Source organism: Amblyomma maculatum, chromosome 1, assembly GCF_055883805.1.
Source record: "Amblyomma maculatum isolate TAMU_Amacu chromosome 1, ASM5588380v1, whole genome shotgun sequence".
NCBI classification, from domain to species: Eukaryota; Metazoa; Arthropoda; class Arachnida; order Ixodida; family Ixodidae; genus Amblyomma; species Amblyomma maculatum.
The window spans coordinates 368,703,369-368,826,028 of NC_139344.1; the positions used below are offsets into that span (position 1 = coordinate 368,703,369).

The 122,660-nt window shown below is 45.3% G+C and overlaps 8 protein-coding genes and 2 non-coding genes across 10 annotated transcripts in view; 8 read left to right on the top strand and 2 right to left on the bottom strand.

The window, feature by feature from the left end:
• Positions 1-1,988, top strand: part of LOC146208090 (uncharacterized) — a 23,576-nt gene extending 21,588 nt beyond the window's left edge. Inside the window, exon 6 of the mRNA XM_084578056.1 lies at positions 1-1,988. This exon is cut by the window's left edge and continues 120 nt beyond it. The gene's annotated coding sequence lies outside the window, so the exon portion shown is untranslated.
• Positions 1,989-3,332: 1,344 nt separating this feature from the next.
• Positions 3,333-13,335, top strand: LOC146208091 (uncharacterized). The gene is made up of 5 exons (XM_084587218.1): positions 3,333-3,808; positions 4,323-4,384; positions 6,652-6,797; positions 9,458-9,608; positions 12,086-13,335. The coding sequence occupies exons 2-5, from the start codon at positions 4,349-4,351 to the stop codon at positions 12,251-12,253; spliced, it is 501 nt and encodes a 166-aa protein (XP_084443344.1). The 5' UTR covers positions 3,333-3,808; positions 4,323-4,348; the 3' UTR covers positions 12,254-13,335.
• Positions 13,336-29,005: 15,670 nt separating this feature from the next.
• On the top strand, positions 29,006-32,336 carry LOC146208092 (uncharacterized). Its single transcript, XM_084578070.1, has 5 exons — positions 29,006-29,104; positions 29,668-29,822; positions 30,858-30,931; positions 31,280-31,366; positions 32,099-32,336. Exons 1-5 carry the CDS (start codon positions 29,006-29,008, stop codon positions 32,227-32,229), a joined length of 546 nt encoding a protein of 181 aa, XP_084434196.1. The 3' UTR covers positions 32,230-32,336.
• A 2,994-nt stretch (positions 32,337-35,330) lies between these two features.
• LOC146208093 (uncharacterized) lies at positions 35,331-43,961 on the top strand. The gene is made up of 5 exons (XM_084578081.1): positions 35,331-35,435; positions 38,389-38,546; positions 41,246-41,319; positions 42,022-42,108; positions 43,721-43,961. The coding sequence occupies exons 1-5, from the start codon at positions 35,331-35,333 to the stop codon at positions 43,849-43,851; spliced, it is 555 nt and encodes a 184-aa protein (XP_084434207.1). The 3' UTR covers positions 43,852-43,961.
• A 5,862-nt stretch (positions 43,962-49,823) lies between these two features.
• Positions 49,824-58,642, top strand: LOC146208094 (phosphate-regulating neutral endopeptidase PHEX-like). The gene is made up of 2 exons (XM_084578088.1): positions 49,824-50,854; positions 56,770-58,642. The coding sequence occupies exons 1-2, from the start codon at positions 49,824-49,826 to the stop codon at positions 58,640-58,642; spliced, it is 2,904 nt and encodes a 967-aa protein (XP_084434214.1).
• Positions 58,643-66,411: 7,769 nt separating this feature from the next.
• Positions 66,412-77,465, top strand: LOC146208095 (uncharacterized). The gene is made up of 5 exons (XM_084587220.1): positions 66,412-66,518; positions 69,360-69,520; positions 70,672-70,745; positions 72,293-72,373; positions 76,329-77,465. The coding sequence occupies exons 1-5, from the start codon at positions 66,417-66,419 to the stop codon at positions 76,460-76,462; spliced, it is 552 nt and encodes a 183-aa protein (XP_084443346.1). The 5' UTR covers positions 66,412-66,416; the 3' UTR covers positions 76,463-77,465.
• A 1,644-nt stretch (positions 77,466-79,109) lies between these two features.
• On the bottom strand, positions 79,110-79,408 carry LOC146208096 (signal recognition particle RNA). The gene has a single exon (XR_014704578.1).
• A 13,012-nt stretch (positions 79,409-92,420) lies between these two features.
• LOC146208097 (uncharacterized) lies at positions 92,421-101,699 on the top strand. Its single transcript, XM_084578101.1, has 4 exons — positions 92,421-92,608; positions 94,112-94,185; positions 97,287-97,367; positions 101,566-101,699. The coding sequence occupies exons 1-4, from the start codon at positions 92,421-92,423 to the stop codon at positions 101,697-101,699; spliced, it is 477 nt and encodes a 158-aa protein (XP_084434227.1).
• A 3,090-nt stretch (positions 101,700-104,789) lies between these two features.
• On the top strand, positions 104,790-112,899 carry LOC146208098 (uncharacterized). The gene is made up of 5 exons (XM_084587221.1): positions 104,790-104,907; positions 107,449-107,609; positions 110,805-110,878; positions 111,678-111,758; positions 112,601-112,899. The coding sequence occupies exons 1-5, from the start codon at positions 104,806-104,808 to the stop codon at positions 112,732-112,734; spliced, it is 552 nt and encodes a 183-aa protein (XP_084443347.1). The 5' UTR covers positions 104,790-104,805; the 3' UTR covers positions 112,735-112,899.
• An 8,303-nt stretch (positions 112,900-121,202) lies between these two features.
• On the bottom strand, positions 121,203-121,501 carry LOC146208099 (signal recognition particle RNA). Its single transcript, XR_014704579.1, has one exon.
• Between the last annotated feature and the right edge of the window lie 1,159 nt (positions 121,502-122,660).

Here is a 122,660-nt window from a genome sequence, read left to right on the forward strand (position 1 = left end):
GACCTATCAACTAGAAGCAATGACCACCCAAGAAATACCAGCTAATCTAACAACACCAACTACTACCCTTGCCAGGTTAACTACAGCGACCCCCTCTGGCAAACAGGCAGGTGGCATTAAACAGGAATGAGCATTGGAATGTCTTGGACATCATGCTAGTATGTGGCATTAACATTTAAATGCACATGGGACAAAACACAGAGAAGATGATGGGACAAAGTGTTTACAGCTGTTCTAGCCCGACAACAAATTCTCTTATAGTATGTGGCAATATGCGGGTTTACCTTGAATTGCATAATCAGTGTTAAAAGAGTGCAAATGTATGTGTTGAAGTTATTTTCTGATCTACAGTAACTTCGACCATTTCCTCACGCGTTGTGATTTGCTGGCCAAAATATGAGCACTGTTATGTATGTTACAACCACAATGCAGATATATTATTGCTGCTTAACATTATTTACATTACAATGCTTGTTTGTTGACATATGTGGTGCTGTTGAGTCGTCATATTGTAAAAAAAAATGACCAATTTCAACCGTAAACAAGTTGTGTTTAATGTCAACCTCTTTTTGTACATGGCACACATAGTGTCACTTGTCTTTTCAAATGCAGTTAGCATTTGGGCTACTAAGACACAGTCTGGTTGAGCGTAACCTCTTTGCCATTCTGTTCAATTTCTCATGAATGCCACTCTGTTGCTTCTGTGAACTATGATATTGATACGATACAGATAGTATCTTTCTTGCATAAATAAAGACATGCTAAAATTTTTTTGTGTGTGTTTTACCTGCTCATAAAAAAAAAAGAGCTTTTGTATGTCAAAGCTACACCTTGGCCTTAAGGTGCTTCATAAATTCTGGATTGATTATGCCTATCTTGTGTTTTTCATTATGAATCATATTTCATTTGTGTTTCACATCCATCGAAATGTTTATATAGTTGCGACAACCGAGGCCGAGTTTGCAACACTATGCTCTGCAGCAGGCTATTATTGCTATTCAGCAACCAGAGGAAGTAACTAGATCAGCAGCAATGTTTTAACTCTTATACTTCTCTGCATATGTTGGTTTTACTCTGAGATAACTTCCAACCCCTCCACCCCAAAAGTTGACTGTCACGTGTGCTATAGCCACAGGCAAAAGAAAGAAATGGCTGCTTTGAAAAGCACTCGAAGCCATATGTCAATTGTGCCAGGGTCATATATGAAATGCCTGTTGTGTGGAAGGATTTACATCAATCAGAGCAGCTAATTGTTAATGATAGAAGGTGATCATTATCTTGACAGTTATCAGAACAAGCACCATGCCAGACATGCACACTGCTGATCACGTAAACTTGAATTGGAACATGAGCCAAATCTCGCACAAATATTTCTAATTTCTGATTGCTGAATGCAGCTTAATAAAATGACTAGGCTCCGCTTGCATCGGTGACATCAGTGACATTTCAGCGTTTCTCTTCAGTGACGAAGGTGCTGTTAGGTAGGGGACATTTCCAATGTAAAGGTAGGATGCTAGCAGACTTTTAAGTGTGAGGCTGGCATAATTTTCGATTGATAAACCTTTGATTTATTAGCAGTGTATTGTTTTATTCTCAAACTGTTGACTAAAATAAATTGAATTTGAATACAGCGCCTATATTGTCTGCTCTCTATTCGTGCCTTTTTATTTGTGGTGTAAATTTACCTGTGAATTACACGACCCTGTTAGCCCAGGAACTTGCTTGGTGGATAAATGATGATTTTTGTTGACAAGAAAGTTAAGTTGAGACTTCTCCAGGGAAGCTTCAAGCTTGAGCTTTAGTAGCCTTGTCTGTTTAGTGTTCTGGGTGGTTCATGCTTGTAGACCTCAATGTATATTAGAGAAGATTTTTTGCAATCAGGATTAGTAGTGTGAAAAGCGGAGCAGCTGAATTGTGAAGGTCACGGCACTCTCTAGAAATTTCACAGTAACACTGTCTTGACTGTATGGCATCATTAAGTGGCATGACGTGATATGAATTCTTAATTGGGTTGTGAACAAGCATGCTTAAGAGAAAAGCACCTGTTTTTGTTTTCTGCCTCAAATCTAATTAATGTTTCAGGTTGATGGATATGTCGGCATTGTTCACCTGATGCCATCCTTCTGATCTAAATGAGATGGGAAAGCGACGGCTTCTGTAACTGAGAGAGATTGACAGTGCGTCGGGCAATTTGGGGAGTGTACACGTTGGTCGTGCCCAAGTTGATGTCTGATCTTTTGCGGGCCTGTCCACCTTGGAGCTGTTTACACCACTTGCACTGTGTCCTTGAAATCTGCACGTGTCAGCTTTGCACAGATTATTGCTTTACCTTTCAAATTTTACTTTCTAATGCCAAACTGTTTGCAAGTCTCTAATACAAGTCCATTTGCGACGAGTGCCATTTGTGGTTCAAAATATTGATGTAGGGGCGTTGGCATTGATTGGAATGTTATAACCATTTGCCTTTTCCCATCCAGAAACACACAATTGAGTCGGAGATTGCAACATTTGTGAAAAATGCTTTCTTACATTTGGTGACCCACCACTTGAGTTGAAGTTAGTCTGTCGATACAGCACACTGAGAATAATGAAAACTATGTATTATTTTTTTTTAAGGACTCAAATTAGGTAAGGCTGCTGGCACGTGGTTGTACAGCTGGCATTTGTATTTGATTTATGGTCAAAAAGGTCTTGTACTTTTGTGAGAAAAGTTTGAATTGGTCACCTTCAGTTATACATGCAGTGCTGATAGCTAACACTAATATGTTCTTGATTATAACTACAGGATGCAGGAAAAGTTGCACATGAAATTTGTGGGTTGTTCATTGTTGCCACATATTTTTTCATGTTTTAGTTTGAAAATACTGAATTTGTTACATGCCATTTTCATTATGTTGTCTCGTTCCTGCCAAGGTGACCAGAAAGACACGTCATTAGATAAGCTTTTTATCATACCAAGCAAGAAGATTCCGTATCCATAAATACCACTAGGACCTTGTTTTTCTGAGCTTTTACAATGACATCACAGATGCCATCACTAGTTATGCTGAAGACACTAGACATGCAAGCATACTGTATTGAAGCTGTATTTCTCGTGCCAAAAAAAACTGAGTGTGCTGTTCGACTCACTCTCAGTGTCATTTCTGAATGCAAAGAAATGATAGGTTAAGCTTACTGCCCCTTCAAGCTGTGCATGTGTCATAGAAGCAGTTCTCTTATAGATCTTACTGTGCGCTATGCCCACAATGTGCAAGTTGCCTACCAATAGTGTCGTTACTGGGCAGTCTCTGAAATGCCTTTTGCACTGCATCCTTTATGCATTTCTGACCTCTCTGTTTGTAGCGTTATACTGTAACTTGTCCTGAAAATTTATTAGACTGTGCAGAGTATAATGGGTGACTGCAGAGTTTGTAGAAAGTATCCTAATATTGGTCAGCTAGAAATCAAACAGGGCATGCAGCAAGTCTTGATGGAAAATGGTTTGTAAATTAGGTCCCTGCCTGTTCATCAAAATGGCTAAGAAGGTTGTTCGTGCTCATATTTTGTAATCCTTTCCACCTGATCTTGCAATTTATATTGGGAAACTGTAGCTTGTACAGGTTTTTAACAGCTCATAAAATCACAACGTTTACTCCTATCTATTAACTGCTGCTTGATTACTGCTGACCCTGCCAGCTTTTCCTGAACCTATCGCACTGTTCTATTTTGTTTGGAGAACATGTTCTAGACAGCATAAAAGTGGAGTTTCTCGTTGGCCCTGGCTGTGGCAGGGATTGCTTCTCCAATGGCAGTGACTCAGTGACTAATGGTAATTCTCCAAGCTCCAGGCCTTGCAAGGCCGACAACATATGCTTTTTCTCAACAGAAAATTTACCAAAAGAGCTTATGATGACTTTTATGGCATGGTTCAGGTGTCCACAGAAACATGTGACAGATACTGTGCTTTTTCCTTCCTGTGAAGCAATTATATATTATTGTTATGACTTATTTTCTCATTAAACCTGCCTATTTGCAGTATGATGAGTGCATAAAGTTGATAAAGGCTAAGTTGACTGTTACAGGATTATTTATATGATGTCTGTCACAGTGTTGGCTAAAGTCATTTGTCAATTGCCTGTCTTCTTGAGAAAGGAAATGGATGTATACTGATAGGTGAAACAGCAGTGTGACCATAGGCTCCAACCTAACTTAAGCTGAGGTATTTTCTATCTAGCAGATATGATGTTCAAAGATAAGCCAGGTAAAGTTGTGTTGTCATGGGCTTATTGGTGGGCCACATCACCTTGCCATAACGAAGTTACATTCTTTCTGCATTTTTTCAGGTGTTGACACAGAGCTGACACCTGATATGGAAACACAAGCATACAGAGAAAAACTTGATGCGGTAAGAACGCTTCTTTTTGCTTTTCGTGTTTCCAAAGTAGTGCTGAAAGTGCTGAAGACATTTCTCTTGTCACATTTATTATTCACTCTCGCCCTCTCCTACGATGCCCAAGGCAGTCATTTAGTCTTCTGCATTTGTGTCCATTAAGAAATTTTGGGTGATTTTTTTGTTCTTTTTTACATTTTTGCTATGTTATTTTGAAGCCTATTAAGATAGGTAGAGGTGAGAGGTGCATACAATCCCAAATGGCATAAAAACACGAGTGGCATTCTGAATTCAGATTATAATAAGGGAGTAACTACTCATTGTCATCAACTCAAGCGCAGCCATACGGCTACAAAGGAAAGCTATACAGCTTTCTCAGAAACTTCATAGTTGAAGAAAAATTCGTCCTGATCCGGGGAACGAACCCGGCACCACCGCCTTTCCGGGGCAGTCACTCTACAGACTGAGCTAACCAGGACGGCTAGCAGATCAGATGGTAGGGCGAGAGCGAATTGATCTATAACTTGAAGTGGAAATAGTATTGTTCAAATATTTAGGGGAAACCCCTAAGGTGGAGTAGATTAATAAGGGAGTAATTACTCATTGTCATCCACCCAAGCACAGCCATACGGCTACAAAGGAAAGCTATACAGCTTTCTCAGAAACTTCGTAGTTAAAGAAAAATTCGATCAGGACGAATCAGGTCTTCCTTCTACTCCACCTTGGGCGTTTCCCTTAAATATTTGAACAAAACTGAATTAAGATTATATGCACCAGCTCATTATAGTCACAATGTACCGGGGTTATTCAGCAAAGGGGAACCAGAATTTTTAGGAGTAGGCTTTTTGAGAGCATCGACGTGGCTTTGTAGTGCTCCAATACTAACATTAGCCGACGTCAGAAAGTGTAGCAGTTGAAAAGTAAACATCTAGAACTTGGTTAACCAGCTAATTAGCATATCTAAGCCGTTTTTTGATGACAGCCAACACTTGTATTGTGACACTGGCAAAGCCACCTCTAAATTTCAAAAAAGCTAATTTTTAAAAATTTTGGCTCACCTTGACTATGTATCTGCTTGAAAATTAATGCCAAAAAAGACCTCAAAAGGGATGGAGAGGAACTTTTTCTTTCAGTCTGCCAGGTTTTGCTTGAGATATTTTCGAGCCTTGTGTACTACTGCAGAGGACAGTGCCTCGCATATTGTCTGCAAGTTTGTGCTATCATTGTGTATTCAGTCACTTGCATGTCTTTTCTTCTTTGGTTTGATAGACCACTCAATTTCCTGTGACATAGTATTTAAGTTACCTAACAGCTTTATTCTCCAATTTTCTGTGCAAATTTGTCTTCTGTGAAGCAGACACTACTATAGTCAGTTAGACCTTTAACTTAACCTACTGTTAAAAACGTCATCATATTTATTTAAGAATTGCTGCTAGTCATTTGGCCAGTCGCAGTCCAACGGCAAAAAGTATTGGATGTTCATATCACAGAAATATTATGTTAGGAAGTATGCAGTGTTTACAGCTTTGATTTTAGGACTACACAATGAAGCAAAACAAAATGTGACTTGGATTCAAATGTGTTCAAAAGGCTAGTCTGATTTGTCTCCCTCCAGAAATTATTTTCTTGAAAGCTAAATGGATGGTGCGCAGACACAGTTGCCTTCCTTTGTCTGAATCATGGCTAAAACCTCAATAATTTTTTTTCTCATTTGTTTTGTTTTTCCAATTATTATCGCACTTTCCAGTCTGCAAACAGTTGTAAGTTTATGCTTCTTGCTGTGCTTAATTTGTTGTTGGTGCCTTCCTTGTTGGATGCTTTGCAATCCTGTAGTCTGACCGAATATGAAGCATCATCAGTGTAACTTAGCACAAGGCCCAACCTTACGTCACGCCGGCCAACCTAGTCTCTGTCCACGTCGCCCTATTTTCATCAGTGAGCACACTTACCAGAGTTATCTTTTTTCACGCAACCTCCCCCTTGCAGACATTTTTTTCCATTCTCTAAAAACAGCACACATTCTAAATATTTTTGCAACATGCTTGAGCTATTTTTTGTCATTGAAAGCTTTCAAATTTTGATTCGGATCAGATGACGTTCTGCATGCATACAACTGAATATGACGATTGTTAAGGGAGCAAATTATTTTTTTGGTGCCATGTGGACGTAGCCCATACGTGAACATCATTTCAAAATGCCTGTCATCTTCCACGGGAACTATGTAAAAGACATACACTCAGACTCAGTGTAACATTTTTGTGACGGTTATTTGCCTTGAACAGGCGAATCTCCGAACTTGGTCTCCAAATGGCCTGTTCCCGAATCTTTCATCAGTTGTTCAGCCTCTCTTGCATGGTGCCCCTATGTCAGCGTACAGGCACAGGGCCCTGTCATGCAAGCTGCGAGATGAAATCATCCAGTTCCTGAAGTGAGTATGGCACCGCAGTAGGCGCTACTATCATCTGCTCTTGCTCAGTCTTCAAGACGTAGCATATGGAGGCTCGTTATGGCTATGCTACCGTCTATTTCTAATCTCTTGAAAATTACTGCTTAAATTTGGTTAACTGACTTGCCTCATATTACACTTTACAATCTGTTTTTTTTTATTCAGTAGCGGGCTAGCTAGTTTAATTTACTTCACACGGGGAGAGAGAGAGAGAGAAATAACATTTATTGCACCCGTCAAAAGGTTGGTGAGGATCCGAGGTGAAGCTCTGTCCCAACCATGTCCTCCCCCTCAGCCGTCAACCTGGATCCCTTGGATCTGAGCAGCGGCCAGAGCAAGATATTTACCAAGCCGACTCACTCGCACCGGCCTTTTCTCTTTGGTATTATGCCTCACTGAAAAGTGAAGTGTCTTTTGAATTTTTAAAGCCAAATGCCTTTGAGCATACATATCTAGCAATTCATAAATATAAAATTTTTTGTTAATTATCTTATTTGGAATGACATAATTGCTAGTTAGGAGTTCCTTGTCCAAATCATGCAGAGTGTGGCTGAGGCAGCGAACAGAGAGGGTTTAAAAACTGGCTAGTGATGTCATTGTTGCAGCTCCCTGCTTCTATACTTCCACCAGCTGCTTTCCCTGTTGTGTCTGGTGTGAAACACCTAGAATAAACTGTGACTGGCTCCATTTGTTTGTTTATTTTGGTTCCACACGAACTTTGCTAATGTCTGCAGGCGGAGTAGGAACGCAGGCAGTACAGGCTTGAGTTATGAAGCTCCTCATATGATCCTGGCATTCGGTGCTGAGCAGACATCTGCTGCCGTGGCGTCGTCTCTCAGTGTTTTCCACAAGAAAGCTAGTGGTGCAGTGTGTCGCTGCTGGGAGGACACAAACTTTTCAACCATTAAAAACAGTGCTTTGGCTGGATAACTTCTATGATAGCTATACTATTAGATCTTGTCTACAATTCATGTACTGGAGCTCTCGGTTAAGTCAGCTTGACTCGAGTCCAGCACAGTACTGTCAGTCATTGCTCACAGATGGCGCCACCACCAAAGGAAGCTTGCGCAAAGTACACAGTGTCTTGGTGCATGGGTATTTTATTGCGATAGCAATACTGCACCAGGTTTCGACTCGTCGCGTCGTCCCGGGAAGCGCCACGTTTGACCTTGAACTACTAGGATTAACCAGAGTTAAACCACAACTAATTTTTTTCTGTTTTTCGTTCATCAAAATTCAGCTTCTGCAGCGGGCTCGAATATGCACATTCGTGCTATAAAAAGCGCAGAAGCGCAGCCATAAAAGACTTGTGATAGGTTATGATATAAGTCTGTAACATAATCTTATTTTTACACTATCATATGCAAATGTAAATATGCTTGCCATATATACATAAATGCATGAATGAGCTGCAGAAAAAGCTGTCTCATGGCAGCTTGGCTGGACAGCAGACCTAATCACTATGCAAATGCAAGCAATGTACAATATGCAAGCAATTACACTCAGGCCAGTGCAAAACATTTAGAAGAAATAAATTAGCAAAACAAGGTATTGAGGCTACATATTGTGTAGTGAGCTATAGATTAGGTAAATGTTGCAATAGAAGCAATTGCATATATTTGTTTTGTTGCTATGATAATAATTTAAAATGACAGGAGCATGTAATACTACTGTGTTAACTGGAATTGTGCACATTCAGATAATGTAAAGCCAATGAAAAGCTCTAGAGCAAAACAGAAAATTAAAAACAGATTAAGACATGTCTCGCATCCCATCTTTCCTACATCGACCGAGCTGTTACCTGGTGTTTTCAGGTTCCCTTTGTAGGGCCATTGGCTTCTTTCTTACATGCCCTTTATTTTATCCTGTAATGGTACACAAAGGCTATAAAAAATGCACGCATGCCAGTCATCCTGGCACTTCTCAGTGTTATGAAATATGTTTTTTTCCATGCTTTATGTGATTAATTTTTGCTTGTGTGTACATTAGTATTGAAACCATCCTGCTTTTATATTGAATGAGGTGATGCAAGTAACTAGAAATTAAGAAAAGTCCACAGTCATGAGATATGTTGTCTGGACAACCACAAATGCAATGCAGCAAAGTGCGTGTCATCTGCTGGTGCTCCAGTTGTTGACACAGGCACCAACTTCAACATAATAAGTAGTCATGCCCATTCTCGGATGTCAGCCAGAGTAGTGGGTTGAGCTTGTAATCGCATATTTTTCTGGTAATTGGGACTGTTTGTATTGTCACATAACAGTTTGGGCTCGTAACGAGAAAGGTTTAATGGGGTATACAAGGCACCAGAGAGCACGCCAAGAGGACTGAGAGACGGTCCCTACCAAACTTCAGCCTCTTAGCATCTAACATCATGAGGGAACTTCCGCTTCTTCACGTCGGTGCACGAGACTCTCGAAGAGCAGCTGCCCAGCGGCTGCTGTTGCACACATGGCAATATGTATCTCCAGTTTGTGCATGAAATGTTTACGAAGAGAAAAAAACACATCCAATATCAATTTCAACGCATGTTCTTATGAAGTCTTCTGGCTTCCATTTAATGAACAGTACATATTTTTGGTCAAGTGTGGGTGAGCCAAAAAGTGTTTTGTAGCGATGCTCTCTCCAACTTCCATGTGCAGCGATCACAAGTTGATCCAGCACAAGAACCCATCGGCCATGCGATGGGCATATTGTGCATTGGGCCGGTCCTTGGCCACACGGTATCCCGCCATGGCCTGGGAACACGCCAAGCCAGGCACCAGAATATACAATCGGAAAAGGAACCGCTGGGTGAGTGGGAAGAAAAAAAAGGTGGGGTTTAAGCATGGCTTGAACCTAGTGATAGGGTGAAAACTGTGAGTGTTGCAGCAAATTTTTTGCAGACACCTGGATTTAATGTGCCGCCGTCACAACATTCGAACAAACTTTTTGTCCTAGCAACTCACTGTTGTCATTCGCCTCTATCAACTACCGAGTTATCTGTCTTCTTCTACCTCTTCTTTTACTTCTTCCTCTTTTTGTTCTTCTTTTACTTCTTTTTCTTTTCTTCATATTTCTGCCGTTCTGGACAGCTTTGCGAGTCACTGGCCTCTTAGTTATAATATGGAAGGACGTGACACCGTTCTAACACCTACACATGTTTCCCTTTATGGCATCCATATGCTTTCTCTGCGCTTCAAGTACGCTGACCCATCGTGATTTCAGGATGCTTCATTGCACGTTTGTCACTGCACAGTGTGTGCGGTGAAACGTCTTCAAAACGCGACGGGGCCATTTGCGAAGAAGCATTGCTGCTACTGCGCCGCATGGCAAAAAGAGCCGCAAGGGCATTAGCAATTCTGGTTGACATTCCTGATAAGTGTGCGCAAAGCAAAATACTTGACAAAATCATTAGATATGGTGGTGTCACTTAGCTTTCGTCTCAAATGTATATGCATTCAAATTCCAAGCATTCCTTAGCTAAAACTGCTATGAAGCAAACGGTTCTTGTCAGTTTTTTAGGGTCATTCAATAATTTGAACATTTTTCATGATTGCTTGAAAGCCGAATGAAGGTACTGCGTATGTTTACCTCTGCTGAACAAGGTTAGATATTAGAATTATTCGATACTCGATTTGATATTTTGATTTCTCCCTTGATTCGATTTTATATTTGATTTGAGAGTTCCTATTCCGTTTTCACACACCCCCACTAAACAGTGATATAGCAGATTTTTAATCGAATTCTCTTGTTTTGGGTTGTCAAAACTAATGCATTGGGCAAAGCCGTTAGAAGGGGTTAAAAACACCAGTGTAGAAGCCCTACTCGCCTTAAACTGGATGTAGAGTGCTGTAAAGTGCATCACATGCTGGACCTGTCATAAATATAAAAAAAGTTACCTGAAGCTTATGATGAGCATGCTTCATCGAAGTCTGTTAGAGTGTTATGGAGACCCTTGAGGCAATCTGTTCAATTTTATTCTCAGTAAAGCTGAGTTTTTTTTTTACCTTTTTTTGCCTCTGTTCACATTTTTTTAGCAGTGAATGACATAAAAGTTTGATCACCTGGGGTTCTTTAATGTGCACTGGCATCTCAAAGCACACCGACACCTTTTTTATCACCATTAGAAAGTGGCCGCTGTAGCTGGAATATGATCCCGTATCCTTGAATGCAGCAGTGAGCAGAATGCAGCAGAATGAGCCAACATGATAGGGCCCACAAGCAATTTGACAACCAGTTACAAAATCTGCAAAAGCAGAAAGAAAGAATATGCATGTGGCTGTGAAAATTAGATGTCGTTTTCTAAGAAACAGAAAACTAAGGCTAGCATTCAAGGCGGCTCCATCATGTCACTCGCGGCAAAACACATAGCAAAGCTTTATGGCAGATTTCTGTTGTAATTTTTTACGTACATCAGCCTTTAATGCTACAAATGAAGCAAAAACAGGAAGTTCTAGTCACTTTCAGGGTTTTTTTTTTCTGGGAGGGGGGGGGGGGGGGGGGGGGGGGGGGGGGGGGGGGGAGCTGGTAGGCAAGCTGTTGCTGTGTTGCTGTCGATTGATGGTAGACTTTTCCAATGCTGACTTGTACACAGAAATATATAGCACCTCTCTTTTTTTTTTTTGCTTGTGAAAATTGTGTTTTTATTCATCATTGCAGCATTTTGAATAAACTCACCATCTATAGTTTTATTGTTGGCGATGTAACTGGAAGCCAGATATATGCGCTTCTGTCTTGCATGCTTTATCATTTGTTTGGCTTATAGAATTTAACTTCCTGAAGCCTCAGACTATCAGGGATGCTGTAGTGGAGGGCCTGAGATACATTTCAACCACATTTGGTTCACTAACGTCCACACGTTGCACGGTGCAGGGGTACCTCGCATTACTCATACGGTCGTGATGATAATGAACCTAATGGTTGGTGCATAAAACTATCTTTAAAAGGGTTTTATATCTGGTCATTGCACTTGTTATAATCCGTATCAATGTGCAGGCAACAGCAGAGAGTAAATGTTTTCAATTTCCAAGGAAATGGTTATTTGCTTCCGAATCTGCTAATAACTGATTTCCCATGTTGAAAGTTGTTCCAATATCCAGAAATAGTAAATCAGGGCTTAGCATTTCTCTTTAAAATTTACTGTAATTGCACAACTTTAGCACTTTCGCTGTATGCGGCATGCGGCATGCATCTTCATTGCCCCGTTTTGACATGATAGTTGATCTAAAAAACAAAAGTAAAGCAGTTGACTTGGTTTACCCTGTTTCTTTTTCTCTTTTAAATCACAGAGCGTCTTCATTCAGCGCCTCACGGCTTGCAGAAAGGCCTTCAAGTGGAGGGTGATACGGAAGCTTCAAGATGCAAATGCTAATACACAGACTGCACAATCTAAACCAAGTTTCACGACCACACCCACTACCTCTGCTTCAGGGGAAGCTTGTATTATGCAAGAATGAGAATTGGAATGCTTTGTTATCATGCCGGTAATGGAGTAATCGGATAGTGTGCTGGTTAATCTTAAATTTAGTGATAGATATTGTAGGAACGCAACTATTTGTGGTTAATATTAAATATTTTTTGCACCTTACCTAGACTGCTAGATGGGTGGGCTGATTTTCATTTTTGTGAGGTTGTTAGAAAAACGCACTGCCGTAATGTGTTGCAGTTATTTTCTGTCATGTAGTAATTTTAGACAGATTAATCTTGCAATTTCTATAATATGCTGTGTCCACTGAACTGGAAGCACTATTTTAATTTTGCACCCTTGTCAAGGGCTGCTGCAATACCTAGCCTAAGGTAAAATGCTTTACTGTTGACGGCTTTGATGCTTTTGACACCTTATAACAGATTATCAACTTTTGCTGAAGAGAAGTTGGAATTTAACAGCAGTAGTTTGAACCTGACACATATGGTGTTCCACAGCAGCTTCTTTACATGTTGTTTTTAAGACTGGCTATGTAGGTTACTCAGAAACATTCTGGCAATTGAATCTCTGACAGATGAATTTAAAACAAAAACAGTCTTATTTCTATGAATCAAAATGTACAGGCATTTGTTCTTCATAAATAAACGTTCCCCAATTTTTTTATGCATATCTTTCCTGTTTGTAAAAGAATTTGCTTTCTTTTATATGCATACAAACACTTGAATCTCGTAAAATTGAGCCCAAATGGAAACAAAATTGTGTTTGGATTACTCGGAATTCAAACAGAATGGAGCCCGATAGTTTTCGAAGGGGCTAAACACTGGCTTAGTACAGATAGCTACACTTGACATGCATCAGCATGCATGAGACCTTTTCGCACAGTCATCGTTGGCCGATGATATACCAGGTATCGCCCGATCTGCAGCAACTGCCTGTATGCTGACGAACTAATTAAGGGACCGGAAATGAGATCATAAGTTGCTGTATTCAACGTGTAGAACAAATGTTTTCTGAGCATTAATCTAAAATGTAACTTATTATAATGAAGCCAGTGATTTATTGTTATTAAAGAACCATCCTTTTTAAAATCCACTTGCCAATTAGACAACGTATAGGGATGGTTTTTGGAACTATTACTAATATAGTGATGTTATAGTAAATGATGGGCCACCAGAGGCTGCCATTCACTGCAGCCATAATGGCCGCAATTCTGGTAGCTGCAAAAGTCATCTGCACATTTTGCTGCATGAGATTCTTGGTAGCTACATACCGTTGAGTGTATGTAAGCGAGATCAGTGCTGTTACGCACAAAATTTCTGCCACATCTTTCTGTCAGTGGCAGTCATGCTTTGAACTTTGTGTTCATTATTAAGGTGAAAACCATATGTTTCACGAGAATTAAAAGCTGTCAATGGAAGCTGTTTGCAGAATGTGTTGCCAGAAATCGTGGTCCCAAAAGGTCATGTGTCGTACAGAGGTGTATGTCGTCTCTCCTCAGTTGTATATCATCAATACTAGGGAAATGCTAAGCCATATACGTAGTGTGATGTTCACTCATATGACATTATAACAAGTTGTGTAATCATGACTATATAGTCATGCGATATCATGAGGCACAAAAACAAAGGTGAAAAATGGTCTATACAGTATCATGTGTGTTATATGTATAACTTGTACTAATCACGGATGTCATCACTCTTATGATAAGAATTGTGGCTTGTAATTCAGAATACCTTGCAAAAAGTAACGACATCGCCAGAGTCATTGGCAAAGAAGTGTCACATGACTCAGGATGACTTGCTAAATTTATGGCATCACACTGGAGTCACTAACAAAGAAATGCCAGGTGACTCGGGATGACTTGCCAAAAGTGAGTGGTCACACAAGAACGAAGTATCACTTGACTCGGGATCACTTGCAAAATATGGTGCCATCATGCTGGAGACACATACTTGACAATTCATTATTAATATAAGTCAGCGCATGTACTGTGGCTTTCTTGTTTCTTGTCCCTTGTCTTCGTGTTCGCGCTGTTTATATTAATAATGAATAAGTACCAACTCGCCCAACAAAGTATCTTGGTAAGACATACTTGACAAACAAGTGATTTGGAATGACTTGCAACAGTGATGACGTCAAGTCACCGTTTTACGTGAATCAGGATGACTTGCAAAAAGGTGGCGACTTCACACTTGAGTCATGCAAGAAAATGTCACGTACGTAATTCAGGATCATCAGCACATATTAGCTAGGGGCAACAAATGCTATGATTTCGCATTTCTACACTGAAGCAGTCCTACTGCCTTTGAAATTTTGGCAGAGAACAAAGATGAGAAGGAAGGAAAGCAGTGCACCCGGCGGACGAATGTGCGGGAGGAAGGAAACCCGCGCACAACCGAAAGTCGACAAGCCGAACGTCAACCAACGACGTGTTCCTATATATATAAACCAACACCGATCTGTGACATAAGCAAGATGCGGTGGCGGTTCTGTCGCCAGGCTTGGCCGGCTGGAGGTGAAAAGTAGGGTTAGCGCCCATAGGAGTACATGGAACCGAAAGATTTCAATGCGGTTTTCTCATTTCACGGGGCACCTATGATGTTATTCGTCGCAGAGCTACCATTAACATCCTAGAACAGATCGTGAAAGTATGAAAAAGTATGAAATCTCATTACCGAGGCGAAGTATTTTTGAAACGCCACGAAACGTATGGGGGTGCGAAATGCGAAGCCGCAACACTTTTCTCGTTTCGCGGAGCACCAGAAGTGGTGGCCGGTCGATAAATGTTGGCGCAGCGCTTTGAAGAAGTGTGTGACAAAGTATGCTGCTTCACTGCGGAGGCAATTTACTTTTAAAACCCCTCGTTATCAAGAATCTGAGTTAGAAATACATTGCGGTAGCGCGGCCCATACAGCATATATATGTAAAAAACGGTTCCCAAAGAAGCTGACTGAAAGAAGGCGAAAGCAGTCGTTAAGAGCTGATGCATTCTTTCAAGACCATGAATATACGTATGCAACAATATTTAGCATCTAGACATCTCTGTAAAGCCTATTTATCAATAAATATGTGCGGCGCGTTTCCAGACGAAACCCCACCTAGCTCTAGGAGGAGAGTCGCCCTAGCGCCGTTTATTATTATTATTATTATTATTATTATTATTATTATTATTATTATTATTATTATTATTATTATTATTATTATTATTATTATTATTATTATTATTGTTGTGACCGTCTTGTGCCACGAGCCACACCCCGACATCATGTTTCATGGCAGAAGTTAAAAAAAAGAAAAACATCCCAAGTGCTAGCGAGGCGCATGAGACGAGTAATGATGCCGTCGACAGTTCATTTTGTAAACTGAGATAAATGAAGCGCAAAATAACGGGCACGGCGTCATTCCGGTCTGCAAACATTGATCGTGGCTAAGTAGAGGCGGTAGAGTGTACTAGAATTGTAGAGGCGGTAATAAAATGAATGCATATGTAGTTGAGTCGCGATACAAATAATGTGGTGCGTATGTCATAAGTAAATATTTTGAGATATATTCCGACGTCCGTGCACACGCTGGATGGCCTGCGCCGTACGGAAAGGAAAAAAAAAGAAAGACGGGGAAGCCGCACTGAAAGCGCAGAACGACATATGAGAACCATCGAGATACCACGGGAAAAAAGAAAGTAAACGAACCTTGCACGCACCCACCTGATTCAATATAACTGTAGGCCTCCAGGGACTTGTATGTCTGGACAGTGAAGCTACTCTCTACGAATACACTACAATGTTTGCCATGCCCAATATGGTGGCAGAGCACCCGCGTCAGTTCAGAGGACTTCCCAATGCGTTTCAGGCTAGCAAGTGCGGGTGCACAACACCGCCAATGTACAGCTTTTCATTGTAGCGTTGTGTAGCTGATTCCGACAAGGTTTTCACGCAGTTCGACATTGCTGCAGCGCACAATACATTCCACTGCAAGTACGGTAACTTTGACAATCTACGGAACTGTTCACAACACGATAAACTGACCGTGCACAGTTGCAGACGACCGTGCGCCACCGGCACCGTCGCTAGTAGACGCTCCGGAGCTGGAGGCAGTATCGCCTGCTGCGCCGTCGTCTGCTGCAATGCGCGATTCACGTTCGGTCCATATTATCGTATGACGTTTGACATTTGTTTCTTAAACGTAATTCTGCCCAGAATGTATCATTTGAGCAACAGTATTATAAGCTAATTTACTCCATGCGGCAGCATAGCAGACTAAACAAAGCTGCGCGATTCGCATGAGCCTTTTGGGGGTGTCCGGAGGGGTTTTATCCGGATTCACAACATAGAGCCATCTACCCTAAATAAGTCGTACTAGGTCGAGTTCTGGTTGCCGCGAATAAAGATTTATGAATGAATGAATGCCACCGGAATGATATCGCCACCAAATTGTGTTACTCGCTTAATTTCTTGTAGTTCCGAATTATGACATAGCGTACGGCAAAGTTTACATTTGCTCGAGCGAAACTGTTCACGTGGAACGCAGCCCAGGTTCCCGTTGGCCGTGGCTGCACTAACAGCGCGGCGAGCCAGCCATTGCTTGCGCTCAAGGCATGGGTTCTGCAGGGCGTCCTTTCAATCTTCCATGCAGGGGTGGGGGAGTGGGCTTAGCTTGGCACGCCCAAACCACGTGGTAGAGCGGTACCCGCTTACCGCAATGTGGGCAGTCAGGGGAATAAAGGGAAGGGTACCAGAGGTTTAGAAAAAATGGTATAACAAAGGTATTAGTTTGCAGGCGGCAGTAAGTTGCTGATTCTTGAGTAGACAGGGTGGGAAAAGGGGGTGGCAATGTACGGCGAGACAGCCTGCAGTGTTCAAGCAGTTCTGTGTATATAAGGATTGGGGAGGCATACGTGTGATCCGGGAGAGGGGAGAGGGGAGGCTCGGGGAAGGAGCGCGCGAGCGTTTCGATGGGCAACTTCATTGCCGGGCATCGACTGGCGCCCCGGAATCCAGACCACACTGATCCTTTTCGGAGGGTTAGCGACGAGGATTCGGCGGCTGGCGGCATCGATGCGTCCGCGAAGATAGTTACGGCAGGCCGTGCGGGAATCTGACATGATGGTAGCTTGTGCATTAGTGGCGACCAGACTTTTCTCCTGCAATACTCGGTTCGGTGATGCGAAGAGAAGTATTAGTTGATGAGAGTGATCGCTGGAGAGGTCACGGTTATGACCATGTGTTCGTTAACAGGGCCAGCAGCGTCTACGTATAGAGTATTCGGTTGGCTGTCCCATATTCCAGAGAGGTGAGTGGCTCGCCTGTCGGCGCTCTTGGTATAGGGTATACCCTGCATGCATGTGCTTGGGGAGAGCTAGTTTCACGGTAATGGCTCGGCGGATATTCTGTGGCAGATCATCGCGGTTTTGGGTGGTATAGGGCGGAGCAATATTGAGAGTTTGAAGGACATGTCTTCCAGTGGACGAGGCTGCTAAGCTGACAAGTTGCGCCAGGCGATGTGCATCATGCAACTCTTCAATGGTGTTATGAATGCCAAGTTGGAGTAAGCGGTCGGTAGACATACAGTGGGGAAGCCTGCAGGACTGTCTTGACCGCTTCTTTTTTTTTTTTTTTTTGACAAGAGTGTTCAACCGGTTGGGCTCCTGCTTACGATGCGGAAGGTATGGCGTGCAGTAGGTAGTGTGGACGATAATGAATGCGTTGACCAGCTGCAGGGCGTCTCGCTCCCTAATGCCGTAGTTTCGATGTTTAACTCTGAAGTATCCGTATAATTTGATCGGTAGTTTTGATTAAATGATTGAGAGTAGAGGAAGGGGAGCGGCCATTAGAGATAACGAGGCTGAAGATCTTGATCTCCGGTTTCACTTTTATCATTTGGCCATCCAGGATGACCTCAATGGGCGAAGTGGCACTGTGAGGGAGATGTCGCCGGCGGTCAATAATGAGAATTTCTGATTTCTCCAGGGCACAGGCAAGGCTACGAGAAGCGGCAGAGGCTCTGACCAGGTCGGTCGCCGCTTGGAGGTTGTCTTAACGCTGGTCATCTGTGTTTGGCAATAGTAAGCGAGACACGCGTCTGTATGCCGAATAGCAGATCCCGGTTTATGTGTCTGATAGCGATAGTTGGCCAAGAATGCAAGCCAATGATACACTCTTGCAGTCGCTACCGCACTACCCCGTCTTTTCGGAGAGAAAAAGAATTGTGAGCGCTGGTGTTCAGGCAAGGTCTCAAAAGCTATCATCATCATCATCAGCCTGACTATACCCACTTCAGGGCGAAGGCCTCTCCCATATTTCTCCTCCACTTAACCCGGTTCTGTGCTAGCTGCATATGTGCTATAACCATGCTCCATAGCCATAAAATGCTCGGGGGTTACTTTTCTTTTTTGCCCGTGGTTCCGCTCTGGTGTAGGCAATGACCGCGACACAAAAGCAGCTAGTTTTTCGGTCCAGTTTTCTACGCGTGACATAACTGCACCGAATTCGTACTCCGAGGCATCGCAAGCGATCTGTATTTCTTTTTTTTTACACCATAAAGCTGTAGTACATTCTTATCATACAGGATTTATTTAGAAGCTCTAAATGCCTCTTCGCACCATTTGCGTTCTTTGCGGAGCCAGTCGTGCAGCTGTTCAAGGACCGTTGACAAATTCGGCGAAAAAATGGCATAAAAGTTTACTATGCCCAAGAATTAGGCTCTCAGCTGCATCACGAAGGTCGGTTAAGAAGCACATTTAACGGCTATCACATTTTCAGACGTGGGATATGCCGCCCCTTTTTATCAATGTCATGTCCCAGGTACATTATGCTCTGCTGAAACAACCTGCATTTGTTTGCATTTACCGGTATGTCATGTTTGCTCAGGCACCGTAGAACCTGCTCCACTTTTTCATAGCCTATTCGTATACGTTGTTACGATTCGCCACCGTCATGTGCGACAGCCGACGCGGCCGCAGCGCAGCATCAGTCCAAGCAGCAAGCATTTCGGCCATTTCAGCGCCGTGCAGTCGGCCGCCCAACGCTTCCTCCCGCGGACGTGTTCCGACGTGCTGAACTTACACGTGCCGTAATGTGTGTGCGTGCGGGTGTGTGCAAACGCTAGCCAAGCCCGGCGCTCGAGGGAGAGAGCGTCGCCTTTGCCCGTTAACAGGAGATGGAGATTTCTGTCGTGCTACTGAGACAGTCATCAGAGCTTGCTTGGACATGAATTCTCCCTTTCTATCTGAATTGAACTGTGAAAATACTCCGTTTCATACATCAAGTGCAACACTGCCAAAGCTACAGCTCTTGTTTGCGCTCTCCGCATCCGCGATGAAAAATAGTGCGTACTCTTGACGAGAGCAAATAATAGTTATTTTGTCTGCAAGCTTAATACGGCTTACATTTGCCATCAACTTCATAAAGAGCACCTTTTTTAGAGAGAAAGGATCGGATTCGATGAATTTGTATATTTTTATGTCGTTTTCGTTCGTGTCGCGTTTTCGCTGCCCCGCAACCTTGCCAGCAGTGCCACAAGATGGCGCTGGCTGTGCCCTCCGCGCTGCGCATCTTTTTTTTTTGAGAAAATGGGTCTTCGGAGCGCATTTTTTTTATAAGATCCGCACTGCGAATATGTCTGAGCACGTGAAGCAAGTTATTGCAAACGTGTATGATCGGAATAGAGCCCGTTCCCGCAGGAACCACTCGGCCACAAAACGAGCGTGTAGTGATACGCCTCCATTTTCTTTCTTGGGGACTACTTGCGTAGCTTTCGCTGCGTTGCACCTGATGTATGAAACGGAGTATAAACACACCACAAAAAAGAACACGAGACGCAGGCGTTTCTTTCTTTCTTGTGGTGTGTTTAGTGCGGCGCAGTTTTTCGCAGTACAAGTGTGAACCAACTAGCCCAAGAAACGGCGTTAATGCAGTACCTGAATTGACGAGCGTATAAAAAGCAGTAGCTTTTTCCACTGCGAGAGAGACTACAGAGGGACTTCAGAGACGTCGCTAAGACGACGCCAGACACCTGCTTTGTGAGCGCGCCAGTTTTCTCTCCGGGCCAGCTGCTTCTGTGCCCGTTCTTACCTGATGTTGAATTAAACGTTGCACGCCTCGTCTTTACTGGAACCGTTGGTGCCGTACGCTGAGCCACGGAGCCGCAGGCCAACGCTACCGATGTGCCATATATATATATATATATATATATATATATATATATATATATATATATATATATATATATATATATATATAACAACGTCCTCGCCTATACGATGACAATGTCGTCCGAGTAGGAAGCTCTACCCGGCATACTATGAAGTATTTGATTCATGACAGTTTGGAACACTGCCTGTGCAGAAGCTATACGGCAAACGACGGAACCTAAAAAAGCAAGTGCGTGTTGAGAATAAGCAATTCTTCAGCTTGCTCATCGGCTGCAGGTACGCCTTAGACAGGTCAATAACAGAAAGGGCGGCTCCGCCTTTCAAGCTTACGAAGATATCTTCAGACAGCGGCAAGGGGCAATGGTCGACCTCAACATGTGTTCAGGGAGACCCGATAATCGCCGCAATGACGAAGCTCCTTACTGTTCTTTTTAGGGACTAGGATTATAGGCGTTGCCCAAGTACTTTGGCCTGACCGATACATGAAGCCAGCTTTCTCTATAGGTTTGCCAATTCTCGCTTAACTTGTAAAGCGTACGGAACTGACCTTGCTTTGCTAAATACTATGTGCGCATTTACTTTCAAGATAATGCTATAGCTTTGAACCCCTTTATAGCACCACAAGCCCGACTCAGACACATGGCCATATTTTTCTGTGATGGGCGGGCCTCGTTTCACTGCCTGCACCGACATGACTTCGTGCCAATTGACCTTGATTTTTGAAAGCCAACAACGTGGGAATTCTCGCGCCCTCCATTTCTTTTGCAATAACTAGAGGCAGCTCAAAGGTTTGATCTCGGTACGGCAATTTGGAGTCCACAACTCCAGAAATTGGCACCTCTGTGCCGTTGTATGTGACCAAACCCCATTCGCTTCTCTCAAACAGACATCAAGAAAGTTTCGCCCACTCAACATCCGACATAATTACGACAGAGGTACCGTCTTTGCCAAAAGTAACTAGGCTGCTGCGAAGGCTGGCGGAGCAAGTGCGCGGCCGTGTGGTGGCGTTGCGCTCCATGTGGCTTATCGGGGCTCGTCAGCTCCGAGGGTACAACGGCTGACGTAACTTCGCACCCTCACTCTCGCTCGTTGGATGATAAAAACTAGGCGCGTATGATGTGCGGGCTGCGGTTTCACGTGTGCGAAGCTTGGTTATGCCCAGCGAGGGCGCTCAGTATAGCGACGGGGCTATTCGCTCTTCTCGGCAACTGCCCTGAAGCAGATGTCGCGTTTCTTGCTATATAATTATACGTGCTTGTGTTCTGCAATCCGCTACTGAAACACACCAGCAGAATTGCGCTTTCCTGCTTGTTTAACACGCCTGTACATAAAGAATGATAACGCACCTTGAAATTTCAACATGCTTTCTCCGAGGTGCCTTGCGTACTGAAATTTTACTAACCGTAACTCCGGTACAAAGTTATGGGAAAGCTTGTGAACCCTTCCAAGCCACCTTATCTCTCGTTTAGGCTTGCAAAATTGTGCTGTCCCTTGGGGATGCTGTGTATAAATAAGATCAATGTTTGATTCTAACAAATTCTTGCATTTGCTTGTAGGTAAGTTTTGGTATAGGTAACAAACGATAATGAAAGCTTCCTCACGCTTAGCCATTATATGCACATGACTGCTTTCTCGTTCGCGGAACCCTTATTTCAGAGCAGCATTGTCTGGCGAATCTAGCACATATTCGTCCTAGAAACGAGCAAGAGCTCACCGTGTCTACTATCACCTGCTTTTCTGTTTTCCGCAGTTGCCGAGAAGACATAATAGCCCCGTCGCTATACTGAGCGCCCTCGCTGGGCACAACCAGGCTTCGCACGCGTGAAACCGCAGCCCACACATCATACACGCCTAGTTTTTATCATCCAAAGGGCGAGTGCGAAGTTACGTCAGCTGTTGTACCCTCGGAGCTGACGAGCACCGATAAGCCACAGCGAGCGCAACGCAGCCACACGGCCGCGCGCTTGCTCCGGCAGCCTTCGGAGCAGCCTGGTTACTTTTGGCAAAGACGGTACATGTATCTATTTCCATGGAAATGGTTCTGCCATTTAGGCTAATGTTAAGGACTATAGCAGGCGCACCAGCCTCCTGGTTTGTATTACACAAAGTCAACAGTTAATTATTGTTCTAATCTGACTCTACACGGTGCACTACTTTAGTTCCGCGCGTTTTTGCAACATGACCCCTTTCTTTTACAACTATAGCAGCGACTCTTTGGAATAGGACAACTCACAGATGAGTGCTGTCCACCACGTCAGTGAGTGTCTTCGTCCCTTGCAACGTTTTCACAGGGGGGCTTGTTCTGGCTTATTGTCCCTTGAAGACGGTCTGGTTTCCGCATTGCCCTATGTTTCGGCCTACCGGTTCAAGTAAACTCCGATGATGCTCCCACGTTGTTCTGTGGTTGCAGCATGGCCTCCTGGTTCGCAGCTTTCATGGCTATAGAAACGCAAAACGGGCGTTCGCATGTCACTTCTTCGTCCGGAAGTGCTAGCAGTCGGCAGCGTACAGCTTCGGCGCGTAACGGCGTAACTCCGCGACGAGCCGGTCCCGCAGAGCTTGTCAGAAGCGTTCCAAATTCACAGGCTGACGCAAGTGTGCTATCGCCGGTTTCTTGCTTGCGATGATTGAAGCGATATCGTTCGGTGACAAGCGAGCGTCTGAAAGCGCTTCTTCAGTGCACTTACGACTTCCCTGAAAGAAGACTTGGCGGGTACCGTTGGCATCAACAAGCCGTGGACCGTGACATAAGCTTTTTCACCGACAGCAGTTAAGAAAACTTGCATTTTCTTGTCCTTGATGTTGTTGATAGCTGCTAATAACTCGGAAGCGTTCGTACACCTCGAAGTCGCCGCTGTCCGGCTGGAAATCCGGTAGCGTTCCGACGGTTGTGGTCATCTTAGAAGCCAGTCGCTCGACCCTTCCTCGTTGCCACTTGTACCCAGAAACCAGAGCCAGGGAACAGGGTTTATTACGAGGGGCCTACATGGCAGCCTCAAACGAGCAACTGCCCGTACTACGTGGATCAGCGAATGGTTAAATGTCTTCGTGAACTGCCGGCGCATGCGCCGCCAAGCCCGTTATAACGTGACACGCTACGAACCGACATCGCGATAACCTTTATTGCGAGATGGGATGTTTGACAGTAACGATACCACACGCTGTCGCAAATTGGGAGGATCTGCAAACTCGGGTTGATCATTTGAAGTGGGAAAGTGGGATAAAAGTCAACCTGTCAGTGCTCTTGGATACCGAATCAAGCATGCTATATACTGCTACATCACACAGGGGTACGTTAGTACGGCTTGGTTAAGGCGGGGCTTTATATGTATGCCGAGTGGTCGATTACTAACAGTAGCTGTATAGCGTGGTAGCTTCATACTGTATCGATGATCACTGGTTACGCGGGTCATACGTCAAAAATACCCTTCTCCGTCTCCCCTCCCCCCTTCCTAATTAACCGGTGCAAGCCTGCTCATTTCCGAAATAACGAGTGTCCAACGCCAGCCTTACGTGTTGCTGGACCGCGCTTCCAGTCCGAATTAACAAGGGTCGAATTGACAAGATTTGACAAAAAATACGAGGACACTTCGGCGACTAAAGTGACGAAAGGCGAAAGCCTGAATGCTGCATTCCGCTACCCGACTATTGCGCATGTAGCGATGAATGCTGCTACGAGTAAACCGAGAAACTACTATCACATTCTGCGAGTGCATTTATTCAGTGAATTCCGCTTGGCAGCGACGAGATCGCGCTCCTTGTTTCTTCGCAGTTGTTCTACGTTTACTGTTGTGTGGTTGATTTTACTGGCTGCGTGGCATTAATTATAAATAATTAAGCAACTGGGACTAAATAATCATTAATTAGTAACAATTTAATCAGCAATTATTATAAAATAATTAGCCAATAATTAGTAGTTGATCATTGATTGTCATATATGGCCACATAAGGCACGCATTCGTGCATACTATGGTGGTGTTCTGTGATCGCTCAAGACCTCCATGACGTCACTGCGTCTCGAACAATCAGAGCAGCCGCAAAAACGTGACACTTTTGCTGACGACAATGATGAGGCAATAAAGGCTTTCGCCTAAAACTCGTGCAGGGTTAAAGCGCGGCCATCACGCAGCGTCCGCGGCAGCACATGCGGTCGTGCTTTGTCTGTTTCGAGATGTCCCCAAGACGTGTTACGCAGGTATCTCATGGTACATGTATCGAAAGCAATCGCAGCACTGGCACCCATTCGCCGCCTTCGTCGTTCATCGCCACTCGTGAATTGTGTATCTGGCCCGACGCTGCGACGTGCCGCGGCTGCACAACATCTGATTCGCTGATGCCGCCTCGCCGGCTCTCAATGCTGTCATAGCAACACTTTCTTGCCGAACAGTCATTACCGCACAAGTAGATTTCACGAAAGATGAGCCTTTTAACTGATATGACAGATGTAAAACGGTGCAACCACTGAACGCCGTTTGAAATCTGCGATGCCTCTCCGCGAGCTTAGACACAAAAAATCCCGCAATTTCTAAATATTCACACTGATCTGACAAATGGAATGATTGCTGTGCGAATGAAATATAGCCTGACACTCCTGGAAGCGGCGACTTGTGGGCCAAAGAAAAAAAAAAAAAACTCGTGTGGTTGTCTGGCCTTTTTTGTTAAGCTGGCGCAATTTCGGCCAATTTAATCCTTTTGGCGCAGCATGGCGCAGAAAATTGTATCAAAATGGCGCAGTTGGCGTAGCTGCCACGCCCCTGTGTATCATATGAGAACGAGAAACCAGGAAGGGAACCGCAGACGGCCGCTAAGGTGTTCCCCATAACTTTTCTACTTGCGTCACATCGTTATAGCATTGCGTCTGTTAGTGAATTAGGCCGCTTTTTTGTGAAAAAAAATATATATATATATATATATATATATATATATATATATATATATATATATATATATATATATATATATAAGAAGGCTCGGCTAGCGTTGTGAAGCCCCCACCCTTCCTCAGGTAAAAGTGCATCTCCGACCTAAGATATACGAGTATAAGAGCCTCGGCCATCCACAAGCCGCCTTATAGTGCCAGAAGTGCCAGAAGATGGCGAAATAACGTTCAAGGACTCAAGGGAATACGATCAATGTAAAAACGAAATTCACAACTAATACAACTAACGCTTATTTGTTGCATAACATTCTATGATTGCCTGTCCGCCGTTCCAAGATGCATTTGCTTCGTGCTCGCTATTCTGATTGGCTTCAAAACGACGTCTTGACGTAAGGTGTCGTCACTACGCTAATTCGAGTGAGCGGGCTTGACAAGCCACTGAACAGTCTTTGTCATCTTTGTGTAGAGCGCTTGAGCACTGCATAACAAACAAAAATTTTGGGGGAACACTTAAGCTCCGCCTCTAAGGATATGACGCGACAGCTTTAGTGCCTCCTGTTTGAAAACTCCCATTACGAGCTCTTTTTTTTCGCATACCTATATAAACACTTTATAATCGCCTAATTACTCATTCCTTAATTTGTTCCTTTAATATCTCACACATATTATTTAGCATGGAGTCGTATGTTAAATGCCACTAGACATATATACCGGGTGTCCCAGCTAACTTGAACCAAGGGGTACACAATAATATATTTGAGGTAGGTCAGCGAAACCAATTGCATACAACTGCCAGCCTTCTTGCGCACTACAGGCAATTTTTTTTTGCAGTTACTTAATTAGCTAATTATGTTAATTTCTGCAATTTATTAAATATCGACTTTATACCAAAAATGTGAATTGGAAAGTTGTAGAGCACCTTGAGAAACCCCCATTTCATTAATTGCGATAAAGAAAGTCTCACGTGTATCTTTTTTTTCGGGCTCAGAGGAAAGCTCGCGAAATACAAATAATACCACGTGACTAGTGCATTTGTGCGCCGCGATTGTGGTGCTCTCAGTCGTGGTTCGAGCGAACGAAATTAGCTGCGGCCGTGTCTTCTTGGCCCCGTTAAAGCGGCAGGCCGATGTGCCTGCGATGGCTCTTTCAACCCGCGTCAGACAGCCGGCCCACGTGACGGTGCAGTAGCAGCGAGAGCGGCGAGCCGACACCACCGAGATTCTAACAAGGCTTCCTTCTCTCCCATCAGCGAACGTCACGACAAACGCATGAGCGATAAAGTATCAGCCACTGAATCTGCGCATACATGCTTGGGTAAAAAAGGGACGAGATGACATCATGTGACTCGACTAAAATTAGTGCTGGACCTTCATTTGCCGGCTCTTTATCGTCATCCGCCTGTCGTGATGTTGGCTGCTGCGGTGCGCAGGTCTGGCCAAAATCGCGGTGGCGAGGTGCGAGCTCGAGCTCGCTCGAACCATCGCCAACATTTCTGCCTGCCGCTACAACGGGACCATCGGGTCACGGCCGCAGCTGATTTCGTTCGCTCAAACCACGACTGAGAGCACCACAATCGCGGCGCACAAATGCGCTAGTCACGTGGTATTATTTGTATTTCGCGGGCTTTCTTCTGAGCCCGGAAAAAAAGATACACGTGAGACTTTCTTTATCGCAATTAATGGAATGGGTGTTTTTGAAAGTGCTCTACAACTTTCCAATTCACATTTTTGGTCTAAAGTCGATATTTAATAAATTAGAAAAATTAACATAATTAGCTAATTAAGTAATTGCAAAACAAAAATTGCCTGTAGTGCGCAAACAGAAAGACAGCTTATGCTTAAACGATTATTCTGGTTCTCTTCGGCTCCTGTGAATTTCGGGTTACTATTGGAAGTGTTTCCAATAGCCCTCACGATGATTATGAGTGTTTTGCGATTGATTGTTTTTGTTTGAATATGCATTGTATATGTTTTACGTGCACACGTATTATTTTGTTATTTCTTCAGGGTCTTATGTATTACGTTACACAGGTACTTTATGGCTTCCCTTCTTGCTTGAGAGCAATTCATAGGCTATGTGCACCTTGATTGTTCTTCGTGCTTCGCGTTGCGGTTGTCCGCAAAACATGACTGAAGAAAATTGCTTATGGTATAAGTAAATGGATGAAAATAATTTGAGTTGTGTTAGCGTAGCGCATGTTTTACTTTCGCATTATTTATCGGCTGCTGATGATCTTATATAACAATTTCCGTTCCTTGCGGGAACAAGAAACCATTAAAGAAGACATTGATCCAGCTGCTTAGTTTTATTTTAACACACACACACTCACTCGCACGCACGCACGCACGCACGCACACACACACACACACACACACACACACACACACACACACACACACACACACACACACACACACACACACACACACACACACACACACACACACACACACACACACACACACACACACACACACACACACACACACACACACACACACACACACACACACGCGCGCGCGCGCGCGCACACAAAGCTTAGGTGACATTCCTGTCTTCGCAGCATACTATACAGCATAAAAGAGGAGTACAAGGCGCCAGTCTCTTTTGGTTTTGCCAACATTAAGGGCCCACGAAACACTTCTAACCTGCTTGCTTAACCTGATCCACGAAGTACATAGCTCGCGGAATAAAATTCGTTAGCACTGCTCGAAAAACGATGCCGCATCAGAACATAGCTACCCTTGCGTTACACCAGCAATTTCAAATATTCGCGCCCAGGCTCACGATGACTCCTCTACAAAAGCGAGTGTTTTCCTTCGAATCGGTGGTCATTGGTCCGCGTCCATCCCCTTCGTCGCAACCCACGGATGCATGGGGAGGCAATGCACCAATAAAACGCCGCCGCCGCCGCCGCGTTCTCACGAGATATCGCTCGGGTTGTTGGCCGCAGCGGCAGGGGCAACGCAACATTGCGACACTGTGCGCCGAAATGTCGCCGTTGTCGTCCATTGCCGGAACACAGCGAGCACTATCGAGCAGGGCAGGTTTTCCGGTCTTCGTTCTTCCACTCTCGCACTTTTCATTTGCGAAAGCGACTAGACCATTCCTCCTCGATGGCAGGAAAGGGAAAATGGATTCCTCTTCGCTTTTCGAGGGCTATGGCCCCGCGTGTCTGGACCGAGCAAGGCTTCTGCGGCTCCTCGCTGATGCCTCTACCTACGGCACGATGGCTTGCCGTTCAGCCTGACGTCCACTGCTGAACCGAAGCATACGCGCCAACACACCCCCAACACCGCCAACACAGCCGGATGGGCATTGCGACATTTGCAGTTGCAGCGCCGAAAGGGCTCCCCTGCAAGGGGCGACCAGGAAAAGCAAAGAGCTAAGGTTCTCCCGGACAGACCGCTCCGCACCCTAACTGGCCTCACGCGCGGGAGGCCCTCAGCACCTTTTTCTTGGACGGCAGCAGTGAAAAGGGAGGCCTGTTGGCGGTTACGTAACATTGGAGATGTTGCCTACGGCTTCTCGATTAAATGACGTTCCTCCTACGGGTCTAAGGTACGGGCGGGGATAGATGTTGTTCAAGTAAAAAGAGGATGCCGAAGCTTGTAACAGGCGCTTTATCAAGATGCAGGGGGGCCGGGCCACGAAAAAGCGCTCTTGCTGGCATTATAAAGGCCGGGGTTTCGGCAGCGCAGCCCACAAGCGTTCTTCCGTCTCTTCTGAAGCACACACAGCAGGCATAAGGCAACATGTGGTCTCCATTGGCATTCGCTTTCCTCTTCGTCGTTGTGAGCGCGGCTAAGTACGAGCAGAGGCCGGAACTGGGGAAGTACCAGGACGAGGCCGAGGTGCGTATGGGAACTTGCAGCTCGTATAGTGCGTAGAATGCTATGTACAGTGGATGCTGGTATTAACTCGGTTAGTGATACGATATTAGATAAACATCGGCTCAGCTATCACTCTCACGTGTTGAGAAAGGGTAAAAACTGTAATTTAGCTGTGCGGTAGGCACTAAAGCACCAGACTACAGAAATCATGACAGCGACTGTTCAGCGTACAAGATGCTAGTCTACAAGATTGAATTTAGTCCGATTGAGTTTGATCGTGAGCGAGGTGTGCAAACGTACGAAAGCACCAACTTAATAGCCGAACTGAGGTCGCTACGAAATAGCGCAATATCTTTCTGTACCGTGTTCTGCTAAAGGCTTTCATTGCATGATTTGCTTCTTTGGCTAGAACAGGCACTGCACTAGTGAGGCAGCTCTGAACGTAGTAGCTCTGGTAAGAAAAACAACGGGAAATGGTGTGCGCGCAATGTGCGCAATGACTTGTTGGTTTCAGATTAGTGTTGTTCTGCCAATAGCGTATACATCACTCTGTATGCGTCGGTATTTTTGTCCTTCGTGCGCAGTGCTACCCGTACGAGTCGTACTGGTACGTGATCTATCGCACGCACGAACACGATCCCTACTTTGGAGACGGCAAGTGCGTATACCTCCGTCAGACCAAGCCCCTGGTGAACGGCACCTCTGAGGCTCACGTTAAGCATGCCAACGGCGTGGTTGTGTAAGTACCAACCTGCATTACTCGCTCTGCGGAGCTTCCACTTCCGGTGCCACTTCCGGTTCCGGCATTTTCACCAACCAGATGACTCGAGGTTAGAGAGGTAACGGTACTGCTGAAAACGACGCAAACTCGGAATACGGTCCGAGGTTCGTCTCGCAGTTGTTTTTACTGGGTCATCTTGTTGTAACTCGAGGCCTAGTGTTTTTGTCTGACCACTCTGTCAGGAACAGCAGAGCATTTAAATGCAGTATCTTTTGCGAGATTGATTTCACGGAGGAAATGGGCTTAAGTGAACATGCAGGTGAAGAGTGCCACCTCTTGAAGTGGAACTGTCCAGAGTAGTTCGAAAAAGGAGGGGTGACCGAGTTGCCCAGAAACAGTAAAACGGCATTCCACCTTGCTGACTTACACTTTCGTTCCTGGTTAGCCGTCAGTGAATGAGTGCAGTTACAGGGTATTAATTGAACGTTACATATCGTATTTTTCTGTAATGACGTTATCAGACTAACGCGCGTAAAACCTGCCCGAGGGCAGATTTTACGCAAGCTTTGCTTTCGGAACCTACTATTAGCCGTAGCAGGAGCAATTTACTGTACAATGCTTCAGTACTAAATGTTCATATACCCAATGGGTGGTTTGTGCCAATAAGGAGCTCAAAGACAATGGGCAAGCCGATGCCCTGTTTGATCATCCTTTTACTGGCTTCAGTATTATCAGAGTTGGATGAAACGCAACCACACGTTGTGATTAGGGTGGCGCTCGCTTTCAGCCCTAAGCACGCTATAAACTTCACGCACCTCATTGGTCACTCACAGAGTACAGATCAGCGGCGTTTTCGCAGCTCTCTGCAGCACTCTAAAGAACATAGATTCCGCACAACACCGCTGTGCCACGCGTCTTTAAAACCGCTTAGTGTTTCGTACATCAAAATGTTCATTGCGAGTGACTGTTGTCCTCGCCATTCCTCTAATGCCTGACCTTTCCCCACTTATTTATTTACTTGTGGTACTAACGGGCTGTTTTCCGGTTACACAGGGACTTCAAGACTGAGCTACACAAGTCGGAAGGCTACAAGTACTACAACAAGGTCAACGTGACTCTCCTTTCCGGTAAGCCTGCTATCCCGACAAACAGCGTCCGGCAACTCGAATAACTTTAAAAGCAACGCGCAACCTGCCTTGCTGTAATGATTACGCACAGAAAGGTGGAGCCGTGCAGTGACGTAAATCTCGCGGCGGCAAGCTGCCATTGCGCAGTAACGCCACTCAGCGAGCATAAAATGCGTAGCACACATGCCGTTGTTAGTACTGCCTCCTCTTTATTAGGTTCGCACTAGCTGAGGTTATACTGTGGCCTCTGAAAATAACGCCTTGGTCTACTACAAAGGCTATAGATAAGCACCACGCTAACGAAATTGTTTCTTGCATTTTTTTTTTTTTCATTTTTTTTAATTCCAGGACCGAAGAAAGGCCACAGCGCCTACGTATACAGCGCGTACTCTGACTGCAACGAATGCAAGGTCTACAGGCACCCCTATGCTGGAGGTAAGTGTGTGCATGCTAGGAATCACTGTTTGGCGAATTAGTCCGAGTTCACATTGTTGCAAAGCGCCAGGGTAAGATAAAATACGAAGAAGGACGACAGGACGTCGCCATGGAGCTTCTTTAACAATATTTGATACGTACAGACCTGCCTGTTTCGCGACGCACGTTATATGGAAATGGGGATGGCGAGATTGGTTTAGGATGAAAACAAGAAGTACAGTGTTCTTGTCTAATGCACTGACCGATGCTGTGCATTATATTGCAACGTGCGAAGTTGCTCGCCCAAGACTTCTTCACTAGGGGCAGTACTGGAATGGTTCATAAACGGAAATGGTATTTCCAAAATCATGAATTTGTCGAGCTGCCGATTACTATGCAGCATACACTTCGACTTTTTCTGGCTTGCATTTTTTTTTCGCTCACCTTTGCTATGACCTGAGTTTCAATTCATTAAAAATGTTTCCCTTTTATATCGGCTTCAAATTACACTGACACTATATGGTCACTCAAGAGAGGGATCATTATACGCAACATTTTGCTCGCCTCTGTAAATGAAGTGTACGCAATTCATCCAACTACCCGCTACCCGCAATAGGCCACCCTATATTTCGAAATTTTGTCCGCATGGTAGCGTGCTCTAACCGTGTACCACGGGCAGCTGATATAAAGACGCAGAAGTGTGCCACTTCTCCGTGCGGGAACGTAAACCATGTTGCGATCGCCTTTTCGCAGAAAATGCCTGCTCCTTGGTGGTACCGGCACACAAGAAGAACCACCTGACCCACTCTTGCAAGTTCATCTTCCACCTCCTCTGCGGTGAGAGCTACCACACCCTCTACGACGAAACCTGCAAGACCCATTGATCACGTGGACACCATCAGCCGTTGCACGCGTGGAACATTTGCACCACCATTACGCCTCTGCTTGGTCTCACCTATTTCTTACATGGGAACATAAAATAAAGCCTGCATACTCTTGCCTGCCACACTCGTGCGCTTCCTTCACTCGATCGTGTTTTCTCTTGGTGCCAGCATGCAGCCAAGTCGCTCGTCGCAGCTGTAGAGTTTACACTTGTGGATAATGATAGAACTGGGTATATGTTCACTCTATAGCCATCAAATATCTCTCCACGAATAGCTTTACAGAGGGTGGCAGTGCGTGACTAATGTACACGCTAGCAGCACGCTATCTACTTGGTCTTTTGCCACACAGACATGCTCTGGACCCACAAGAGACGCTGCGGGGGTCCTTACTTTGCAAGAATACCCTCCTAGGGCCGGCATGCAATTCCTTCACCAATGTTCACACAGCTTGTCGTAACGAAATGTTTCTGTGATTTCACATTATCCGAATTAGTATTATGCATCAGTATATTCATCTTCAGAAGCGAGACAAACTATAAGTCACTCAGACTGCTAGGACCGGATCGGGAGAGGCATATCAGGTCGGGGGCAATTTGTAGCTGGCCTCCCTTTGAAATGTTACACTGCTGCGCTGCCCGCACATATTTTAGGTAGGCGGCAGACATCCATCGGGTGAAAAATGTTTTAGCCTTTTTTTGCACCTGTTGCATCTGTTGCATCTGGCCCAGCTACACTCGTTCAAGTCCTTCAACACCTATCATATATCCGTCATTTCAACTTACCTTTCAAAACGCTGTAAGAGCACCTATAGTGCAACGCAATGAGAGGCTGGCATATGTGGATTTTATGGCCGCAGGATGCAAACGAAAGAAAACAAACCGTGCGCTTGAAAATTTACATTCTTTGCTAGGTGTACAACTTCATATCCTCGTCAGGCTCTGCGTACACGTAACTATAATACGAAAGGGACCACGTGATACACATTCAACCAATTGTTACTATGTAAGTATAAATGAAAATCATCCTTTTCGCTCTTCATCTGAAAGAATTTGCTATTTTGTGCGAAGTCTTGTTTCCGCTAAACCGGAGGTATACCTATGCATTATAGCGCACAGCTGTTTCTTTTTTTTTTTTCTAGCTTTTTATCTCGCTAAACATGTCAGTTCTACCGTATAATAGGCATTGAAAGTGATAGAGTACTCACTGCGTCCCCATTGCGTGAGTTTTCAGAAAAGTGCGTATATAGCTGCTAATGTAGCCGTTGTGGACCACCTTGCGTGCTTTTCACCCATAATCCTGCTTATGACTTCTATTTAACTATGTATTCGCCAGCGTATCAACAAAATTGATTACGCGTACTAAAGCTTCACTGCATATTTCTGAAGCGAACCGTAACACAAAGCACAGAGAAAGGTAATAGATAAAGAACTGCTGGACTTATAACTGCGAGATTTCGACTATGCAAGTTCATGCATGGAAGCAGCAAACAGGCTCGACAGATGGCAGTGTATCGGCTAGCCTCTCAGTCCTTTCGATTTTAAAGGACAGTAGGCTTTATTGGTCTGTAGGCTGCCAGTGTTATACAATATAGCCATTTGAGACAAGTGTATGCAAGAAAGCCGTCGTTATATGCCTGTGCCCGTCATCATCATCATCATCATCAGCAGCCTGACTATACCCGCTGCAGGGCGAAGGCCTCTCCCTCACCCTGCGCCCGTGATCTGGCCATTTACGAACCTTCTTTGAGTTCACGTGCAGCTCCGTGAACCGCTCTGCACACGTGATGCCCGATCTGGTTCTCAAAGCACAGTGTGTGCTTAGTGGGACTGAGTGCACTGACCTAACCCTCAGTCTCTCGCTCACGAACTGCGCAGACAACCATGGCCTCGGCTGTGTCGCAAGCGTCCACTCATTTTTTTTTTTTTTAAATACTTAGAGCCGACTCTCTAAACTTGCCTTATGAATGTCCATTGCCTGTTTAATCCCTACAAAGACCAACGAAAAATACGCAATTGAAAGATGTTCAGTAAAAGAAATCGCCAGTGGAACCGAAGCGCGAGATTTGTGGCTCGGTCTTTTTACATTCGGTCGATGTCGCGGTGGAACCGGAAATGAAAGAACGTGTGGGCATTGTTGTTTCGAGGGCGAGGAATTTCAGCCACATGTTTTCTAGCTCAGTCTGTGCTGCCCAGTAAAACCCATCAGCTATAAAATATGTCCGCCTTGATCCTTATGATGTCTATCCCATAGCTCTCCTGACTAGGCCAGGGGATCCTAATAATTCCGAGCATTTTGAACACCCTGTTACAGATACTAACGCTATGCTGTATTCGGCATCATGCACTAAAACGAGTCTGCTTTGTACACGCAAGCAGCCGGAGCAATCTGTCAGTAAAAACTAAGCAGCGCGTGCCGCCGACGGACAGTTCACTGTGATAATCAAAACCGGTTAGAACGCCGCTTTACGCTGCACCCGTGTTAAATGGCCGCCCGGATGAGGCACACGCATGTAACGCCAAAAGGAAGCCGCCGATAATACATTTCAGGCTTCCTCAGAGCACAGAGCCTGCATGGACGAAACGCTCAGGAGTACACAGTCGCGTCAGTCTTATGTTTTTCTCTCTGCCTTGACAGCTACCACAGTGTTAGCGAAGACGAGATTGAAAGCGGAGGGGCTTGGTTAGATAAAATGGGTAAGCGAAGCAACAAACATAGAAAACACACTAGACAACCGTGGACTTCCACAGTGGACACTCGGTGTAGTTCGAGATCACTGACCCTTTTACTGGCGTCTGGTGGCACGTCTGTGGACGGGCGTACGAGGGTCGCACTGTTGCGCCTCAGTATCATCCGCCGCTGATTTTCGGTTGATCTGCATTTCCTTTTTTTTTTTTTTTTCCTGTCATGCCCCGGAGATGCAGGAGGCCCTTAAAAGGCAAAGTTAAAGAGCGAGATAGGCGTGTCTATAGACTGAAGCGAATTCCGCATCGTCTTTCCAGGACCGGCTTCTATAAAAGGCGCACCTTGCTAGACACCCGTCGTTGTCGTTTGCATCCACTCCACATCCGGGCATTCCAGGAGCCAACAAGCAGGGTAGTACGATGTCGTTCAGTGTCGTCTTTGCGGCCGGCTGTTTCGCACTGCTGGCGAATGCAGTTCACCACGAGCGGAGGCCTGATCTGGGAGAATTTCAGGACAATTCCAAGGTATGTGAATTCGACGAGTTTGCTACAGCAAGACAGAAAAGAAAAAAAGCGATAGTCTGTTGATTGTGACGTGCGTTTTATAATCGTAATAATCAGCGTGCGATCTGTCTTATAATGCGGTTTCTTTTTGCAATAAGCTCGGTTGTTCTTCATGCAGTTTTTAGACTGCGGTCACATTTTAATTAGTCCGTTCAGAGTTCTGACTGAAGGCTCTAAAACGGGGCATTGAAGCCATTTGACACTGGCGGAAATATACGATCTTAGATCACCGAGAGCATTTCCTTTTTGTTATTCGTCAGTCGTCACAGGTACAGTTGTTGCTTCAAACTGCAGTTTGAAATAGAAGCCTGATGCCAAATAGCGCCTAAAGCAGATTCATTCATTCATTCATTCATTCATTCATTCATTCATTCATTCATTCATTCATTCATTCATTCATTCATTCATTCATTCATTCATTCATTCATTCACATTGTCATAGGTTCCGGTCTAACAACATTACTATACAGGTTAGTAACGTTGGGCTGTAACACGCGTCCGACGTAAGCAGCCTTCCTTTCTTCTTCTTAGTGTTGCTCATTGCCTCTGGGTATAATGGGGCATGTTGTAATGAAAAGAGGAGCGTTTATGAGTAAAACAAGTTTACCAATCTAATAAAGTGGAGGAGGAAGTGATAATGTGGTCCCTGCATCTAAACAGTGCATAAGGTTGGGGTGTTCGGTGGGAGACTCGCTACTTCCGGTGCCGGGTACTCGCTGACTTCAGTGCCTGCACACCCAAAACAGATGCTGAGTATCTGCCTCATGCTTCGGGAATCGCAGACAGGGCACCGAGGGCAAGAATATAAGCATTGGTGTTCTCGTTCGTCACGTATTGGCGTCCATTGTTGTTTAAAGTTTAGAATTTTCAATGCTTCACATGGCGGATATGCATTTGCCTAAAAAAGTAGAGTTACTTGAAATCACGTTCGCGGACTTCACCTTCCCTCCTTCTCCCGACCAAGGCAGAAAAGTAAACTATAGTTTGAAAAATGCTTGCTGTGTTGATATCAAACAAAGAATCTAGGCTCCTAGGAAGAGTTAAAAAAGAAAAGAAAAGAATACATGCAAAAGTTTTGTGTACTGGCTTGTGTGTCATCTATTTTCGACTTTGGTATCTCCAACTTTACGACAGCAGCTTTTGCATTGAGCAATGAAGATTGTGAATTCTGGGGTTTGGTGTCTCAAGGAGATGTATATGGGCTAGGAAAGACGACGTGCAGTGTATATGGCTCCGATCTGATTTAGACCTCCTAAAAATTTTTGAACGTGTGCCGTATAAGTGCAATATCAGCGCATGTTAAACCGGAGCCCTCCAGCTGTTATAAGGCGTCCCTCAGAACACATGTGTCGCTAGATACGCGATCACATCCCTGCAATTTGCAATTCCTATGTGTTTCACAGTCGTTTGCTGTCACTACTGAAGGAATACTTCGTGTGCAGGAGTGGCCTTTTCGCAGTGTCATATAGGCACACGAATCAACGACTGCGCGCAAGTTTAACTAAAGATTCACGTTAGTGTGAACGAGCAGCAACTCCCAAATACGGCTTACTAAAGTGCTCAGGCATTCTCCGACTTCAAAGCTCCCATGATCGCGGGTGTCCAAGTTTCTTAGACAAGGTTGCTCCTAATACATTGCCTTTCTTTAAATTATATATTTCGCAAGCCAACGAGCTAGATAGCGATTGATTGACAAATGCGTGCTCTTCCACTGTGAAGACCCCCAGCCTCATTACTTCAGAAGCAGAACGTTCTTTCACACGGTAAAGTATGTGCCCCCGCTTCTCAGAAAAGCCGACGCTTGCATTCTTGGCCGAGAGCGAATAATCCTGATTGGTCGGCATGTTCATGGCGTCACAGGCACATGGACTTGCGCGGGATTTCCAAACACTCGATAAAGCTCACGTCAAACGTGACGACCTGCGTAGCATAACAGTCATTAAAACGTATCATGTAATGAGAAGTCGCCTCACGGCTCAAACGATTTAACTTCATGCAGTAACGACTTTGTTAAAAGGAAAATTTTAGAAATTGTAGGTTTAAGGTGGGATTGGAACTCACGACCATTCGGCTGAGAGGCCAGACGCAGTACTGCCGACTAGGGCTCCCAATACGCGCTTGCAAGCCTTGCAGTTATGTGGAGGTTTATTTGTGTGTCGTGTTGGACTGTATTCTAATTAGTACGTGTGTAATTATAAAAGACCACAGAAGAATATCGCGGCATATCCTTCAGGTTCGTGTTTGCGAACAAACACCTCGGGAATCGCAGGCACAATGACAACGTTTTGATAACAGGCGCGAAATGCTGGGCATGTTGTTATTTTTTCTATTTTTCCAAATGGCGCCGGCCACCATAAAGTAACCGCAAAGATGAGCCTGCAGGCTTGACTGTTGACTGCAGCCAAGGTAGTCACCAATGCGAGATTAGTGTTTTGAAGGTGAAAAGGTTTCCAGGCTCATAGTGACGTTCGTTTCCGTTCATCGGGAGTGTTCGTCGCATTAGAAAAAAAAATAATAATCTGTCTTCACCGGGAACCTTGCCGCTGTCCGATTCCCAGCCGAGCACGTTAACCCCTACTCCACACCGGGCTTCTTTTTGTTACTCAATGCATGGGAGAACTCGAGAGAAGACGATCCTAATTATCCTTGTCTAGCATGAGGATGATAGTAGCGATGAGAAGGACGATGTAGTTAGTGATGATGATAATGATGGCAGAGAGATGACAATGGCGCTGCATTAGTTGATAATGATGACAGTAGCAACTGTGATCATGATGGTAGTAGGGATAACACGATGCAGTTAGTTAAAATAATCCTGCAAAGGGGCTTCAAGCCGATTTGAGCAGTCTCGTAATTTTTACTACCGTACTTCAAAGCTCAGCTGCTGAGGCTCAACAACTGCTCGTCGTTTCAGTGCTTCCCTTACAAGACCTCGTTGCTCGCCGTACTGAGGAACTACGAAAACGACCCGTACTTCGGCGGCAAGGCGAAGTGCATTAGGGTCACGCAGACATCCCCGCTGCAAGACGACTCAGCGGAGAACCTCGTCGAGTACGGCGGAACCGCGAAAGTGTAAGAGACGACCCTCTCTCTCTCTCTGCTGCATACGCGAGCGAAAGCGTGGAAAAGATAGAAATATGAGAAAGTGCTGAAGCGTACGTGTTAAATCGATTAAGCGGACTGTTTCTGTTCGCGTGAACCGTGTACATCACAAGGTAAAACAGCGCAAAAATCGTACACAGGACGCAGAAAGGTGAGACGAACACAGACGAACACCTTTCTGCGTCCTGTGTGTGGTTTTTGCGCCGTTTTACCTTGTGGTGATAAACCAACTAGCTTGCAATGTGCATTCGTGTACATCAATTGATTAGAGCAAACTCCCAAATGCCAATGAACATATTACTCCCTAAATTCAAACCTACTCCACATTGAGGGTCCTCAGGATTTTGGACTAACGTCCTATTTAGATCTGAGCTGCTGGCCTGGTTCTACTGCCTGCTAAACAACTTGGTCAGCTTAATCCACGTTAGCACTAAAATGCTATAATTAGCACGAGAGACTGCCTTGGATAGGCGGTGATGCCGGGTTAGGCTTTTGGTCTAGATGAAACTTGTTTCAAGTGCAAGGTTTCTGAGAAAGCTGCCTATCTTTCGTTTGATCCTGACCGTAAGCACTGGCTGGTAGGGACGGCCAGCGCGGTAGCAATATCCAGTGGACTACCGGACTATGCGGTCCACCCACATGGTCTACAAGACTATAAATAAAGATGTTTTCAATCAATCAATCAATCAATCAATCAATCAATCAATCAATCAATCAATCAATCAATCAATCAATCAATCAATTAGTCAGTCAGTCAATCAATCAATCAATCAATCAATCAATCAATCAATCAATCAATCAATCAATCAATCGTTTGCTGCTCAATGGATGCTGGCCTAGATGTGAATAGTAATTGCTCCTAGATAGGCCAGCATGAAGACAAATAGTGGGCTCAGCTAACTTTCATAATAAACCAACCAACCAACCATATTCTAAATTTACGTGAAATGAAACATCTCTTCTTTTCCCCTACATGAAATAATACTTAATTCCCTTAATACAATACAGTCTAGCGACTCTTGAAACAGAATTTCTGTTGAGGTTATGGCTTTTTCTAAATAACTGAAAACAGCAAGACAAACTCTGGTGTTTTATTTTTACAACTCTGAGCTTTGTAAAGGAAGCAAGCATGGCAGTTGTACAAGTTGCACTGCAATCATTTTTTGAAGCGGAAGAAATTGACGTCTCAAAATTAGGCCGCACGTGAAATATGTGCATCCCGAGAAAGAGCCTGGAAAAAGCCCAGTTAATGAAGTTTTCGACATGCAATTTTTGACACATGTCACTTTCGTCCATTATAGGCGCTCCAATGTCCGGCGTAATAATATTGTTAAGGTGGTGGTATAAGCCAGTGAAAAAAGATTATTTTAAAAATGAGGGCGGGCCTAGCGCGAGCGATCAAGCAAGGGCCGTCCTACCGAAAGCCGAAACGTCTCATCTCGCGGAATGTTGCAAACTTGTTTGGCTTCCGCCTCCGCAGTGCTAGCGCCATATGCACACAACATCCCAGATAACAATATGGCGACGCCCAGGGACCCCGCGTTGCAAAAGTGTGTAATGCAATTGCCCTCAAATTCCGGTGTTTCCTCTCGTTCTGGAGTGTAACAAACTTTTGAAGAAAAGAGAATTTGTTTTGTTGGTTTTAATCACTTCTCCGCTGCACGGTAGCAGGCCAGTTCCTTATTCCTGTCAACCTTTCCAGTTGTCCCTCGTTCTTCTCCTTTCTCACGTCCTAATTCTTCGTTGCCTCATATTAATATCTTCGTTTGGGCCAATCGGTGAGGAATCATGGAGAGGAGCAACGCACGTAAAGACAGTCACAAGAAAACAGGGAAAAACAGGACTCCGTGTCTCCTTGTGCCCGTGTTTCCTTGCTCATGCTCTTCTCCCTGGTGCCTCATATTCCGCTGCTACTGCTACGCTTTCATTCTCTTGCAATTCAGCGCGTGTCTTGATTCCTAAAGACGGCAGTCCAGATACAATTCTTATCTGGATCGTATCTAGGGTTTATCTAGTATCACAAGTTTCTACTTTCAGTTTTGCTCGTTTTTGGACTGGACGCGGGGTTTTGAGGAGAGTGAGGTGGTCGCGGAAGGGGAAGAACGGTGTGTTGGCGAATGCGCATTAAATTTCACACCTTTCCTATCACCTTCTCGAGCAAGGGTGAACACTATATGCGGAAACATATACATAATCTGTAACTTAAATTGTGCATTATACATATACGCAATAATGAATTTTTTTTTTTTCTGAGCCAGTCTCCTGTGCTTAAAACGGAAATAATTTTTTTCTTGTTTTTATTACTCGCGTCAAGAGGCAGCGAAGAAGAAAAATGTGTCTCTAATAACCGCTTGATCAGCGACAGGGAAGGTTTAAGATCCCACCGCTCCTCTCAAGCTCGAACTTCAGCATAGGAAAAACGTTTATATGGGGTTTTATGGTGCAAAAGCGACTTTGGCTGACCGAAAATATAACGTTAACAAGTACGACGGTTCCACTGGAGAATGGTATCATTAAAAGTAACGGCAGAATTAAAAGCCTCCTTTTCTTGTCCCCCCCCCTTCCCCCCCCCCCCTTTTTTTTTTTTGCTTCGCTTCTTCGTCCTAGTTTAACGCTGTTAACGCACTCTGGCCATTCATTGTTTAAACCTTTCCTTTTCGTCTTTGCAGGAAAAGCAGGCTCACTCTGACGCGCTCTGAAGGATATCATCACAAGAACGCCCTGAACGCCACAGTCATGGACGGTAAGCACTTGTGGAGAGTGGCGATAAAGGGAATTCTCCTCTGCTCATGGCCAACGATTAGATCGGGTACAAGAGGATTGCGTTTTGGGCTGGGTTATTTAGATCACATGTCACTGGCTTTGGCTGAGCTCGATCATAAACACATGCTCGGAGGACGACGATATAGCGATCCGTTGTGTGTTCACCGACTGCAAACATGCTAGGCTAATATATGCTCCCTGACTGGTTGGCTGTATTTTTTTATAAGTATGTGCTCTCAACAGCGTATACATTTGAAACATTGCGAATATGCTCTACATTTGCCTACCGACAATGTATGATTAGGCTTTCAGTTATAATTTTTTTAAAGCAAAATCGTCTTGTTAAACAAAGGTCGAGGCCACTTAAGTGCTACAAGGTTAGGTTCGATGTTCTTAGTTTTTGAGCATAAAAGGCAGAAAAATGAAACACCATTTAAGGAAACCGGTAGTTTCGTGCAAAAATGTGAGCCGGACTTCCCGCAAGAGATGGTGTAAAATGGATTTGTGCCACTCTTCTTGTCATTTTTTAAGGAGAATATGATGCCTTACATAATTTGCCTGATATGAACTGTTTGTTACAACCGCTTCAATTTCATCTCTTTTGCGCGATGTGCACCGCATCGCTTCGGTGCGTCGAGCATCTCCGTTGACGTTTGTTTATTTTTCTTTGATTCCACAACAGGACCAGGACAGGGTACCAGCTTCCAGCTCTTCAGCATATACTCGGAATGTGATAGGTGCCAGCTGTACCGGAACCCCTATGCTGGCGGTGAGTGTGCATGGAAATGTCTTGTCTGATCCTATCGCACCGCCGTCTTCATCCGGAAGTAAAAAAAAAAAAAAAGTATGTGACGTGTAAGAACCAAGAAGATAAGAAAAAAAAAAACTATCTCACATTTTGCACGGACGAAATTCTGTAATTCTGTATACATTTTATTGTTATTTTAACCTACCCTACCCTATCCTACCAAAGGCGCTGCCGAAGCTCAAGGGCTAACGGCCGTTGTCTAGGCGGGGGTGACCTGTAGGCGACTTCCCTGTATCCGTCGGACAAAAAAGTTTTTTTTTTTCCGTTCGTCCGTGGGAACTGTATAGCACATTTTTCTTCCGGTTTTCTATAAGCTTCTGTTTTGGAGCATAATATGCAAAAGTTATGCCAAGTTATGCGGAGAAATAACTAATAAAATTAACCTTTTAGTGCAAACTGGTCATTCATTTTCATATTAAAAGGGCTTGTTAATCGCCCGTTGTGGGTTAGGCTGTATTAAGTGAGAAAGCTGCAGTCGTCAGAAGGCAGACTTAAGACGGAAGGGCTAGCAAGGTGCAGGTTCGGTGTATATCATTTGACGCTACAGGTAAAAAAACAAAGGCATACCGGTGTAAAAACGATCCCGAAAACAAACTCGCTTTAGAAAGACAAGAGAACCCCAACAGCGTGTAAAATTGAATGTTATTTTTTTTTTTTCATTAAAATTCCGTCTTCCTTGCAAAAGTTTAGCGGCGCCCTTCCACAGTTTTACGGCGAATGAAATAATATGACAATTGACTCCACAAATAGACTTACCCGTCACGGCTAGTGACTGGTATCTATAGTTATCCAGGCGCCGTTGCAAAAGTTCGAGTGTTGGGGACATGCTGTTATCTCCATGTAATGTAATGTTTTGTAAACGCATGATCTACTAAAATTGTTTTGCATCTTCTTGTTACAACGTGCATATTTAGTGAGTGAATCCTCAATGCGCAATATAAGATACCAATAACACTAGAATTTCTAGATGCTTTCAAACACTTCGCTAATAAAGCGGCTGCTTAAACGTTTCAGTTTCTTCGCTACGATGTAAAAAATGGTGCGCAAAGGGGAGGGATTACGCGAACCGCTGTGGTTACTGTTGCTCTGTATAAAACAGCGCACCTGACAAATTTTAACGGGCAAGCAGGCTAGCGCGTTAGGGCGTGAATAATACACGCATATACCGAAAACTGCTGCTGTACCGTCGGAAAACTCAGGCAGGGAGTTTTGTCAATTCGCTTACGTGCTTTCTCTACTTTCGCACACGACTGCACACTGCATGGGCTGCAGTTTATAGTACAGAAAGCTATCCTGACTTTCTGACTGGCCTTATCTGCCTGAATGCATTGAAACTTTCGATATTGCAGTCGTATGCATGTGGAACAGTAGGAAGACACAACATTTGCAGTCCAGACATTTGCGTATTCGGACAATGCGTATCCCTTCGTTTTCATCACATCGATGCATGCACACGTTTGATATACGTCTAGCAGTAATGTACGTTACAAGCACGTTTAAGCGAGCTGTGACTTTCAGAGATAACAATTGTAACCTTTGTGTCCTCCTCCTCTTCTTTTTTGCCTCACAACAGAGAACGCCTGCATTCTATTCGTGCCAGCGAGGCTGAGAAACCAGGTCGACCCGGCGTGCCAGTATATTTTCAACCTACACTGTGGCACCGACAACCACTACCGCCTCCTGGACGATACGTGTCCCTTCTGAGTGCTGTACTCGTGCGTCATATACACTGACGCCTCCTGTCCAACTCGCACTTATTCCGATACGCGTCCTTATACCTTGCAGTCGCTTACTGTTCTCGTTGTGTGTCTTAACCTGCGAAGTCATCTAAAAGAGTCACATGAAAGATAGAATCCCAATATAGCGACCCGCCTGAAGCTTGTTCATCGAGCACCAACAAATCAATGAGTAAATAAACTTTCATTTCTATCCCCTGTAGTATAGGCTCATTGTGTTGTGTGAATCATATTCTCACGTCCTGCAAGTATTGTGTGCGCGCATGCTTCAGTTCAGTTCAGTTCAGTTCAGTTTAGTCGTTCAGTCGTGTCCGACTCTTCGTGACCCTATGGACCATATCACGCCACGCTTTCCGGTCTTTCACTATCTTCCTAACATCACATAACTTCACCTGCAGCGCCTCGAGGATGCCATCTAACCATCGCGTTCGCTGCCTACCCCTTCTCCGGTGACCCTCAACCTTTCCCAACATCAAATCTTTCTCCAGCGACTCCTCTCTTCTCATCAGATGACCAAAGATGACCAAAGCGCGATTGCTTATAGAGGAACAAATTCGCTACTGCCTCCTTTCTGTATCAATAGCACATGAACTGAACCGCGGGCGGATGATGTGCAATTGAGAGGGACAGTTCGTCGTTGCGTGGAGGACAAAAACGTGGCCGAAAAGCTTTCAGAAGGAAATTGCGCCATAACTTCCAGAATGCTCTGAATGCAATCGCTCCATGTGGTTCTCCGTAGAGGAGTGCTGCGTCCGATATCAGCGTGAATGCTTGCAGCAGCGGAGTCTACCTCCGTCGATATGATGTGCTCCCAGTTAATACGAGTCATCCAAACACTGAGCGCGGACCCGTCGAAAGCTTAGTCTAAGGCGGGTGAATGTTGAACAGACTTCAATGATGACTCGAGTATTCCATTCTGGTCACAGGTTGGCTTTCGCCTGGAGGCTTAAAGGCAGCTGATTTTTACACGACAGCTCATTGGGCTCATTCGACTGGAAATCAGTTGCCGTAACTCAGAATCTTAGAACTGAGATATCGTGTAAAAAGACGTGTTGGAAAGCATGCGGCGCTGGCATGCGGCAGCCTTCGGAACCCCATTCGACTTAAGTTTCCTCGCAATTTGTCGCTGGTGCAGAATTTTCCCCGCCGCGGCGAGATTCTGCTTGAAGAAAAATTTTGAATGGCACTTTTAATATCGCTTATGATGAAATTTGTTTTCGTAATGACGCAAGCCAGTGCTACCGCAAGCAGCGCATTCGCCATACCGACTGGCATGCCTTTCGCTGTCTCCACTCCTCTGCCTCCTTCATGTCCTATGAGGAGTGGACTAATGCCCTTCTCCAAGCGACTTCGTCCTCTACTCGCACGGAGACCGCTGCATATCCCACTTCTGACCCCGAATATGGCTATGGAAGCTATGAAAGCGTCGCAAAGAGCTTCTCCGAACAGCCAGACTGCAACCCCGAAACCTCCAATTGCAGACCCCCCTTTCAAGGTTGCGAGACGATATCGCGCATATTGTGCTGCGCTTAAGGATTCCCGATGGAATACCCTATGCAAAAATCTTGACACGGCGCTCCATAAAAAGTCAACCTAGAGTCTTTTTCGAACCCTCTTTCGTACCACCCATATGCCCCTACACCGACTTTCGCTAAAGCCCTAGCCACAGTCTCCCAATGAGGATTTCACAACCCTTGCAGATCTTTATCTCCCACCCCCTTTGTCCCCGTTTTACCCTGAATATGCAGGCTGCGCAGGCAATGATCTCGATGCCTCTTTTACACTGCGCGAGCTTGAAGCTGCACTTCTTGCTAACGCCACTCGGTCGGTTCCCGGTGAAGATGGAATCATTTAGTCCGCTCTTCGCAATCTTCCCGATAACGCAAAAGAGCACCTTCTCAACCTCTGTAGCACCACCTGGCAAGAAGGCTCGCTGCCATCGTCCTCGATTTCCTCACTTATTTCTCTCGTTCCTAAACCTGGTAAGCCTCCAGCCCTTTCGAATCTCCGGCCTATTTTTCGGACCTCCTGTGTCGGCAAGATGATGGAAAGAATGGCGCTCACTAGGATTAGTCGGCATTTGGAGGCTTCGAACTCGCTCCCTCATACCCTCATTGGTTTTCTTCCCCACGTGTCTGCACAGGACCTTTTCCTATCCTTCCTCTTCTATGACTTGCCACTCATCGTTTGCCTATTATGGGCTTCATTGCAGTGCTGCATATAATTGTAATTGGTTTGAAGTAAAGGAAAGGCACAGTATCTGTCACACTTTCTCCAGAAAGTGTATTTGAACGGTACACCATCGCGCTGGCGTTCCTTGGTGCGCGTTAGAGTGTGTGATTGCAGATGGCAGGAACGCTAGGCAAGAACACATCTCGTGGAATCTCGCGGAATACGAATCCCAGCCACGGCGGCCGCTTTTCGATGGACGCGAAAAGCAAGGCTCCCGTGTGCTGTGCGATGTCAGGGCACGTTAAAGAACCCCAGGTGGTCGAAATTTCCGGAGTCCTCCACTATTGTGTCTCTCATAGCCTGAGTTACTTTGGGACGTTAAACCCCACAAACCAAGCCAAACCAAACAAATGCAGTGCAAATTAAATGAATGAAATGATGGAGAGGCAGTGTTCCAGTTCAATGCACTGTTGTTAATCACCCAGACTGTACCATGTTTCTGAACATTGTAAATGATGGTTTGGTTTGGTTTGTTTGTGGGGTTTAACGTCCCAAAGCGACTCAGGCTATGAGAGACGCCGTAGTGGAGGACTCCGGAAATTTCGACCACCTGGGGTTCTTCAACATGCACTGACATCGCACAGCACACAGGCGCCTTGCTTTTCGCCTCCACCGAAAAGCGGCCGCCGAGGCCTGGATTCGATCCCGCGTTCTTGGGAACAGTAGTCGAGCGCCGTAACCACTGCGCCACCCCGGCGGGGTGCATTGTAAATGGCCGGTTCCGCAGCTGTCTGTGATTATTTTCGCCGATAATCATATCACTGCGCCTGTTTCACGACAACTCAGTGAAACGTATAGGAGATTCGGTTGCGTTTGATGAGGTAAGTGATATCAATATCCATCCTGATAAATAGGTTGCGGTAGGTTCCAGGTGACAAAGGTCCATCTGATGGCTGTGCTGTTGTTGTTGGTGCGACTGTAGGAAGAAGGAAAAGAAAATGAATGGGCCTACTGCTGGCTCTGTCCTTACAGACCGCCAAGCCTACATACGCATACAAGATGCGCAACATGGGCCATATACCATCGGCTCGAGGGGGACACCTCAAGGCGCTGTCTTGTCTCCTCTCCTCTTCAATTTAGCCATGCTTCATCTTCTCTCCAAATTGGCTTCTCTTCCCGGGTACATCACGCACTTTAAGCGGATAATATCACAACCTGGGCCACATGGAGTCCTGCCTGCACGTAGCGGCGACCGTAGTCGACGACTACGCGACCTACTGCGGACTCAAGTGCGCCCCAGCTAAATCTGAATTTGTGCGCGTACGTCCCTCCCCTCGCGACACAGCTCAGCTTCGCATCAGTCTCCCCTCGGAACCGATCCGGGAGGCCAAAGAGATCCGCATCCTTGGCCTCTTTACACACCATCAACGTAGGGTTGACACCACTTTGGCCAAACTTCGCATGGTGGGAGACCAGGTGAGCCGTATGGTCCGCCGGGTCTCCAACAAGCGGGGCGGATTACGAAGCAAGGATGCACTGCGGCTTGTCCATGCTTTTGTAACGAGCAGAATCCTCTACTCGACCCCCTACTTGTACCTGCGTAAACACGATGATGATCAAGCGGACGCCATCCACAGGAAATTCATCAAGCGGGCTCTCGACCTTCCGGTCAGCACGTCCAACCAGAGACTTCTGGCTCTGGGTGTGGTGAACACCTTCCGGGAGCTACGAGAAGCCTACTTAGCCAATACACGCGTCTTACACAGACCACGTCCGGTCGCCGCCTCTTGAACCGACTACACATTAAACACGGTTACCACATTAAGGAAAGGATGAGAGTGCCAGAACTTTGGAGACCCGCCCTCCGGGTCCGACCCCTTCCCCGCAACATGTCTAAAAAAGACAATAACGGTCGTCGCCAGGCGCGCGCAGAAGCGTTGGAGCGATACTATGGTCATCAGCAACACGTGTATTATGTGGATGTTGCCGGCCCTTACCACGGGAGGTGGTAGCTGCCGATACATAGACATAACTTCGCGTAACCTCATTTGGGCCCCCGGTCACCAGGGGCTCAAGGGAAACGAACAGGCCGATCAGGCCGCCCGCGCACTCTCCCCCCGGGCTATCCCCGTGTCCTCGGAAGCCTACTCCCAACCAGACAATCTGGCCCTTACATTCAAAGACATCACCGATTACTACAAGGAGGAGCACAGCCGCTACCCAGCCCCTTGTAAGGCACTGGATCGCGCTGACGAGCGCCTCTTCATCAAAATGTTTACCAATGCTGTACTAGCTGTGCCCCCGGCGGTGCTTAAACATTTCAACCCGTCCTTTGATGGTGCGTGCCAGTACTGTAGGGAGGTGGCTGACACCTTCCACATGGTCTGGGCGTGCCAGTCAAACCCATCCATTGCCCCCAACCTCAAGCCAACTAGAGAGGACTGGGAGGCGGCCCTGCTCGGCTGTCAAGACCTCAAGGCTCAAAAGGCCTTCGTTCAACGGACGCGGGCGGCGTTGCTTGCCAATGGGGCCCCGGAATAGGGGCTCCACCTAGTATTGTGATGGGAGGAGACCAATACGTCTCTAAGCCAAACACCTCTATGTAACCATTAAATTGTTAATAAATGTTTTAACCACCATCATAGGCCGGCCAGCGATGATGTTGGTGGCGTCATAACACGTGACGCGCAGGGCTAACACCTAGGACACATCTTGCGCACAGATCTTTCCACTTTCACTCCCACTTTCCTCTCTCCCTCAACGACGCGGTTAAGGTGTCCACAGAGCAAGTGTGGCAGATACTGCGTCTTTCCTTTCCTGTGAACCAATTATGTTGTAGCGAGAGCTACACTGGCCACAAAGTCACATTTTTGCTATGCGAAGGGAGGAGTTGGTGAAGGGTGCCTGATCCTAGCCTGATGGGGCTAGGACAGATAGGTCACCGCCGTTTGCGGCGGGGGCTAGCCTGCCACCGAATTTTATCTTTTGTAGGACGACGGCTGTTGCGGCGCACATTATTCTCTCAGCCCCCTTCTTCCTCCTTGGCGGCGACCGAGCATGTTACCTGATTGCTGCGCGCGCTCCTGCCACCCCATTTCGCCGCTGTGTATACCCCCAGGCCTTCGCCTTAATTACAGAGCAGGCACTTAGAAACAGGAAGGACCAAGCTGGCGCGGTCACGCGTGAGCATGTGGCTAAATTTGCTTCGGCACGTTTGCTTATGGCTGGCGAGAGGCGGAATCAATTGACTCTAAAAATGTTAAGGTTGATGTCCTCCTATTTAAGAGGACATTATTGTACATAAAATAGTAACTCTTTGACCTTTTTACGTTCTCATAAGTTTCCTTAATGTGTATTTCACTCTAAAGCTGAGAAAAAAAGATAGATTACCTCGTTTGTTTAATATCTGCACGCCACGCGTGCAAACCGTTGGATCGTGCCGTTCTCAGTGTGCACAGCAAAGAAGAAGCAGGGGTCCATTCGTCCGGGCTGCCGTTCCTCGCTCTTCCGCCTCGCAGTGCGAAAGGCACCATCCCTCGTCCTTTTTGGAGCATTCAATTTCCAAAAAAGCAACGACTTTTCACGCAGTTGGAGTCGTTTTCGATTGCTCCGAGTCCTTCCAAGGTCCAACTCACGAGAGTCCATCGGCACCGTTCAGAACGTCTCGTGGGCTCATTCCAAAGCTCATCGTTCTACCAAGCGGAAAGCGACATCCGACCAGTAATTGGGGCACACTTTGTCTCTCTATTTTGTTTTAAGAAGCCCGCGATGTCGGTACTAGACAACAGGACCATAGGCAAACCCTTCTCGTACCTGCGACCGAATATGCCTATGCCAAGGCGGTACGTCGAACCAGACGCTACCGACAGCTCGTCTGTCGTAGAAACGTCCACCGACTCCAGTGGTCAGTCTGTCGCCAGCCACGCGGACGCTGGCACCAGGAGGGCTCCGTCGAGTGGAGCGGCGCAAGCAGCCAAGGCCTCGGCAGCCAAGATACCATCATCAAAGGCCTCTATAGCTAAGAACAAGCCATCCAAGATGGCACGATCGTTCAGTGATTCGACAATACTCCGGGATGGCTTCTCTGCGGATAGGGCCAACACGACCGCCCTGTCGCCCGTTGGCAGCGCTTCATCGCTGACGAGTGGATCGGGGGCCGCATCACCGACCAGCGAAGGCGACTGGGACGATGAGTACGATGATGCCGAAACGGACAAGACCACGGCGGCCACGTCCGAGGACGCGCTGCGGTCTAGCGGTCGTGGCGACGCGCCAGCGGCGTTCAACGCCTTTAGGGACGCGACCATGAAGGTCATGAAGAAGCACGCGGTTGTGGTGGCCATTGTTTCACTGGCCGTCTCAATAGCTCTCATCGTGGTTATAGAGACAATGCCAGAGTTCGGTGACCACAACCACGGCACTGAAGAATCAGACGGCCAGCGTCCATCCGAAGAGGAAGGCGAGCCTGTGCGCTACGGTGGTGGCGGAGCGCAGGGGCGCGCGGCAACCAGTCTTGTGACACAACTTCCGGAGCTTCAAGCAACTCCAACAGGACGCTTCACCCTGGCCGACTATGAAGAGCCCAGAACGGGTGGTGACGAAACGATGCCTACGGGGGCCCTTGAATGCAACACCGATGCGTGCCGCTGGGAGAGGCGGCTGGTGGACGAAAAACTGAACGTCAAGGTTGACCCGTGCGTGGACTTCTACTCGTATGTCTGCTCACCGGCGTGGGAGATGAACGGAGGTCTGCCATACAAATCGGCGGGACGAGCCTTTCTGATTAAGGAGACCACCAGGTAGGCAAGCAGATTTATGTGTCACCGCACCTTACGAGAGAATAAGTGCAGTCAGTGTCTGAATGACATGGCTTTGCTATTAGTTAAACGTTAACCATTTCTCTCAGCTGGGTATGACAACATCTACAAAAACTATGCGACAGCGGAAAAAAAAATAGAGTACTGCAGAATCTGCATTGGAGTAATGCGAAAACACAGGTGCTGCTGTTGGTTGCTTTTGGTTGCTTCTAGTTGCTTAATTCACTTCTTGTTTGCCCATTTTAGTCTTTGGTACTTTCAAATTGCACGCCCATCCCTTCCTATGCCCTTTTTTTTTTTCGGCTCTACTCCCGGTTGCGTGACATCACATCCTTGACATCATATCCTCTACGGCACCCCTTTCCACTTTAATTCACTCGCTCCTTCCTTCCTCCCTTTACGGCGCGGTGCAGGTGTCCACAGAACAAGTGTGGCAGATACTGCACCTTTCCTTTCCTGTGAACCAGTTATTCTAATTAATTACCTAATTAACTTATGGGCATAATTATTCCTTCGTACACAACATTACGTCACCCTCTATCGATTGACACCGCTCATTAACCTCTATCGCTTCTCATGTCACTCCTTAATTACAACTGCTGCGGACACGAATTTGCGGACACGTTCTGCGGACAGAAATCTCTGAACATAGCGAAGTAATGATTTCGCATTAAAAACTTAGCTATCTTGTTAAACCTGGAGTTACGCGAGAGCAATCTGTATGGCTACACTTAGGTTCGGCTTGAAAGTAGACATGGCTTTTGCACATAGTAGTTTACTCAATGGTTTCAGCTTTATTTATGCCAAAGGGGAATCACTTCACGTAGGAGCACCTCCGGATGTTGTTTCCTCTTCTACCTAGTGTGAGGATCGAGACTGTCGATGAATTGGCCGGCCGAGGAGGGTTGCGAGAAACGGCGAAAGCAGGAGCAGAGCTGCTTCGGGGTGATGTAGAAACAATGCGATCGCTGGGGTGTAGAACACTTCTAGTGGTAGGACAACGTCTCTGCATCGAACTCCGGAGCACCGCCGTCACAAAGTTCGAACGAACCTTCTTTCCTAGCAATTCGCTGTTGTCGTTCGCATCTGCCAACTACCGAGTTACCTGCCTTTTTCTTCTACTCCTTTTACTGCTTCTTTTACTTCTTCTCACGGACAGGCGCGGCGCAATGGCGAGATTGTGGCCAATGTATAGCTCTCACTAAAAAATGCAACTCCCACGCTCACTCAACTGAACCAGCAAGATTAGTTTCATATGCTGAAATTTCACGTATACCAACGCTGCGATTTACGTCAGTCTAAGACCGAAGCAAGCGTCGTTCTAGCCACAGACTGCGCGTGACGGCTTTCCAGTCTCTGCAATTAAATCGCTGTGTCGCGGAGATCAGTGTGCAACCAATCAATAGGGTGTGCCGTGACGTCGCGTCATGTGCGGAGCGGATTCTGGGTTTGTTGATACGAGGAGCGCGCAGGCAGGCGACTACTGCCCCTGGATGCGTCTTCGTCCGGCAAATCCGAAATGGCCGCACGTGATATGACGTGACCGCGCTCTCCCTTAACTAGCCACTCCGACTGAATTTGCTGAACATGGTTTGCTTGTGAACACACTCACCGATTATCGTTCAGTGGCGTCAACTAATGCACCTAATTTTATTTGTTCTATATCAGCATGCCAAGCACCGGGCGCAGCGGCTGCCGCTAATTCCGCGGTCTTGATTAACCTTTTCACAAGTTCCATGCAGAAAAAACCGAGCGTACTTTCGAACACATTTAATTTATTGTGCTGTTGACTCTTACAATTTTTCGGAGGAGTTGTAAAAGCCAAACTTAAGCTAACTTCTTATGCGATGTCTTGTTACAAGCTAATAGGAAACAATACAGTGCATATTTCTCTCCAGCTAAGCGGACGCTAATAAGAGCAGCCATTTTGATTAAATAAACTATCATTTGCTTCTTCGTATTTGCGCATAAAGTTGGCTTATTTCCGTCCACTTGGTAGTCTGTCCCGATAACGGTAATATGATAATCACGAATCTTTGCATGTTGAGTGAATAGCGTGCCTTCTTAAACATTTCACTGTCTTAAAGCAAGTAGGAAATGTGTTCTATGTGCGGAACGGACGCTTCTGGGCATTCCACAAGGTGTGGTTCGTTGGAACGAAGAAAACGGCTTATTTAATATATAAAAACCGTAACTTTCGAAATTCACGGTCCAGTTGGTCAGCGCGTAGTGGTTGATTTTGGAACTATTTTTCTAAACGGTATACGTAGCGGCTATTGATGCCACGGTCAGTGACATGGAACCCGGTGGTGCCATGCGCTACAAGAACGACGTCACGGTTCACTCCGGAGGCGTAATTCCGAGCTCTCAACGCTAGAGTCCAGCAACTTCTTTCTCCTCAGTGGTTGTCTCTTAGGAAGTTAAACGGCAATTGCTGGTGATAAATATCTCTGAACGCAACCTAAAGGCAATACACAATCACTGAAGGCAGCAAATAATTACCGTGAAAGCAAATGCATAGTGTAAGCGTTACCACACCTCATCGTTTGATGTCGCCTCGTGGCTCTGCTCACGGCTGGTTTTAAGGATATGTAGAATAACAAAAACTTAATGTAATGCAACCAAAGGGGAACACATCCCACTGATTGTGTTAGTAATTTATTTGAATGTTCTGAATTGTACAAAAATATTAAAAAAATAGTAGTACGAAGTGGATTCTAACAGTTGTTTTGGCGGTAAAAAGAACATCTTTAATCCACTGCGCTCCAGAACCGACGAGAATGGAGGGCTTTAAATATTTTCTTTGCCGTGTTAACGATATTTTTGCAATTTGCAATTTGTCGCAAGGTGATGCTGCTCAGAGGACCCTATACCGTTGAGAGAAAGGAATCATGCCTTCCCGAAGGGCGTCTGCCTGCTTCTGTGCAGTCGTCGGGCAGAAAGGGCAGTGAACTAGTAAGGTGATCTGATTGCCAGCGGCGAGGGCATCGAGGCTAGAGCCGTGCACAGGATCGGGCCAGCCCACGGGTTGGTCTCGGGCCGTTCGGAAACCTTCGATATCAGGCTAGGGCATATTTGTCTTGGGCAGGCCGAGCTGTGCCGGGATCCCGAGTGAAAGCATCCCGAGTACAAGTTAGGAAAAGGAAGGCGCTGCACATATGTCGCACATCGGTGGGCACCTGGCCCGCGCCATAATGGAAGGGAGGAAAGTGGGAGTGAAATTGAAAGAGTGAAAGAGGAGCCGTGTAGTGAAAGGCTGCGGATTAATTCCGACCACCTGGGAATCTTTAGCGTACATTTTAGGAAGTTGCTCTGCCGGGGTGGTGCAGTGGTAAGACGCCCGACTACTGTGCCGGGGTTCCCGGGTTCGAACCCGACCGCGACGGCAGCGTTTCGATCTACGCGAAACGAAGAGGCGTCCGTGTGCTGTGCGATGTCAGCTCACGCTAAAGATCCCCAGGTGGCCGAATTACTCCGTAGCCCCCCCCCCCCCCCTAGGGGCTCCTCTTTCTCTCTTTCCACTTTAACTCCCACCTTCCTCTCTTCCCTCACGACGCGGTTCAGGTGTCCACAGAAACAAGTGTGACAGATACTGTGCCTTTCCTGTGAACCAATTAATATTATTATTATTATTGTTTTAGGAAGCGTAGCGCAAAGAAGACAAGGACAAATTAAGGGATGCACACACGAGCGCTTGTCTTCTTTGGTACCGTCTCCCCTGACGGGGCTGGGACAGGTGGGTCACCGCTGCTTGCGGCGGGGGCTAGCCTAGCTGCCACTGATTTTTATCTGTTGTAGGCCGTAATTGCACCCGCCACCACTTCGGTGGTGGTGGACGACGGCTGTTGTTGCGGCACGCGTCTTTCTTTCCCTCTTCTTTTTCGTTCTTCTCTACTTTCTCTCTTCTGTCTGCACGAGGCAGCGGAGGTGGCTCAGCTACAGATCCAGTAGCAGGCCCGTGCATTTTCTTTTCCTTCTTCCTACAGCCACAACAACGACTTGTCTTCTTTGTCCTCGTCTTCTTTGCGCAACGTTTCCTAAAATGCAAACGCACCAACTCGCCCAATTGAGCATTCTTGTGCAGTATCTTTAGCGTGAACTGACATCGCACATCCCATTGTCACATATGCGTTTCGCCTCCATCGACCCGTGGCGGTCAAGGTGGACTTTTACAAAACCGCGAACAGGGAGAATTGGGGAAACAGCAGGCCGGGAGCACCTGAGCTCCTCCGGCCTCTGCTGCACAGGTCACTATAAACCGCCGCTCGAACCGACTGTGCGCCAGTGCCTCCCACTGCTCCGTGGTGAGGGTATTAAAGGGTTCGGTTGACATTAGTGGATGTGCTCAAAGAATGTGGGTCAGATTTGCGGATTCTGGGTAAATCTTACGTTCATTTGTGCGGCGATCGAGGTAGTTATGGGCGTACATTGTGGGCTGTGCGTATGCAGACGATGCCAGGCATGCATGCTCCTATGCCTTGGACAACGTCTTATTTCCCGTCGGTTGCCTGCTGCGGGCCAGTCAGTATACGCTTGTGTTATTACGCGGTAGTTGTTGAGCGTATACCCTTGCGGACACTATATCGTCATTCTTTCCCGACTTTCCAGGTATAGGCTAATTCATGGGTGGTGTTATGGGCCGATGTGTTGCTGGACAGGAGTAAGTGAGCCGGAGCCTATATGAGGCTAACAAAATGGGAATTTCGGCACTACATTAGGATGCGCTGTGCAGGGACCGTGATTCCGCCGAGGGCAGGCGCAGACAATGTTTAGGTATTCGTTTCGAGATGCACGCCACGCGCGTCTCTGTCGTGGATCGCTCATTGCTTCGACCCAGCTTCGATGGAAGTGGAACAATTAAAGCACCTGGTGAAAACATTCGCGGTGCTTGAGCTGCATCTTGCTTCTCGGCCCAGACAATGTAGCGGCGGCTCCTTTCCGGTGTCACGAAAGGCGCAAGTGAAAGCACGCCTGACAGCCACAGGGTGAGCGAGAAGAGCTCACAGAGTACTTGCCATAGATTCCACTCCTTGCTCAGTCGCGCACCCAAAACTTGCTCTTGCTACAAGAAAGTCTTCCGGCTACCTGACAGAGGAGCGAAAGAAAGCGTCGCGCATGCTTTCAGACCTCAATACATAACTTTTATTTCATCCGCAATAATTAACTTAAAATCATGACTCTAGGTATTTGTTGTGCCGCTATATATTCAACAAAGTTCTCATTTTAAGGGCATGAGCTCAACGTTTTAAATAAAACAATTTTCTTTGTCGTAGGTTAGGGTCAGTTTTTTGCAAAGTAGTTTCACTGAGATCTTTCCTGTGATGACTTTTAGACGTAAAAAAAAAAAAAAAAAACACAAAGTGAATGTCGCATCCGTGCTCACCGCGGTGCCTCAGTGGTTAAGACTTCGGTTACTGAAACGGAGTACCCGCGCTCGAACCCGACCGTAACCGTAGCGGCCGCGATTCGTTCTAGGCAAAAAACAAGGCGCCCATGTGCTGTACGTGCGATGCGAGAGTATACGTTAACGAACCCAATATAGTCAAAATTTCCGGAGCCCTCCACTACGGCTTCTCTCATAATCTGAGTCACTTTGGGACGTTAAACCCCAGAAACCAACCATTTTCTTTTTCTTTTTTCACTCCCACCATACTCTCTTCCTTACGGCGCGGTTCAGATGTCCGTGGAGAAAGTGTGACATATACTGCGTCTTTTTCTACAAACCAATCTTAATGCGCCCACGAAGCTATATTTACATACTGGTATAAATCTTTAATGCGCTCTGAAAATGTCTTGGCATCGCAACATTGTTCAGCGACTAGACCGCTGTCCAGTCGCCAGTCTGTGGACGGTTGTACTACACGCACAAAACTAATCGGTATGGATTTTGTCGGCAGGTACCTCATGGAACGTATGCGTGACCAGCAAACACCGGCTAACCTTCACTTCCGTCACGACGAACACAGTTTCTTGGATCACTCTAGTACCGTGCTGAGCGGATGCCTGAACAACACGGCAGCCGAAGACGCCGCTCAGTGGGACGGACTTCGAGGCCTGCTCGATGAGGTCGGTCTGGGTTCTTGGCCATACGTAGAACCATGGACGCTGTTACAACGGCAATCCTTCCAGCTGGACGAAGTCTTGAAGCTCGTCGATCGCCATTTGGGTGTCTTTCCCATTGTCCACGCTTCGCTACGCAAGATATCGGATGAAAGTTCCTACGTTATTCACATCGACGCACCGCGGAACTTTCTACTTGTGCAGTATGTGATGCAGAGGACATCGAAATCACTGCCATACAAAGAGATAATCAGACAGACGCTGAGCCTCTGGAAGACGCTACCTCGTAGCAATACTGTGGCCGAAGACGTCATGCGCTTTGAGGTGCAATTGTTCGAAGCGTCACGGTCTTCTGCGAATGAGGCCAGGGACAAGGAAGTCGTGTATACCATGAAAACGATCCCACAGATGCCCAGGTTTAATATTGACGCGTACCTGTCGTACCTTCGCGGAAGAAACGACAGGCGCGTAGTTGTGCTAAAGCCTGCCTATATCAGGAAGCTGTCTGAAATATTGCGCAAGCCCAGCCCCCGGACAATCCTAAACTTTCTCGGCGTCTTGGTGGTTTCGCAGGTGGCTCCTCTGCTACCGCCGGGTTCGATACCTCGGGGTCTTATCCGCATGGGTTACCCTAGTTTCCAGCACCACGTAGACCCAAGGACTCAGAGTTGTTTCCATCTAGTCAACCGACTGTATCCACATGGCTTCCGGTGGATCTTGCGAGAGATCCTCGCCAAGGACACTGACATGGACCTCCAATGGGCCGCGACTACCAGACACGTGGTCACTTCTCTGGCGCGTACGTTCCGCGAAGGCACCACCTGGATGCAAGGCAAGGATGTTTCAAACGCCCTAAAGCGACTCAACAGCCTGCAGGTGAACTACTTGGCTGGAAAGGAGGAACAAGTAAAACTCGACGAGTACTACGCCTCCCCGAACGCTACCCACGGGTCGGAAAATCTCATCGGCTACTATGGCGACCTCCTCGCCACGTCCCTCCAGAAGTACTGGGAGACGAGCCCCGACGGCGTCAACTACGATGCGCGCTTCACCGAGCGCTCCACTGACCTTGACGCCGCTTGGATCCGGTCTCCTGAGTCAGCGCTCAAGGTGTATATAACCTCTAGCGGCGTAGCGTCGGCATCGCAAGTGACGCAAGCCGACTTGCCTTCCATACTGCTCCCGCTGTTGGCTGCAGACGTGACAGGAGCGCTGTTTCTGTCCTCGCTGGACGAGCCGCAGTGGTCCAATTGGACTCGAGATAGGTTTCAGGCGCTCAGGACATGTCTACTAGACCACTACGAGAGCCGCGTCCAAAAGGATAACCTGTCCTCGACCAGCGTGAGCGACTTCTTCGACGATATCCTCGTGGACAACGCCGCAATCAAACCGCTTACCGTGGCCTACCGGCACTTCTCGCACGGCTCCACGTTCGTGCCTAGCCGCCGTGATGTCAAGCTTAGTGCGCAGAAGCTGTTCTTCATTAACTATGCGGCAGGATTCTGCGTTCCCAAGAGCGAGCTTTTCCAGGCACGCGAGCGCATGTACTACCGGTGGGGTCTGCCGCCGCACATTCGCGTCAATCTCGCCCTCCTGGAACTGAAGGCGTTCCGCGACGCCTTTAAGTGCCAGCAGCAATCGTTGGCTTCGCGCTGCCCCGTGTGGAAGCGCGAAGACGAAGCAACCCTCTGGGACGAGGATGAGGAGTAACGGGGTAGTAGGGGGTGAGAACCAAGCCTTCGTTCTTGCAGGCGAAGACCCCGAGGAAGGTAGCATTGCCTACATTTTAAGGCCTTTATTAGTTACGTTTTGTTATACAAATGTTGACGACACACGCAGTCGTCTTGGGTCAAATAAAATAATTAACATCTTGTCCTAGAAGTACGCATCAGAGCTTGTACCGGAGAGTGTGCAAATTTAATTGGCAAAAAATGTAACTGAATGCACATTGCTTTTCGTGCACAGAACTTATAGATTACAAAATGAGTTGACAGTCACTGAAGAAAACGATAAGGAATTTTTTTTTTTCAAGGGGGAGGGGCAGCCGTCTTGGGTCAAATAAAATAATTAACATCTTGTCCTAGAAGTACGCATCAGAGCTTGTACCGGAGAGTGCGCAAATTTAATTGGCAAAAAATGTAACTGAATGCACATTGCTTTTCGTGCATGTAACTTATAGATTACAAAATGAGTTGACAGTCACTGAAGAAAACAATAAGGAATTTTTTTTTTTCAAGGGGGAGGGGGGGGGGGGAGGTACGATGAGTGGGAAATATTGTAATCAAACATAACGAAAGTAAAACCGCAGCAGGCACACGACGGAGGGTGGAGACAACACAGGGCGGTACTGGCAACTGAAAAGTTTCTTGAAAAAATGTTTTTTTTTTTAAACAGATGGCACATGTGACCTTACAGGTAAAGTAGAATGCAACATGAAAACCAAACAAGACCAACGAAACATAAAAGACAACAATCAACACGTGGAAGTTAATAAAAGGGTGATAACAAACAGGATCGGTAAAAAGGACATCATTACAAAGGAGTCTGAACAATCGACAACAGCACATGAATGAAAAGACAGATCTTCGCACAAGATGAGCATGAAAAGAAGCCAAAACATAAGGTGGATGCATGCATATAAGCCAAAAAGAGAAAAACAACCACCCAAGAGGTCACATGACAAGGAAATCTAATTCTTTTTGAAGGAGATTGCAAAGTCACATGTGCCATCTGTCTTTAAAAGCCCTTGTTTTTTCAATAAGCTTTTCAGTTGCCAGTACCGCCCTGTGTTGTCTCCACCCTCCGTCCTGTGCCTGCTGCGGTTTTACTTTCCTTATGTCTGACCAAATGGCCTACACTTCCTCCCTGCTAAAATTGTAATCAAAGTTTGGATCCAATCGGCAACATGTGGTTGGTTTTTATCTTATTTTTCTTATTGATTATATCCGCGATTACATAATTTCGCGTTGATCAACAGCAACAAAAAATCCCAAATGCTTTCCTTCATCCCCTCTGCTTTACCACCTACTTGTGGGCCACGTGAATCGGGGCGCAACTTTGCACTGCTGCGTCGACGTATGAAGGCATCTGGCTTCTGACGAATTTAATTGGCGATGCGGAGCGCTCTCCTAATTCGCGAAGGAGCAATACGTGTAGTGAGTCTAGAGACCGCACCGCCGCGGTCCAATCACAGCTGCATTTATCTGAATTCTTAGTATCACATTGAAACGGTTTTCTGATTTCGTAGGTAAAAAAAAAAAAAAAAAAAAAAAAAAAAAAAAAATTGCTCGATAATTCGCTATTACATTCTTTCGCTTGGAAGCCCGCATTTGTCACAAAGGTCAGAGGTTTCTTGCGAAGCTATTCCTGTTAATTAGCTTCGGTTTTCAGAGCGGTAGCCTCGCTTGCAGATGCTGATACGACGCAAGTTTTCCACTTGCTGCCCGCGCGTGTTTCACGAGGTCGCCTATGGTTGCTTTCGCCCCATCGCACTTTAGTGGTCCAAAGTTGCTTCTAGAATCTTTGGGTTTAAAACCCGCTGTTGAAAGTAACAGTTGTGACGGCGCGTGCGTTGTTGACGATGTAGCTGACTCTCAGTTGCCTCCAATGGATTTTATTGCCTTTCACTGCGTCTTCTCCCGGATACCATGGAGCGTTTGCTGTTCTGTAGGCGAGCTGCTTGTTGTCGAGGTAAACAGCGCTGGTAAGCAGCACAAAAATCATAGAAGCAAAAATAGAACGCGCCAGTAATTTTCCCCCGAGACGAACACAAGGGCTCGTCCTTGACCTCAATTTATTTCTGGCATTACTGAAGCAGAAATTAAAGCAGCCCAAATAGGCTCATCAGAAAGGAAGCTCGTTCCAAGATTAAATAACGAGAGTGTTATTTTCAAAGCAAACCTAGGAAAGGAGAGAACAATCTAGAACCAATGACACCAGCAGTGCAGTTCAGTTCAGTTCAGGCGTTCAGTCGTGTCCGACTCTTCGTGACCCTATGGATCATGTCACGCCACGCTTTCCGGTCTCTCACTATCTTCTTAACATCACATAGCTTCATCTGCAATGCCTCGAGAATGCCATCTAACCATCGCGTTCGCTGCCTACCCCTTCTCCGGCGACCCTCAACCTTTCCCAACATCAAATCTTTCTCCAGCGACTCCTCTCTTCTCATCAGATGACCAAAGTAGCTGAGCTTTAACTTTAGAATTTGACCCTCCAATGAGCAGTCAGGGTTTATGGTCGACAATATCGACTGATTTGATGTTCTGGCAGTCCAAGGAACTCTTAAGAGTCTTCGCCAGCACCACAATTCAAACGCGTCAATTCTCACGCGTCAAGAAGAAGAGGAATTGATAAGAACTGTTTCGTTTTGCTCTGAATGCTGATAATTGGTGTTGCGTGAACGCGTGAACTTCAGCGAAGAAAACGGCAGTTTTATCAACCAGATTTTTCTACGGTTTTGCCGGTATTCACAATAACTTTTCTTCTATGTGCAGGTGTTCGCGTTTCATGACAAGGTCTCGCGGCGTTTTTCCAATGCCGTCCACTGTGGCCTCCTCCTTATGCTCGCCCCCTGAAATGTGCCTTGCCTTAATTATCAAATTATTCATGGCCTTCTGGTATTTCCGATTCCGCCGTGTGAGTCATTCCTTCGCTCTGCCTTCAAATCTGAGCTGGGCCTCTCTTTTCTTTCCCTGCGACACTACACCGAGCCCTTTAGTAATTCTCGGCTGGATTCGGCGCTCAAACTTCTTCTGTCGTGTTCAATACCTCGCCTTGAACTAAATTGATATCACTTGAAGGGAATTTTTTTTTTATCATTATGAACACCTATATACTTTAGTGCGAATCGCGGCTCGGACAACCTGCACCTCGGCATTTCTACTACAGCAGATAATGACCTGTTCGAGAACAGATGCGCACACTTTGATGGCAGGTCAACCGACACTTCTTAGCTGTTTGGAGTACGCCAAAGGTACCCTCGATACAAATCCGTGATATGAAGGCATACGTTGTGACCTCGCATCGTGTTTCTTTATAGAGGCGCATTTGGGCGTGAACTATACCTATTCTCATCGTACGAGGTGTCGGACGACATCCATCAAAGGATGCTGAATCCGTAAGTGCGCAACACGCTTTGCCGTTGTCGACAAGGTTGCTTACATAATCGAGCAAATTTATAACGGCAGCAGTTATAATTAACTATCGCTTGTTACGGTGCGGTGATATGCTATCAAAATACGTATTAGTACAGTGACACAGCGTCTGAGAAACAACGAAGGACCTTTATAAATCAACTAGCTTAAAAAGAACGGGGAGGCTCAGTAAACTCAGCCCTGTAATAGAGAAACGCGTACTTCTGGTGATCAAAAAGCGTTTTCATTTTTCCTTTACACGTCAGCGTACCGCCTAAAAGATTAATGTGGTGTTCCTTAAAAAAAAAAAAAAAAAGCATAAATAGAGGAGCCGTTAAAACCGACGGCCCCAGAGCACTCGAGTGGACGATGTCGATCGTTGCATGGTCCCGTGTGCGACTAAGGGCGCTTTGAAGGTGACCTGACAGCGACCTCTGAACTCTGAATGCTGTCAAGTCGCGCGCCTTGCTGGCGCAGACTGTCGCATAGACTGCGTCATCTGCATATCTGTTCTGCTTCTACAGCATCGAGCAAGGCAGAGTGCACAGCGCTGGCTTCGTCAGTCCATCCACAACTTGATGGTAGACCGGAGACGTAAGGTTACCGACTTAGTGCCAATAGATGTGAGCGATTTCATAGTTTCATAGTTATTAACACAATATCCCTAAAACAAGACGGGATAGTCACATGAGTACTCTCATGTGACCCTCGCAGACGTGCTTAACACTCCCGAATGTAGTACAGACGAGTCCACATAACGACCGCAGTTATAAGGAAGGCTTGCATATTACGAACGAACGTTGAAATGCCGTAAAAACAAGTATTAGGGCTGTTACTTGCAGTGCGTCGCGTGCAGGTAAAACAAAAAACCGCGGCTGCAGCGCTCCGCTATAACGGACGAGGAGACCCCCTAAACTCACCATTTTCCAGCCATCAAAGCTCTTCCAGCTCAAGGGTTGCCCTCTCCATCCTGCAAAAAAAAAAAAAAAATAATAATAACAAATAGATCTGTGGGGTTTAACGTTTCAAAGCGACTCAGGCTATGAGAGACGCCGTAGTAGAGGACTCCGGAAATTTCGACTGCCTGGTGTTCTTTAACTTGCACTGACATCGCACAGCACATGGGCGCCTTGCTTTTCGCCTCCATCGAAACGCAGCCGCCGAGGCCGGGATTCGATATCGCGTCTTTGAGAACAGTCGTCGAGCGCCGCAAAAAAAAAGATGCCCTAAGCCCACGCTGCCATCCTTGACACTTCTAAATAAATTCGTGCGGCTGCATCTTTCCCATTTTGAAGCCCACACACAAAAACTGCGAATATCCTATGCATCTTCTGCCCACTCAATCTTGCACAGTGTAAAACTTGCATCACATACCACAGCCTAGAAATGAAGATGAGGTTGCACACTGTGGCTCTTTCAAAAATTGATAAACCAGTTCCTTTCCATTTATCTGCCCTTTCCCGCATGCCATCTGTGTATGCTCTCCTCGATGATCACGATAGCATTCTAGTGGCACGCCAGCGTACTTTGGCGGAGTCGTCACCCAGGACACGTTTGCAGAATTATCAGGAGCACTTTTCCATCTACCATGTCAGAGTCCCAGGGACTTGGATCAGTTTACCCTACTGCCTGTAATTTCGCTAAAGGTTTTTACAGAATCAACAACTTCGGTTATACCCTCCTGGTTAACCGTCAAAACCGCAACATCATCGGCGTACACACACACACACACACACACACACACACACACACACACACACACACACACACACACACACACACACACACACAACCACACACACACACACACACACACACACACACACACACACACACACACACACACACACACACACACACACACACACACACACACACACACACACACACACACACACACACACACACACACACACACACACACACACACACACACACACACACACAGACACACACACACACACACACACACACACACACGCACGCACGCACACACACACACACACACACACACACACACACACACACACACACACACACGCACGCACGCACGCACGCACGCGCACACACACACACACACACACACACACACACACACACACACACATACATACACAAAGAAAATCTAAATACCATGTTTCTTTCTCAGCGCTGTGGACGACTGCATGATAATAAAGTTTCTTATGTGGCGTGTACTGCCAGCACCGTCAAAATGTCCAAAGTTGTTATTTTTTTTTAAGAGGGAAGCGAGACACGCTGCAGGACTTTGAAGCAAACCTTGGGCCGCGTTTCTTTAGACGAGGGCCGTACGCCACGGCGACTCTTCGCTGACCCAGATGAAGCCGCATATGAATCAGCACGCAGCCGATATCGAGCGATGGTTAAATGACCGCAAAGCCGGTACTTTACGGCACTGCTTCTTCCTTATTACTTTTTTTCTCAGCACGGATTGCACCACTCCACGCCACGTGCGATAATGGAATACAGAAGCATGATTGGATTTCGATGGAATGACTGTGGAGTGACTCTTTGGAGCAACAGCTCTTGCATTCATTTGCTTCTTTTTTCTTCGTTTTTTTTTACTCTTTCTACTCTTTTCTATTTTGGTTGTTTTTTCTCTTTTTAATGTTGTTATCTTATTTTTTTTTTGTCTTCTACTACTTTTTTTGTTCTCTGTTACTTTTAACTTTCTATGTTGTAACTCAAAGACGAGGCCAGAGTGCAGACATGGCAACTTTGCAACATTTTTGCACATTTTTTTTTAACAATTTCGATATCCGTTGCTGTTTTGACGTCTGCACACAATAGTGAAGTCTGTGGCTATCTCTACGTCTAATTGACTTTTATGGCTCAAATTAAATAATTACTCAGCATCAACAAAATTTTACACATAGAGACATTTTCTTCAACCTCTACTTCGTACAACCATTATTTTACTCGTAACTCACGTCATTCTTCGACAGTGACGATGTGACACCCTCTGCGTACAGACACTTTCTGTGTACGCCCATGAACTTATAAAGGTTTTCGCCTTAAAAAATAAACACCAAAAAAACCTCGCTGTCAGTGGATTTCGAGCCCAGACCAAGGTAAAGAGAACGGCGTTGCCAGCCTCTGCTATATTTTATTGCACTCAAAATGCACTATACTTATACAAAAAACCTCAGGCGTATTTGACCAAGGTACCGTGAATATAAATGGCTCCCGAACATAGAAACATTAAAAAAGCGTTAGACTATCTGCGCCACGGCTGGAATTTTTCTTTACTGAACATGGCACGAAAGACTTCTTTTTTTGCAACCGAAAAAACTTGTTTACAAAATGTGCATAGCCAGATTTAAATGGCATGGTCGAGCATCATACCAGTAATAGAGTGGAGGCAGGGGGAGGAACAAAACTATTGGTGGTACAAAGAGTGAGATAAGAATAATGGTTCTACGCAGAACAAGATAACAGTAGCCGATTTCTTCACTTGCAAGTTTTCTACTCCGTGGTTCGGATGGCGTCATTTTCACTGTCTACCTCCTCTGATTAGGATACCTTAAATACGTTAATTAGCTAGGACGCCTTCTTTCTAAAAACAACTTAAAGCTTCCTTTAAATACTTAATCTAAACATCACCGGACGTGCGAACCAAGAGTAGAGAAGCAAAACGTATAGCTAACCAAATAAGTTCTCAATACTGCTTCGGCATGTATATCTGTGCATAGCAAAGCTAAACCGCCACTGATTTTTTTTTTTTCGTCTGAAATATAGCATTGAAATGACAACATAATTCACAAGCTTCTTAGATGCAGCACGGTACGTTAGTACTGATCTAACTCTGTAGTACTGACGTGACTTAGCTAGACATATCACCAACTACGACTGAGATTGGGTACACACTTCCAGCTGTTTATCCAGCGGTGCCGAGGAAGCAATGATGGATCGCCGGAGTTGTAAGAAAGGGTTACTTGGGCGACAGCCACGACAGGCCGGTCAAATTATAGCAGGCTTGAGAGGGAAATCGGCGCTGAAATAGTCCTGGGCGTGCATAGACTGTAAACAACGTGCGTTTCTACGTCTGCGCGACGAAGAAATAAAGACAGGCACGCTCTCGGCAAAGTCGAGACACGCGCAACGTTGATATGTCAGGGCAGCGCGGCGCGCGACCTTGGAAATCCCCTTCGCCATTCACCGGGCATCCTCCGAGCAGAGACGCTACTAGACCGAAGTGTTTCGCGTCTTTTCTTTGGTTTCGCTCACTTCGCTTCATTTGATCCGCACGTGGTGTCGTATCGGGGAAAATAAAAGCGCCGCCAAAGTGAGCGCTCGCACCCAGAAGGGGAAACAACACTCGATCGATCGCCATGTGCAGGTGTCTGCTGATAGTAGCCTGCGCGCTCCTCGCCGCCCAGGCTCAGTTCAACGCCAAAGACCCCGATTTGGGAGAGTTTCAGGATGATGGAAAAGTAAGTTTGTATTAGCACATCGTTTCACTTTTTTTTTTTTTTTAAATAATAATCTCTCACCCTTCCACCCCGCCGTGGTGGTGCAGTGGTAGGACGCTCGACTGTTGTGTCTGGAGATGCGGTATCGGATCCCGGCCACGGCGGCCACTCTTCGACGGATGCTAAGAGCAAGGCTCCCGTGCGCTGAGCGATATCAGGGCACGTAATGAGCCTCAGGTGGTCGAGATTACGGGAGCCCTCCACTACAGCGTCTCGCATAAGTTCAGTCACTTTGGGATGTTAACCCCCCAATCAACAACCAGAAACCGACCTGTCGTACTCATTCACTGCTCCACTAAATGTAGGATTTAAATGCGAAAGAATTAGAGAATGAAATGATTTTTATTTCAGCACGGACTGCTAAAACATGGGGGCCTGGCGGTCCAGCAGTGTACCCATATAGGTATACGCAGTGCACGTAGATTTAGTATGTATATAAGAAGAACACGAGTGCACATGCCAGTAATATTTAGCAATCAGAAGTTCTGTCCTTAAAGCATTTGATCAAATGCTGCATTTGCGGAACTCATGTGGCTGTGTGGCTGTATTCGGCAATATTGTGCTCTGTAAAGCATCCCAGTGAGCATGCATAATTCGTTACCCGTTTTCGTCTGGTCTGGTCAGTCCGGGGAGAGATCCCTGCTGAAGGAAGTAGTACAGAGCGGCATCTTGCTATTCAACATGGTAAAACAACAGCTTGTGTATATGCGTCACATCTCGTATATTTTGTTTTTCTTTTTTGCGAAACATCCAATCAAATCCAGAACAGCTACCAGAAAACGTACGTGTCTCTGTTCGACATTAGTTTCTTTTTTCTTCTTAAGTTGAAGCCTCAAATGAACAAAAAACGTATTAGGCCACTGCAGAGATAGTGAAAAAAAAAAAAAAAAAAAAAAAGCTGATATCCGTTTTCGTAATTGAAGGGGCGGGAGATGTGCACGAATTTCCAATGCGTGTACTTTCATGGGGTGTGCAGAGTGTTCGCCCTGCCAATTACAATGTAAAATAAAAACGGTGCTCAGATATCTCCAAGAGAAGCATAAGTGATTTTATCATTTAGGAGTGTTTATTGGTGCATATAAGCATATAAACTTAGGAGCATTCAGCATCTTTGCAACATGGCGTTAAAGTGTAGCTGAATCTGCGGAAAGGACTAAACTATTTCTCCCTACTTTGCGATGTAAGTGACATAATTCTAACCCAACACTGGTAGAAGCATCTGATTCGGCGTAATATCCTAGCGAAGCCGTTCTCGCAGACTGCGTTCAATGCTATCCATAATCCTCAAGGTTAAGTCGACTGTGTGACGAATGCAGGGCCACCCGTTACACTGCCCTGCTTGACATATTCACAAGCCACTCATTCAGTACTCTGATCGCACTGTATGTCTACCATGCACGGTTGCAATTATCGACCGGTTACTTCCATTCTATATATTATGCACTATACAACCGCCCTCCCCAACAAGGCAAGTCCTCTTTCTTGGTTTTACCTGTCAGATCAATACATTGCTTTCTTCACTCTGCCCTCTTTGTGTGCTTGATTGTTACAACTATAGTGTTCTTGTCTGCAGCTTGCTGCAGTGCCCTCGTAATCTGTATTCAAGCTTTTGCGATGGAATCCGAGTTTTCGCGTCATGTATGCTTTACGCAGGCAAGACACTCGGTGGAATATTGGTGCGAGAATACTTATCCAGCCGTCCTACCCCGGACAAGAAAATTGTCTTGTGTCTCAACCTAGTTGTCGTAATAACAATAATCGTTCCTGACGTGCGTGACCACCACATAGGAAAAAAAAAAAAAAAAAAGGCCATCGGAACGGAGTAGATTCAAACCCAAAAAATTTCTCGTGGGAAGCCAGTCCGGAAACATCGTTAAGCTATCGCCCCCACCGATTACCTCGTGTATATAACTGCTGCACTTTCCTGCTGGGTATCGCTTGCATGCCGCCGTCTCCATCAACTGCCATCTGTGCGTAAAATGTTTCGCCCGTCCTACTAAATTTAACTGCGTTAAAACGCTGCCATTTTTCTTTATTCTGGGAAATTGGCGGAGAGAGCCGGCTAAATCCACTCGAACCTGTCATTATCTCTTGCTAATTTCTTTGTGATGTGTCAAATTGGCCGTTATTTCGTGACCTTAGCAGATATATGGGCTCCCTCACTATTTGCGGCACCTTTCTTGTTCTATTTATCTGCAATAGCGCTTCCTCTTTCAGAATAGTGCGTATATACCCCATACAATACGCACAAAATCTTATTGTAAACGCCATATGTACGTGTATTTCAGTCAAGTTAAGGAATAACAGGGAGAGGGATCCTATCGAGGGTATCCAAAATACCTTAGTCCTTGGCTGCACGTTTCCTTTGCGGGTGCTTTCCTTCTACCTGACGTTGCTAGCGTGCCAGAATGTAGTGTGGCGTTCCAGGTATTTCACCCGAAATATTACGTCAAAATGTCCCGTCAATCCAGCAAGACTTTGTATAAGACTATATATTATAGCTTTATTAGGGTTATTTTGACAAAAGTTTTCGTTTTTTTTTTTGTTAAATATGCAATTTAGGAACTTCATGACGTAAAGTGCAATGATTTCCTTACACATCCTATAAGGGGAGTGCACACCTCCTCTTGTTTTCCAGAGGCACCACCTTAATTCGTAACTACTTTTTTTACACTAATGCTTGCCCCCTAGTGTTTGCAACACATAACGCAAAGAACAACAGCTGTATCATCACTGTCAAGAATGTTGCCCGGCTTGAAGCACAGTGTTATCATCACTTGGCTCGCCCTGTTTCCCGCGCAGTGCTTCCCGCTGAAAAACTCGTGGTTCGTCGTCTATCGGTCGTACGATGTGGACCCATTCTTCGGCTTGACGGCCAAGTGCGTCCGCATCCACAACACGGATGTCCCTTACGTCAACAACGCCACCCGTGTCAGGGTTGAGTTCGGCGACAACGAAAAACTGTGAGCATTTATACCATCGTGAAAAGCGCTTGTATTTCGCACAATGCTTACATATGTGAACAAGAGCAGCAGAAACCTTCATATCACTTCGAGTCTGGATGGCGGATCACATATCTAAAGAATGTGATTTTTTATTTTTTTGTTATTTACTTCTGTGGTCTGCATATGCCAGGGTTTCCCGGGACTGTATTTTGCGTCCAAGTACAGAGCTCAGCTGGACCACCTTTTTGTTTTAAAGCGTACGCTGTGTATACATGGCCGCGTGGATGGGAGAAGATGGAAGGCGTGCGATAATGGGGCCAGTCGGTTGGAATGCATTTCTTTAGCAGCTGCACCAAGCATTCCGTGAACGACTGCGCTTTTTTTTCTCTTTATTTGCTTAATTTGATTCTTAGGTATCGCCGCAAGAAAAAAAAAAAAGATCTGTAAAATCTTTTCTGTGGTTGAAAGAGAAAATGTGGTCAACAAGGCGGGTAGACGGATGCTCATTACTCACATACACACGCGATGCTACACAGGCTTCACTCCTCTAGTTCAGGCATGCGAGGAAACATGTACTACATTCATATCATAACGTGGCTCCGTCGGCATTGAAGGAAAACCATGAAACAAGGTTTTCCTTCAATGCCGACGGAGCCGTTTGCGACGCCGGTCTCTAATGTAGTACTATGTTTCCTCGTGATACCTGCATGGAACGTGCTCTTCGTTTCTTTTCCTTTCTCTGATTAGCTTGACTTTCTTATTCGCGCCTTTCCTGTTTACATATGCCTGTGTATTATACCAAACGTACACACTGTCCTTGCCGTTAGGAATGGGTTATCCTAAAACGTTAGAGTGATGTTTCCCTGCAACTAAGAATAGAGAATGTAGTGTAATAGACGAATGCTATATATTAATACACGTATCAGACATTTCTATGCTTTACCCCATCTTTGTTTACTATTTTACTACTTCTTCTGCGGCGTCGGCGTAACACCGAGAAACGCTGACTGGTCCACATAGAAGACGTCCTGCGCTATATGCGCCATAAGAGGACAAATAATAATAAATGGATTATATTGCAAAAGAACACACCGAAACCATGCAGCTGAATTACCGGTACACATGTGTAACCATGCTCTGCGTTTTTTTTTTCCCTTTTTCTGGCACAGGGACCTCAATGTCAAGCTGGTCCCCTCTGAAGGCTACAAGCATCAGAATAATCTTCGCGTATCGCCTGCAGATGGTAAGCACGCGATCTCTCAGAAAATAATATATTATGTTGTCGCATTGAGCCAGAACAATGAAGAGATGACCACGCGTTGATGAATAATGTTATCATGAGACCAGGGCTGTTAAAAGGTTCGTGACGATTTTTTATGCATCCTTGAAGAAATGTTGTAGAAACGAGCTTTCTTTTTTTTTTCATTTCCGTGTTGGTATCCGGCGTCACGTGACCACAGAATCTATGACGACCAAGTTTCGTAGTAAGAAATAACCAATAAAAGCGTAATAAAGTTAATACAGTAGCAAAATATATACAGCCACGCATTATTATTAACGGCCGGAGGACAGACAGACGCAAGAACATAGGAGTAGAAAGTTGCAAACTGCCAATAATATATGTTATCGTAACAACTTTCTTGGTGTGATATAGCACATCTAAAAATGCTTGTAGTTATTGTGTATATATCAATAAACATATTCCTTCAGCTCCACAAAGGAAGTAGTTTAACTCCGATGAAGACAACCTTAAACTTCACGAGTTATTTGGGCCAAGCCAAGTTATATAGACTTAATAAATTAGAAAAATTAACATAATTAGTCAATTAAATAATTGCAAAACCAAAAAAGATGCCTGTAGTGTGCAAGGAGACTGGCAGTTGTATGCAACTGGCTTCACTGACCTACCTCAAATATATTATTTTGTCACCCTTGGTTCAAGTTAGCTAGGACACCCGGTATATATATATATATATATATATATATATATATATATATATATATATATATATATATATATATATATATATATATATATATATATATATATATATATATATACAGACACGAAACCGCGTTAATGGAGAGTTTTAGCTTACCGGAATCCGCGATCCGCTACCGGGATCCGCCACCGCGCGTTCCACTGCGCATGCCCAGAACCCCTTGACGCCGATAGATGGCGCCACATACTGGATGTCGGCACACAGACCTACCGCGTCGGGAACAATCAGCTTGAGCGCCCCGCCCAAGCGCGGTAAAGAGTCACGATAGCGGATTGCGCATCACGGTAAGCTAAATCTCTCTACTACTACCACAATATATTCTGTAGTTCTGACGTTTACGAAAAATGTTTTGTCGTGAACGTCAGAATTCCTGTAGTACTTACTGCTAGTACTGGATACTTTATCTATACCACTTCTTTGCTGTCTTACTTTTCCGTTGTAACTAAAGAAAATTCTGATGTTATACAGACATTTCTGTTGTTACAAAAGGTATCTGTCAAAAACCGCACAGAAATTTTGTCATGACACCAGAAAACATTTTGTAGTTTGTTTTCCGTTTTGGCGTTATGACATTGTTATAGATTTGGCTGATGAAAAATGCATATTTACTTGAAAACACAATGCTACGGTAAAGGATACAGACATATGCTAAGTTTTCAATTTACCGACCCTGGGTTCTTGAACTTGAATTAATAATGGAGCCGCATGGCCTTTCGGGCTACTAGTACTCCAGCGCAAGGACGTGACGATGCCCATATAACGAGAGCTGTATGCCAATGTTCTGCAGGAGCGGAGGTGGAGATCGACTTGCGCATCGACTACGTTGACTGCGACACCTGCAAGATCCTCAGGCACCCATACGTCAGCAGTGAGTTTCAGAAGCCGCACTTATAGACACAAGCTGCTTTTTTTTCTTTAGTCAACACAGTTATTTTCAGTTATATTCCAAATGCATATAGGTTTAGTCAACCTTTCGAAGTATGTACTATATGAAATACGTTTCTTTGTGGGCCATAAATACCCACTTCCGTATACATATATAGTACCTCTTTATTTAGTTTATTTCTTTAGAACAAAGCCAGAAAAAATATATATAGTCTTTATCGCTTTAACTAATACTCCATATCTCATATTAATTAGTAACTCATTATATAGAAATGACTTGTACGGCCTCATTATGATGGCGCAAAAGGTTAATTTGCCAGTGTAAATTGCTAAAGTGTGAGTTTGCCGCCGACATGCTGACAAAAAAAAAAGAAAGAAAGAAAGAAAGCGCAGTCGTATGTGTAATTTTCTTTTTCTTTTTTTTTTTTGTATCCTTTAGAAGTCGAACGCTACGGGTCTCTTCGTTCGAAAAAGAAAATAAAACTGGGAAGGTCATCGTCTACTGCACATATGCATTTCCCACTTTGGGCGCTACGCGCTAGATGTAAATAAAAAATGTTATTTATTATATTCATGTGCACAAGTGCGCTAAAATGCAGCACTAGTTAAAAACTGTAACTCAAGTCACCATAATTTACCAAGTGAACACTCGAGCGATCGTGCCCTATTTTAAAACCCCTATATGTTCGAATATGTTTCAATGATTAGTGGTCACTTAAATTTCTCAAAATACGTGGGGCGCTAAGAAAAAAAAGTGTAATTTCGCAAGGCATAAAATTTGTTCACGTATCTGTGTCGAAGCAAAAATGAGGGTGCTCGATTGCAAACAAACAAACAAACAAACAAACAAACAAACAAACAAACAAACAAACATCCCACGTAAAATATGCAAAGCGCTAAATTAATTGTCCGAAAGAAATTAATGCGTTAATGAAAATTTTTATCCTGAGATTGGGAGATTAGGGGGAGTGGTATGTGGATGGGCTCCTTATTTTTTAAGATGCGTTTCTATGGTTTCCTTGTTTTGCATATGTTTTTTTTTTTTTCGGAGGTGCCGGGCTGCCTATATAAAAGCTTCGTTTATTCTTGGATTACTTTATTAGTTTTCACAATCATTGGTACTTTTTTTTTTATTTTATTCACAAGTTGTTACTTGTACTAAATTTTGTTTCCTTTTCTCTACTCTGTTATCCGCCTTCGTATTTGCGTTTCCGTTTTCATTTTAGGTGTTGATCGCGTCTCTAGCCAGCGAATCTTATCCGCGCTAATTTTAAACGCCGGTTGCCGCTCCATCAAAGGAGTACAACAATGGAACCTAAAGCAAGCGGAAACCTGCAGTCACAAAGAAAATATTTGGTTTAGATTGAAATGTTCCTCATAATAAACGTACATACCCTAATGGGGGTATTTTACGGATCACACAAGTCGTACTCCTGGATGGCTGAGGCAAAATGCAAATAAGACAAAATTAATGTGCACCTTTTACAACGATCAGAGTTGAAGGAGGCGCTATTGGAATAATTTTATTTGTTCATAGAACCTCAAGAGTGAAAAGAAATAGGTTATAGAAATATTATTGTACAGAAATGCGACATGACTGCTAAGCTATAGCAGACGGTTGGCACCTTAACTTAATTTTTTCTCCTGTACTACCCGGACATTATGTGCGCACACATGCACTTGAATAATCGTGTTGTTTGATGTGGTAAAAAGATGCAGGCTGGCTCCTAAAGACCTAATTGTCCAATTTCTGACGTGGTTGTCACGAAATATGACAGAGAATCCACATTAGCAGAAGGGATTCAACTACAGTGTATAATGCTTTCGGCGCTGTTCATGTAGACATTGAAGAACGAAACCTCGTCAGCAGTTAAATTCCCTACGTAGTATTCTGCCATTATAAAGAGGTCCAAGAGACGGCTGAAGGTACTTGCTAACAACAATTTGCTTTAATGGGAGTCAAACAACTCGGCGTCTGATGTTTCAGGATCGCAATACGTAGCCGGAGCATGACATCAGTGCAAACGTTTTCGCGGCCACGCATACAATAAGTATACAACAAGACAGCTTCATTACCTGCACCATTCTCCTCAGCAGCTATGTCATACCGACTCACGCACAGTACACTCAGACTCGAAGGTCTGGAGGTTCTCGACGACACTTGGTACGATTCGATGTGTATATAGACGTACGGGCTCCGGGAAATATGCCGGGAGACAGTCGAAAATCTTCGCGTGCAGCGAAACGTTTGCCACACCCGAATCATACCTTCAACTATCCACTGGCCAATGCATACACGCCGCTCACGTAGAAGCACTTTTCGCAGAAACGCACTTGCGGGGAGTAAAACGTAAAGCAGCAAATCTTTTCTGATAGTATAGCACTCTCACATTACCCACCATTCGTTATCAATTGTACGCAAAATATCGACACTTCCTTAGCTTCCTCTGTATAGGGGAGACGCCACAGGCCCACAATAATGAGGCGGTATCATTCCAGACCTTCACACACACCATACCAGGTACACCATTAAACGGAAAGTGCAAAATTCCAAAGGCGCACTTGGCCTTGTGTGCGCTGAGAATACGCAAGGATTTGAAGTTTTGGTAATGGCTCAACCATATTTGGAAGTCACCACTGAGATGGTCATAATCAAATTCGATTAGACAGCAATTCTGACAAAATCAAATTTCGGACGTCCAGGGGACCAAAGTTTTGGTGCGGCCCACTGAAATTTGGAGGCCAGCACAGAGCTGGCCGTACTCGGATTAGGTTGGACACCAAATCTAGGCAAATTTCGGTGATCCAGAGGGCCAATGGTAAGGGTGCGGGCAGACAATCCATGCACACATCTTTGCGGACACCTGTCGCGGACACCGACCGCGGACGTTTCTTTCCTTTTTTGTTTGTTTTTGCACCATGAGTCATTTAATGCTGACGCATTAAAAACTGATCGTTTACTCGCCACAATACAACAGCAGTCGCCTTCGCCGCCACCTTCCTGACACCTTCCCCACAAAGCTACTGCGGAGTGTCGTAAGAAGAAAGCATTATACATCGTAAGAAACATGGGATATGCGGGTTTCAAAAATGCAGCTATGTTAACTTAAAAGGCCCGATTGGTCATCTGCTGCCCCGCTGCTTGGCAAGCGCATATTGCTTGGGAGCGCAGTTAAAAACCGTACAGATATTCTGTAAATCTACGTTTATGGTGCGACTAAGTACTGTTCAGCAAGTAAACGCTCTTTAAAAAAAGTTCGTCCAATTCGAGCCTCAGTTTTATTCGAACAAAGCAACAACAGCTCGTGTATGAAAGCAGTATCGTTAAATGCCAGTTCCGTAAAAAAAAAAAAAAGGAAAAAAAAAAGACAAATAAATAAGTACATCCCACGTTATCGGAGTGGTTGGTGCAGTGAATGAGAAAAAAAAAAAAACTTTTCTCTGGTAGTTGGTAGCTGGCAGGGAGACCTGGCTGGGCGCTCATTGGTCGGCGGACTATGTGACGTCACGGGACCGCAATCTGGTTAAGCGGTGCTTTATACCTATGACGAATGACTATGCACATAATGCGATAGCCGAGGACTGTATGCTATTATGTCTGAGATAACGTACACATAAATAAAAGAATTAGTGACTAAGTGATTAGAAGAAAAAAAGAATGCATGTCATTTTTATGTCTGAACACGCGGGGTTACCCCCAATTAGAATATTGCACAATTGAAGGATATCTTCTGTCGGCTTGGAATTTCAAACGGCTCTTTTCGTGTTCGTTCATTCTTCCCGAAGTTGTGCGTTGAATACGGGGGCATGATGAAGAGCAACGAAGGGCGCCAAATAGAAAAAGGATCGCGAATTCGTAGAAGGAATGTTATCAGTAACGTTATTATTATCATGATCATGATTTTGTTAACCTCTTTGCTGCATCTTTGTCGACGCAGAGACGGCGTGCAGTCTGATGGTGCCGGAGCCGCATGTGGCGAACCCGCACAGTGCCTGCCACTTCATCTACCGGATGCTGTGCGGCTCCAAGAAAGTGCAGATATACGACGAGAGCTGCAGGAAGCACCACTGATCATTAACACACCATTCTCATACATTCAAGGTAGAAGAAGACAAAACACGATAGCAATTAACACTGATGCGAACTAAGACGCACAATTGTTAACCACGTGCTTTCGTGTGCACGAATGAAGCATATCGGAGACTTCAATCGAAAAAAGCAGGCAGAATATTTACATAGAGCGAAGGGTTACCCAAGATGCGCTTTGCATTCATTTTAAGAAATGCGGTGGTTTGTCTCCATACTATACGGAGAGAAAGTGAGCACTGATGACATTCAAATCGATTAAATAAGCACGCATACTTAAGAGGCTTCCGCGTGCATATAGTAACGGCGACACGAATCTCTATAGTTTCACATCTGGGTAGCACGGTAGAGTACACAGAAGAAATTTGTAACCATTACACTATGTTTTTGGCTAATGTTCAGCATTATTTCACGGCCGCTTATTCATGCTGGTGTGTGTGTGTGTGTGTGTTTTTTTTGCTCTTGTTTGTTTTATTGTGCTGGTTTTTGGTAGAAAATGCTGTCTCTGCAAGTGCCGGAACTCTTTACTGTTCTTTCCACCCCAACAGGCGCAGCATGAAGTCATACTCGCATGCACGCATATTCACCCACCCTTGTATAAAGCGATGTACATTTTTCACTCAAAATAAACATTTTTCTTCCCAAACTTTGACATGTCTTGTATGAAAAATATGCAGGGCCTCCGAGCTTACCATCGTCTTTTGTAAAGAGCATGAGATAAACAACGAGATAGAGGAGAGAGGAAATGTAGAGGTTAAAAAGAATTGTGTTCCAGCTGACGAACCTTCGCAAGACATGAATAAGGATGTCTAAAAGTTAAATATGAAAGCGAGGAGACAGGAACCAAGTGAGCAAATTCAGGATCGTCTTTATCATGGCTTCGAGATTCCCGTTAGCATCAACTACCAAATTGCATTAATTAAAAACTTAATGAGTGAGTTTCAGTTAACTGAATGTGCTGGAGAGGAAGCATTCAGAGATATGGAATGGGAGCAATTAGGGATAAGGGTAGATGGAGAATACCTCAATAATCTGGGTTTCGCCGATGACATTGCCTTGCTAAGTAACTCAGGGGCTGAACTGCAAAAGATTGATGACATAGACAAGAAAATCAGAAAAGTAGGCTTGAAAATTAACATGCAGAAGTATAAGGTAATGTTCAACAACCTCGGGAGGAAACAGCAGTTTACATTAGCTAGCGAAGCACTGGAGGGCGAATACTACATCTACTTAAAACAGGTAGTAACCGCAGATCCGGACCATAAAAGGGAAACAACAGGGAGACTAAGATCGGGGTGGAGCGCATTTGGCAGATTATGACTAGCAGCTTACTGGTATCGCTCAAGAGGAAAGTATAGAACAGTTGCATCTGACCTGTACTCACCTATGGGGCTGAAATGTGGAGGCTAACCAAGAGGGTTCTACTTAAGTTGAGGACAACGCAGAGGGCTATGGAACGAAAAATGGTAGGGGTAAGATTAAGAGATAGGAAGCGTGCAGAGTGGGCCAGAGAAATAACCCAAGTTACTGACATTGTAGTGGAAATCAAGAAGAAATGGGCATGGGCAGGGCATGTAGTGCGAAGAGAGGATAACCGATGGTCGCTTAGGGTAACAAACTGGATTCCAAGGGAAGGAAAGCGTAGCAGGGGACGGCAGGTCAAGTGAATGCAGCTAGTACAGAACCGGGTTAATTGGCGAAATATGGGAGAGGCCTTCGCCCTGCAGTGGGTATAGTCAGGTTGATGATGATGATGTACGCCGAGGCTGAGGTTTTTGTTCCTGAAAAAAAAATTTTGAACTCCTTATATTTTGAACTCCAACTCGCCCAAGTTTCCGCCTTATTATATTTAAGAGTTTCTTAAAGTGTTTGCTGAACCCTGTGTACGAGTATAAGGCACTGTACCACGTTTCTCTTCAGTTTTGTCTGCCAGCTCTGTTTTCACATGTCTGTCACCCCTAACCTATTCTTGATACTTCCTTCCGTGATAAACGGTAACGAGGTAATCCCGTTTTCTTGGAGTCGGGTATTGTAGGCCAGTTCCACATCTCGTGCTAATCGCGGACTTAAGCAGTCTTGCGATTTTTATAATGTTTCAGTAATGACTCCGCGAGGATTGGTCATGAAATATGGCTCGCGTATATTTCCCATTTCATTACGAGTCGCTCTCAGCGTATATATCCGTAACGCTTTCGTGTCGTTTCTACTTTTTCACTGTCACGTACAGTATTTTTCAGTAATATACGACCCAAGGCGTTCGCTTCTAAAACCTGTAACGAGGTTCCTGTAAGCAACACTGGAATAGAATGGACAACCTAGAGAAGAGTTCGGACGATGATTTGTCATCTACTTGGTTTCGAACGCTGGAGATGTGCAGCGAGCCCAAATACGGCGCTTAGAATCAAAACCCGTGGGCCTTATACTTTTGAAAAAGGCTGTACATATTTTGAAAACAAAGAGATAATTCACAGGACGAAAATCCCCTTTTTCACCAGGTGTGGTGAAAAAGGGTTTTTCACCAGGTGTGGGTTCACTGATGTCGTCCGGTCCATCGTTATGTTCGTCGGGTTCGTACAATGACCGCTTGAGAATCCTGAGAATGAGAAAACATTGGAAGAAAAAATAAAAAAAAAAGGATCTAGGTCCGGAACTGGCATCCGGGCTACACCGCGGCACCCATTCCGGGGCGCTATCCCACTACTGCGACACGTGGGAGCTTTTGCCTGCTGCGTCTCCGCCCTGGGCCAGTCCGCTCCTCCTTAGACGACCTGGGCACCACCAGGCTCACCTGGGGTCACCATATCGACGCACCGCTTAGCGCGGACACCCCGTCAACATAGGCGACCGCGGCACAGAGCTCCCGGCGCCAGCCCGTCCTCTAGACCCGGCCTCCAAGTAGCTGGATTACAGGCGCACGCCACGGCTCCCGGCTGTCAGGTCGTCGGCAGCAAACGTATTTTGTACAGATGTGTTGACAACATTTTTTTTTTTCTTTTTGCAATTTATAAGTTTTCAATGTCACGTATAAAAACTCGAGACCACGTAGTACATATAACCTCGGGCACTCGACGAAGTCATATGCTCAAAGCCACCTTGCTGCCGCTGCTACCGCTGCTGCCACGACGCGCCTCACATGAGGCCACCGTGCAAAGAGGCTGACTAGTGGCGGCACCACCCGAACGCTACGCGCACTGTGCAGTAAGGCGGGATATTCAAATGCCTCACACAGTCACGTCCATTCCTGAATAATTAAAAAGACAAGAACAAATGTAAACGAATAGTGACTGAGCGTCAAGAAAGAAAACTGGTATAGTTGGGGTGTCATGATTAATTGAAAAGACTAGCGCATGGAACGATCTCTTAGTTCCGCCCCCTCTGTTTGGACCAGTCATAAGTGGTGGTTTTCTGCAACTCGACTTCTGTTCTTTCCCGCTCAGTATGAAAGGAATATTTTCCTTGTGTTCGTGTGCTGTCGTGCTTGGGAAAGTTAAGAATGCTTCAGTTAGATACAGTTGTAGGTAGCTTAGCGAGGGCTTTGCAAGGTCTCCCTTCTTGACTTGGTTAAGAAAATGAGCCCCCGATTACAAATACAGTGCATTTGGTGCGGAAGCAGTCATCCGCTCATCTCCACCCGATCATTCTTGTGCCGTTATTCTGACTGGCTAAGCTTTTCATGAGGCCATAACCACGTGGATCACGCGGGAAATTCAAATTTATTCCCATATAACGGCTCCAATACAGCGCCCTAAAATCTGACCTGAGCCGGCTTGGTCCGAAATCGATGTCTTGCTTCATATGACTGCGGCGAACACGCTGGCAAGCTTCTAATATGGCCAGGACCACCTCGAAATTTGACCCACCAAACTTTACCTCGGCTGATTTGGAATAAGGTTTACGTCCAACCCAATTCTGATATTCCCCAAATTCCAGCCAGATCACCTCAAATTTGGCCCACAGGGCCCCAAAATTGACCACAGCCGATTTGGAACAAAATCCCCCCCCCCCCAAAAAAAAAAAAAAAAAAGAAGGTCACCGCCGCAGCGAAAACGGCGGTGACCTTTTTTTTTTTTTTTTCAAATTTGACCCGGGCCACCCGAAATTTGACCCACCTACCCGCAACTTGACCTCGGCTGACTTGGAACAAAATCGATATCCAACCTAATTCAGATATTGCAAAACAAGGGTTGCCTCTAAATTCTGGCCGGACCGCCCCAAATTTGGCCCACAGGATCCGAAATTTGACTTCAGTCTAATTGGACCATAAATCGATGTCCTGCCTTATTCGACTACGGCGAACACAATGGTGACCTTCAAATTTGACCCAGCTCACCCCGAAATTTGGCCCACGTACCTGCGCCCGGAACGTGACTTCGGCTGATTTCGAACGAACTCGCACATGTCTTAATTCAAGCAACTTACATCTAGCACAAATGCCTGACAAAGAATTTGTTCTGTGTATAAAACCTTATCACGCTGAACAACGCATATCTGCAAAGCTTTTCAAGACACAGAATGACTACAGAGCACAGCCGATGATGTCCGGTCGAGAACTTGGTGCTACGGAACGAGAGAAAACAGCCTAATCTACCAAACTCCCTAGCTCTTACAACACTATAAAACACCTACCGCTAACAAAATCCTCGAAGCAAAGCTCGTGGAGTTCGCCTTCGGCGGTCTGCAAGCGGATCGCAACGGCCTTTTTTATCTGCCGCTCATTAATCGACGGCGCCCAGAACTTCCTGTATCCCGTACCAAAGGAGTTGCTGTAGTTTGGGGCAGAACACAGCGCCGCTTTTCTAGCGGTGTGAGCGCTACAGTATGTCGTAATCACACATGTCGTAATCACACGCAGACAAGCGATTCCTGGAACCCACAGAAACGACGCGGAAGTCAAAATTTACCTAACAAAGCATCGTCGTGACTCAATGTCCGCTGTATTTTACGCACGGCTTAACGGCATTATGCACCTGGAGGAAAACAGCTGGAAAAATATAAATACCATACTGCTCATTGGGTTCTATAGTCTACGACTGCATATAATAGCAATGTGTCTCTCTAGTGCGCACACCATGGACGACAACTCCGCTTACGCAGATGAAGCCACGCATGAATCAACATGTGGCTGAGATCGATCGCGGGCTAACGCAACTGCTAGCCCGGCATTTTATCAATTACGCCACTTTTCGCCGCGAGCAGTAAACCATTATATTGCGAAAGCAATATTATGCCAGGTCTAATTGCTCGTAGTTGCGTGCCGTATCCATGTCCTTATTTAAGAAGAAGAAGAAGAAGAAGAAGAAGAAGAAGAAGAAGAAGAAGAAGAAGAAGAAGAAGAAGAAGAAGAAGAAGAAGAAGAAGAAGAAGAAGAAGAAGAAGAAGAACGCTCGGTCACTCGCAGCTAATGCTTTCGCTCCATATTCTGTTCAGCAGCGTTGAACCCTTCTTATTATTTTTTCTTCGCAAACACGTTTAAAGGCCTAAAAACATAAACTTCGCTGCCCGTTTGAATGAACCACACACCAGTTTTGCTTAATATATCACCTCATCAGCCGGTTTGAAGATTGCGCACACGCCAAGGCGCCACGAGCACTTGGCATAGTTTCTCCAGGTCTGCCAAGGAACAATCGTGTGTCGGAATTCTAAGAAAGGACTATTTCGGCAGTGCCCGAGAGGCAGGTAAAATAGCAGAGTAAACGGAATAAAAAGCGACGATGTAATACTCCTGGGCGTGCATAGACTGCAGAGAGCGTGCGTTTCGACAGCGGCTCGACAACGAGATGAAGACCGGCCCTTTTTCGCAATATCGAGACCTACCTTCATGGGCGGTTGTGCCAGAACAGTGAAGCCATACGGCCTTGAAGTCCTCTCCACCATTCGGCGACCGTGCTCTGAGCACGAGGCAGGCACTGCTAGACTGGTTTGGTTGTTTGTTTTTCCTTGCGTTTTTCAATTTATTTGCCTTGTGTTCATACACGCGCCGATGGTATCTGGTGTCGGATCGGGGGAAATAAAAGTGCCTAAGAGGCGAGTATCCGCCGCCAGGAGGGAAGACGACACTCGCTCGATCGCCATGTGGATGTGCGCGCTGATATTGGCCTGCGCGTTCCTCGCCGTGGAGGCTCAATTCAGAGTCAAAGACTGTTACGACCAAGCATCCGCATTTGCGCGCTCTATTGTTCGCCTGTGGGCATGGAAAAGTTTTGTGAATATGTGGTAATGGTCCATTGGCTCTAAGTGAGCCTGTTTCCAGGAATCCTGTTTTGTAAGCATGTTTTGCTTTGTGGACAACCTGCAAATGCCAAATTGGCCCTGTCAAGAGAAGGTCTGGAAAAACACAAAGAAACGTCCCCCTGCGGGAAATAGCAGGAAGTGCTTTCTTTTGTTCACCCTTCCAGTCGAGAAGTGCTATCCTCCAGTGATGAATGCCTCCTATCCAAAGGAGACGACAGAGTGACATGTCCGCTGACGTGCAGGACAAGAGAAGAGCATGACTCATACGGCCATTAAGTGATTTCCCGGGAATGCAGGAAAGATTTGCAATTGTCGAAAAGGGACCATGTTGGGAGCCCTATGCGGCGCCACGTGCACTCGGGTTTCTGAGAAGTAAAACCCCCAGAACCAGCCTGTGGTTTCTTTGCTGAAGAATAGAAATGTACCTCCTCTCCTCGCCGTTCCCAAGCTTTTCCCGCCAACAAGTGATCACGCCCAACGAATGAATGCCGGACCAGTCAGTGCTTCAGACCATCAGTGCAGTGATGTGTTCGATTGGATGCCGATACCTGAGGGGCGTGCCCTGGATTTGGTTGGTCAGCATCTTCAGAGAGGGGCTGGACATAGGGGGTTTTTAAGGACGCTGCAGAGCACGAAATGTCGCTCTGGGCCCTGGGTAAACGGCTCATCCAGTCGCTTCTCGCTATGAACTCTTAACGCTTGTCATTTTGCTGATGTACCCTTCTTCTTCATGTAAATATTCTTGTAAATACGTTTTCTCAAAGTGCCAGTAAACCTGCTTGTACATATTTTACCAACTTCGAAGATTCAGTCCTTCTTCAACCCGGAGTCTCTGCACGCTACCAAGTGAAGGCCGGGTCGCCATAGCCCCAGCGTCACGACAACTGGTGACCAGCGGTGGGATCTGAATCTACAAGCCACAACATCTGGTGATTGGAGGTGGATCTGAAGCTACAAGCCACAACACCTTGTGATCGGAGGTGGCATCTCAAGCAACAAGCAGGAGCAACAATCGGCCAACAAGAGGGCAGCTCGGAACATCGATCGCATGTGTGGGTGAGTGCTTGGCTTTTCTTCTGATGTGGACCAGGTTCTAGAACAGGGTTAGATTTTAGAACTGGTAAAGAGAGTGTGGAAACGCCTTTAGGTTTGGTAGTTTGCACTGTTGTTTTGGAAGTAGCCGACACTCGGAGCGATCATGGACCTACAAAAGCTGCAGAAACCGGAACTGTTGCAATTGTGTGAGGAATTGGGAATTGATACAAGTGGTTTGGCACGAAAACCTTTGATTATAAAGGCAATCACAGATTTGGGAGCCGATGATGAGGAGCTCAGTGAAGCATGGAACCTCATCGGTCAAAAAAAGGAACAGCTCAGACAGCAGAAGGAGCGGGAAAAAGAGCAGAAAGAGCGGGAAAAAGAGGAAAAGAGGCGTGAGCGTGAACTTGAGAGGGAAAAAGAGGAAAGGGAGCGCGAACGTGAGTGGGAAAAAGAGGAAAAGAAGCGTGAAAGAGAAGCAAAAAAGCTGGACCAAGAAATTGAGCTCCGGAAATTAGAACTAGAGTTGAGCAAGAGGTCGGGCAATTGTCCCCAGCTAGCGGTACCTCTTCTCAACAAGGAGGCAGATTTCAAGATGTCAAAGTACATGCAGCCATATGTGATATCAGGGGATATCGGTCTGTATCTGGCTAACTTTGAGCGAACCTGCGAAAAACTGTCCTTCCAGCGAGACACTTGGTCTCAGAGATTATTGACGGTTCTGCCCTGCGAGGCAGCGGAGGTTGTCGCGCGGCTAAGCAAGGAGGACGCGGACAACTACGAGAAGGTCAAAGCTTGCCTTCTGAGAAAGTATAGGCTTAGCGCCGAGGCGTTCAGACAACGTTTTCGGAAAGCTACTAAGTCCAGGGACGAGAGTTACCCTGAATTCCTGTACAATTTAAGAGTAAATTTGGGCGAGTGGCTAAAGAGCACAGATTCCTACAGTGATAGGGACGCTGTAGTCGAGCGAATTCTTTTGGAGCAGTTTTATAACTGCCTCCCAGAAAAAGAAAGAAATTGGTTACAGGACCGAGGCGAAATTAAGTCGGCAACTGAAGCTGCCGAACTTATTGAGGGGTATGCTTCGCGCCGACAATTCAGCAACCCAGCAGTGGATAGGCCCCGCAATCCCAAGTTCAGTGTGAAAAACCGTCAAGAAAGGCACTTTGCTAGAGTTGGAAACGAAGAAATGAAGGTTTCTTCAGGCAAATTCCCTAGAAAGGACGGCAGTGAGAAAAGTGGGGAAGTGACCAACGTGCAGAACACAAAGAATAAGCTTGAGGCTAGGAAGCCGCTCACATGCTTTAGGTGTAATGAGCAGGGTCACATTGCCGTCAACTGCCGGAAAGAAAAGATTGCTTTCTCGTATGTCAGGGACTGCGATGAAAATATGCAGCTTTTAGAACCCTACCTGCATGACCTAGTAGTCAACGGGAAGCCTTGCAAGGTACTGCGCGATTCGGCCGCAACGATGGATGTTGTCCATCCGGCGTATGTATCGCCTTCCGACTATACAGGACAGTGTGCATGGATCCGACAGGTAGTTGAGGAACAGAGTGTGTGCTTGCCGATCGCGAACGTGGTCATCGAGGGCCCTTTCGGCGAATTAACAACCGAGGCTGCCGTTTCAGGAAAGCTTCCTAAGTGCTATCCGTATTTGTTCTCCAACAAATCGGACATGCTGCTGCGAAAGAGGGGCATCCTTTTCGGAGACAGAGTTGTGCAAGCCTTAACACGTTCAAAGGCGCGAGAACTAGCTACACTGCTCATTCCAGAAAAATCCACAGCGGAGGAAACGGCAGTTAAAACAATGGTAAATGCGGAAGATAGCAGGTCAGAAAACTTTGAGAGCGAGGCATCTCAGATAAGTCAACTTGAAAGTGAGCTTGATGAGACGCGGAATGAGGACGTTCTTGAGAGTAACCTCTTGCCGCCAGTGTCTAGTAATCTCACGAGACTTTTAAGTGGAACCCGAGAGGACTTAGCTATAGAGCAAGCCAATGATCCCAATATACAGGAGATAAGGGAGCGCCACCGCGCCACTAAGACAGCAAACAATATTTCTTTCGAGATGAGAAAGGGAGTGCTGTATCGCTTATTCAAGGATAAGCGCGGAGTAGAGCGGGACCAATTAGTCGTTCCCCAAAAGTACCGCGGAGACTTACTGCGACTTTCCCATGGCAGCTCGTGGTCATGTCACCTTGGAATAAAGAAAACAAAGCAGAGGCTGTTGCAAGAATACTATTGGCCTGGATGTTTTAAGGACACGGAAAATTTTGTACGGTCATGCGACACGTGCCAGCGGGTTGGAAAGGCGCAAGATAAGTGGAAAGCTCCGATGGTGTTAGTACCAATCATTACCGAGCCGTTTCACCGGTTAGTAATAGATATAGTTGGGCCACTTCCTGTGACCGAGTCAGGGTACCGTTATATCCTCACTATGTTATGCCCAGCCACAAAGTTTCCAGAGGCTGTTCCGCTGCGCGAGGTGACGTCCGAGAGTGTAGTGGATTCGCTGCTGTCAGTGTTTGCACGAGTTGGATTCCCTTCCGAGGTACAAAGTGATCAGGGTAGCGTTTTCACGAGTGTCCTCACCACCTCATTTCTCGAGCGATGCGGCATTAAGGTAGTGCATAGCTCGATCCATCATCCGCAGAGCAACAGCGTAGAAAGATGGCACTCTGTTCTCAAACGAGTCCTGAGGGGACTGTGCTATGAAAACAAGCGCGAATGGGATACCTGCCTGCCTGCAGCGCTTTTCGCTTTGCGGTCAGTGCCGCACGAATCCACTGGATTTAGCCCAGCCGAGTTGGTGTACGGAAGGTCACTGCGCTCACCTTTGCGAATGGTGCGCGAAGCCTGGGAGGGGCGCGGAGAAGACCCAACAGTAGTAGAATTCATTCTGAACCTCTTGAATCGCTTACATAACACTAAGGAACTCGTTGAGGCCAGCATGAAGTCAGCCCAGGCTCGTTCCAAGGTGTACTATGATAAGTCAGCCCGTCAAAGGACGTTTTGTATCGGGGACCAGGTGATGTTGCTGAGAAGTTCAAGGCAGAATAAGCTCGAAGTACAGTGGGAAGGACCGGCTGAAGTCGTTGCAAAGCTTTCTAACACTAACTACGCAGTGAAAATTCCCGGTAGGCGTAAAGAAGTGCGCATTTATCATTGCAATCTTATGAAGCCTTATGTGCAGAGGGAAGCCGTGGTAAATCTAACGTTAAACCTTCCCGAGGAGATGGGGGACAACTTGATTTGCCTCAGCGGAAAAGGAAGCAACGCTCAGGAGCTTCTCAAAAAGACGGAGCAGAGAGGAGAACTAAAGAAATCCCAGCTGTCCGATCTGGGCGAGATAATAACAGAGTTTGAGGCCTGCTTCGTGGACAGGCCAGGCAGAACTGATTTGACTGAGCACGATATTGAGCTGACTTCAGACGTGCCAGTGCGATCAAGGTGCTACCGATTTTCTCCAAGGCAAAGAGAAATTCTGGATAGGGAAGTAACTCGCATGCTGGAATTGGGAGTAATAAAACCCTCGGAAAGCGATTATGCTTCGCCTATGATCTTAGTAGAAGCTCCAGGTAAAGACCCTAGGCCTGTGGTAGACTACCGAAAGCTAAATTCTCTCACCAGGGATCAAGTGTATCCTATTCCGAATATTGAGGAGAGAGTAGAACAGGTCAGTAGAGCGGCATATGTGACTACGCTGGACCTTACTCGAGGATACTGGCAAGTACCGCTCACTGAACGCGCCAGCAGATACGCGGCTTTCGTCACTCCGACGGGCAGCTACCAGCCAACAATGATGAGTTTCGGGCTCAAAAATGCTCCATTTTGTTTTTCCCGACTCATGGATAGGGTTTTAAAGGGGTGTGAAACATTCGCGGTGCCTTATTTAGACGACATTGCGGTTTTTTCCGACTCATGGGCGGACCATATGGTACATCTAAGAGCTGTACTGAGCCTTTTGCGTCAAGCTGGACTAACCGTAAAGGCCGAGAAATGTTGCCTGGCAAGGGCGACCGTGGACTACTTGGGTCACAATGTAGGTCAAGGTTTCAGGAAACCCAGCGAGATTAAGATTTCTGCGGTAGCAGACTACCCGCGGCCGAGCACGAAGACGGAAATTCGAGCATTCCTGGGTCTGACTGGGTACTACAATCACTACATCCCTAACTATTCAGCTTTGGCTAGCCCTCTGACCGACGCTCTCCGCAAGACAGAACCGACAAATGTAGTCTGGGACGAACAAAAGGAAGCCTCCTTCGTAAACCTGAAGGCTGTGCTGATTAGCCGTCCGGTATTGCGAGCTCCAGACTATGGCCGAGAATTCACGGTCCAGTGTGATGCCAGTGATCGAGGGTTAGGTGCTGTTCTCTGCCAGAGAGATGACGACGGTAATGAGCACCCCGTGCTCTACTTGAGCAGAAAACTGAGTTCTAGAGAGAGGGCTTATTGCGCGTCAGAGAAGGAATGCGCTTGCATTGTATGGGCCATTCAAAAATTGCAGTGCTATCTTGGAGGGGCCAAATTCACCGTAGAGACGGACCATTGTCCCCTGGCTTGGCTGCAAACTGCGACATCGAAGAACAGTCGCCTTCTTAGGTGGAGCTTGATTTTACAGCAGTACAATTTTGAAATAAGATACAAAAAGGGGAAGTTAAATGGGAATGCGGACGCGCTTAGCCGCTCTTTCTAAGCGGTCCGAGATGTTCCTCACCATGTATCCAAATTGATAATCAGGTTTTTTTTTTTCTCGTGCGCATGAATATAGATGACTATGTAAAGCAGCACGTTTGGTTTTCGAGGCATACGTGGGTCCTGAACGTCTTGAGAGTGGGCTTTTCTCGAACAACAATGGCAGTTTTCTTTTGACCTGGTCTCTTCAGACGGGAGCCGAGTGCCTGCTTCGACATGTGGTTGAGTTTCAGATAGCTCAAGCAATTTGGCCTACAACAATCAAGACAACGCGACATGCAACAGCGAGCTTCAAGCGTTCACGTGCAGGCCATTAAGTCGTCTCTTCATGCAGCAGCTGCGGCTGCTGCCCTCCGAGTCTCTTCTGGCGGGGGAGGAGGCTGTTACGACCAAGCATCCGCATTTGCGCGCTCTATTGTTCGCCTGTGGGCATGGAAAAGTTTTGTGAATATGTGGTGATGGTCCATTGGCTCTAAGTGAGCCTGTTTCCAGGAATCCTGTTTTGTAAGCATGTTTTGCTTTGTGGACAACCTGCAAATGCCAAATTGGCCCTGTCAAGAGAAGGTCTGGAAAAACACAAAGAAACGTCCCCCTGCGGGAAATAGCAGGAAGTGCTTTCTTTTGTTCACCCTTCCAGTCGAGAAGTGCTATCCTCCAGTGATGAATGCCTCCTATCCAAAGGAGACGACAGAGTGACATGTCCGCTGACGTGCAGGACAAGAGAAGAGCATGACTCATACGGCCATTAAGTGATTTCCCGGGAATGCAGGAAAGATTTGCAATTGTCGAAAAGGGACCATGTTGGGAGCCCTATGCGGCGCCACGTGCACTCGGGTTTCTGAGAAGTAAAACCCCCAGAACCAGCCTGTGGTTTCTTTGCTGAAGAATAGAAATGTACCTCCTCTCCTCGCCGTTCCCAAGCTTTTCCCGCCAACAAGTGATCACGCCCAACGAATGAATGCCGGACCAGTCAGTGCTTCAGACCATCAGTGCAGTGATGTGTTCGATTGGATGCCGATACCTGAGGGGCGTGCCCTGGATTTGGTTGGTCAGCATCTTCAGAGAGGGGCTGGACATAGGGGGTTTTTAAGGACGCTGCAGAGCACGAAATGTCGCTCTGGGCCCTGGGTAAACGGCTCATCCAGTCGCTTCTCGCTATGAACTCTTAACGCTTGTCATTTTGCTGATGTACCCTTCTTCTTCATGTAAATATTCTTGTAAATACGTTTTCTCAAAGTGCCAGTAAACCTGCTTGTACATATTTTACCAACTTCGAAGATTCAGTCCTTCTTCAACCCGGAGTCTCTGCACGCTACCAAGTGAAGGCCGGGTCGCCATAGCCCCAGCGTCACGACAAGACCCTGAGTTGGGAGCATTTCAGGACTACGGAAAAGTAAGTTTGTGTTAGTAGCGAAACTGGGTCGTTACTGGATCTAGAGCCTTTTTTCCTTTTCTTTAAATAATTATCCCTGGCAGCCACTACCCTCTGTCCCAACCGCAGCATTTAAATTTGAGTGATGAAGGGCCTGAAATATTCTGTGTAACGACAGTAAAAAATGGTGTCCTAAGGGTTTACACCCGAGCCTAGGCTGCAAGGATATAGGCCACGTTTCAAGCCGGGCAAGGCCAGCAATATTTAGGAGTAACAATTTCTGCCCAGGGAATATTTGACCAGACATTTCCGTAACGCGCGCCGCTCGATGTCGACCACATTCTCCAAAAGAATTGTCACTAAAAAGACCCTAGTAAGCATGCCTTCGTCGCAAACCCCGTTTTCTTCAGTTCGATCAGCAGCCAGGTCACTCTCTGCGGGTATAGAGTCAATTGAAGGAGGCGGTGCACAGTGTCAGCTTGCTATTAAGAATGGGTCAGTGACTTGATGCAGCCCTGCATCACGATAGAAATTTGGCGGGCCATGGATCCATAACCAAGGTCTACGAGCGGAGACATATTTCTCTTTCAAAAGCTGAAGTTCACTTTTTTTTTCCTCTGACAAAGAAATATGTCATACTAACGACAAAGGATTCAGACAACAGAATAGATATAGGAGCTCGACACTCCAGCTGCTGGCCCTTTGGAGGTGAGGAGGAGGCGGGATATCCCACTGAGTGTACGTGCTTATAGCAAGTGTGGTGCGTTTGCCCTATGTTGCTGACTGTTATAAAGTAAAATTTAATTCTAAAGCCTCGAATCTCTTCTGGAAAAGCGTTATATGTTACTGCAGCTTGACGCCGTCTAGAATCGTGTTTGTGAAGCGACATAACATGCAGCTGAGCACGTGTAAACGATTAAAGCTTGTTTCGTTGTTATTTCTGATTTAACTGAAACTAACACAATCCTAATGAGCCAATGGTAAAAACATCCCATTCAGCATGACATCATGAATTCGAATAGTATTGAATGTTGTATGCAAAAACTGATTAGCCAGCATTCCTGGCTAACCCGTGTTTGCATACAACGTTCAATACTATTCGACGTCATCAAAGTCAAGTCGGTTACGTCGCAAATATAGCTTCCCAACTGGTCAACGTTAATCTTTCTTTGGGCGATAACCGCGACTTTTCATGCTTATACTTACTACCCATCAGATTCGGCCACAGGGAGCTACACTTTCCTAACGTGTTATCTTGTGAACTGTAAATACAAAGAGACCACATTCCCGAGTAAAGGTTCTTTATTACACTGCTTTCTACCCCATGCGCTCCATGGGCATATGGTTACTCTGTCCTATTCACGCGACTGTATCATCGTCATCATCGTCATCATCACCACCACACCACCACCACCACCACCACCACCACCACCACCATCATCATCATCATCATCATCAGCCTGATTATACCCACTGCAGGGCGAAGGCCTCTCCCATATTTCTCCACTTAACCCGGTTCTGTGCTAGCTGCATCCACTTGACCCCTGCGAACTTCTTAATCTCATCCGCCCACCTAACTTTCTGCCGCCCCCTGCTACGCTTTCCTTCCCTTGGAATCCAGTTTGTTACCCTCAGCGACCATCGGTTATCCTCTCTTCGCACTACAAGTCTTGCCCATGTCCATTTCTTCTTCTTAATTTCTACTAGAATGTCGGTAACTTGAGTTATTTCTCTCACCCACTCTGCACGCTTTCTATCTCTTAATGTTACCCCTACCATTTTTCGTTCCATAGCCCTCTGGGTTGTCCCTCTCTTGGTTAGCCTCCACGTTTCAGCCCCATAGGTGAGTACAGGCAAGACGAGACTGTATATAGGTCCTCATACTGTAGAAAATCTGGCATCTACCTTGTCGTCATCGGTCTCACCAGCTAATCTCCGCCTTTAAGCACTTTAAAGGTACGATGAGATAACATCAATGGATCCCGCCTGCAGCTCCTTCTGTGGCCTCTCTTTCGCATACATGCAGTTTCTGGTGTATTCTGTACCAAGCCCTTATCTTGTGCCTTTAATATCTCCTGCACTGCTATTAAGACTTGGTTCTAAGCTACCACTTAACCATTTACCGGTCGTCCTCGCCCACCTGACATAGATATCCAGACCCGCTTCAACCAGGCTGTACGAATGTGCCTTCATGGCCTCGGAAGGGATAGAAATGCCTTGTAAGGAGTAGCATTGACAGCGATCTTAAGGAGGGGGCTTGCACCACAAAAGACGTATAAGCTATTTCGTTACATTTTAGGCTTTCTGTTCACATCTTCCTTGAGGTCGGTAGCGTGTTTAACATATGGCGTTTAAGCGGGACTGCAGCCGCAAAGATTTTCCTGTATGCTCTTTCCATATATTACGTCTTCTTTTATAGATTTATTCCGAAGAAGCTTGTGATATTCACTATTCACTGTAGCATCTAGGAACTATATAGAGTTATAAGGTGTACACATTGACATCCAGTAAACAAAACAGTGCTCAGCAGCATGTAATAGCCACGCGTCACGCGAAGTACCACGGTGTCAACGCGAGCAGCACTTGCGGCACGGCATTGAGGTCATGCGGCGCATCCCGTGTTTTACGCAGTGTTACCCGCTGAAGCAAACGTGGTTCGTCCTCTACCGGTCGTACGAATCGGACCCGTACTTTGGTCTGACGGCCAAATGCCTTCGAGTCCACAGCACAGAGGTCCCGTTCGTCAACAACTCAACCCGTCTCAGGACTGAGTTCGGCGACCACGGCATATTGTGAGTATTTATACCATTACGAAAAGCGCTCGTATTACACAAATATTTCTTGCTGTAACACGTCTTTATACTTGTCAACAAAAGTAGTAGGAACCTCCACGCCACTTTGAACCTGAATAGTGATCCATATATGTAAGCCCTTTTCTATTTATTTATTTATTTATTTATTTATTTATTTATTTATTTATTTATTTATTTATTTATTTATTTATTTATTTATTTATTTATTTATTTATTGTACCCTCAGGGCCAAAGGCATTACAGAGGGGAGGGGGTTAATTAGGATACAGAACAATGAATATAATATAATATAATGAATATAATATAATTTGAAGATATTAACTTGTGAAACTTTGATATATACGCTCCCCCGAGCTAAGTTTGTGTAATTAGTAACGAATTCAGTTGGGCAGCCAGAAAGCCCGGTATTGTCTTCAAAAGCAGGCGCTGTGCACTACGCGGCGAAGAAATAAAGGAGATACAGGCGAATAGATCAAATGCGCGGGTTTTTCACTTGCAAGCGGAGAGACGCATTTTTTAACAGATGCATCTAGTGTTTATTTCCTGAATTTCTCATTTTTTCGCTGTCTTTTCCTTAATGTATTAATTTAATTCACAAATATTGCCAGAAGAAAGAGCGATCCGTAGGTTGGGAGAGATAATATGATGAACTAAACCATGGGGGGAGGGGGGGGGGGGGGGTCAGGTTTAGTTAGCGAGGCTGCACACCATTTACTCCGTCCTGGCGGGCCTTATTTAGGAAACAGTATTAGGAAACAGTATTTCCGGAAAATATCGCATACTTTGCCTGGTTTGTAGAGATTAATTTCCCACAGCGAATCAGGTATTGTGAAAGGCCATAGTGGAGAGACCCGGAAATTTGGATCACTTCGGGTTCTTCAATGCTCACTGACATCGCAGAGTCCACGAGCGCCCTGCCACAAGGCCGTCATCCGTCTACTCAGCAGTCGAGTGCCGTAAGTTGGTAACCATTGAGTTACTGCAGCTGGAAAAAGCGTTGCAAAGAAAACATTGAGACGCGGCTAACGGGTGCTCGTTCTTTTCTGTAATTAGTATGACTCTATTACGCCTTCATCTCCTCTTTACTTAAGCATGTTGATCACTAGACGCACACATCGCTGTCGCCCTTACAAAACAGTTGCCGTGAAGAGGTTAGAGAGTGGTTTTTGGCCGGCAGCTGCAAATAGCGCGCGCGATGTAATGATGTATTCAATACTTGTGCTCCAATCACATTTCTGTCTTTTGCTCCCTCCTAGTATCTTTTTACAGCGGTATTTGCTAGTGACAAGCTTCTTGGTTCTACGGTGCCATCGTATCATCAATGGTTCATTTATCAGCATGTAGTGACGTCACTCACAATGTACGAGAGAAGACGTATAGTAACGAAGGATGATTATTAAAACTTCCCTGAAAACATACGTGACTAAATACTGCGTTACAAAGTTGTAGCCGGCTACTTTCTTTTTTTTTTTTCTTTCCCAGTGACATCAACTTCAAGGTTTTCGCCTCTGAAGGTTACAAGCATCTAAACAGTTTCCGCACATCGGCTGCAGATGGTAAGCGCACGAGTTGTCAGAAAATGACCTGCTGTTGTCGCATTGAGGCAAACTACACGAGATGATATATTGATGTATAATGTTACTGGGAGACCGGAAGTGTGCAAAAGATCGCAGTGATTTTTTGTGCATATTTGAACGAGTGCCATAAAAACTGCGCAGATATGTTCTTTTTTTTTAATTTTTATGATCGTTCCCAGTGTCGTATCTAGACCAGAATGCACTACTCCAAACATAGAATGAGATCATTGAAAAGCGCGCGATAAACTATTGCACTTAGCAATATTTTGCGACCACGCATTAATGCCAATGCAGACGCTGCGTCTTTCTGCCGTACAGACGCTGTAAGTTAGAGACTACAAGAAAGGTTAGAGGGACATTTTCAGTGACATTATAGTACTCATATAATAGCTTACGGTTATTCCGTACACATTCATAGATAGATTGTTTCAGCTCCGTGAAGAAACTTTAAATGCGAGAAGAACAAACCTTGAAATTGTTTGAAATTGAACTAATTCAATTTAAACCACTGCGGGCTGCGAACACGTGAAACTAAAGACTAAGAATCACCTTCAACTGACCTGGGTTCTTGGTTTTTGTTTTAGCGATGAAGTCTTGTGGACTTTCGATCCACTAGTGCTCGCAGCGGAATAACGCGACGCTGCCTTATATGTATAACACAAGTTGTCAATCTTGTCCGTCCTCACGCTTTGGTGCACACAAGGCTCCCCAGGGGAGGTCAAGGCAACCCGTTAACGAGGCGTCGATATTATATCCCAGTTTCTGCCCACTTCTGCTTGGCTCCAGCCAGCACCAGAAAAGTCCGAGTTCTTCCTCTTATCGCATACCCGCTATCAGATCCGTCAGTCATATATCTTCATTTAGCCAACCATCCTATCCCGCAGGTTTCTTCGTTCCAGAATTCTTTCTTTCTTTCTTTCTTTCTTTCTTTCTTTCTTTCTTTCTTTCTTTCTTTCTTTCTTTCTTTCTTTCTTTCTTTCTTTCTTTCTTTCTTTCTTTCTTTCTTTCTTTCTTTCTTTCTTTCTTTCTTTCTTTTTTAGACATTTGCCTAAAAGGAGGTTGAGGCTAAAGGCGCGGTCGCCTGACGTGGCTTCAGCCCCCTGCTACATGATCAGTAAGCATCGAAAATTCAATATTGCGGCAGGCTGGCACACAACAGTAGCCTTGATCAGGACATAAAAGGAAGGAAACAAAACAAAAGTGACATTTGTGCGCTGTGTGTACAAAAGAAATATATGTAGGTACAATATGATTATAATGAAGACACCTAATAGGCAGAATTTTACGATGAGTATTCCAGGCATACAAAAATAATGAAAGTAAAAGAAATATACACAGTACAAAACCCTATATCAGTCAGGTGAGTTTTTTTCTATATTGTAAACCATAAGTCATGTAAACAAATACACAATGAATTACATTATTACACCGGACAATAACTCACTGGTAAGCAAACAAAGAAACATTGATCAACAAATCATCAAAAGCATGCGCGGGCGGAGTAATATTACTGAGAGTATGCAATATCACTACACAAAAGAACTCTCTTACAATCTGAAGTGCAGAAAAGGGATGATAGTAATTTATGGGGGTATCTCTTCTACTGAGCATTTTTTTTAGCCTGGAAGGACAGTGTCATGGCGACCATAATTTATTCTGGTTATAGGCATCTTTATTTTGGGATCCCTGATTGCGTACAAGCTTACTCTATCTGTAGGCATTATTATCCATGAAATGTTCAATCAATTTAGTGTCAGTTTGTCAATTAGAACGTGCCGCTTCATTGCTCACTTTTTCAGGTGTGTTGTTAAACGCCAAGCCGGAATGCAAGAAAAACAAGCCAGTCACTTAGTACACGCCCTAGCACTAAGCCAAATTTTATGCGCTTTTCCGTATTTTGAACTCACACAGCAGCAAATTATAAGACCTTCATCAGCGCTCAATAGCCTCTATAAAGCATATCCTAACCTCCCTGTACACACTTCAAACAAGAGTTCTACGACACGGGCCGCTTTCTTCCCCTGCCCACATTACTCGTTCTGTCTGGCACTTTACAGGGTCACCGGCTCCTAGAGAAAGCAAATCTGTCTCCTATCAACCTGCCTATCGAAGAATCGTCGGCACCCATTCTCACCAACATGCGCTTCGCCCCTCTACCCCGTCATATGGCCCCTGGCATGAATAATGGTCGTAGAGACGCTCAAGCAGTCCATCACAGTCCTCCCTTATCAACACAGACAGTAGCATACACAGACGCCACCATATCGGACACAGGTTCTGCGGCATATGTTATCTTCACCCCTTTGCAGGCGGACCCTTCCTTTCATACATACAGCCCATACAGCAATCCTCCCCACATCGCTACTCTAGAGATTGTGCCTATCATTCATGCCATCATATCCTTCTCTGAACTTCGTACTTCTTCGTACACCATTTACACTGACTCAATGGCGGCTATTCGATTGCTGCAGCGTCGGTTAATTCCTTTTGACCAAGAAACAGAATTACACCACGCCTTACAATCCTTGGCTCCATCGTTCGTCAGTAATTATATATGGTGGGTCCCTAGCCATGCAGGAATCACAGGAATTGAGCTGGCTCATAAGCTAGCCTGCGATATTCACATCAGGGCGCCTGTGATCCCGTAGTCAAGTCCCCCGACGTGGGACGATGCGTTGACCTATAAACTCACAATTAAGAAACATTACTACCAACTAAAAACGTCATATAGGCACGTACCCCAACCCCATCGACATCACAACGTTGCTCAAGCACATATACTTCGTAGGATTCAAACGAGCACTTTTGTTACACCTTCCCGACAATTTCATTTCCGTCTTCGTTCATACCATTCCTGTTCCAACTGTCCTGCGCTGTATACCAATCCAGAACACTGCGTCTACTAATGCCTAGCCACCCAGACCAATCACTACAACCACTTCCCTTCACCCCACTCCTGGAGTGCCTGGGTGTCGTCCGCACAGATGGAAGACCAGCTTGCCTTGGTTAATCAGGCGAAGGATATGTTGAGTGCTTAATTTGCGCTCTTAAATAATGTGTTCCTCTCTCTCTTTCCCAAGGAACGGAGGGGGAGATCGATCTGCACGTCGCCTACGTGGACTGCAGCACCTGCAAGATCATCATGCACCCCTACATTAGCAGTGAGTGTCGTAGACCATGCTTCCACCCACACGCTGCCTTCTTTTTAGTCAACAGCATTCGTTTCAGTTACAATGCGCGTACCAGGTTGTTGCAGAACCATTTATAAAACTATGTATGAAGAAATAGGAGGAGGACGGGTTTTCAAACTGGTTAATAACATACATATATATATATATATATATATATATATATATATATATATATATATATATATATATATATACATATATATATATATATATATATATATATATATATATATATATATATATATATATATATATATATATATATATATATATATATATATATATATATATATATGTATATATATATATATCCCCTTCATGGATCACTGCCTTGTCGTGGCGGAGGGGCTTGCGAAACTCGATGAAGTCGTGAGCTCTGCTGTGTAGGGCCACCCAAGATAGACAGGTCACGGCAGAGAGTTCTGACAAAATGTGATTCACTGGAGAAGGTAATGGCAACCCACTCCAGTATTTCCTGCCAAGAAAACCCTATGGCCAGTCACAATACCATTAATGATATGGCGCCGGAAGATGAGCCCCCCAGGTTGGAAGGCGTCCCACATGTTACTGGGGATGAACAAAGGGCGATTCCTAGTAGCTCCAGGACGAATGAAGCGGCTGGGCTAAAGCCAAAAGGACGCTCAGTTGTGGATGTGTCGGGAAGCGACCGGAAAGTCCGATGTTGCAAGGAGATGTATCACATAGCAACATGGAATGTAAGATCTATGACGCAAGGTAAACTGGATATCGTCAAGCGAGAAATGGACAGATTGAACATTGATATCTTGGGTATCAGCGAGCTCAAGTGGACCGGAATGGGAGAATTTAACTCCGGCGACCATTATGTCTTTTATTGTGGGCACGAATCCAAGAGAAGGAATGGGGTCGCTCTCATAGTAAACAGAAGAATGGGCAAAGCAGTGCTAGGGTACAACCCCAAAAACGACCGAATGATTTCACTTCGGATCCAAGGTCACCCTTTCAACATAACAGTTATCCAAGTCTATGCACCGACCACTACTGCTGAAGAAGCTGACGTTGAGAGATTTTATGCGGACCTACAATGCCTTTTAGACCGCACCCCATCATCAGACGTCGTTTTTCTCATAGGAGATTGGAATGCCAAGGTAGGGAGTGAAGAAATATCCGGAATTACAGGCAAGTTCGGTCTTGGTGAGCCAAATGAAGCTGGGCAGAGGCTAGTAGAGTTTTGTCAAGAAAACAACCTGACCATAGCGAATACTCATTTTCAACAGCACAAGAGGCGCCTGTACACATGGACTTCACCGGACGGTCTGTACAGGAATCAGATCGATTATATTATTTGCCGGCAGAGATGGAGAAGCGCTATACAAGCAGTAAAAACAAGGCCTGGGGCCGATTGTGGCACCGATCATCAGCTTCTTGTTGCCAAGATTAAGCTTCGATTGAGGAAAACGCAGGAAACTAGAAGGCCTTTCAGGTATAATCTGGATCAAGTTCCATTAGAATATGCTGTGGAAGTGAGGAATCGATTTCAAGAATTAGATCTAGAAGACAAAGAGCCCGAAGAGATGTGGTCTGATGTTCGTGATATAATACAAGAAGTTGCTACAAAGGTAGTTCCAAAGCAAAAGAAATGCAAGAAAGCAAACTGGTTATCTGAAGAGGCTTTGCAAATAGCTGAGGAAAGGAGGATGGCAAAAGTTATGGGGGAAAAAGAAAGATACAAGGTTCTCAATGCGGATTTTCAGAAAATAGCAAGGAGAGATAAGAATGCCTTCTTGAACATACAGTGCCAAGCAGTTGAGGACAACAGCCAATTAAGGAACACAAGAGCTCTGTATAAGACAATCAAAGATATCAAAGGAAACTTCTGTGCTAAGATGGGCGTGATAAAGGACAAACGAGGCAAGGACCTCACTGAAGCCGCAGAGATAAAGAAGAGGTGGCAGGAATACACAGAAGAACTGTACAAGAAGGACTCGAATGTGCAAACCCAACATAAGACGGTTGTGATAACTGATCTTGAGCCGGGCATCCTGAAGAGTGAAGTTGAATGGGCCTTAGCCAGCCTTGCTAAGAACAAAGCTAGCGGAATTGATAGCATTCCAGCTGAGTTGCTTCAAAACCTCAACCATGACGCTGTTAACATTCTGCATACATTATGTCAGAAGATTTGGACAACCCTGCAGTGGCCACAGGATTGGAGGAGGTCAGTTTACATCCCCATTCCAAAGAAAGGCAGTGCCAAGGATTGTTCCAACTACCGCACGATCGCGCTTATTTCGCATGCTAGCAAGGTGATGTTGAAAATCCTCCAAGGTAGGCTGCAGCAGTATGTGGATCGGGAGCTTCCGGACGTGCAAGCTGGGTTTCGCAAGGGCAGAGGAACTAGAGACCAAGTTGCCAACCTTCGCTGGATCATGGAAAAAGCAAGAGAGTTCCAGAAACCCATCTACTTCTGCTTTATTGATTATGCGAAAGCGTTTGACTGCGTAGATCACAGCAGATTGTGGCAAGCTCTCCAAGAGATGGGAGTTCCAATTCACCTCATCTGTCTCCTCAGGAACCTGTATGAAGGGCAAGAGGCCACAGTCAGAACTGGGCATGGTCTTACTGATTGGTTTCCGATTGAGAAAGGAGTGAGGCAAGGCTGCATACTGTCGCCCTGCCTATTTAACCTATATGCAGAGTGCATCATGAGGAAGGCCGGTCTGGACGAGTCTTCAGCTGGAGTGAAGATTGCTGGAAAACGTATCAACAACCTTAGATATGCGGATGATACCACTTTAATTGCAGAAAGTGAAGCGGAACTCAAGAGACTTCTGATGCGCGTACAAGAAGAGAGTGAGAAGTTTGGGCTTAAACTAAACATTAAAAAGACAAAGATCATGGCGTCTTGCCCTATCAAGTCCTGGAGCATCAAGGGACAAGAAGTGGAAGCAGTGACAGATTTTCTCTTCTTGGGCTCCAAGATTACCTCGGAAGGAGACTGCAGCCATGAAATTAGGAGACGCCTGCTTCTGGGAAAGAGAGCAATGGTTAGCCTTGACCGCCTAGTAAAGAGCAGAGACATTAGTCTGCCAACCAAGATCCGTATAACTCGTGCTATGGTCTTTCCAGTTGTGATGTATGGATGCGAGAGTTGGACTGTGAAAAAGGCTGACCGCCGAAGAATTGACGCGTTTGAATTGTGGTGCTGGCGAAGACTCTTGAGAGTTCCTTGGACTGCCAGAAGATCAAATCAGTCAATATTGTCGACCATAAACCCTGACTGCTCATTGGAGGGTCAAATTCTAAAGTTAAAGCTCAGCTACTTTGGTCATCTGATGAGAAGAGAGGAGTCGCTGGAGAAAGATTTGATGTTGGGAAAGGTTGAGGGTTGCCGGAGAAGGGGTAGGCAGCGAACGCGATGGTTAGATGGCATCCTCGAGGCACTGCAGATGAAGTTATGTGATGTTAGGAAGATAGTGAGAGACCGGAAAGCGTGGCGTGACATGGTCAATAGGGTCACGAAGAGTCGGACACGACTGAACGACTGAACTGAACTGAACTGATATATATATATATATATATATATATATATATATATATATATATATATATATATATATATATATATATATATGTGTGTGTGTGTGTGTGTGTGTGTGTGTGTGTGTGTGTGTGTGTGTGTGTGTGTGTGTGTGTGTGTGTGTGTGTGTGTGTGTGTGTGTGTGTGTGTGTGTGTGTGTGTGTGTGTGTGTGTGTGTGTGTGTGTGTGTGTGTGTGTGTGTGTGTGTGTGTGTGTGTGTGTGTGTGTGTGTGTGTGTGTGTGTGTGTGTGTGTGTGTGTGTGTGTGTGTGTGTGTGTGTGTGCGTGCGTGTGTGTGGCGTGGGGGGGTGGGGGGGGCATGCAGCGAGGGAAATAATCGATTCCTGTGCAACGAAATTTTGTTATTATCAATTCGTTCAATAACGGTTGCTGTTTCTTTGGACAAAACATCAGCAACCGGTCCATTAAGGGGAGTCCTACGGGGCTCCCTTAGATTCGAATATTGAAGAACCTTAGACATTTTCTTCATGTCCTAAGGTTAGAAAGGCTCTTTTCTGGCTAAGTTGCACCACCTCGACTAAAATCGTGTGCACTGAATAAGTACCATAATCATCACGATTTTGTCTTCATCGTCGCATCGTTTTTCGTACAGAGACGGCGTGCAGTCTGATGGTCCCCGAGCAACACGTGGCGAATCCGCACAGCGCCTGCCACTTCATCTACCGGATGCTGTGCGGTTCCAAGAAAGTGCAGATATACGACGAGAGCTGCAGGAAGCACCACTGATCCCCTGCTCATACTTCACATATATTCACGAAGGAAGAAAACGCGATAGAAAAACTGCCTCTTACGAAGTTGCACTATCGCTAAGCACACGTTTTCGTGTGTACGAACGAAGCGTGATTCGAAGAATTCAAGGGGGGGGGGGGGGGGGGAACCTATACTTTCAGCAAAAAGTTTTTCACGACATTTTGTTCTCATTTTTAGAGGTGAAGTGAAGCCTCCATACTCTAGATATATATATATATATATATATATATATATATATATATATATATATATATATATATATATATATATATATATAAGACTTTAATGACATACATATTAATTAGAAAAAGAAAACACGATAGAAATATTGCTGCCCACTAAGATGCAGAGTCGTTCAGAACATGTCTTCGTGTTTGCGAAAGACGCATGTATCGACGAATTCGAGTGTTGCAAAGTGAAAAATTTTTTTCACGACGTGCTTTGTCATTATTTTTGGAGGAGGTGAGGTGCTAGAGACGGATATTCTGAGAGGGATAGAGAGACAGAATGATTTAATGACAATAAAGTAAATTTATTCAAGCAAAAATATTCAAAGGGATTTCGTGTCTATAGCGGCGGTTAAGCGAATTTGCAGTTTCACATTTGGATAACACGACAGAGCACGCGGGAACAATTTAGAACCGTTACATAATTTTTCTGTTTTCATGTCCAATTGTTATTTCGGACGTTTTGTTTTGTTATTTCGGACGTTTTGCTTTCATGGCCAGTTGTTATTTCGGACGTTTTGTTTTGTTATTTCGGACGTTTTGCTTTCATGGCCAATTGTTATTTCGGACGCGCTCTACTTGCCAAAGCCGGAAAACTTGATTTTTTTCCATCGCAATCTACGATGCGCGATGAATTGAAAATTCCCGCATATCCCTCTCTGTAATGCAAAGGGACATTTTTGCACCTCTTGCCTCAAAATAAAGATTTTCTCAACCGATTCCTGCTGTCGAGTCGTGTATGGAAAATAAACAATGTTGTCTCTTTCCTTCGTCTGTTTAAGAGAGAACAATAGAAAAAAGAAGGCAAAGCAAAGTATAAAGGCAGAGAAGTTGACAAGAATTGTGATTGGGCTGACTACTCTACATCACAACTTCCAGTTCCTTAGTTCCAGCGTTTCCAGCAACCAGGTAACTCGAGGTCAAGGAGATAGCGACACTTTCAATAACGAAGCAAAAGCACCTGCATTTTCTTTCTTTTTTTTTTTTTTTTAGAAAAACAGGTCTTGTTTAATTCAGTCATTATGGGCATCACGTTATCAGGCTACGATTGGTGGAAAGTCTTGGAATATACGAGACCAACTGTAGTCGCATACAATCCAAGAAAAAGCAGCAAACTCCAGCAAAAGTGTTGCGCTGGTCGAAGACGCTGACCTGTGTTACGAATTAATACCTTCGTGTGGGCGAGTCGGATAACGACCAAGGAAATTGCGGCGACTATACGACAGTAACAGCGACGCAGTCTCCACGTGCTGAGCCCTGGAACACTACGTCCGAGCAGCAGTCAGGTACAAGACTACCGGCAAGGCAAATTTAAGCCCCTGCACTCCTCAATGCCCCAATTTTATCAGATTTTTGCAATGATGTGTTTCGAGCTGGGAGGCTTGGAAAAACCGGCACTTTCTACGTGCAGGTACGAGACCCTGCGTGCATAATTAGGGCACGCCCATCTTTTACGGTGTATCTGAACGATACAGCATAGCGCTACTAGAGGCCAGGAAGTGCTCGCTGCAGCTAACGTATACAAATTTTCCTAAATTATGTAGTAATAGGGACGCTCTGGGAAACGTTTCAAGTGGGCTGCTTATTTCTACATAAGCTTCCTATTTTCAAATAAATCTGAAGCTTTTCATGCCTTATTATTACCCAGACTGAAGTATATATTCTGTCGCGTGTTCATTAGCATTAACAGGTGCGTCGCAAGATGTTGCAGATTTACGACGTCACAGTACCTCGCAGCAAAGAAAATTGCTAAACTTAACTGAGATACAAATGCTAGATTTCTTTTTTTTTTTTTTTTTTTTTTGCTTTATGCGAACGCTGGCTGGTATTTGAGAATGTGCCTCGATTAACACCGGCAAATGAAACATTTCCTCCTCTCTACCGTAATCGTTAAGTAGAGAGTACATTTCTCCCCAAAAATTAAATTCAATATTTTTTCTTCTTCGTCAAACTAGAACGCGGATAAAGCGGATTACGCACTTGGAGGAAAAAAGGAGGAAAAGAGGAGGAAAAGATAAATTCCATGCTGCTCACTGAGATCTAGTCGACCACTGCATAGTAACAATGTGTTCTCTCTAATATGCGAGCCACGACAACTCTTCGCTTACGCAGATGAAGCTACGTATGAATTGGTATGCAGCTGAAACTGATGGAGGGCGAAGGCGACCGCAAGGCCGTCGTTTCACTCTACGTGTGATAATAGATCTTTTTTCTTCTCTCCTGAAACATGACGTGGTAAAACTAAATGCTTAAAATTCGTGGGCTGCTTAGATGCACGGCGCGGCACTAAAGCAGCGCGAAGCTGATCATATTACCACATCAGGCGGTACGAAGATTGCGCACACACTAGTATTTTTATACAGTTTCTCCAGCGCTACCGAGTGGCAGTGGGGTCTCTGTATTCTAAGAAAGGATGACTTCGGCAGTGCCTTAGAGGCCCGTCAATTTGTAGCAGAAAGGAAATGGAAATCGACGCTGCAATATTTCTGGGCGTGCATAGACTGAAGAGAGCGTGAGTTTGCACGGACAACGAAATGCAGACAAGCACGCCTTTGCAAAATCGAGACACCCCATCAAGGGCCGGTTATGACACCATAGTGAAGCGACGGCCTTGAAGTCCTCTCCACCATTCGGCTGGCATTCTCTGAGCGCGGGGGACGGCGTTGCTGCGCTGAAGAGTCTTGCGCGTTTTCTTTTTATTTTTTGTTCTAACTTATATTTTATTTTCTTGCTCCTTAGCCTCTGCATTCATTTTTTCACACACGACGGTATTCGTTGACGGATCGGGGAAAATAAAAGCGCCTAAGAGGCGAGCATCGGCCGCCAGGAGGGAAAACGACACTCGTTCGATCGCCATGTGGAGGCCCCTGTTGATATCGGCCTGCGCGTTCCTCGCCGCCGAGGCTGAATTCAACGTCAAAGACCCTGAGTTGGGACAGTTTCAGGACGACGGAAAAGTAAGTTGGTGTTTGCGGCAAAAATCGGTCAGTATCAGATGTAGACCGTATTATCTTTTTCCCCTATAATAATAGCGTCTGGTATTGTGAAAAATGGGAGGCCTGATGGTATACACCGGAAATTAGGTGGAAGGAGTGGCATCTATAGGAAGACAAGGGCCACATGTCATTATGGGCAAGACCAGCAATATTTACGATTCAAAAGTTCTACACGGAAATAATTATAGAAGATTTATATTTCCGGAACTTGCGCAGCTCGATTTCGACCGCATTCGGCAATAATGGGCTACGGAACGACCGTATTGCACAAGAATCAGTCTTAAACCTTGTTTTCGGGCGCTTGGTCCGCAGATATATGATCTATTGTAGGAGGTGGTCAGCGTGCCTACTAGAAGGGCGAAACGACAGATGCGCCCGTGGATCATTTCTCATGCAGGAAATTTTGGCGAAGCGTAGAATCACAGCGGAGAAACCTGCCTGTTTCAAAAACTCAAAAACCAAAAATCTTGAATTTCCTTAGCTACCGGGATCAGGGTCCGCTGGGTCGAGATGGACAAGACTGCCTCCCTGTCCTCACTGTTTGGGCGACTTATGCTGTCAACATTTGAATTATACTGGCAGGCCCACACCATGTGGTAAAAGGTCGGCATGCAACCCTCAGAATCGCAACTACCTGGAATGCACGATCCACGTGTTTTAGCTCCTTTTTTCGACGACCTTGATGTTATGCCGAGCCATAGGCGGAAGGCCAATATCCAAAAACCGAATTGCCGTCATTTGGGCATTGCTTCTCCTTCATCCTGGGACCGAAACGGAAACATCCGGATACTGAACGAGATTTAGTGATGAGTTCTCCGTCTTCCGCCCTTCCCCGAGGACGGCGCCATGGCGCCACACACGCAAGTGGGAATTCGACCGACACGGGCGGTCGAGACGGCAGTAGTTCGAAGCGCGTTCGGACATTTGGAATCAAGTCTGTCATTATGCTGCGGCGTCAACGCACGACGTTTCGCCTTCCAGCAGAAGGATGTATACACGCGCAAGGAGTACTCCAGTTTCTCGTATACATTCTTGCAATTCCAGCGTCGCGTCGGGGCCGCGTACGCTTGTGCATCGTACTGCATTTCAATGCCGTCACCGTCACAGCTGCTTAAGCCGAGCAATGTATCCTGATGGGAGGTAGGTAGCGTCTTGTGGAAAGCCATCACTTTGTGAGTTATATATACCTCATAGATAGAACACCGCCTGCCGCTGCTGTCAACGCGGTATGCCCATTACCATTTCATGTTTGAATCTACCCTCGATTACGGGTGACGCGGTAACTTTTTAGTAAAAAATAGGGAAAGATTCGGTTTGGGGCGGAATTCTGTCGACACCATTGGCGGGTCTTGTGAATACCCTCCTGCAGAGCATCAAATTGCTTGTAACCTTCGTGCAAGAGGTTAGCGAGGTATGATTGCTGCGACCTAATTGGGGACTCGAGGGGAACTCCGGGAAAAGAAAGCTCGGGTGGAAGCGTGAGTGGTTTGCCTCCTGTAACATCTGGGGACCGGGAACCCATACAATCTTTTTTATTTATATATATATATATATATATATATATATATATATATATTTTTTTTTTTGCTAGTATAGCCGAATGCGAATTGCTCGCATTTGCGAATAATAGCCGCCGGTCGAGTGGCGTAACCCTAACTCGTACGTAATTTCGACTGCACTACTGCAAGTCCGACATTATTACGCAGCATCGAAGTATAGGTGGCGCCCAGTGCAACTGCGACTGCCTTCAACATTAAATAGGTAAAGAGGAGGAGAACGGAAGGCAACATTACTGCGTAGCTGTTTTTTACTGAAATCTCAAGAAAAGTCTACGCTTCAGCGAGATCGGTTTTTGTAATAAGGTTGGGGGTCAGCGCGAGCAATTTTCACCAGTGTGCAGCGTGTTTACCGAAGAATATCAACATTTAACGAAATAAAATAAAGCATCTAAGGCACTGGTATGCAGCGTGTTTACCCGCCAACATTTTATAAAATAAGATAAAAGAAAATATTTAACTGTGTAGTCAGCCTGGTGATGATGGTCATTTACAAGGTATCGAAACCATCTCAGTCGTGTGGACTCCTTCTTTTCCTTTCAGACCAAATTAACCCAACCTCTTGAAGCTGTCAGCTTGTCGAAATCCAGTTGGGTATATGCAATAGTTCTGTCCACGCCACTATAGATTACGTGGACTCTTATAACTTCATTTATGTTTCCTTTAATAAAACTTGGTTCACAGAGTTTAATAGCTACATATAGGCAGAGTAACGTGTCTCTGCTGACGTCTAGTGCAAGCAGCAGTGCTCAGTCGCGACTGTTTGCAACATTTCGCACAAAGTATAAACGTGATATCGTCAACGTCGAAGGTGCATCCCATGGTCGGCCAACGTCTTTCGAACACCGCTGCGGCGCGCAGCACCACAATCCTGCCCTGTTGATGCTCGGAAACGTGTTTGCTTGCGTCATAGCGTTAAAGTCCGTTTATTCCCTTTTCTGCGCAGTGCTTCCCACTGAAGAAAACGTGGTTCGTCGTCTACCGGTCGTACGATTCGGACCCGTTCTTTGGCCTGACGGCCAAATGCCTCCGCGTCCACAGCACAGACGTCCCGTACGTCAACAACGCCACCCGCGTCAGGGTAGAGTTCGGCGACCACGGCATACTGTGAGTATTTATACCGTTGTAAAAAGCGCTCAAACTGCACGCACATTTCCTGTTGTAACACACGCCTATACTAATTATATCCATAAGCAAAGGTAACAAAAACCTTCATACACTTCCAGCATGAATAGCGGAACATATATCTAAGATTTTTTTTTTCTTTTTTTAATTATTCACTACTGCTGCGGGTGCCAGGTTTTCGCTGGCTTATTTTTGCATCTGTAGCAAATCGCTCCGCTGAACAGCAATAAAGCCCGTCCATGTCTTTAAAAGCGTACACTGGGTACAGCAGCTGCGATGAATAAATGGACGGCGACTCTCGGGAACAAAAATAATTTATCTAAATGCAAAATGCAAAGATTTATTTCAGTCCTGTATATTTCCCCAAATCACAATTAAAATATTCGTATATATTCAAGAATTTAAAAAGCTACGGCGACGAAATTAACTCTTTAGCTGATGTTCCTTCCATTCAAGCATATATATATATATAACTGCTTAGTAGGAGTGGGGGTTATCCAATATGATTTAGGTAGAGGTGGAGTTCGGAAAAGTAAAGGAAGGAGATGCAAGCGAAGAACATAGCCTCGACACAACGCGTGGATTTCTATGCATAGTCGAATAGAGAGGTAATTTTTTTAGCAGCGGCATCTAGTATTTACAGCGTAAAAGTACATTTTTTCACTGCTCTTTTCTTGAAATGATTTAGTTCACAAGCACTACCACAAGGAAGAAGGATCCGTAACGGTTTTTCGATTGAGATAGAAAATGTGGCTAAAATTAGAACGACGGATGACGGCGCGCGGGCACCCGTATGTGCTTATATGTAAGGGCCTTCAAATCATCATTGCTGACTTGCCCTATAACAGCAAACTCCGTTTACAAGAAACTTCGTCGACGGCGCCGGCGTTGGCGTTGTGGGCGAATAATCACGAGCATGGAACTGGAAGGCTGTAGCATGGCAGCTCATATGGCAGAGCCCTGACCGAACGTAGGGTTGCCTGAAATTACATCTCACATATGTATGTATGTATGTATGTATGTATGTATGTATGTATGTATGTATGTATGTATGTATGTATGTATGTATGTATGTATGTATGTATGTATGTATGTATGTATGTATGTATGTATGTATGTATGTATGTATGTATGTATGTATGTATGTATGTATGTATGTATGTATGCCTGCATGCATGTATGTATGCATGCATGTATGCATGCATGCATGCATGCATGCATGTATGCATGTATGCATGCATGTATGTATGCATGTATGCATGCATGTATGTATGCATGTATGTATGTATGCATGTATGCATGCATGCATGTATGCATGCATGTATGTGTGCATGTATGTATGTATGCATGTATGTATGCATGTATGCATGTATGCATATATGTATGTATGTATGTATGTATGTATGTATGTATGTATGTATGTATGTATGTATGTATGTATGTATGTATGTATGTATGTATGTATGTATGCATGCATGCATGCATGCATGCATGCATGTATGTATGTATGTATGTATGTATGTATGTATGTATGTATGTATGTATGTATGTATGTATGTATGTATGTATGTATGTATGTATGTATGTATGTATGTATGTATGTATGTATGTATGTATGTATGTATGCATGTATGCATGTATGTATGCATGTATGCATGTATGTATGTAATGTATGTATGTATGTATGTATGTATGTATGCATGCATGCATGTATGTATGCATGTATGCATGCATGCATGCATGTATGTATGTATGCATGTATGTATGTATGTATGTATGTATGTATGTATGTATGTATGTATGTATGTATGTATGTATGTATGTATGTATGTATGTATGTATGCATGCATGCATGCATGCATGCATGTATGTATGTATGTATGTATGTATGTATGTATGTATGTATGTATGTACGTACGTACGTACGTACGTACGTATGTATGTATGTATGTATGTATGTATGTATGTATGTATGTATGTATGTATGTATGTATGTATGTATGTATGTATGTATGTATGTATGTATGTATGTATGTATGTATGTATGTATGTATGTATGTATGTATGTATGTATGTATGTATGTGTATGTATGTATGTATGTATGTATGTATGTATGTATGTATGTATGTATGTATGTATGTATGTATGTATGTATGTATGTATGCATGCATGCATGCATGCATGCATGTATGTATGTATGTATGTATGTATGTATGTATGTATGTATGTATGCATGTATGCATGTATGCATGTATGTATGTATGTATGTATGTATGTATGTATGTATGTATGTATGTTGGTTTGGTTTGGTTTGCGGGGTTTAACGTCCCAAAGCAACTCAGGCTATGAGAGATGCCGTAGTGGAGGACTCCGGAAATTTCGACCACCTGGGGTTCTTTGTATGTATGTATGCATGTATGTATGTATGTATGTATGTATGTATGTATGTATGTATGTATGTATGTATGTATGTATGTATGTATGTATGTATGTATGTATGTATGTATGTATGTATGTATGTATGTATGTATGTATGTGTGTGTGTGTGTGTGTGTATGTGTATGTATGTATGTATGTATGTATGTATGTATGTATGTATGTATGTATGTATGTATGTATGTATTGCTCAGGATATCGCTGCGATGCGCTTCACAATGAAGAAAAAATTGAGACGCGGTGAACGCGCTCTAATCGTTTATTTTATTCTTTCCTCAGGCTAGCTTGATTTTCTCATGCTTTCCCTTTCGTGTTCACGTACATGTCTGTCGAGTGCTCGGTGTATGCACCGCTGTCGCTTTTACGATGGTTAATTGTGAAGAGGTTAGACAGCGACGCTTTGCCGCCAGCTACAAATAGCGCATTAGTTGTAATGACGTATATTATGCGCGTGCTACACATTTCCATCCATCGCACCCTATTAGATCGCTTTTTTTCCTTTTTTTGGAGCGACATCTGTTAAGAACCTGCTTCCTGGTTTCATAGCGTCGGCGTAACATCGATCCACACTGATTGGTCAGCGTGTATTGACGTCAGGCGCACTCTAAGAGGGAAGACCTACAATAATGACTTAACATTGTTACACCTATACCACACCAAAAATATATCACTGAATCTCAGGTTGCAAAGTGGTAATTGTATTCTAGGTATATATAATTTTTTTTTTCTTTCTTGTCCAGGGACCTCAACGCCAAGCTACTCGCCTCTGAGGGCTACAAGCATCAGAACAGTCTCCGCGTATCACCTGTAGAAGGTAAGCGCGTTGATTGTCACGGGACAATGTGTGATGATTTATTGATGGAATATGTTATCGACAGTCCGGAAGTACGTAAAAGGTCGTGGTTATTATTATTATTATTATTATTATTATTATTATTATTATTATTATTATTATTATTATTATTATTATTATTATTATTATTATTATTATTATTATTTTACACTGGGCAGCGCAGTTTATTAAACTGCGGAGTTTGTTCCCGGCGTCGTGCTAAGTCAGAATGCATCACGATGATGTATAAAATAAATCAGTTAAGTAATGAGAACTAACCTATAATTGCGCAAAAACAAAAAGTTATTGAAGTTAGCAAAATTTTTACTGCCGCGCATTAGTCCTAACGGATAGACAGGTGTAACGACATACAACCAGAAAGTTAGAAGCTGATTTTAGGAAAGATTATCATTGCACTCTTCTTCGGCTCCGCTAGAGCACATTTGCAGCTGCTTATAAGTATTTCGAATATATTTAATTATATTCTTTCTGCTCTGCTAGGCAAGGTTAGCCCGTTGCAGTTTTGTTGTAGCTGGAGAATAAACGGACATTAGATGCAAATGGGCATGGATAAATGGACATTTAGCTGGAGGACAAATGGACATTTACAGCTCGGTGAGCTGCGCACATATGCAACTATAGAGGGCAACGAGTCAACTTAAACCTTTCGGAGCTCTTCGATTTGCAATAACGGTCCACATGCAATCTTGTGCCATCTAGAACTCGCAGTGGAAAAACTCAACGTTGCCCATATATGACGCCTGCTGTGAATCTTTCCCAGGACCTGAGTTGGAGATCGATTTGCGCGTCGACTATGTGGAGTGCAACACCTGCAAGATCCTCATACACCCTTACATCAGCAGTGAGTTTCGCATGTCGCAATTCTATCCATACACCCTCTTTTCTTCTGCCAACACAGTTCGTTTCCGTTATAAATTGCGCATGACAGATTTTGTGAATATTTTTTGTATAATGTAGGTGCTGCCACATGAGAACTTTCATATATTTACAGTGCCACTTTTTGATATGGCTCACTTTTTTGACAGAACAAAATCAATAAAACATAGTCAAACTTAACAGTTAAACTGTTTGTCTACATGCAATAGTAATTGGTAATCAATAGCTTACTTTACTATACTAGACGCGTGTTTCTTCGTCAGGCTGGAGCACAAATTCAGTTTGGCAGCGTAAGTTAAAACACACTCCCGAGGTCTTCGCCTTCCTCAGAGTGTTATCAGGAGAACAAATGTAGTTTTATGTCCGCAATTTTTTTATCGATATATTATCGAAATCTTGCGCTACTTATCTAAGATAAGTATCTCCGTGTTCTCAAAAACTAAACTCACATACATCGTCTGCTGCATACACAACGGTATTCTTTAAACTATTTACCGCTGGGTGGAGCGCCCCATTTAGAAAATGAGTTAACTATGTACGAAGTTAAGTACGTAGCTTCTGAAAAGTTTAAATGTTCAGACACCTTCTGTCCTCTTCGAATATCAAAAATCTCAAACGGCTCTTTTCGTCTCCATTTATTCTACCTCGAATTATATTCTGCATTTTGAATACCGAGAGCCAGACGAGGAGTCACGAGAGGTGCCCTAGAAAAAGAAATCGTATTTGACGAAGTCATGTTTTCAGTTACGCTACCATAATTACTGCGGTTTCGCTCTGAACCTCGTCGTCGCATCGTTCTTCGTACAGAGACGGCGTGCAGTCTGCTGGTGCCGGAGCCGCATGTGGCCAATCCGCACAGTGCCTGCCACTTCATCTACCGGATGCTCTGCGGTTCCAAGAAAGTGCAGATATACGACGAGAGCTGCAAGAAGCACCACTGATCATCCGCACATACTCCGCACATCCTCATGGATTTAAAACAAAAATGAAGCCACAAGCCCTGCAGCGCACTGGAATAGAGAATCGTCATCATACCTGCTTCCGTATAGACGAATTAAACTTGAATCGGAGAATTCGAACGCAAAAGAAGAGAATAAAGCCAATACCCCGAGTAGAGGATTTTTCAATGCGCGCTTTGTCTTTCTTTTTTTTTTTTTGGGGGGGGGGGGGGGGGGAGGGAGGGACGTGAGGTGGACTGCTTCCGCACTATATATACTGAGGAAGCTTTATTGACATCTATATTAATTAGTCAAGCAGAAATGTCCAGGCGGCGTCTGCGTCCGTAGTGATGACGACACGCATAGTTTCATACACGGATAATACGGGGACGCACTTTTGGAACCATTATATGTTCACACTTAAGTGTTTGCGGCCAATTGTTCGTCTTTATCTGTCTAAAACAGCCCCCCCCCCCCCCCCCCCCCTCCCCCGTAAAAGCTGCTACGCCTACAAAATGAACACTTGGTTTTTATTGCATGCCGTAACATGAGCAGTGTGAACACATTCTTTCATTTGTATATAGAAGCCATGTTGCCGAGTCCTGCATCGAAAATAACAAGGCTGTTACCTTCGTTTGTTTACAAGAGGGCGACAGAAAGAATGAGGATGAAACTGTTATACACTTTCCTCTTGAGTGATATCGGTAAGCTACTAGCCATATTGTGTGAAAGGAGGTTGTCTGTACCCTACGGTAGAGGAAAGGACTAAATGGGCGTAACAGGTTTGGTTTTATTTATAGGGTTAACGTCCAAAAGCGACCCAGGATATGCGGGGCGCCGTAGTGTCATCATCATCATCAGCCAGACTATAGCCACTGCAGGGCGAAGGCCTCTCCCATTTTCCACCAATTAACCCGGTCCTGTGTTAGCTGCATCCGCTTGGCCCCTGCACGTCTTAACCTCATCCGCCCACCTAACTTTCTGCCGTCCCCTGCTATACGCTTTTCTTCCTTTGGGATCAAATTGGTTACTCATAGAGACCATCGGTTATCCTCTCTTCGCACTACATGTCCTGTCCATGCCCATTTGTTCTTATTAATTTGGACTGTGATGTCAGTAACTTGAGTTATTTCCCTGATCCACTCTGCACGCTTCCTCTCTTTTAATGTTACACCTACAAAATATTGTTTCATAGCCATCTGCGTTATCCTCAACTTAAGTACAACCCCTTTCTTAGTCTCCATGGGCCTCATAGGTAGGTACCGGTAGGATGCAACTGTTAAACACTTTCCTCCTGAGTGATACCGGCAATCTAATAGTCATATTGTGTGAGTATTTCAAAGTGAGCGCCATTCTAATCTTATTCCCTTATTTTCCCCTTTCGTGGTCCGGATCTGCGGTTACTACCTGTCCTAATTGTAGACATATTCGCCTCCCACTTCCAGCACTTCGCTATATATATTTTAATCTGCTGTACCTTTCCGAGGATGTTTAACATTACCATAGCCTTTTCAATATTAATTTTTAGGCCTACCTTCTTGCTTCTTCTGTCTAGATCATTAATCATTAGGTGTAGTTGGTCCCCTGAGTTATTTAACTGTAACCGCAGTGTACGAATTCGTAAATGTCAACCACCAGGAGTTCATTAACGTTTATATATATCGCGCAGTGTAGGGGCGCTTTCCTTGTCACCACCAACGAGAAGAGGCCGCTGGAGCCAGGTTTGCAGACCCATCCTTGCGTTCCGTAATTGAGCGCATTTTACTATTTTACGCACTGAGCTACCGCAAAGGGGAAGAAGAGTGCACGGTGAAAAATAAGTTTGAAGTAAGAGCCAAACAACCTCGGTTTAAGGAATGTACCTGATGCAAAGCCACCACCTGAGCCGTTAATGCAGGACGCCCTGTGGGAACCGGAAAGGTGGAGGCGTGGTAATTCGCGTATCTAAGATACTCCGAAAACACTCCCAGTGTGGATTATGCTTTACGCCGTGTAACTGCAAGACAACAGTTTCACGTGAACGCGACGGCAGATAGGGGAGCAGGCTTAAAGAAAAAAAAAAAAGGAAAAGCACTTCGTGTAGAACTCAAACGAGCTGTTTTGCAAAGACGTGGTCAAGCGAAGAACTGTCCAAGAGTCTAGGGAGCGATGACAACACGTAGACTTGGCAGTCACGAAGTTCGAAACTTTGGTTGATCATCGGGCCACGTATCAGAAAACACCCACGGGTTACACACATCTCCGAAGAAGGCAATATAGCGGAACACGGTCAATACAAGGCAGTAGCTCAAAGCTCCATAATGACTAGACTTCTTTTGTGCATTCAGTAACATTGAGCCCCGCTCTAATATTCTACTCGATGATAGACTACGGTGGACTACCCGCGGCCAAATAGGGAGAATACGCCGCATCTCCGAGACGTATTCCGCAACGTTTTGATGTAGGCCCCGGTATCCGGATACAAGTTGTTCACGCGAAACACGACAGCGCCAGCCACGCCGCGAACCTTTCGCGCCCTACTTCCAAAGTAGCCAAATTTCTCCTGGCGAGCCTTGGGGCATGCTCAAAGCACAGGGCGTAAGAACCTGACGGACAGACATAGTAGTGTTTCATTCTGGTACACTCGCCACTCGCTCTTGCCCGGGTAAAGAAGCATGTGTGCGGTAGTGAGCTGCTGGCTGAACCAGGAGGGGCCTTGGGGTCCGTACTCTTTCTGGTTTCTCCATCCATTTTGCTTTCAGTACCTCGTCGCAACCACCCTCCTCTATCCTTCCTTGATACTCCCTTCTACGGTAAACGGTAACGAGGTTACTCCGGTTTGTTAAAACACGTTAAAGAGAAATATTAAACTAAGAAGTGCGAACAAATATTTCCCGAAAAGCAATCTCAGAGTTTTTACTGCGCGGAAAGGCGGCTGAGTTGCGCTGAACATCGCAAGCGAATGCTCAGAGACCATCCCACATTTAAAGCGCCCTCGAAAAAAAAAAATAAATGTCGAAGATGTCACGACGTTGTTCTAACCGACTAATCAGGGTAGCCATTTCAAATAAGAGCAACGAAAATTTAAACCGAATCTGGTTCACCTGCCACCTTCATAATGGAGCCTGCTGTCATGGCCTCTTACGCCTCGCTATGTTCATCCTTCACCGACAGGCACATGCTTTCTGCTGCATGCGCTGCATCGCGTTCATCTGCGTCTCTTTGCAACACGCGTGTGCGGTAGAAATAGATGATGTGGTTGCGAAAGAAACCAGCTGTGCTCAGGAAGTGTCCGCCCGCAAAGGTTGTCACACCGTCCCTGTTGAAGAAGGACGTTATTTATGAATAAAGGAATCGTTGAATGAAGCAGAGGGAGAAAAAATGCCTCTATGTGCAAAATTTAATTAGAGCCAAAGAAGTCCATTCGACGTCAAAATAGCCGTGGATGTCGATATAGACCAACGCCGATCTGTGACATAAGTACGATGCGTTGGCGCTTCTGTCGCCAGGCTCGGTCGACTGGGGGCATAGAGTTCCTCTATGACGGGGGATGAACAGTAGGGTTAGCGCCCGTAGTATATTACATGGGACCGAAAGATTTCAAACCAGTTTTCTCATTTCATGGGCCACATGTGATGTTATTTGGCGCAGAGAAACCATGAGCGTCCTAAAACAGATAGTGAAGGTATGAAATATCCTTACCGAGGCGAAGTATTTTTAAAACACCGCGAAACGTATGGATGTGCGAGTTAGGAGGGCGACCCATAGAAACACATGTAAGCACAGCTTACCGCAATATTTTACTCGTTTCGCAGAGCACCAGAAGTGGTGGCCGGTCGTGAAACGTTGGTCAGCACTTTGCAGAAGTGTGTGACAAGGTATGCTGCATCTTTTTGGAAGCAATCTAGTTTTAAAACCACTCGTTTTCTAGAATTTGAGTTAGAAATGCATTTCGGTAGTGCGGCCCATACAAATATATATATGTAAAGAACGGCTCCCAAAGAAGCTGACTGTGGGCCTACGACAGCAGTCGTTCGTTAAGAGCTGCGCATTCATTAAGACCATAAATATATGTATGCAAGAAGATTTCGCGTCTGACACCTCTGTGAAGCATATTTATCTAATAAATATGCACGGCGCAATTCCAGACGAACCCCCACATCTAGGAGGCGAGCCACCCAAGTGGCTTTTTTTTTTTTAACTTCTTGTACCACGCACCAACATCACGTTGCATAGCGAAAGTAGAAAAAAAAAACATTTCAAGTGCTGGCGACGCGTATGAGCCGCGTAAGGCAGTAATTAATGATGCCGTCGAGGCAGGGTTCATTTTATGAGTTGAGATGAATAAAACGCGAAATAATGGGCACGATGTCATTCCGTTCTGAAAACATCGCGGCTAGGTAGAGGCGATAGGTGTTACAATTAATGCATAGGTAGTTGCGTCGCGATACATGCATACTGCGAGCAAGTCGTAAGCGAACATTTGGACAGGCTTTATATTCCGACGTCCGTGCACGCGATGCATGGTCTGCGCCGTACGGAAAGAAAAAAGAAAATACAGCGAAACTGCACAGAAAGCGAATAACAACATATGAGAACCGTATCGATACTACGGGGAAAAAGAACATAAAGGAAAGAATAGTTAACTTACATGTATGCCCGTTGATGACCTTGCACGCACCAACCTGATGACCTTGCGCGCACCAATCAAATGCACTACAATGTTTGCCATGCCCAAGGGTAGCAGAGCGCCCGCGTCAGTGCGGATGACTTCCCAATATGTTTCACGCATAGCAAATGGGTCCGGGTGCACAACATCGCCAATGTACAGCTTTTCATTGCAGCGTTGTTTAGCCGATTTCGACAAGCTTTTCACGTAGTCCTACATTGCTGCAGCGCACACTACATTCCCTTGCCAGTAGAGCAAGTCTGACAGTCTACAGCACTGTTCACAGCACGATAAACTCACCGCGCACAGTTGCAGACGACCGTGTACCATCGGCGCCGTCGCTAGCAGACGCTCTGGAGCTGGAGGCGGCCGCGGTGGGTCTATCGCCAGCTGCGCCGTCGTCTGCTGCAATGCGTGGTTGTCGTTCGGTCGGTATTGTCGTATGACGTCTGACAACTGCTTTTTAAATCTAGTTCTGTCAAAGATGTATCACTTGAGCGAAAGTATTATCAAGCAAATTTATCTCATCCGGCAGCATATCAGACTGTAAACAAAACTTCTCGATTCGCTACAAGAGCCGTTTGGGGGTGTCCGGATTCGCAACGCAGATTATTTGGGGAGTTTTAATAGGGGACTGCCTCCTCAGTGATGCAGCATACTCTGTTACACACTTCCTGAAAGCACTTTGCAACGTTTAACGGCCGGCCACCACTTCTGGTTGTCACCGAAACGAGAAAAATGTTGCAGTAAGCTGAGTTCACATGTGTTCTTTGGGTTGCCCTCCCAACTCGCACCTCCATACGTTTCGCGATGTTTTAAAAATACTTCGCCTCTGTAATGAGATTTCATACTTCCACGATCTGTTCAGGATGGCCATGGTTGCTCTGTGCCGAATAATTAGATCATATATGCCCCGTCAAATGAGAAAACTACTTTGAAATCTTTCGGCTCCATGTGCGCTAACCCTACTTTTAACCCCCAGCCGGCTTCGGCGCCTTGAGCGCCCCCTTTGTTTGTAAACATGGTGTTGGCCTATAATGAGCAGACGTCAAAACAGCCACGGACGTTCAATTTGTGCAAAATACGTCAAAACTGACCAAAAACGTGCAAAAATATTGGAGAGTTTTAATGTCAAGCTTTTGCCATTGCGTTACAAGATTGAAAACAGCCAGAAGAGAAGGAGAAAAAGTGGTAAAAGAGAAAAACAGTAAAAACAGTACAGAGAAAAACAACCAAAACAGAAGAAAGTAGGAAGAATAAAAAGGAAGAAAGAGAGCAAGAAGGACCAGAAAAGGAAATGGAAGCGAATGGGTGAAAAAGCGGCAAATTATTGTAAACATGCAGTAAACATGCGGAACGAAATGCTGATCGTGGACACATGATACACTTGGCGATTGACGACCCATGTAAGTCCTTCAGTGCGTTGTCAGCTGCCGTGAAGTAGCTCGGAAACTTCAAGAGCACGTGAGCGGCTAAACTCGGTGCATTTCAGTCAGCCCCGCATCGGAGCGAGTTTGGACTCTCATTGATCATGAAACGGCGGAATGTGCTTGGTTATCGCATGCTTGTTCACTAACGATTATTATTATTATTATTATTATTATTATTATTATTATTATTATTATTATTATTATTATTATTATTATTATTATTATTATTATTATTATTAACGATGTAATTATTATCACAGCTAGGCAACAGTTTTGATTGACTGCTTTAGTCGTTTCATTTTCTACTTTGGTGAATCGTTTCTTGATATTAAAAATATAAAGAAATTGGTGTACGTTGTGCCCTACAGTAGTCTGTTTCGGTAACCTTAAAGAACGCGCATTATCTGGTTGAATAGTTCTCTCGCAAGAAATCCTGCCTTGAGTGCCTGCGACCCATGTACTCCAAGCGGGTTACCTGCCGCGAGAAATGTTTCTAGAATATGTTAAACAAAAGGCGATGCTGCTTGCGTGTGGCACATCTCAGATAATTTTCAGCACATGGCAGAATATTTGCATTTCCACTACTCGAAAACATGGAGAACACCACGCTCTCGCTTCGCTGTTCGTACGTTGACCATGTGCATGCGTGCGCAAGTCTGTATCAACAGCGAACAAACTAAAAGCACGATTGAGCATTTTGCAACTTCATCACGTCTGCAGCCTGCACATAGTGATTTTAAGGGTTGGAGTTACAGCGGAACTGCTTCACTGGCTGTGCACCAAGCACAACCGACCATGAATACCTTTTGGAGTTCGTGGTTCTGAACTTGTTTTGTGCACCGGATATACGATGAAAGATTCAGCGCTTGGGTTGGTGTCTATACCCTTCCTTACCGTCATCTGTTTAGTTCTATTTTAAATGAGATACTCTGCGCATTCTTTTCTGCGCTCGTTGCTTTTCTAGTTTTTGTGGCTATGCAGCAAAAGCTACAAAGCCAAAGCTAGAGCCAGCTACGGAGCCAAAGCTACAGAGCCAGAACGCATCAGATCACTGCGCAGCATAATATAGTCCCTTGATAAATTACGCGAATTGTTCTCTGGAATATTACATCATTACAAAAATGCCTAAATTGTCATTACATCAAGATTTTACTATAATATAGCCCAGTACAAAGTTAGTGTAGTGAATTTTAAAATCAGTGCCCGACACCGTGCAAACCCTATATGTTGCGCCGCGGCAATCTCCCGAAGCGTACGTCGGCTGCTGCTGCTGCTGCGTCTACCCGTCTGTTTCTGTGAGCTCGCGTAATGCGCTTGTTTCGGCAACGTACGTAGCGCGTGATATTCATTAACCGCGAAAATGTGTTCGCTTAGACGTTAAGTGGTATAAGGAAAGACATTTCTGCGTCGTTGGAGGCTCGAAAGCCATTATTTCAAGCAAAGGTGCAACTGAAGCCGAAACCGTACCTGAGACCAGATATGCCAGAACTATCAAACATTATGGTGTCGCAGCGCTGGCAGACAAGGACAAAGGACTAGGGACACAGACAACTAGTCCTTTGTTCTTGTCTGCCAGAGCTGCGACGCCATAATGTTTGACAACCCCCACCAATTAGCCCAGCAGTGTACCCTACATGCCAGAACTACATGGAGTAGTAACACCATGACGAAAGCTCCACCCCCGCAGCCGTGGCTCCATAGCCAGAAAAACCTTTGCGCGAGTGTAGTCTCCAACTAAGGACGGCGAAGTAGCGTTCATTTAGAGGTCTCAAATATTTAAGTAATTCATGGAAGCTGAGGGAATACTCTAGTGGGGTGCCACGGGTAAATTGCTTTTACTTAATTTCCTGGGCTATAAAAGCACTGTTCTCAGTAAAAGTAACATAACTGATCTACCGTGACGGTAAAATATATATTAGTGAGTGTAACTATATACATCTTCAGCGTCCTTCCGAAACCACCTAGGCATCACTACGTAGTTGCGCATCTAGACAGTTCGCGATTTTATTGACATTATTATATTCCGAACTTTGACGCACTGCCGCGCAACAAAAGACGAGGACACAAAAACAGAAAGGAACAACTCGAGCGTTAACATGTAGCTCATGACACATAAGCATGAATCATGCATAGCGCTCGTCGAAATTTTATTAAGCTGCGTCCTCGTTTTTAGTTGAGCTACGGCATCTTGAAGCTATATGAACCAACAAGTGCAAAAAAACCAACCGGCCTGCGGAATATGCGCAGAATTCGGGATGTAGTTCTCCCACCGCATTTTCAGACACCGATGCAACAGAGCATTTTTACTTCATGTCACGTACATTTTTCCACGTCAGGTGCAGACGATATTTGCTGGAGTTTTCAAAAATGAAAAAAAAAAAATGAAAAAAAAAAAGGACCTAGGTCCGAATCTGGCATCCGGGCTACACCGCGGCGCCCATTCCGAGGCGCTATCCCACTACTGCGACACGCGGGAGCTTTTGCCTGCTGCGTCTCCGGCCTGGGCCGGTCCGCTCCTCCTTAGGCGACCTGGCCACCACCAGGTTCACCTGGGGTCACCATATCGACGCACCGCTTAGCGCGGACGCCCCGTCAACACAGGCGACCGTGGCACAGGACTCCCGGTGCCAGCCCGTCCTCTAGGCCCCGCCTCCAAGTAGCTGGATTACAGGAGTACGCCACGACTCCCGGCCGTCAGTTTCGCGGCAGCAAATGTGTTTTGTGCACATATGTTCGGAAAAATCTCTTTTTTTTTTTTTTGTGCAGTTTTGGAGTACCCAATGTAATCTATAAGAACACTAGGCCAAATAGTACATTGAGCCTTGGGCACTCCACAAAATCAACCAATATGCTCAGAACCAACTGCTGCCGCGGCTGCCACAACGCGCCTCATATTAACAAAGTTGACAAGTGGCGGCACCACCCGATCGCTATGAGCACTCTGTGAAGTGAGGCGGGATATTCAAATGCTTCGAACTTCAAAGCACTTATGTGTTTTATGAGAGGCACAAACTTGATTGAGAAACTGTGACTGTGCTCCGAACTTCAAAGCACTTATGTGTTTTATGAGAGACACAAACTTGATTGAGAAACTGTGACTGTGCTCCGAACTTCAAAGCACTTATGTGTTTTATGAGAGACACAAACTTGATTGAGAAACTGTGACTGTGCTCCTCGCCGCCTTACCTTTCCTATCATTCTCTTCTATCTTTCTCCTTTAAACTCCTCATTCCCCTTCCCCAGTGCAGGGTAGCAAACCGGAAGCTTTTCTGGTTAACCTCTCTGCCTTCTCTCTCTTTCTCTCTCTCTCTCTTCGAACTGTCACGTACAGATATTAGAAATTAAAAAGACAAGAACAAATGCGGCCAAATGGCGACTGGACGCGAAGGCAGAAAGTTGGGATAGTTGGAGTATTAATTAAAATACTAGCGCCTGGAACGAGGATAAAGACAGGATGACAGGACAGGAGAGTCTTTTTCTGTGTCATTGTCCTGGTTTCATGCGCTATTCGTTATAATTATCCATGACACACTCACTAGCCCAGCTTTCTGAATTAACGTCCAGTCACTGCCCATTCGCATTTGTTCTTGGATAGCCCTGCTTCATCGTTTTGTGCATTGAAAGCAAGTGTTCTGTTTTAAAGTTATTTGTGTGAGCCATATACCAGCCGGGTGTCTTGAAGTGATCCACAATCCGAAACACCAAAAAACGGAAGAATTCGAGTGAGGAGGTACGATGCACCATATCATCGTCTGCAAGCACTCAGATTCTATGATGATTGACAGAAACCAACTAGCCGAGCGACATATCCTGATTGAAAGCAATGTAAGACCGAGTGGAAGGTTGCGATT

Coding starts and splice junctions, on each gene's coding strand:
- LOC146208093 (XM_084578081.1), top strand. CDS start 35,331: ATGTCGTTCAGTGTCGTCTTTGCGGCCGGCTGTTTCGCACTGCTGGCG. Junction 35,436..38,388: donor AATTTCAGGACAATTCCAAG/GTATGTGAATTC, acceptor TCGTCGTTTCAG/TGCTTCCCTTACAAGACCTC. Junction 42,109..43,720: donor CCGGAACCCCTATGCTGGCG/GTGAGTGTGCAT, acceptor GCCTCACAACAG/AGAACGCCTGCATTCTATTC.
- LOC146208097 (XM_084578101.1), top strand. CDS start 92,421: ATGCGGCGCATCCCGTGTTTTACGCAGTGTTACCCGCTGAAGCAAACG. Junction 92,609..94,111: donor TTCGGCGACCACGGCATATT/GTGAGTATTTAT, acceptor TTTCTTTCCCAG/TGACATCAACTTCAAGGTTT. Junction 97,368..101,565: donor CATGCACCCCTACATTAGCA/GTGAGTGTCGTA, acceptor TTTTTCGTACAG/AGACGGCGTGCAGTCTGATG.
- LOC146208094 (XM_084578088.1), top strand. CDS start 49,824: ATGTCGGTACTAGACAACAGGACCATAGGCAAACCCTTCTCGTACCTG. Junction 50,855..56,769: donor CTGATTAAGGAGACCACCAG/GTAGGCAAGCAG, acceptor TTTTGTCGGCAG/GTACCTCATGGAACGTATGC.
- LOC146208095 (XM_084587220.1), top strand. CDS start 66,417: ATGTGCAGGTGTCTGCTGATAGTAGCCTGCGCGCTCCTCGCCGCCCAG. Junction 69,521..70,671: donor TTCGGCGACAACGAAAAACT/GTGAGCATTTAT, acceptor TTTCTGGCACAG/GGACCTCAATGTCAAGCTGG. Junction 70,746..72,292: donor TCGCGTATCGCCTGCAGATG/GTAAGCACGCGA, acceptor AATGTTCTGCAG/GAGCGGAGGTGGAGATCGAC.
- LOC146208091 (XM_084587218.1), top strand. CDS start 4,349: ATGGAAACACAAGCATACAGAGAAAAACTTGATGCG. Junction 6,798..9,457: donor GAAATCATCCAGTTCCTGAA/GTGAGTATGGCA, acceptor TTCCATGTGCAG/CGATCACAAGTTGATCCAGC. Junction 9,609..12,085: donor ATCGGAAAAGGAACCGCTGG/GTGAGTGGGAAG, acceptor TTTAAATCACAG/AGCGTCTTCATTCAGCGCCT.
- LOC146208098 (XM_084587221.1), top strand. CDS start 104,806: ATGTGGAGGCCCCTGTTGATATCGGCCTGCGCGTTCCTCGCCGCCGAG. Junction 107,610..110,804: donor TTCGGCGACCACGGCATACT/GTGAGTATTTAT, acceptor TTTCTTGTCCAG/GGACCTCAACGCCAAGCTAC. Junction 110,879..111,677: donor CCGCGTATCACCTGTAGAAG/GTAAGCGCGTTG, acceptor AATCTTTCCCAG/GACCTGAGTTGGAGATCGAT.
- LOC146208092 (XM_084578070.1), top strand. CDS start 29,006: ATGTGGTCTCCATTGGCATTCGCTTTCCTCTTCGTCGTTGTGAGCGCG. Junction 29,823..30,857: donor CATGCCAACGGCGTGGTTGT/GTAAGTACCAAC, acceptor CCGGTTACACAG/GGACTTCAAGACTGAGCTAC. Junction 30,932..31,279: donor CAACGTGACTCTCCTTTCCG/GTAAGCCTGCTA, acceptor TTTTAATTCCAG/GACCGAAGAAAGGCCACAGC.